Below are 144,179 nucleotides of genomic sequence, written 5' to 3'. Positions count from 1 at the left end.
CACTACTCCCCGGAAATACCATCCCCCATGTCATCATCATCAACTGTCTAACGCTCTATATAGATCGACCTCTACAAGCTACTACTTGAAATACCAACCTCACAACACGAACCGGCACAACTAATGATTACCTAACACATTACGAGATTACGAAACATGTCTCATATCAACACGCCGCATGACTATACCACCATGTTACTCAACAACTCGATTCTATTCCAACACATGACATCATAACTATCTCTTTATGACCGTCTTTTAAAACATACTATCAACACACCAATCCAAACCATTACAACTTCACACAAGAAATGTAATCAAAGTAATAGAAAACCTTATAAACAAACAACAAAATAATTGCAATATCGGCCTTTTTATTTTGCGACATTACTCTTCCTCTCTAAAAAGGAACTTCATCCCCGAAGTTCACCACCAAATCACTACTAAAGTTATGTACTACTTACGTCTTGACACATCTATCTAACCCATAGCATTCATTATGGACATTACTCATTAATCATATAACCATTAAACCACAAAACATATGCAACCCCATTCGACTAACTAGCCGCCGTCAAGAATGCATGTATATATCAATTGTACATTTAGATAGGAAATACACCATTCCGGTGAATTATAAATAGCAGACATTACGGATGTAAAATGAATGCAATAAGAAACAATTACTACTTCACTATTTGTTACGAATACGCATCTAAAATCCAAGCACTACTTCCAACGTATGAAATTAACGGTTCAAACATGTTACTAATCACCAATAACCATATTAAACCTCAAAACATGTAACTATATAACCACTAAACAATTTCATTTAATGAAAAGTTCCTGTAACAGTGCTACTCGATCGAGTATACAGTGGTACTCGATTGAGTGCCCGCTACTCGATCGAGTGTCTTGGCTACTCGATCGAGTAGCCCTGAGATCAGAATACCTCATTTCCGTCACACCTGTAGCTACTCGACCGAGTGTTGGGCACTCTGTCGAGTAACCACAGGTCAAACCTTATAAAACACTTGTCATAACACCACACACACACACACACACACACACACACACACACACACATATATATATATATATAAACGTCACATAATGCGAGTCGGGATGACTTCCCGACCCCCAAAATCCTGCAACAAGGTCAAACTAGCAAATCCGGCCTTATGGCCATCCGTACAAACCAAAATAAAAAGTTCTAACTAACAACGACTACCATCGTCCAACACCATCAACCATCAACAAGGATAAAGAAAAAGAGTATCACTCCTGCTGCTGCTGCTGCTGCTCATCCATCATCTCATCTCCACCACCATCTCCTCCCGAGGTGCCTGCTCCCGATGACCCAATACCCGCATCAACCCCTGCTCCAGCTCCAGGACTCACATACCATGGGGACAATCCACCATAAGCAAAGGACTGAGGTGTCCCCCAAGCTGACTGATCCACCCCGTAAGAGTGGAAAACCCCACTATAGTCCTCAACTCCGCTCCACCACACTGGATGTGGTCCCTCAGTGCCAATCCTTTGAGCATACGTCATCTCATGCATGTTCCGGAGTGTCAAAGTAGATGACACTCTCTCTGCCAAATAGCTCGAACGCGTCTCCGGGGTGTCGAGGTAGGGGTAACAAGGAAAAGGGTGCTGCTGCGGTGGTGCTGTCGGCCCTGGTCTAGTCTCAGCTGTCCTCTCCCTCACCCGACGAGGTCCTCTCCCCAACCTAGGTCTCTCCTCCACCACTGCCACATTCTCCCTCTTCTTCGGCTCGGGCATCACCTGAAGGACCGTGTCATCAATGAGGTATGTCTGCAACTGCCAAGGTACATCGTCATCCTCCTCCTCCTCATCGGAGTCAACAGCTACCACCACCGGTTCCAACGGCTCTGTCGGTGGGAGGTGCTCAGGAGCCGGGATTCTCATCCAGCTCATACCCCACATCCTCCAAGCTAGGCTACCATCAGCTAAAGTTCTCAACTACTTCAAGTCGAGGTAGTAGTCTCTGTCCATGGTAGGCACCGGTGTAGATAGAGGCACGTACTCAGAAGAAGCCTCAAAGGAGGCTAGCTTTTCAGCTAGCCGAGTGGCGATAGCATCACAGCTCAGGTACCGGGTTGTAGAAGTAGCCATCAAGGCTAGGCTAGCACAGACCATGGTAGGAGCTTTAAAGACCACCTTCTCGGTCCGCTCCGGGTTCAGATAAGACATCAAAAGCAACAGTTCATGATTGTTCAGCTTACTCATATCCGGCCTTTCATACAGAAGGTTTGACAAATAACGAAGGAAGATCCTCAAAGTAACATGTTGAACATCATTAATCAACATGTTGCTGGAGGTGGGAGCTGGCTTTCCGGAAAGACAAGTGTAGACACCTCGTTTCTGCACCCCTCGCAAACCACCCGGTGATGATTGGGCCGCATGTTTGATTCGCGGAACGATTTGTGACAGTTCATAAGATTATCGTCAAGTGATTGCTCAAATATTAATGTCAACCTCTTAAATGTCATCTACGTGCCGATACGGTCGTTTTGGCAGTAATTAGAGTACATTCGAGTCCGGGTCAAAAACCGTCTCCATTTTCTGATAACTGTTAAATCCCGAGTCAGAATGTTCTGGAATGTTCCGGATATTTCTATTCCATATTTCTCAAATTTTATCTTTTGGCAAATAATATCCCGTAATATTCAAAAGATAATCGAATTATTTCCGTCCTACCATAACTCAAACGCGAAAATCTTTCTTAAGCAGGAGGAAACCTCCTGGGAATAGACGCAGCACCTGCTGCGCCTCTTCCAAGAGACGCAGTGGCTGCTGCGCCTCTTCCCAGGCCCTTCTTTGCATGATTTACGTATCTTTTTCATATCTTTCCGAGATTCACTTCCAAAGAGTCTCCGAAACCCTATTCTTCCGTGTGATTAGTATAAATAGGAGCTTTCGTTCCTCATATTTCTCACGCGAGTGTCCGCCCTTCTCTTCTCCCTTTGCATTCTAGACTTCGTTCTTACTAATTGGCGCCTACGTGCTTGGACTTCCGACCACGTAAGCTCGGATCCTTCCGGGTACAAGCCTCTCCGTTGCATGACCGACCAATTTGACCACTACACTCAATCAATCTAATTAATCAACTTGTTTAATCGTTTTCCTCTTTCGAGGGCACTCTTTCCTTGCATTCGCGTCGAGCATCACTAATCGATCTTCTTAGTTCTTCTCGTTCCGTCAACATGTAAGTCTGAGGGTGTAAATCTCTCTTTTATTTATTGTACTTTTATTTATCGTATAACAATTGTAAGGTTTATGTCGAAAACATCATTAAAACCGATTTCTAAAAACCGTCTTTAAAACCTTTTCGCGGATTTCCAGTAGACAGACGTCGAGAAAAGACGCAGCAACCGCTGCGCCTCTTCAAAGGAGCGCAGCACCTGCTGCGCCTCTTCGTGAGGCTGCCGCAGTTCCTGCTTCTTTTCTTCTTCCTCCGTCCTCTGTAATTCGTTGTATTTATTTCTTTTGTTTTGTTCGTCTGTTAATTCGTTCACATGATAGTTTAATAATTCATATGTATATTAACCATCATCATTAACATGTTTAAATCGTCATAAATCCGACTCAAATCCCAAATAATCAATATTTGCGGGTTTTCCGTCATTAATATTCAATTCGAGTTTTAGAGATTCAATTCGTTCATGTTGAGTTTCTGGGATTCATTGTTGATATATTTTCATCCCTGTTTAGTCATTAATTCGTCGTCGTTCATCATGTTTAGTTAGTAATTCGTTTAGTTAGTTAGTTTAATTAATCATTCATTAACATCGACCCTTCACATAATTAATCCGTCTTGTTTCCGTCTCATCCATGTTTTACTGTTTTATGACATTAATCATATGTAAATAATTCATTAATCACTTTCATCCGAGTCTAATATTATCTAATCAATCCATAAATTCATCAATTAACATTAACGATTTGCAGTTCCGGCTTCACAGCCAGAACTCACCCTTGGAACAGACGCAGCAACTGCTGCGCCTCTTCCAGAGGGCACAGTCCTGCTGCGCCTGTTCCAGGATGAGTTCTGTCTCTGAACTCCTTTTCCGCCTTGACCTAGTTTAATTAGTTTACGTATTAACTAACTAATATCTGTATTATCACCTTCTGATCTGTCGTGTTTTATTCTTTTATTCCTTTTTTTCTCAAATTATCCGTTTTAAAGGTATTTTCGACATAAATCGCCTATCCCGATGTAATTATTGTAATTTCCATTATTGTAATTCATAGTTATTGTATTTCTTTTATTGTTTGTATGCTTTCACATGTAAATGAGCATTAAATTCCAACTTCGACCTAATTGTATGCTAATTACGTGTCAACCGACTTAGTATTAATTCTCACATGCTAGGATTAAAACTTGGATGTTGCATTGCATGCATTATAGCCGACGATATATCGAGTATAAATAACTTCCCTAATCATTAGTAGAGGCCGCTATCGAGGCGGGCGGGATTAGGTGTTCGATCAAAAGAGCTTCCTAATACGTACCCTCACCCCTTACTCCAGATCTCCGTGAGCACCCGTGTTCATTGGCATCCACGAGAGTCATTCTAGACATAGAATGCTAAGGGTAACGATTGCTTAGTGTTCATGTCACTACTTTGTGTCTTGACATGACACGAGGTATTCGAACGGTTCCAATTTCCCATAAAAATTGGTGGCGACTCCTTACAAAATGCAAACGCTTGTTTTCGCTCCTCACCAAGCGCCCCCGTGGGCGGCCCGCTGTCCACAGTTTGGCGACTCCGCTGGGGAAATACACTTACGTGTAGCTAAGGGTAAAACTTGAACAAGGTTAGGGAATAAGTTTGTACAAGACAATTGTCGGTTTTCATAACTCGGTCTTCCTAGACCGTTTAAATCGGCCTTCCTAGGCCCAACCCAACCCATTCGACCAATCGTCCCGTCTAAACGGTCCTAATTCTTATTTGGGCCTAAAGATGGATAGCGATTGACGTCATCCATACCATGATGCTTACTCTTGTTTGTATCAAGGGCCTTCACTACTTGAGGAAATGGACTAGGAATCGGCCTTACTCTTGTTTGGCACGAGCCTCTCCACAGACTTCGGGTTTGATGGTTCGGTATGGCAACCCACCCTTTAAACCAAAACCCTTCTAAATGCACTCAACATCCCGTTATAATGCTTGTATAAATGTGTAAACCTTATGTGATCACCATTTCTAAACAAAACCATGACGAATTTTCAAAAAAAAATCAAAACCCGTTTTCAATCAAGAATTTCGAAATAGGGCCTTTAATTAGCACAAAATCCGGTCAAAACTCTGTCCATTTGTCGTGTCAAAATTCGGGTCACAAGCCCATTTCAAACCTCACCTCGAGTCCACTCCTACAACTACACTACAGTTGACTAGGACACACATTTTCAAAGACCTTGTCTCTCTTCAAAACTCACTCAACACAAGTGGCACACACCCACTTCACGAGTCAAGTCTTTTCCTCTTTTAGCAAGTGTGATAGAATGGTCGATCGTGTTTTGATTCGTCGCCGATCTCTTATCCAGTTTCCAAGATGCCTGGGTCAAGTGGTGATACGAACCTCCAGCAAATTCAAGAGAGTAATGATCGAATCTTAGCCGCGATAGCCCAAATGCAAATTACCCAAGAACAAACCTATGACCGCCTTGAGCTTATCGAAGGCCGTATCTTTGATGTAGAGGGAAAGCTACCTCCCCCCAAAGGTGGAGTGCTACAATTTTCCGATGACGAGTCTAAAGATGAAAATCCTATCCTAGGGACAACCGCAGCCGAGAAAAGACTCCAATACCTAGAGGAGCAATTGATGTACCTTAAAGGGGATGACATTTACAGGGAGAACAATCGTAAGTATGAAGCCGTCAATTCCAAATTGCCCACTAACTTTAGCATGACGGATATCCCTAAGTTTAAAGGACATGAGAACCCTTTGAACCACATCCGCGCCTTCAAGGACTACATGTCTATCAAAGGCATCAAACCCGAGATGTTCTTAAGGATCTTTCCTTCATCTCTTGACACCATCCCAAAGCAATGGTTCTACACTTTAGATCACAAAAAGGTCGCTACTTAGGAGGACGCCGCCATCGAGTTCTCGAAACAATACGCGGATAATGCTGAAATCCAAGTCAATATGCGTACTCTAGAGGTTCTTACCCAAAATGACAAAGAAGGATTCACCGACTTTCTAAGTAGGTGGAGGAAGACTAGTACTCAACTAGTTGAACGCCCGGATGAGGCCACTCTTGTAGAAAAGTTTGTGGATAATCTCAAGCCCATATATGCCAACCATTTGAGATATCAAAATATCAAGACTTTTAAAGACTTAACCGTGTTAGGGACACGAATTGAAGATGATATCCGCAAAGGACTCTTGTCCAAAACGGTAGGTCGAGGATACCAAGGGTCCACGAGTCGTTCATACGGCTCTACTAGCAAGACCGACGAAGTTAACCTTCTCGAGCCTTCCAAGAAAACTAGCCCACCAAGGAAGTTCACAAACCTTGGGGATACATACTCCAATGCTCTAAAAAGGCTAATGAAGCAAGGTAAACTCCAACCCATTGGGCCTACTCCCGAACCTGAAAGGAAGTCCAAATTCTGGGACGAAAATTCCTACTGTGAATATCATAGGGGCAAGGGGCATGACACAGAAAAATGCTACAAATTGAAACATGTGCTTCAAGACATGATTGAAGATGGCCGACTTCCAATTCCACCAGGAGGTAAGCCCAACAACACTCAGAATCCTCTTGGAGTTCTAGTGATTACAAGTGACGAATCTACCTTAGATTGCTCACATCTCATTTCTCCCACCGAAAATGAAATTCATGCAATTGAGAAAGAAAGACTCTACTCTACCATCTCCCCTACCATTTCCGACTTCATCGCATGGGCAAGGAGCGTAGATAGACAAGTGTGGGAACTAGAAAACATGGTAACGACCTTACGCGATCCCAAGGCGACGCCTAAAGAGCGCGTACCATTGACCTTCTCTCAAAATGCTACTATGCAAGAAGTAGTCGCCGTGGTTGATAAACTAGTTGATCAAATCATACAACTAGAAAGTGACATTATGAGGATGAAGGAACTAGCTGCGATCAATGGAGTTTGGGCCGATGATGATGAAGACGAATATCTCATTGAAAACTCCTTAGTCAAAGAAATAGTCCAAAATGGTGAAGACCAAGATGTGGATCACCTAACTCGCTCGGGTCGTCCATACCAAAGCACTACTCAAAACGGTCCAACCAACGTCATCACACCAAATGACAACGAAGATGACCCCACTGATCATTTGCTCAAGCAATTACAAAGAACCAAGGCTGATCTTTCAGTCTGGCAACTAGTGGCAAGCTCCTTTCCACACCGCCAAGCTTTACTGCAAGCTTTGGCCAAATTAAATGTAGCACATAACTCTACTCCTGAAGATGTAGTCAACTTGGTCTTCCAAGAATCACCCAAGCTAAGTAATCCTATTACTTTCTCAGACGAAGATTTGCCACCTTTCGGCGCCAGTCACAACCTTGCTCTATACATCACTGTCATCTGTCTAAAGAAAAATGTGCCAATGACCTTGGTAGATGATGGCTCCGCGGTCAACGTCATACCCCTCAAAACGGCATACAAACTAGGCATGAAAGAGTCGGATTGGACTCCCACAAATCAAGGTGTACGTGCATATGACGGTACACGACGAAAAGTGGTAGGACTTGCTAACCTAACCATAGCAACGGGACCAATCGAACGAAAGGTTAACTTCCAAATAGTGGACATCGAAGCTTCATTCAATATACTTCTGGGAAGGCCTTGGATTCATGCTTCCAAAGCGGTAACATCCACCCTTCATCAAAAGATCAAGATCCCACTAAATGGCAAAGTTGTGACGATCACTTCATCACCCATCAAGGCCATAATCGAGAAGCAATCAAATAATCAAGTCCTTGCGGATCCCATATACGAACTTGGGGGCTTCCAAAGTGTAAATGTCATAGAAAGTGAGTTGGCACCCTTGTACTATAATCCCTATTCCAACTTGGTGGTCAACCACATACTCAAAAACCAGGGATACTTCCCTGGAATGCCTTTGAACCCGATTCGGGAGAACACCTTCGCGCCATACAAGAAAGGCAACTCATCGAGAATACCACTTGGACTAGGGTACAAACCCACAACAGAAGAAGTTCTCGAAATGCTTGCCCAAGTCCAAAATCGCAAGTATGTAGGAGTCCAAATGAGGCCATATATCCCTACCTTGAATGGATACTTCGTTCAAGAAGGAAGTTCGGAACTCTTTCATGGATTTCCCGAACCTTGGCACTACCTCGAGAGGAAGTTAGCCGGAATCGAGATCTTTCACGATTGCTACTTCATCCCTCCAGAAACGGTTCCTACCGTCAAAACCCGTCAAGCACCTTGCTTAGACGAGCAAGCTGTGAGCCTTCTGTTTGGAGAGGACCGATTTGTTAAGGCCGCGCAGGATGAGATCATTACTACGATACTTCAAGACGATCGCTTCAACCCCACCGCATTGATCACAGAAATCGACACAAAGCAGCAGAAAGGATGGAGAAAATCAATCAAATGGACCGACAATCAAGGAAGACTCTTCAAAGTCACCACTGGAGAAGGAGAGATGTTCAAAGAAGAACCAGAAGACGACGAGTTCGAATCAGAATCAGAGTCGGAGTCGGAGTCAGAGTCAAAGTCTAGAGAAGTCATTAGAGAGTCTACTCCTGTCGTCATCCCCACTCCCTTCGTTTCTCCTAGCTTATTTTCAAGTAGCCACAGTAGTTCGGGAAATGCCCCAATTATCGTCCCTTTACCGCCACCGACCATGGATCGATTGGCTTCTTTGTTTCAACTTTACTCAAATCTTAATATGAATAAATCAGGTTCTGCTTACTCTTTGCGTTATCTTGAGTGCAATTCTGTTTATGATGATACTGAGGATGACCAAGACCCAGACTTGACCGAAATACCTCCCTATGTAGCCAAAGAAATACTACAGGAAGGGGAAGGGGGACCTGTAATTGAAGACACCGAACCCATCAATGTAGGAACTGAACTAGAACCCAAAGAACTTAGGATAAGGACTACCTTGAGCTCTACCGAACGGGCCGATTTCATAGACCTCCTAAATGAATTCAAAGACGTCTTCGCTTGGTCCTACAAAGACATGCCAGGGATCGACAGGGATATTGCCGAACATAGAATTCCGATTAAGCCAGGTTTCAAACCTGTGAAACAGAAGCTTCGACGAATGAGAACAGAGTGGGCTCTAAAGATTAAGGAAGAAGTTGACAAACAATTCAAAGCCGGGTTCATCAAAGTTTCCGAGTATTCTGACTGGGTAGCTAACATAGTGCCCGTACCCAAAAAGGATGGGAGAATCCGAGTTTGTGTTGACTTTAGGGATTTGAACAAAGCGAGTCCAAAAGATGACTTCCCTCTACCTCACAACGACATATTAGTGGACAATACTGCAGACCACGCATTACTATCCTTCATGGATGGATATGCGGGTTATAACCAAATCAAAATGGCCATGGAAGACATGCATAAGACCGCGTTCGTCACCCAATGGGGAACCTATTGCTATACAGTAATGCCGTTCGGATTGATCAACGCCGGAGCTACATACCAACGCACCGCGACTACACTCCTACATGACATGATGCATAAAGAAATCGAGGTATATGTAGATGACATGATCGTCAAATCCAAGGAAAGAGAGGGACATATTGCGAACCTTCGCAAGTTCTTCGCAAGGCTACGGAAGTACAACATGAGACTCAACCCTCAAAAGTGCACATTTGGGGTGACATCTGGCAAACTCCTAGGATACGTCGTTAGCCAACGGGGTATAGAAATAGATCCTTCCAAAATCAAAGCTCTGGTCGAAATGCCACAACCTCAAACAGAAAAGGAAGTCAGGGGATTCCTGGGAAAAGTTCAATACATAAGTCGATTCATATCGAAACTTACGATGATTTGCGAGCCTATCTTCAAGAAACTCAAGAAAACAGACCACACCATGTGGGACGATGATTGTCAAAAGGCGTTCGACAGAATCAAGGAGATATTGGCTAAACCACCAGTGCTCATGCCTCCACAACAAGATCAACCTCTTGGTTTGTATCTCACGGTAACCGAAACCGCCATGGGTGCCATGCTAGCTCAAACCGTAAGAAGTGAAGAAAGAGCTATTTACTATCTAAGTAAGAAGTTCTTGGAATACGAGTGCAAATACTCACAACTCGAAAAGACATGCCTCGCTCTTGTGTGGGCAACGAAGAAGCTACGTCACTACATGCTTAGCTACTCCGTCAAGATATTCTCCAAAATGGATCCAGTCAAATACCTCTTCGAGAAACCCGTCCTCAACGGACGTCTGGCAAGATGGACCATGATGCTCTCAGAATTTGACCTCAAATATGTGCCACTGAAAGTTATAAAGGGTCGCGCCGTCGCCGAATTCTTCGCAGAAAATCCCATCAACGACGCACAAACCATAGATACTTGGTCATTTCCCGACGAGGATATACTTCAAACAGATGTAGACTCCTGGGACCTATACTTCGATGGAGCATCAAACCTAAGAGGATTAGGGATAGGAGTGTTGCTCATTTCTCCTGAAGGTGAGCATACACCGATTGCTGTCAAACTCGACTTCGAGGTGACAAACAACGCCGCAGAGTATGAGGCTTGTCTAATTGGACTACAGGCGGCAGTAAGCTTAGGCATCAAAAACCTCCGAGTGCATGGAGATTCATCACTGATCATCAACCAAGTTACAGGATCCTGGAAAATCCGAAGTGAAAGCCTAGCACCCTATCAGGCTAGGATAGACCAAGTCGCTCAATTCTTTGATCACGTAACTTATTTACACCTACCTCGAGAAGAAAATCAATTTGCAGACGCTCTTGCGAAACTTGCATCTTTGATAAACATGCCAGATTACATGATGGAAATGCCTTTGTGTATCGAACGACGGTCGGAGCCGGCTTATGTCCATCAAATTACCGATGAAGAAGAAATCGCACAGGAACCCTGGTTCCAAGCAATCCTGAACTTCAAACTTAATGGTACCTATCCACCAGATATGGACAAAAGGGGACAACGAGCCATACGCCTATTGTCTTCACAATACGTTCTCATGCAAGGAGAATTATACAAAAGAACACCTCTTGGTGTAGTCCTACGTTGCCTTGATCATTCACAGGCACGAAAAGTAATGAAAGAAGTCCATGACGGAGAATGCGGTCCTCACATGAGTGGACCTATGATGGCAAAGAAAATCACACGTTTAGGGTACTATTGGACCACAATGGAATCCGATTGCATCAAATATGTGAGACATTGCCACAATTGCCAAATCTTCGGGAATGTACAACATGTCCCTCCTTCGTTACTATACACAATGACATCTCCTTGGCCATTCTCCGCATGGGGAATTGACATAATTGGGAAAATAACCCCAGCCGGAACAGGAGGTCACTGTTTCATCCTAGTAGCAATTGACTACTTCACCAGGTGGGTAGAAGCGGCTTCCTACACCGCTCTTACGGCCAAAAACGTAGCCAAATTCATACAGAACAACATCATCTGCCGATATGGTTGCCCACATGAGATCATCAGCGATAATGGGTCCCACTTCCAAGCCGAAACCGAACAATTGCTAGCCAAGTACAAGATCAAGCATCATCACTCCTCGCCCTATCGACCACAGACTAACGGCGCGGTAGAGGCGGCTAACAAAAATGTCGTCACGATCCTCAAGAAAATGACTGACAATTACAGAGATTGGCCAAGCAAAATACCCTTCGCTTTGTGGGGGTATCGTACGTCAGTTAGGACGCCCACTGGGGCTACTCCTTTCTATTTGACTTACGGCATGGAAGCCGTACAACCAGTCGAGCTAGAAATACCATCCCTGCGTATTCTGCTAGAAAGTCAAATCCCGGAAGCCGATTGGAAAAGGGATAGATACGAAGAACTCATCCTCCTGGATGAACGTAGGCTTCGTGCCTTACATAATGTCCAGACATATCAAGCACGTATCAAACGAGCTTTCAACAAAAGGGTTAGGCCAAGAAACATCAAAGAAGGAGATTTAGTTCTCAAATCGGTTAGAGCTCTTTTACCTGTCGACCCAAGGGGAAAATTCAAACCTAACTGGGCCGGACCATATCTAGTCAAATCCATACTCCTAGGGGGTGCGGTTAGAATTACAGACCTAGATGGGAATGAATTTTCAAACCCCACAAATCTCGACCAACTGAAACGATACTATGCCTAGAATAGGATAAAAACGCGCCTCGCGTAAACCTAAGTGTCGCTCTTGTGGCACTAAATAAACGGCCCCTGGCCCATTTGAATGTCACTATGCTCTTGCATCTTGGCAAACTTGTCATCCTCATATCACCAAACAAACTTAAATTCGCACCTCCCGAGTAAGCAAAAGCTCATGCTTATTTTCTATGTTCATTACAAGCTCTTGCTTCGAACAATTATTCTTTTACATTTACTCGAACTACGCGCAAGGGTTTGATTTCGCTTTCTCTAAGTGAATACGTAGGCAATCCTTCACGGGATTCAACCCACCATTATATTTAAAATGTAAATAGAAGGACATTTGCATTGCATATGAAATTCGACAAGAACAATTAAAGAAAATCAGAACGGTTTCATAACCATTTAACCTTTTTATTTCATTCAATTTCTAATAATAATAGTACGACAAATAATAAAAATAGATTAGGCTAGGATTCTAAAAATCCCTCCTTTCTTATTACAACAATAAATAATAATAATCAAATAATAAATAAGACTTGGGCTATTCCTCCATCTTTCCCTTGCCCTTGTCGTTCTTGTCATATTTCTTGTCACGACCTCGAGCCGGGCGCTCTTGCACCACTTCAGACCTAATCACCAACGGTCTTTCTCGAGGCCTGACTCTCCCATTCTTGCCAACCACCATCTCTGCGACAGGAGTAGTCTTCGATTTCTTCGAAGGATGAATGACTTGAAACCCGGCTTCTTCTTCTCCTTCTGTCAGATGCTTCTCCTTCTCTTTCTCTCCCTCGCGCACCTTGTAATCAATGGGCTCGCGCTTCCTCAGTCTTTCGCGCTCTTCCGAAGTTGCAGCCTTCCTCCATCTCAGATAAGAGTCCGACACCCACAAGGCATTGGAGGAGAAGTTCAAGAACCACATGTTTCTTTGGGCCCATTTCATAGCCCACTCTCTTCGGCTCTCTGTAGTAAGCGCCATAGCAGTTTGCGGAACGGTGTCAAGCCTAGGAATCATCTGCTTCAACCCAACTTGCCTCATCAATCTCTCAGGGAAGATGCATATCATAAACTCCAATCCAGAATGCGCACGGACCTAGTAGGATCCAAAGAAGACACTCCGGTGATGACTTGAGGTGCCACCACGGAACGACCCACCCGATCGCGGGCCATCATCGGTCTTGACTTGTTCTTCCAATAGTCGCAGACCCGGGTGAAGTCCACCATGTACAGCCGTGTCCTCATCGAAATCATACGGGCATGATAGGAAAGTGCATGAACTGGGGGCTCGAGCAATCGGAGCCGTTCCATAAGCCAAACCTACCAAAAAACAGGTATTAGACACCCACAAAAAACGACAAAACAAAAAAAAAAAAAAAAAAAAAAAAAAAAAAAAAAAGAACAAAAAAAAAAAAAAAAAAAAAAAAAAAAAAAAAAAAAAAAAAAAAAAAAAAAAAAAAAAAAAACGAAAAAAAAAGAAAAAGAAAGGTGTCTTTTACCTGTAGGATAACGGGACTTCCCAAGAACGGCAGATCACGGTTGGATTTCCTATTATCCAAACCCAAAATGATCTCCCCTAGGCATAGACAAGTTGGGCTCCTGCGCAGCTCCATTTGCTCAACAAGACCCAACAGACGGGGATCACCTCGCAGTTCTTCATCAACATGTCCCTGAAAGACATACACATGCAGCAAACAGAAGCCAAATGCTCTCCTCCTAGCAACATAAGAAACAGTAGGGTCGGCCCTGTTGATGAATCGGTCTATAAAATCTAGCATCCTCACGCCCTTCGGAGTAACGAGACGATCCACCTCAAGTCTAGTAAGTCCAAGCAAATCTCTGAACTTACTCTTATACCCTTGAGCAGTAGAAGGGATGGCAGGTAGATGTTCGGGGTCCCACCCGCCAATAGCAGCAATTTCCTCCGGAAAAGGACAAATATCACCTCCTGGGAACGCAAAAACATGATAATTTGGGTCCCAATAATCAAGGCAAACATCCAAGAACGGTTTTACAACCTTAATGAGTTTCAAACTCAACAAAGACCCAAGGTTATAAGCACCCATATCGTGCTTCTCGATGTTCGAAAACTCATTAGTCCATTCCTTCAAGCGAATCTCCAAAGTATTCATGATGATAATTTTCTCTTGAAAATTTATTGGGAGTTTTTATGTGTGAGGCGACGAAGAAGAGACGGAAGAATTATATGATTTAAAGCTTCGTCGACGCTTCTATTTATACTAATTGCTGTTTCCAAAAATCCGTCAGAACCGACCTGCTTGGGAACAGCGCGCACACTGCCGCGCTCTTCAAAGGGACGCACTCATGCTGCGCCTCTTCCCACCTTACTTACTGATTTCCGCGTTTGGATCTTTCCTAATTCTATAAACAAATAATTTCCTATTCCTACGGGATTTTATTTTGGTAAATCCGGGAAATTTACCATGCTTCAGGTTTCCTTAATCCGCGGACGCGCATTTCGAGGCGACATCGACATTTTCCGCCATTTTTCTCACATTCTTATATTTACTTTTCATTTTAATTCTTTTTTTATTTCAACATTTACTTAGTCATTTCATTTTCTTAATTTCTATTTTTTCCATTTTCTAACTTATAGATTTCTCTTTTTCTTTTTTTTCGAGGGTAACCCTCCCTACCGTCCGGTCATTTCCGGCAAAATTTTTGCATTTTCACGTCCTTTTGAGTCTCATTTTGCACTAATTAAAGGCCCTATGTGTATATAAAATGCATGTGTTGCGTGATTTTCTATGTAAATTCCGGCAGCATGACGGCATAAACCGTTGTCTACCAAACCTGTTCAAAAGCTAACCTGCAGGTACAAACAACACCACCCAGCAGCAAAAGGCACTCAGGCCGTCGTATATACAACAAACAAGTCCAAATGTACAACGGGGGGCTCCGCCCCAAACAAGTCCAAATCCAAGTAAACTGGGGGCTTGCGCCCCAAAACAAGTCCAAAAATGTTTCAAAAACAGATGTCCAAATGTACACAAAAGCTACTGCTGGGCACCCTCCAACTCGGCAACCCTCGCCATAAGAGCGGCGATCTCGGCGTCCCGAAACTCGAGCTCCCTCGACAAACGAGCCGTCTCCTCCCGAGACTGGGTCAACTCTCGCTCCAGCTCACGATCGGCCTGTGGACAACAAGAAATTGGCTCATGTCAATCAATTCAAACAAAATTGGAAAATCAAAAATCAAAAGAAAACAAATGAGGTTCATACCTGACGACCCCGACCACCGATGAGTGCCTCGATGGCGGTAGCTCACAGCCGGTTGGCCACCCTCCATAATGCCACGAACAGAGATGGCGCGACCTGCATTTCAAAAGAATTCTCAATGAATTGAACAAATTCAATCAAATGTGTTCTTACACGAAAACTATGCAAAATGGGAACTCACCCTCCGAATCGATCTTGCCCATCTAGGCCAAAGATCCGTCACAGCCACGTCAAAGTCACGCAACTCGGAGATCGTCGTCCTCCCAGTCGCGTCAGTGTACTCAAGGGTCTCGGGGTACACTGGGGGCTCGATGCCCGCCGCCTCGACCTCCTGCAAAGACAAATAGCTCTCATTAATCGACGATCTTTCGTCGTGATTCCCAAAATCAAATCAAGTAAATAAAGGATACTCACCACTACTGGCCAGTACGCCAACCTCCCGTAAAGGAACGCCGAGTAATCCTCGTCAGGGAGAAGAAGGTCGTCGCCACTAGCACCAGCCAAGTCCGCCTCCCTCTCAGCCTCAGAAGGCTCCCTGAACATCGTCCTCGGAGGATCGATGGGAACCGTCAACGCGCCCCGAGAGCACTGACGAGCCATACGCTCGCCCAGATACCACACAGGACCCATCGACGTCCACAACAGCAGCCGACTCGGGCTCCTAGGTCGAAGGACCTCAGCAACAAAAGGAGGCGCTCGAGCATACTCCGCCCAAGGTCTGGGCACCCACTGCGACAATATAAAGGCAAAGGTCATTCCTATGATCAATTTAAAACAAAGTATAAGAAGGTGTGAATGAATACAAATGGAATACTCACGTTGCTCAGCTGAAGGGCGTTCATGTCCCGCCGATAGACATTGTGAGAAGAACGCTTGCTCTTCGTCCGGCACATGACCCAATCCCTCACCACGGGATAGGTCCTCTCCAACGGCTCCGTCCTCTTGGGCGCGAGGCCCGGAAAGTAAGAGTACACCCACGCCTGCAAAACAGAATAGTCAATGACGATCTTTCGATCTTTGATAAAAGAAAGGAATTTACTCTGGTCTAAAGGAAGGTTCATACCTCCAACAGAGCCCAGTCCGACAAAATGCCAGGAGAAGTCCCCTTCTCCATCAACTCCGGACGAACCATGGCCCTCATAAAGCGGATGAGGACCGCAAAACCAAGCAGGACCCAGTCCCCAACGCCCTAGGGAACTCGGTCGAAAGAAAGAGGAGAAGCTTCGTCGACAACCTCTCACCCTTGTCTCCGAGGTAAATCGAAGACAAGAACCACCAAAGCCACGGACGAGCCCTCTCTGCTCACCGTTTGTACAAGGAGGAGGAGCCGTCTCCCTCCCATCGATCACCACCGGCCGGGTCTTCCCCGCGAAGTAGTCTCGAACATAGGTACTGGGTACCAAACCCGGCACCGCAACAGCCTTCGGCGACAGTTCCACCGATCAACCTCCTCGCCTCGGCCGAATCCGCCCTCATGCCGCCTCTCGCCACACCATCTCCTCGCCCCCGCACGGCAAAACCGTAAATCATGCCGTAATCCTCCAAGGTGACTCCCACCTCACCAAAAGGCAGGTGAAACGTGGAAGTCGTATCCCAAAACCGATCCAAGAAAGCGCGGACCAGGCTGAGGTTGGCCCGCAACTTCCTCTTCACGATATCCCTCCAGACCTGAACCAGGGGACCAAGCGCTCCACGCTCGATCATGGCTCTCTCCTCCTCCGACAGCCGCTCGTAGTGCTCCATCGCCGTCGTGTACCCCGAGAACGACCGGATGTTCCCGGCCTCCTATTGTGATTCGAAACAAAGCTATCTTTAGTTTTGAGTGAATTTAAAAGAAGATTTGAACAAAAACAGAAAAGGATAGATAATGAGTTAGGGAATTCCTATTTACCAAGCTCTTCACCATCCTGTAGGACAAGTGACCCTCTGCAGCCCACACGAGGTGCCTACTCTCCCAGGTCTCAGCCCACGCAGGAGCACCTCTCAGCTGACGACCCCCTCGTCCGAGGTGGGCCCGTCTCGGAATCTCCTCCTCCTCAGCAGCCTCCTCCTCGGGAACCTCGTCCGCAGCAGCCATCACCGCAGCGGTGAAGGCCTGCTCCAAAGCCTCCTCAACAACGGCGGCGTCTATGTCCATGGGATCTCTCCCAGAAGTAGAAGCATCGTCACCTGCAAACGTTAAAGCAAATCCAGGCCGCGTCCCATGACGACAAGCCTTTGTTAAGAAATTTTCGAGCCTTCAAGGCCCGGGAATTCCCCATTTCTGGCCATCCTTGGCCATATTCCCACCAATTCAATCACTCATGTGATGAGTTGGGTCAAGTCAAGTCCGAGTCAAGGCCTAGTCTCGGGTTCGAGTCGAAAATTCGGCAGCATTTCGCTATGATAGCGGTTATGCCCTAAAAAGTGTCCTGAAAAAGTTGTCACAAACCAAAATTCCAAGATGGTAGAAAGTTTGCCCATCATCCAAGGGTCCCAAATATCAAATTTCATCACCAATGAGCAATCCTAAGGCTATTTTCGAAGCAATTTACGATCTAGCTGTGAAACCGTCTCAAAATTCGCTCAAGGGCTCAAAACTCGATGAAAATTCGAAGTAAATACATGGTTATGTTCCTAACATTACCTATTATCCATTTCTAGCATCAATTTGGCAAGACAAATCCATTTGGGGGAAAAGCCCCAAATTTTCGATCAAAAGGGTCGAAAACCCTAATGTTCGCGGCTCAAAATTCAACAAATATGGAAGATTAATGCAAGATTAAAGCACATACCTCGATTAGTCATATTTCAAGCAAGCTTTTGAATCCAACCTCGACGAAAATGGTGAAGATTTGAGAGAGAATGGAGTGATTTGTGTTTCGAAATAATGAACATAAACCTTCGACTTTCGCGTTTTTTACGCACATTGAATTGGGGAAAAGACGCAGCAGGTGCTGCGCCTCTTCCAAGAGACGCAGCTCTTGCCGCGCCTCTTCCTTTTGTTCCCTCCATATGGATTTTCAAAAGTCCGTTATGAGTTCGTTATTCGTGGGCCCGTCTTTGGTGCGCCTCTTCCTCGACGACATTTTATCATTTTGGGTCCGTTTCGACGATTTTCTTTCATTCCGGCCCATGTTTTATCCAAATACGACAGATTTCGCAAAGATTGTCCAAGATCAATTTTATGTCCAGCGCAGCGATTTTCGCAAAGATTGCTCAATTCTTATCCAAATAGCGAAGTATTTTTGCAAGATCGCTCACTCAAGACTTTCTTTCTACAAACGATCAAGATGTTCCTGGTCGTCTATCCCCAGCGCAGTAGTATTTTGCAGTACTGCTCACTCCAGGTTTCCCCTACGACGATCAAGATGTTCCTAGTCGTCGATATATTCTCCAACCCCGAGTCCGCTTGAGGCCAACGCAAGCGATTCAACCTCCAAATTTCGCGAGTTCGCTGAGACCGACGCAGCGGATCCCAGCCAGCTTTCTACCGACGTCCCGCTTGTTTTCAATATATCTTGTTTCCCCGCGAAGTTCGATCAAATCTCAGGTATGATCTCTTCTTATGGCTGGCGAGCCTCCTTACGTAGTCTAATGGACTTTAAACGACCCTCCCCGATAGTCGACAGACTCTAAAATGTTCCCGACGATAGGTCCTTGGCTCAGACCCCTTGAGCCGCCTCGCGTCGCCATAGTCGCCAGGTTGTAATCTTCGATTGACCTGATGGCTATACTTTGACTTTCGCCTTGTCCAAGCCTCGCCAAAGTGGGGGCTCAGAGACACCTCGTTTCGCACCCCTCGCAAACCACCCGGTGATGATTGGGCCGCATGTTTGATTCGCGGAACGATTTGTGACAGTTCATAAGATTATCGTCAAGTGATTGCTCAAATATTAATGTCAACCTCTTAAATGTCATCTACGTGCCGATACGGTCGTTTTGGCAGTAATTAGAGTACATTCGGAGTCCGGGTCAAAAACCGTCTCCATTTTCTGATAACTGTTAAATCCCGAGTCAGAATGTTCTGGAATGTTCCGGATATTTCTATTCCATATTTCTCAAATTTTATCTTTTGGCAAATAATATCCCATAATATTCAAAAGATAATCGAATTATTTCCGTCCTACCATAACTCAAACGCGGAAATCTTTCTTAAGCAGGAGGAAACCTCCTGGGAATAGACGCAGCACCTGCTGCGCCTCTTCCAAGAGACGCAGTGGCTGCTGCGCCTCTTCCCAGGCCCTTCTTTGCATGATTTACGTATCTTTTTCATATCTTTCCGAGATTCACTTCCAAAGAGTCTCCGAAACCCTATTCTTCCGTGTGATTAGTATAAATAGGAGCTTTCGTTCCTCATATTTCTCACGCGAGTGTCCGCCCTTCTCTTCTCCCTTTGCATTCTAGACTTCGTTCTTACTAATTGGCGCCTACGTGCTTGGACTTCCGACCACGTAAGCTCGGATCCTTCCGGTACCAGCCTCTCTCCGTTGCATGACCGACCAATTTGACCACTACACTCAATCAATCTAATTAATCAACTTGTTTAATCGTTTTCCTCTTTCGAGGGCACTCTTTCCTTGCATTCGCGTCGAGCATCACTAATCGATCTTCTTAGTTCTTCTCGTTCCGTCAACATGTAAGTCTGAGGGTGTAAATCTCTCTTTTATTTATTGTACTTTTATTTATCGTATAACAATTGTAAGGTTTATGTCGAAAACATCATTAAAACCGATTTCTAAAAACCGTCTTTAAAACCTTTTCGCGGATTTCCAGGTGAGAGATGACGTCGAGAAAAGACGCAGCAACCGCTGCGCCTCTTCAAAGGAGCGCAGCACCTGCTGCGCCTCTTCGTGAGGCTGCCGCAGTTCCTGCTTCTTTTCTTCTTCCTCCGTCCTCTGTAATTCGTTGTATTTATTTCTTTTGTTTTGTTCGTCTGTTAATTCGTTCACATGATAGTTTAATAATTCATATGTATATTAACCATCATCATTAACATGTTTAAATCGTCATAAATCCGACTCAAATCCCAAATAATCAATATTTGCGGGTTTTCCGTCATTAATATTCAATTCGAGTTTTAGAGATTCAATTCGTTCATGTTGAGTTTATGGGATTCATTGTTGATATATTTTCATCCCTGTTTAGTCATTAATTCGTCGTCGTTCATCATGTTTAGTTAGTAATTCGTTTAGTTAGTTAGTTTAATTAATCATTCATTAACATCGACCCTTCACATAATTAATCCGTCTTGTTTCCGTCTCATCCATGTTTTACTGTTTTATGACATTAATCATATGTAAATAATTCATTAATCACTTTCATCCGAGTCTAATATTATCTAATCAATCCATAAATTCATCAATTAACATTAACGATTTGCAGTTCCGGCTTCACAGCCAGAACTCACCCTTGAAATGACGCAAAGAATCGCCGCGCCTCTTCCGTGAGGGCGCGATCTGCTGCTGTTCGAGATGAGTTCTGTCTCAACTCCTTTTCTGCCTTGACCTAGTTTAATTAGTTTACGTATTAACTAACTAATATCTGTATTATCACCTTCTGATCTGTCGTGTTTTATTCTTTTATTCCTTTTTTCTCAAATTATCCGTTTTAAAGGTATTTTCGACATAAATCGCCTATCCCGATGTAATTATTGTAATTTCCATTATTGTAATTCATAGTTATTGTATTTCTTTTATTGTTTGTATGCTTTCACATGTAAATGAGCATTAAATTCCAACTTCGACCTAATTGTATGCTAATTACGTGTCAACCGACTTAGTATTAATTCTCACATGCTAGGATTAAAACTTGGATGTTGCATTGCATGCATTATAGCCGACGATATATCGAGTATAAATAACTTCCCTAATCATTAGTAGAGGCCGCTATCGAGGCGGGCGGGATTAGGTGTTCGATCAAAAGAGCTTCCTAATACGTACCCTCACCCCTTACTCCAGATCTCCGTGAGCACCCGTGTTCATTGGCATCCACGAGAGTCATTCTAGACATAGAATGCTAAGGGTAACGATTGCTTAGTGTTCATGTCACTACTTTGTGTCTTGACATGACACGAGGTATTCGAACGGTTCCAATTTCCCATAAAAATTGGTGGCGACTCCTTACAAAATGCAAACGCTTGTTTTCGAGCCCCTTCACCAAGCGCCCCCGTGGGCGGCCCGCTGTCCACAACAAGGCATAAGGCGACAAACACCACACTCAGAAGGAATCTCACTGATAGAATCCTTAGGAGGCTTGGCCAACCCAAGGTGAGAAGCAAACAGGTCCATGGTCAACAAGAAACTTGTGTTCATAAGACAGAACTCAACAGTTTGTGCAGCTGGCTCGTAATTAAACGAGCTCATAAACTCCAAGGTCAGAAAAGGGTAAGAATGCTTCCTCAACCGATACAACCCCATAAATCCCAAAGTCTCAAAGATATGGCGGACATCCGTCTCAATTCCCAAGTAATCAAGAAGTGTGGTATCCACACAGCGGGTGGGTCTCATCTTGCGTTTTTGCAACGCCACAAATCTCTCCCTTTGGTTAAAGTCTACAAACACCACCGAAGGGTACTCCGGTACAGCGGGTACTACGGGTCCACTACCTTCCCCAACCTTGGGCTGTGAAGCCCTCCCCCTCTTACTCTGACGGGTCCCTATGTTTAGTCTCGGCATCTGTTTCAGTATACGATTTAAACAACCTTGCATAGGTACGTAAAGCACATAATTCACACAATTGAACCTTGAATAATCAGCTAGGTACACACTTTCACCAACAAACTCCCAATTTGGTATATAAATTCAGTTTATAGTAACTCAGACGATCTCTATAGCTGTAAAAATTTTAACATGATAAACATAATCTACTCGACCAATTCGGATATCATGGCATGACTCAAATGCTACCTCATGTAATTACTTGATAACATGTGAAATATTCATATATGGTCATAGAAAGGCAACTTAAAACATGTCACCATCAACTTTCAACATTAGAAGCAAACAACTCAATTAGACTAGTCAGACGGTCTCTACAGCTGTAACAAATTGACATATTCATCAGGAAATTAACATCATCATTACCATAATAAAGTTTAACACTTGCATATGCATTCATATCCAACACAAAATCTCAATTATAGAAAACGAATTTCAACTTGGGGCACTTTTAAGACGGAGTTTTAAGGCAAGTTTTAAGATGAAAATCACCAAAATCCAACTTCTAACATTATATGTGTAACATATAGTACTCAATTTCATCATCCAACATGTAGAAATCAACCAAAAATTAATTTTGATTTTGCAAACCCTAGAAAAATTCGCCCCCAATCTGGCAATTTCTATTCTATTTTTGGAGCAATCAATCATCAACAATCATGAAAGGGAAGCATATGAATCACATTACAACAATTACAAGCAACGATTCGTCCATATGAATCGAAATTTCAGTTAATTCTACCATTCTAATAAGTTCAAAGTGATAAAACATGTAAATAGGGAAGAAATTCATACCTTGATTAGATAGGAAAGTAGGAGGACGAAATTAAACAAAGCAAACAACCCAAACAAATCACCACCAACACAAGAATAGAAGAGTTTTGAGAGATTTAGGGCTTAGGGTTTCGAAATAAGGAAGATAGAATAAAGGGAATGAGAGGAAATAAGGGTTTTAAGAAACCCGTAAGAGGCTCTGTACTGTAGCCTACTCGATCGAGTGCTTAGGGTACTCGATCGAGTGCCCTCTACTCGATCGAGTAGGTGTTATTTCGTCGAGTATCTGCAGAAAATTTCTACATCCCGACGTCATAGCTTCCTAACTAGATCGAGTGAGGTCTACTCGGTCTAGTAAGCACTCGCACTCGGTCAAGTAAGTTTGAGTACTCGGTCAGAAATACGAAATAAATTGAAGATTCCTGCAAAAACAATATCGCGTGTCGATTCCAAACCATGTTCGGAATTCGTCATTGGTTATCATACTCACTCATGTATTACCATTACTGCTCAAACATATCATACCGTCTCCTCAGATAAGATTTATATCATGTTACGCTACAACAAATTCACACAACACGGTTTACCTGTTACCGAGTCATTCATATTCACAATTACGTCACTATATCATATCAAACTCGTTTTACCACATGGCTATCAGCTTATTCTCATGTTAATGTAAAACATATAATTAACGATAATTGTTCATCCATATGTCATTCAAATGTATTACTATCATGTTCCAATTTCAATCATAAGCAAATTATTCTACACAAATTGATCATTACACAGCGGAAACTTTCAACCATTAAACATTGCACAAAAGCATCATTACCTGCTATTTCTCATATTATGACTCAACACTTCTTTAACTATCATCACTATAGCTACGGTAGGACTTATAAACTCATATAGGATCACCATCACTAACAAATTTAAGCAAACACCATCATGATCACTTCTCATATTACGGCATACACTTCCACACTTTTCACGCACTTCTATTAAATAAAACCTTTTACGTTTTTCATAAACATCGCATAAGCTCACTAATTCTACCAAAACTTCACCACACACAATCCAAATGCAACTATCATGCCTATACCAACTTTAACAAAGACTCAACCACGGATAGTTCCGACGCAATCAACATGCACATTACATACATACACACGGACTCCACATTCCCATACCCAGTGACTGGCTTAAGTACAATGAGGCCAAGATTTTGAAATGAGGGCGCCTACTCACCCAAAACCTAGCATCAGCTGGGGCTCTCATCATACATACACCAAGTTTATTTTATTAGACTCACTACGTTCATTATGTTCATTGATTACAGGTTCCAAAATCGTTGCTCTGATACCACTTTGTAACACCCCCATATTCAGAGGAGCCTTAACTAGGCCTTCCTTAGCATATAAGGGCGTTACCATCTCGATTGTCCGAGGTAAGTAATCATCAAAAGTCGATAAAAGAACATTTATAGTTATATTACAAGCGTTACAACCAACTTAACAAAATAAAGATACAACTCGTGAGCTACACACTATCTCTATCAAAACTCGTGAGGACTCATCCCGCCAGAACTCCAGCTATCAACGCAATCAACACCTGTTAAGACTGACTGCTCACCATAAGGGATCACGACAGACACATAAAACAACAAGACAACCACACAAGGTCAGTACTGAGATAAGACATGACAAACCAACAACATCTATCAACACAACACAGCACAATCAGTCACACATACAATCACACCTACTCCAATCAATCTTCGTCACCGACTGTCCACTGGACCAGCCCTACCAGTGGAGGACCGCAGCCGTACCCACCAAATCCCCGCTCATCATACCGAGCGATAACCCTGTCCCATTAATGTGCACATCCCCTCCCGTGGCGGGTTCCACGAAGGGCAAAACTAGGGCGTGAAGCCACTCCCGCAAGCGACTCCACTCAGCCGAGGACGCACCTCGAGAACCAGAGACATACAATCACAGACAGCTGCAATACGACAACAACCAATAAACTGTATACACCAACCGACTACCATATATACGCTGCCACACAAACACAACTACAATACAACAACCACGACACAACAATCGACACACTAGACCATCCACAGAAACTGAGTAGGCGAACCTACCTTTAAGCAACTGCAACCATTCCACGCTCATACATGCAAAACCCAGCAATCAAGCAACACCTATACACACAATACAACCATCTATCACCACCAAGCAAACCCTAACTGAAAACACAAGGCACAGATGATGATGACGACATACCTACATGAGGAAAACTGGAAAAGGACCGCTACCCGACTCAAGTTATGCACTCCTAAGGCACAAGGACCTTCAAAGGCTTCCATGGAGGTTATATGGTGAAGGGAAGGGAAGGAGGCGACCTAAGGATCTGAAGAAATGAGGCGGAAATGATTTGCGAATTTAACAAAACACGATTATAAACCCTCGCTGAAAACCCGTTACTCGATCGAGTGGCCCCTACTCGATCGAGTATCTAAGCTACTCGATCGAGTAGCCTCTACTCTATCGAGTACCACCCCTAACTCAAGGCACAAGATAACTTTGGTACGCACTTCTAAGGACTATTACCGCTCCCAAGGTCAGTCAACGCTGGTCAACGGGTCTCTAAAAGGGCGGGTATTACAAGTTAGTCTTGAAAAGACCACGGTTTCCTTCAGTAAAGGAGTGTCGAGAGGAAGACGGGACGAGTTTGTGTCCAAACTGGGCATTGTTAAGGTGGAGGAGCAAGCACGATACTTGGGTCTCCCAACGGTTGTAGGGCGCTCCAAGAAGGTGCTTACGGACATCCTTCGTGATAAGTTAAGCAAGAGATTACAGGGTTGGCGCGGGAAATTGTTGTCTAGGACTGGTAAGGAGGTTCTCTTAAAGGTTGTGGCCAATTCACTCTCTATCTATGTTATGAGTGTGTTTAAAATTCCCGCGAGCTTTTGTAGTGACCTTAGAGCGTTGGTGTCACGGTTTTGGTGAGGACATGAAGAAGGGAAACGAGGTATTCATTGGGTGTCGTGGAGGAAGCTTACCCAGCCGAAGGCATTAGGAGGTATGGGTTCCGTGATTTTGCGCTCTTTAATCTCGCTTTGCTTGGTAAACAGGCCTGAAGACTTGTGACGGACCCGGAGAGTTTATGGGCTCAGATATTGTGCGCCAAATATTATCCGAATGGGGAGTTCTTGTCAGCGGGATTGGGTTGTAACCCAAGTTACACTTGGCGAGGGATTTTCGAGGCAAGGTCGGTCTTGGTGCGTGGGTTGCGAAGAAGGATTGGGGACGGGTTGTCTACTCGTGTGTGGACTGATGCGTGGATTCCTCACACTCAGTCAGGCTGTGTCTGATCTCCATGTAGTTCGGGACGTGAGGATATGCTAGTTGCGGAGTTGTTGATGGAGAATGGTGGAGGATGGAAGAGTGACGAGCTGGTTGCTCTGTTTTTGCCGTTTGAATAAAGCCGTATTGTTAACATATGGGTGAACTCGAATAGTCCACATGACGAGTGGTACTGGCAGTCGGAGAAGGACGGATATTACACGGTTAAATCAGCCTATCACGTGCTTGTAGAGGAGTTGCTAGACATGGATGGATCGTCGGATTGGGAGAGGGAGAAATGGCTTTGGAATCGGCTCTGGAATGTCTCGGTAAGGCCCCGTGTGAAACTTTTCTTCGGGCAACTGTGCAGTAAAGCTTTGGCAACAAGGACGAACATTGCAACCCGAGTACGAGGTGAGAATTCCTTTTGTCCTTTTTGCAATTCTGTTTTTGAATCCAGTTTACACTTGTTCAGGGATTGTTGGCTGTCTCATAAGGTGTGGGAGGGGCTGAGTGTGGATCATGAAGGAGAGGATGGGGGATGCGTGTGCAAATGGATCGAGGTGAGGTGGCGAGGTTTTGGGAATAGGGAACATGGCTTATTCATGGTGGGGTGCTGGGCTATATGGGAGCACCAAAACAAAGTGATTTTCGATGCAGTGACGGTGGATCCAATGACGGTGGTTAGAAGAGTGCGAGACATTGTAGATGAGATGGAAGGGTGGGTTTGTGCGAGTAAAAAGAAAGGGAAGTGAGGAATGTCGTGGTGATGGGTCGGGAAACAGGGGTTGGGCTGCTCCCATCACGGAGTATGTCAAAGTTAATGTTGATGCGGGAGTGAAGGAGGGGGAAGGCGTGGGACTAGGGGTGGTTTGTCGGAGCGGGGATGGAAGGGTGATGTGGGGTGTGTCGTCTGTGCAGGTACATGAGTGGGAACCTCTGGTTGCTGAGGCGGTCGCGGTTCTTGAAGGCGTCAAAGAAGCGTTACGGAAGGGAAATAGGAAGATTGTTGTGGAAAGTGATTGCCTCCAAGTTATAGAAGCTCTGAAGAAGAAGAAGAAGAAGAAGAAGAAGAAGAAGAAGAAGAAGAAGAAGAAGAAGAAGAAGAAGAAAGGCATAAATGTGTTTTATTTAGTTCTGGATGACATTTTTTCTTTATGTACCTCTTTTGATTCGGTTTGCTGGTCTTTTATTCCTCGAGTTAATAACTCTGTTACTCATGTTTTAGCTCATTTTAGTCCTAGGAATGTTGGTAGATTTGAATGGTCGGAACTTCTTCCGCCAGCTGCGAACGAGGCTGTACTCTCTGATTTAGTTTTAATGAAGTAAGACTTTCGGGTTTTCACCTCAAAAAAAAAAAACAAAAAAAAAAATGGACAATTTGAGCAGCAGATCCAAAATCAGAGCAAATTCCAAGATAAGACCCATCAATACTAGCAATTTACCTCTCCCAACAATAAGATCAACATTGTGCTTTCACACTATATATCGAACAAAAGATGTTTTCTATATATATATATTAGATCCATGCATCATGCATGTACGCATGCATGCATTTTAATCATATCACAAGTTAGTAGTCTCATGCCAAGTATATCGTAACTAAAGAAAGAACGGTTAATGTTGGTTCAAACTAGATTTTAAGAAATTTATCCCTTTTATGACTTCGATCATCTACATATGTTAAGTAAGAATAGAACTAGTAAATAAGAAATTAAATCGAACATGTAATTTAATGTGGTAATTTTATACCTTTTTATGTATATTCATCCTAAAACAGATTAGCAATAAACAGAGTAGTCTTGTTGGCAAGTAGTAATAGACTATCTCCTCTATAATCAATATGGAAATTTGTATTCTAATGTGAGAAAATGTGTTCCTTTCACAATTAGCTCGCTTTGAAACACGTAATTATTGATTGCAAGAGATATATACCATTATTTATTGAGATAGACCGATATCATAGAATTAGTCGATTAGGCCCTATTATTATTTTAGACTAAAACGAAAATAAACTAAACTAAATTAAATTAAATTTAAAACAACTTGGCCTAAACATCTCACCAATGGTAGTCGAAGGTCTAGGAAAATGATCATCATATATAGCAAATAAATAGTTGGAAATTAGGGTTTCTATTAAATATGAACATTCAATTATGTAGAAACTTGAGGTATTAAGGCCTTAATGGAGTTATCTGCTTAAGTGCTTAATGAATTCAAATGGCATCACAAGAGATTTAAGAGTAGTTTTGATGAGGACTCGAGTTTTGACCACTCTCGATCATAAATTCATAAGTATCACCCCTTATTGACATTATCAACTTGGAAATAAACAACATTAATCGTAACCAAACATATTCTTTGATGTCTCAAGTTTTAACGATAGCCAAAAGTCATAGAATGAAGATCATCGGAGTCATCAAAAGGCCACTTGGATTTGTTCTCAAAAGAAGCATTATTAGAGTGATGAGAAGAAGACCCTTCATAACTAGCATCAATAGACACATCTTGCTCATTAGCTTGCACCATAGAATCATGATAATGATCATTATTATTAATAAATAAACCACCTTGATCTCCATAAATTGTTGTCGTTTTCGGGGTGATACGATTAAGGCTTGGATCATATGGAGGCACCATTTGTGGATACTCAGATTGTAGCCAACTTTGAACATCTTGTGGGTAGTTTGAAGAAGATGTTGCTTTTCCATAGTATTTGTCTCTAGGGTTTGAACTAGTGTTAGTTGCATGTTGCTTTAATGCTGCTAGTTGTGCTTGCAAGCTCACAACCTGCATAATTTTATCCCAAATATTTAGGGTACAACTTTTAACTACAATAACCCTTTTATTACAAGGTGTCTTACAGGATCATATAACGGTTTTTCTAACGTTTTTCATAACAAGAACACATTATATTGACAACTTCAAATATGGTAAAATTAACAAGATATTCTTACTATATTATGGTAAGAATTAGTTTATACTTGATTATGTCATGAGAATATGTTGTTAATTCAAAAAATTGAGAACCCTAGTTGTCATAATATCATTGCATGGATTATTGATTCAGATCAGATACATACATGGAGTACACCAGAATACCAGATTATGCTTAAAATCGTAACAATAAAATATTTATACATATAACCTTGAGTATACCTAATTTAATGTCTTAAAGGCTCTCACCTATAGCGAGATAAGGTAGTACCTATAATAATAATCACGTCTTGTAAAATCAATTGATTATTATTATTACCTGTTGTTGTAGGGCAAAGATATGGGAAACACACCCATAGACAGGGTCATGAACCCTAGCTTGAGCCTCATACGAAATGGTGGTGGCCGCCTCACTCCGATCATTAACTGGCAATTGACGGAGGAGTTTTGCTACGTTGCTTGCGCCAAACACCTTATGAATGGCCGCGAAATGAGTAGAGCTTTGTTCATGGCAGAAATAAGGTGCAAAAACACAACCTTTTACACATTTCCTTCTAAGAAACTTGCAAGCACCACATGGAATACCAGAACCAGTCATAGTTTAATTAAAAGCTTAATTAGAATTTTAATTTTTTATTTATTTTATGGTTTTTATAATGTTTAATTAGTAATTACTTGTGTTTAAGAGCCAGGTTTATAAACACTATAGGAAGAGGGAGGTGGATGATATACTAATTCATTTTTAATTTAGTTTTGTTCCCTTAATGACCTACAAACTTGATTATTATGTTGGTTAAATAATTATATATAAACTTCTTTTGATCAACCTTCCAATTTTATAATGAAGATTCCCACCTGAGACATTCTTAAAGGACAAGAGCTAGCATAAACCATACACATTTATCTGGATGTTTTTGGACTTTATAAATTATGAAAGGTACCATATTAAACCACAGGATGTATCTCATACAACTATACAAGTAGAATTAAGAAACACGAGGGTACCATGTAGAAAAACTCTTATTTCTGTTATATCTTCTTAATTTAATTGCATGACAAAATAGGATAAAGAAAAAAAAATAAAAAAAAAAATAAAAAAAAACTAGGGATTAATGTTTATAACTTTTGTAAGGTAGCAATTGATCGATTCACATTGTGACTTTAGGTTATAACATTCTAAAGATTAGGTTCATATAGTTCTAAGATTAGAAGTTTAGAACATATAGCTACTATTCAGTTCAGATCAACGTCCACATTTTTTAATTTAAACAAAGTCGCTAGATAACATGTATTATTATAAATTGGACTCCAACTTTAGTCACAATTACCACTCACAAGTACATTTTATTTTTTTTCTATCAATGTTAACAAGTATTATTATACTAAAAAAAAAAACTTGAACAAAATGCATTATGTATCATCCAAATTTGCTGGCTTAGCAAGTGATTAAGCTTTCTAATAATGTAATAACACTAATCAGCATTAACTTTATCACAAGTGCTGTAAGTTTCTGACACAAAGAGGGTTCAACGTTACAAAACACTTTTTTCTTTTTCTTTTTATAAATCTTCTCCCACTTAAATAATTTTTTTAAGTTAATCAAAAGGAAATAACCAAATAAAATAGGAAACATAGGAAAATTGTAATTGGGCTGATATTATTCAGAAACGTTAACCCAATATTGGAAAGTGTAATCGTGCGGTTCAGACACACTTGGGCCCAAATTTACTTTACTATATTACATATGGGCTTTGATTGTCGTGTAAATAGTATTGAAGTGGATCAACCATGTTCCTAGTTGTTACTCCATACTCCGTAGTCCCTCTATCCTGGTCATTTATTTTCTTTGGAACATTCGTAAATATAATTGTTGGATGACAAATGGCTTAGGTGATGTTTGGCCAAGTTTATGTGAAAGTGTTTTTACTTTTTAGAATGAGTTTTTTAATAAACTACTTCTTGAAAAAGTTGAAGTTGTTTGGTCTAACATTTGGAAAAGTAGTTTCTTAAAAAATTGATTTGTTTGGCCTACTTACTTTTATCCTATTTTTTCACTTTGTCTTATGTTAACTATATTACTTATATGTAAAACGGTCTCACAAATTGTAGCACAAATTATAAGACGATTTCACACCGTAAGACGGTCTCACGATGTAAGACTTCTACGGAGTATAAGTTTGGCCAAGCAGAGAAGAGAAAAAGTGGAGTTACAACAAGAATTGTAAAGACACAAATTCTTGTTTCAGACGGTCATTTTTCGTCATGTGTGACCATTTTATGGTGAAATGCAATCACAATGATACAACCAGTGTTACCGCTTATGATAACTTGTTTTTTCTAGTGGTCACATCTGACTGTAAAATGGTTACAAAATATCATCTTATTATTTCAAACAAAAATAACCCGCCTGAAGTAAGACCAACTGATATAAAGAAGTAATGGTCTTCTGGAGAAAAAAAAACACATTAGTAATGAATTTTTAGCACTTTATGTGAAAAGTAGAAGTAGAAGTAGAAGTAGAAGTAGAAAATACCTACTTCTACTTTTGGTGGTAAGTTATCAGTTTTTGACTTTTTAAAAGTTGTTTTAAAACTCCATAATTTAGGGTGTTTGGCCTAGCTACTACTTTTTCAGTTACAAAAATACTTTTAAAGCTTGGCCAAACAGCACCTTAAAATATAGTGGACGAATCATGAGTCCATTTTTGAAATAATGGTCAAAAATAAAATATTTGTCGTTTTGGGTCGGTTTTGAAAATATTTGTCAAAATGGTGTCCACGTAGGCTCGGGATTTCTAGACCTGAAACACGCCACTACTAATGGCGTGTTTTGTGAAGGAAACACGCCATTAGTAGTGGCGTGTCTTTACAACAATTTTTTTTCCTCAACTCGACGAACTTTAAAAAAAAAAAAAAAAAAAAAAAAAAAAAAAAAAAAAAATTACATAAGACACGCCATTAGGGGTGGCGTGTTTCCCCTCCGAAACCCGCCATTCCCAATGGCGTGTTTGTTTTAGTCCATTTTTTAATGAAGTTTCTTTCCGTACTCATTATAAACACGCCATTGGTAGTGGCGTGTTTTAGGTCCAGAAATCCCGAGCCTACGTGGACACCATTTTGACAAATATTTTCAAAACCGACCCAAAACGACAAATATTTTATTTTTGACCATTATTTTAAAAATGGATTCACAAATCATGAAAATATTTTAAAATTTAAAAAGGTAAATAAATGAGTGAGACACCAAAAAAAAGAAATAAGTAAACAAAACCCTTGATAGAACTCCAAATCTAACAAAACCCTTGATAGAACTCAAAATCTAACAAACCCTTATAGAACTCCATCCAGTTTCTTGTTTACCTCTAATTAAACAGCTAGTCTTGCTTGTGATGGGTTAATCCCGTCACAAGTTTGTGACCTCTCATAAAAAGAGAGAGAGGACAAAGTGGGGCACCCCCCATGTGCTTCCCACTCACCTCTCAATGAGTATTTTGTGAGAGGAAACGGTACCCGTCACAAGCTTGCGACGGGTACCTCCGTCAGAAATGAGAATTTGTGCTAATTAAAATACCCTCATAAAGAACAAAAAAGTAAACAAATGAATGAGACGGAGGGTGTAACACCGTAGTAGAACAGACTTACATGAAATATGCACGCAACTATGTACTCCCCGTTGCAGTGAATAGTTTACATTTGTTTTATTTTCCCCACACAACATAAAGCAAATGTAAACTATTTACTGGAACAGAGGGAGTAACTTAGACCTTGTTTGGTTCATCTAGGAATTTAATTGACATCGGAATATCTAATTCATGTGAATTACTTTCCTGTATACGAATTCACATGAATTCGGAAAAGTCGTTTGGTTGCGCATGCGGGAGTTGAATTCCACAAGAGTTGTGAACTACCTAGGGGGAGCTTGGTCATTCAATTCCACCATTATGTAGGCATTCAAAACTCCTTGGAAAATTGAATGCCTACATTTTGCCAAAAAAGTAGGGGGAGCTTAGTGATTCAATTCCACCATTATGTAGGCATTCAAAACTCCTTGGAAAATTGAATGCCTACATTTTGCCAAAAAAGTGGCAACCAAACATCTTCCCCTTTTTACAATTCATGGGATTTTTATTTTCCCATGAATTAAAAGGGCAACCAAACGATACCTTACATTTGTTTACCTTTTCCCATTTTGGGTGGTCTCAGTCAATTGTTTACCTTCCTATTTTGATAATATTTTGATGAAAAATTTGATCTCATACACTCAATTTTATTTATTTGTCATCAAATAATTGGTCATTTTCTCTTTTCTTGGTTTATGCCAAAACGAAAAATAAACAAATGATCGGGACAGCGAAATTACATTATTATATAAGATCGGTCCAATTTCAATTTGTTCCGGGTATGAATTCCGAAGCAGGTTTGTTTACCACGCTAGCTTTGTCGAATAATGCCTCTTCTAGCCTTGACTGCTCTCCTCGGCCTCTCCTGCAACAATGAGCAAACTGAGGGCTTGGCTTTGTGCCAAGCGTACTCACTCCGACGCTCAAGTCAGTGAACTTATTGTGATTAAGTAGTATGTAGCTTGATGACGTGTATTGTAGAGAGATGAGAGAGATAATACCAATTTAAGTGGTTTTTAGGTTAGATTCTGGATCCCCTCCTCAATGAGGATTGAGGAGTATTTATAGACTTTCACCTTTTGTCACGTAGTGGCCAAGTGGGCCAAGTGGCATAGCAGGTGGAAAGACTGATCTACCCTCGGCCGAGGGACCTAGGGCAGGCCGACGAGCCTGGTTGACTCCATGCCGAGGGTTCTTGGATATGAGTACGCGGGTATGTGCCCCGGCTGGTAGGTTGCCATGCCGAGACCCAGGCTGGCAGGCCGAAAGGCTGCATCGGCTGGGATGTCTAAGCCATTGGCTTGCTGTGGATATCTTTGACCTCGCTCAATATGTTTGACTTGGTCAGCGGGTGCAGAATATGCCCCATCAATTTGCCCCCAGCGTAGTCTATGCCGTGGTATGGGCTCCGATGTATCTTTGAGTGTATATTCTCATGCAAGTGAAAATTTTCTGCCCGCTTTTTCTCCCTCGGCTTACTACAGACAGGCCGTCACCGTATCCCCCTCCACATGGATGTGTAATGGACATCAAAATGTGGAAGAGAAGGTGCTACGGCGGCGGACCCAAGGTTGAGAGTGCCGGTGTATTTTTGATTGCCCCGGCCGTCTTTGCCTAGCTTGGTTAGTCGTGTTGCCGGCGGAGGATAGATACTTTAGGAGTTTTTTGAGGAAGATGAATAGGCAAAGGGATATGAAGGGGCGTGTTGAAGACGCTTGTTCTTTTGCTTTGATTGACATTTAATCGTTGCGTCGATTGACATTCCGTCTACGCATGCCTGACATGTGTCTCTTCGTTGATTGGATGACGCTTCATGGGCTGCGTTTTGATTGGTCCTCCTTTATGGGCCTTTGCCTATAAATACCAGATCTCTGAAGTGAAATTGGTTACTAATTTCACTCATTCTAAAAAATTTTCTTCTTTCCAAAAGTTCAAGTCTTTCCCTCTCTTCCGATCTTCACAATTTTTACGCCGGCGTAGCACTTTTCTTCAAGGTAAACCGAAAAACCTTTTCAACTTTTTGTTTTGCTTAAGTAATTGTTGTGAACCATGTCTTCTACGATGCCGGTCCCAAGACCGTGCGCCGGGGTTCCCCGTCGCGTTTTGATGAGGAGGAGGTGGTAGCCGCAATTCCGTTAAGGTCGAGGGGCCCTAGGTCTCCTTCCTGTGAAGTTGACCGCAGAGTTCTGGAGCAGTGGGAAGATGATGTTGATGATGAGGAAAGGAATCCTTCCGGTGCGGAGAGGGCGACAGTCTTGCATCATTACGATGCCTGTACCATCGGCCCCAATCGTGCTTGGACCGATGGGCTCGCCCGCCGCTTCCGCTCGAATTTTTCAAGAGCACTTCTTTTTGGCAAGGGGTACAACATTGTTATCCCTGGAGAGGGTCAGGCCGTCTGTTGCCCTCCCCCTGGTCACATCGGCGTATATATGAGGCACTTGGAGTATGGTCTCCGGTTTCCTCTCAATATGTACGTCTCTTCCATAATTCAAAGGCGATGAACGTTGCGGCGGCAGCCTTCACCCTTTGGCCGTTAGGACTATAGTCGGCTTCGTGTGGTCGTGTGTCGCCGGGGGTGATCCCAACGGTAAACTTATTCCGCCGAATTCATTTTCTTCGAATGAATGTTCAAGGTGGCGGGGATGGTATAGCGTCCGGATCGAGCCGAGGCTATCTCACCGTGCCTAAGCTCACCTCTTGCAAGGGCTGGAAGGAACGGTGGGTGTATGTCGAGGTCCCAGATGATTATCCGTTGCCTCGGTCTTTTGAGCACCACGTTAACTTGCGGTGTGAGAGCAAAGGGGAGCGTGAGAAGATGATCCCCAAGGGCAAGAATAAGATGGACGCCGGAATGTCTATCTTAATGAGGACGAAAGCGAGCACGAAGCTTTTCGAGGTCGATGATGATGGGGCGCCGAAGGTTTGGTTGCCCCCGACGCAAGTCATCTTGATGGACGAGCCGCTTTGCTATGTCGGCCTCATACCGGCCCTAGCACAGGGTGAGTGGGGTCGGTGTGAGGCCCATTTCTGCTTTAATGTTTTTTTCGTTGTTTGTTTCTTGACATGTCCCTTTGTCTAAGTTTTACTTTGTTTATTTTACAGAGCACTTTGGTCCCGAACTGTCTGAGCAACTCCTCGAGAAGATGGGGCTGGACAAAGACGGAAACGTTAAGGAGAAGAATCCGAAGGTCGATGTGCATGACCGCCGTCCGTCGCCTACTGACCTCTTGAAGGGCTTGGACGAGGCGGCGGCCCAGGCCAAGGTAGCTGCTGCCTTGCCTCGCCGGGTCCGAAAAGCCAAGTCTACGGCGGCGACGGTGTCAACCTCGATTCCGCCTCCACGGAGGTGGAGGTCGTTGACATTGTCGATGGAGAGGATTCCGATGCTGAGGGATCTCCGCTTAGGCGTAAGAGGAAAAGATCTACCCATGCCACCGATGCTTCTGCTCCCGTCGCTCATGTTAATGCCAGCGCCGAGGAAACGGGTCAACCGGCCAAGAAGAGCAAGCCCTCCGGTGTGGTCTAACTTGCGGCTCGGTTTAGCCGGCTCATTAGATATACCCGATGACCGGCTCTCTGGTATGTCCATGAACGTTGACGTGGACTCTTTGGTTGAATTTTTGTAGATCAACCGGCGCGATCATCCCAATTACTGAGCGGCGAGTTGAGAAGAGGCCTATGCAGACGGCGGGAAAAAATGCCGACTCCGTACTCGCGTCGATATCCAACGACCGGCTCATAGCGGAGGGTACAAAGCTGAGCAAGAAGGTTGGGATTTGGTCCGAACTGGTCGGCTCTCGTATTAGGGAGCAAGAAAAGGCCTTGGCCGAGACGGGACCGTTGATAGAGCAGCTGAGGCTCGATGTTGTTGCCGCAAAGGGGGTGGCCGGGAAGGCTAAGCATGACCTCCTTGCCGCACAAGCGCGGGTCGAGGAAATTGAGAAGCTGCTGTCGGCCGAGAAGGCCAAGGTAGAGGCTGCTGATTCTGCCGCCGCCAAGCTGAAGGAGGAACGGGACAGGTACAAGGGCGGCTACGACGTTGTTGTCGCCCAAAGGGAGGAGTCGAAAAGGGCGTATCGGCTCCAAGCAGAGTCGCATAGGGAGACTAGTGCTATCCTTGCCCAAAGGGAGAAGGATATTGAGACACTTCAAAGCACGATTCTCCCTCGCATGTGTGCTCAGTATAGGGACCTGACCGAAGAAGCTTTCAGGGAGGTGATAGATGAGGTCTATCCGGATGGCTCCTTTCTGTGGACAAAATTCGACGAGCTGTTCGATGATAGGCTCGAAGCTAAAGAGAAGGCTGCGGCGGATAAGGCTGCCGAGGATGCGAGGGCCAAGAAGGAGGAGGAGGCGACCGCTGCAAAGGCGGCCCTTGCAGAGAAGACGAGGGCGGCCAGGGAGGAGTCCGCGGGCGAAGGCGGTGAGGATGCTAAGGCTGCTAAGAAAGCTGCGGATAAGGCACTGAGGATGCTAAGGCCGCCAAGAAAGCCGAGGATGCTAAGGCTGCCCAGTTGCATCTAAGTTGCTCACCGAGGGTAACGCTGCTGATGGCGGTAAGGGCAAGCAGCAACAGGCATAGGGAGACGGGCGGTCGTCACCAGGCTCACCCGGCGTCTCGGATAGCTTCAGCTATTCGGGGGCCAACTATTAAGCCTTTTCTCCCTGCCATCCTTTTGGCGCTTCAAAGAACCAGTCCGAAACCTTTTGCTTTTTCTTTTCCTTGTATTTTGTAAGAACTTGGTAGGTAGAGTCTTGGCTTATCCCAAAGGGGACGGCCGTCGTCTGTGTTTCTCCTTCTTGTAATTCGTTATCTTTTCCTTAATGAGAATTTTGCTTGCTTTGCCTCTGGCTGGGCCGAGGCATTTGGTCTATCCCTTCACTTGTCTTCTGGCGTTAATTAATTGAGCGCTTTTCGTTCTTACCTTTGGCTTCAGCCGAGGCAGTTTAAGAATGCGTATCTCAACTGTGTTTAACGTCTTTAAACTCGGTCTTAATTTGCCGAGGGCAGTTGCGTTAATTAATTGAGCGCTTTTTCGTTTTTACCTTCGGCTTGGCCGAGGCAGTTAGAATGCGTATCTCAACTGTGTTTAACGTCTTTAAACTCGGTCTTAATTTGCCGAGGCGATTGCGTTAATTAATTGAGCGCTTTTCGTTTTACCTTCGGCCTGGCCGAGGCGGTTAGAATGCGTATCTCAACTGTGTTTAACGTCTTTAAACTCGGTCTTAATTTGCCGAGGGCAGTTGCGTTAATTAATTGAGCGCTTTTTCGTTTTTACCTTCGGCTTGGCCGAGGCAGTTAGAATGCGTATCTCAACTGTGTTTAACGTCTTTAAACTCGGTCTTAATTTGCCGAGGCGATTCGTTAATTAATTGAGCGCTTTTCGTTTTTACCTTCGGCTTGGCCGAGGCGGTTAGAATGCGTATCTCAACCGTGTTTTAACGTCTTTAAACTCGGTCTTAATTTGCCGAGGCGATTCGTTAATTAATTGAGCGCTTTTTCGTTTTTACCTTCGGCTTGGCCGAGGCGGTTAGAATGCGTATCTCAACTGTGTTTAACGTCTTTAAACTCGGTCTTAATTTGCCGAGGCGATTGCGTTTCACTCGTCTCTTCCCGGCCGATTACGGGGCAACGGAGTTTACGTTTTGACCGCCGTTGAACATATGTTAGCATATCGGCTCGTCCCCCGTCACTCCGTTAAAGGCCGGGATGATCGGGTTTTGGCCCCGTCTGCTGTGTACATATGTTAGTATGCCTTCTGATTGGGGTGGACTAACACTTTGATGAAAAACTTGGATGACTTCTCATTAGATATGAATATGTATTGGGGTGCCAACAATTGTTTTTGGGCAACTCCGCTGTTATACAAAGTATTTTCTGAGATTGTCGGTGTTCCAATGGCTCATCAAAGGTACATCCCCCATGTCCGTCAGCCGGTATGTACCCGGCCTCATTTCTTCAACTACCTTGTAGGGACCCTCCCAGTTGGCCGTCAACTTGCCATGGATGTTTCCTTTGGGTGGAGGGGCTCTTCGGTTACGAACACCTCTTGCTCTTTTGACATCTTCTTAGCTTTTTGGGTGGGTTTTTTTTTTTTTTTTTTTTGTTTGGGAATGACTAGCTTCTAGTATCTGTATTCCCCACAGACGGCGCCAATTGTTCCGGGTATGAATTCCGAAGCAGGTTTGTTTACCACGCTAGCTTTGTCGAATAATGCCTCTTCTAGCCTTGACTGCTCTCCTCGGCCTCTCCTGCAACAATGAGCAAACTGAGGGCTTGGCTTTGTGCCAAGCGTACTCACTCCGACGCTCAAGTCAGTGAACTTATTGTGATTAAGTAGTATGTAGCTTGATGACGTGTATTGTAGAGAGATGAGAGAGATAATACCAATTTAAGTGGTTTTTAGGTTAGATTCTGGATCCCCTCCTCAATGAGGATTGAGGAGTATTTATAGACTTTCACCTTTTGTCACGTAGTGGCCAAGTGGGCCAAGTGGCATAGCAGGTGGAAAGACTGATCTACCCTCGGCCGAGGGACCTAGGGCAGGCCGACGAGCCTGGTTGACTCCATGCCGAGGGTTCTTGGATATGAGTACGCGGGTATGTGCCCCGGCTGGTAGGTTGCCATGCCGAGACCCAGGCTGGCAGGCCGAAAGGCTGCATCGGCTGGGATGTCTAAGCCATTGGCTTGCTGTGGATATCTTTGACCTCGCTCAATATGTTTGACTTGGTCAGCGGGTGCAGAATATGCCCCATCACAATTATATTAGATCATATCTAAAATCAACTACTAGATGTCTAGATCAATCATTAATTTCTTAGACAAATCGGTATTAATAATGTTCTAAATTGTACGTACTCCATGTTCGAAAAGTTATACCACACGAGCAGACAGTTTAAAGTCTTGAACTTACATTTTATTATGAGACTTAAGAATAATAAAAGAATAAGAAAACGATAAATTTGTCATATTACAAATATGATGAATAATAATACAATGTACGAAACTTATAGTAATCTGGCATTCTTTACTGTTCATCACAATTATAATTCAACTTTTTCCTTTTATGAGGCTCTCTATATTCTTCTTGTTTGGCTTTTACAAGGACATTTGATCTGGTTTCCACAAACTGTCCACCAATTTCATTGACTTCCGTCCACTTTCTGTAATTGTGTCCTTCACCTGCTGTTTTAGGTTGAAACTAGTTTTGATGTCCAGCTTCGAGACTTGGATTAACCGGGCTACATATGTACTCTATATATTTATTTTATTTATACGGAGTATAATTTTGATTTTGTTTGAGATATTTTGTTATGTAGTTAAAGGTCAAATCCTGACATAATATCAAAAAGAAGTATTTAAAGTGAACTTCAGACCCGGTTACGATGACTTATTCTAAAATCAAAGTCTCAAATCAAGATTTAATATGACTAAACTTATCTACTAATAGTAGAATTTTCGTAAATAAGGGGGCCTCCGGCCTACAAATCCATCCTAACTTGACTACCGCACTTGTCCTTGGACTTAGTAGAAGAGGCAAATCCAAACAACTTTCTTCTCAGTCTCTCAGGTTCTGATGAAGATATTATTGGAAAATAACAAATTGAAACAATATATACAAAAAAATCTCATTTTTCAATTTTCTCGAAACTCCAAATAATAGATTGGACTACTCACATTTGATAATTTTAATCTACATTTATCTAAACTCGTAATTAATCACCTCTCGGTGCAACAAAAGATTGGGCTTTCATTGTAATTCCAAATTGCCACATGCCCATAGAATCTATACATTTTAGCTTGGGCTTGAAATTGGGCTTTAATAAATCACTTAAACCTTTGATTGTACCAATCTATAAATTACGAGTTTAGATAAATGTAGATAATTTCCGTTGTTTGACTAATGAAGTGGAGGAAGTAATAAACTTAATACGGAGTATATTATACTCCCTCCGCTTCATTAGTCAAACGTAATGTAAATTATTGATTAGAACGGAAGATTAAACAAGTTTACTTGTTGAAGCACATATCGAAGGCTTGGCAATATGACATTGAATTTAACCATTGTTTAGCTCAAAATTTGTGCGATATTGAGTTATTATATGTTTTGTATGTATAATTTGTCATTCTAGTGATTTTTTAGCTCAATTCCATAGCTTTAAAATTATTGGATATGGCAAACATGAATTTTCTGACATTGATTTGTGTTGGTTTTTTGTATCTTAAAATTCCAATTGACCTTATCCTAAGTACGTAGATTGTTGCTTTGGAGGACTTGTAATTGACACTGCTGAAATATGACTCGATTGAATGATACAAAGTATCTCAAAATAACAAGAGCTAGCCGATTAAGTTGACATCGCACTTGGATATTGCATTAAGCAAGTCATAGATAGATCAGAACAATTTTTTTAAAATCAAATCTTTTAATACTCCTATGATCCATTATAACCACTGATTCGAAAAAATGATCCAATTCAAAATTGCCCGAGTTGAATGATCAGCAAGAAGTGATCCGACTTGATTCAAAGAACCTACCATAGCCGGATTTGTAATTAACAAGATGAACGAGAACGATTTTAACAACGATTTCAACAATGAAGCTAGTAACGAGGTGAGTTTACGATTTAGTTTTGTCTCAAATTTATGTTTTATTATCGATTGATTCCCGAATTAGGATAGATGCCTTGATTCTAGACGGAATTAGGATAGATTTGTTGACGGAATTATTTGAAAATGGATTCAAAAAAAAAATATGGGGAATGGGCTGGACGAAGAAATTTTTCGTCAAACCCAGGCCTGGACGAAAAATTCCGTCGTCCAGTATGGGCCTTGGACGAAGAAATTTTTCGTCAAAGTCTGGGTCTGGATGAAAAATTCCTTCGTCCAAGGCCCATACTGGACGAAGGAATTTTTCGTCCAGGCCTGGGTTTGGACGAAAAATTTCCTCGTCCAAGGCCCATTTCATATTTTTTTTTGTTTCCGTCTTATATTTTTTTTAATTCTTTCCGACTCGTTTTGTATAAAATAATTAAAATAATTAATTACCGTCTTATTTTTTCCGTATTTTTTAGTTTTCGTACGTTGTATTAATTTTTTTTATTTTAATTCTTTCCGACTCGTTTTGTATAAAATAATTAATTACCGTCTTATTTTTTCCATATTTTTTAGCTTTCGTACGTTGTATTATATTTTTTTTTATTTAATTCTTTCCGATTGTTTTGTATAAAATAATTAAAATAATTAATTATCGTCTTATTTTTTCCGTATTTTTAGTTTTCGTACGTTGTATTATATATTTTTTTTTATTATTCTTTCGGACTCGTTTTGTATAAAATAATTAATTATTATTAACTAATTTATCGAAATGCGTGCGTAGGTGAATAACGACAACGACGGTATGTAAGTTTAATCTCATTCTTAATCATGTATATTCTAATTACTAAATTAATATACGAACAAATAAATTGCGGAAGCGATAAATAAAGATCGAGAATTAAAACCTCCAGCCATTGCTTATCGGTATTCCTGAACAGCTTTTAAACCCGAATAAAGAAATAAACCCGTTTCCATCTTTCCGATAACTCGTCTGTGTGTCTGCACGTCTGTCTCTTTCTTACTCTGATTTCGGTTCCGAACCCTCCTTCTCACTGATTTAGATGGTGTATATTATCTTAAGGGAGAATAGGTTTGGTGACCTTTACCAGATGTTATCACGTTTCTTTTATACTGTTTTTCCCATCAAAAAACAGTTTCTAAGTGACTAAAGAAGTGGGTGGTGGTGGCTGTAGAATAGGAGAGGATCATGGGTTGTTACCTTGATCATGGGTAACTTCCCACATAAAATGGACCACTTAATTATCTGAAAACTGAATTTAATTATTTACTAATTAATTAACTAATAAAATATTTCAGATATTCTAACATTCTCCCATTTGGTCCATTTAAAATAGAAACTTCATGTACGGATCATAGCGACGAATTCTCTTGAGCGAAAATTAATCTTCCATGTATTACGATACACTTAGTCTCTCACCACTCACACTTAACTTAATGAATAAACCATATGTTTACTCTAGGTCAAAACATAATGATATTTCTCAATAAAAATAAATAACCAAAGTATGTACGTACATAATCCAAAATGAGAAAATATCCAACTAAATGAAAAATTTCAATACAATAAATAAATGTATCACATTATGGAACCAAGTCCCATATTCACTACGTGACCCTTGAAACCTTTAGGTGGCATGCCTTTAGTCAAGGGATCAGCAATCATTAATTCAGTGCTAATGTGTTCTATGATCACTTTCTTTTCCTGAACACGCTCTTTTATGGCCAAATACTTAATGTCGATGTGTTTACTTCGACTTCCACTTCTATTATTCTTAGCCATAAATACCGCAGCTGAATTATCACAATACATTCGAATTGGCCTACTAATAGAGTCAACGACTCTTAGCCCAGATATGAAACCTTTCAGCCATACACCATGTGAGGTAGCCTCAAAACAAGAAACGAACTCGGCCTCCATAGTAGAAGTGGTCACAATGTCTCGCTTAGTACTCCTCCAGGATACAGACTCAAATCGGCTAGCATAAACACATATCCTGATGTGGATTTTCGTGAATCAATGCAGCCACCAAAGTCTGAGTCGGAGTACCCCACCACTTCAAGATTATCAGTCCGTCTATACATAAGCATGTAATCTTTAGTACCCTGAAGGTACCTCAACACTTTCTTTGCAGCCTTCCAAAGTGATCGATGCAGGTTACTCGATATCTGCCTAATACTCCAACAAAGATATGCAATGTCGGTCCGTACGGACTTGAGCATACATAATGCTACCAACAGCTGAAGCATATGGAACATTTTTCATTTGTTCCCTTTCTAAATCATTCCTGGGACACTGGTCTAAACTGAATCGGTCACCTTTCACAATAGGTGCTACACTTGGTGAACAATCTTTCATTCTGAACCTTTCAAGCACTTTGTTGATATAGGCCTCCTGAGACAAGCCTAAAATGCCTCGGGATCTATCTCTATGGATCTTAATGCCAATGACAAAAGATGCCTCGCCCATATCTTTCATATCAAAGTTATTTGAAAGAAATTGTTTCACCTCATATAGTAACCCCTTATCATTGGTTGCTAGAAAAATGTCATCCACGTATAACACAAGGAAACAAATCTTGCTCCCACTGACCTTAAGGTATATGCATTGGTCCATGATATTTTCTTTAAAACCGAACGAAGAAATAATTTCATGGAACTTCTTATACCATTGACGAGAGGCTTGTTTCAAACCATATATGGATTTATTTAGCTTGCAAACCAAATGCTCACCATCTTTAGAGGAGAATCCTTCAGGTTGTTTCATGTAAACCTCTTCCTCTAAATTGCCATTAAGAAACGCCGTTTTCACATCCATCTGATGTAGCTCGAAGTCAAAATGAGCTACTAATGCCATGACCACTCGAAGAGAATCTTTCTTTGATACAGGAGAAAATGTCTCCGTGTAGTCGATTCCTTCCTTTTGAGTGAACCCTTTAGCAACGAGCCTTGCTTTATGTCTCTCGATGTTGCCAAGTGAGTCTCTTTTAGTCTTAAAGACCCATTTACATCCGATGGTTTTTACACCATCAGGCAACTCGACGAGATCCCAAACTCGATTAGACGCCATAGAGTTCATCTCATCTTTCATAGCATTCATCCATAAGTTTGAATCTGTAGAATTTATGGCTTGTGAAAATGACATAGGATCATTATCAGCTCCAACATTGCAATCCGATTCTTGTAAATATACTTCATAGTCGTCAGGAATAGCCGATCTCCTTTCTCGAATAGATCTTCTTAATGGAATTTGTTCAACCTCACGGTGAACTTCTTCCTCATTATGATCCACCCTATTTTGATCGACATTTTGTGGAATTTCTGTATTTGGTTGCTGAACCTGCGGTCGAACTTCAGGACCGTGAACAATAACCAACCTGTCACTTAAAACAGAGGGTGAAGCTTCATGTTGATCCTTTTCAGGTTCAACTTCTATAGTACTCCCACTGATTAAGTCATTCTCTAGAAATTTTGCATTTCTAGATTCCACAATCCTGGTACTATGAGACGGACAATAGAACCTATAACCTTTGGACTTTTCGGCATATCCAATGAAATGCCCACTAATAGTCCTTGGGTCTAGTTTCTTTTCTTGTGGGTTGTAAATTCTCACCTCAGACGGACATCCCCAAACGCGTATATGTAGCAAACTCGGTTTCCAACCTTTGAATAACTCAAAAGGCGTCTTTGAGACGGCCTTCGAAGGAACCCGATTTAATATATACACAGCCGTCTTTAGTGCATCTACCCACAAAAATGAAGGAAGTTTAATATTACTTCTCATACTACGCACCATTTCAATTAATGTCCGATTCCTTCTTTCTGCTACACCATTCTGATCCGGAGAACCGGGCATAGTGTATTGGGCAACAATCCCATGCTCTTGAAGGAATTTAGCAAAAGGACCAGGTGCTTGTCCATCTTCAGTATATCTACCATAGTACTCACCACCTCTATCTGATCTCACAATTTTAATGTGCTTACCACATTGTTTCTCTACTTCAGCCTTAAACAATTTAAAGGCATCAAAGGCTTCGTCTTTAGAACGAAGTAAGTAGATGTACATATATCGTGAATAATCGTCAATAAAGGTAATAAAGTATTTCGGATCATTAGCGTTCATGTCCGGACAACAAATATCCGTGTGTATGATTTCTAATAGGTCAGAACTCCTCTTAGCACCTTTCTTAGATTTGTTAGTTTGCTTTCCCTTAATGCAACTAACACAAGTATCAAAATCGGTAAAGTCTAAAGTACCAAGTACCCCTACCTTTACCAATCTCTTAACCCTCTCAATGGAGATGTGTCCCAATCTCCGGTGCCATAACATAGAGGACTCCTCATTCATAATACTTCTTTTTAAACCAGTATTAACATGCATAGTGTTTTGAGTGGTATCATTTTTTAAATAAAGACGATATAAATTATCAGACAAAATACCATAACCAATAACTTTAGAATTTCGCAAATCGAAACCAGAATTCGAAAAATTAAAGGTAAATCCAAACGGTACAAGCCTTGAAATTGAAATTAAATTCCGAGCAAAATTCGGAACATAAAATGTCTTTTCCAAAACCAAAACAAAACCACTACTCAAAACTAAACTGCATGTCCCTACGGCCTCCACGTTCGAGCCTATCCGGTTTCTGAATAGATAGAGCTTTCACTTGCCACTTTGGTTTCCATGCAGTTTGTCATACCCCGCAAGGTATTCGAAACATGGATTGTAGTACCAGAGTCAATCCACCAAGTATTATGAATAATATTAACCATATTAGATTCATAACAAACAAACGCATGAAAATTACCTTTCTTTTTAAGCCAAGCCTTGAACTATATGCAGTCTTTCTTCATATGTCCCTTCTTTTTACAGAAGAACATGAAGACTCCTTCTTAATGGTCGGCTCAACAGACATCTTACCCTTTCCCTTATCCTTATGGTGACCCTTCTTAGTACTAGATGATTCTTTATTAGTACTAGTGGTTAGGTTCACCTTTTCGCCCTCCTCGAACAACAATCTCCCCTCCTCTTGAACACACATGGTCATTAATTCATTAAGAGACCATTTGTCCTTATGTGTGTTGTAAGAGATCTTAAATGGGGCATATTGTGCTGGGAGAGAACACAAAATGAAATGTACCAGGAAAGAGTTAGACATAGTAACTTCCAATACCTTAAGTTGGGCTGCAATATCCCTCATGCGCATGATGAAATCACGCACTCCATTAGTGGCATTGAGCTTCAAAGAAGTAAATTTCATAATTAAGGTGCTTGCCAAAGCCTTATCAGAAGTTTCGAACTGTTCATCTATTGCTTTAAGAAGGTCTCGAACTTTAGTATGCTGCTCGACGGAACCTCGGATACTAGCACACAGTTTTGTCTTTATGAACATCGTGCAAATATAGTTTGATTTCTCCCACTTTTCACGATGGTCTACTTCATCTGGTGTGCTAGTTTCCTTTATCTTAGCCGGTTCATCATGTTGTATAGCATAATCGAAACGCGTGAATCCTAAATGCAATAGAACTCTTTCCTTCCACACCTTAAAATTATCACCAGTTAATTCAGGAACGTCTATTTTGATATCATAGGAACTTCCAGGTAAACTTGCTGCAAATTTTAAATATACATGCTTAGTAACAAAAATTGAGACTTAACTTTATCACAACTTACCAATGTAAATTATGCTTATATGAATCTAGTGACATAAACTTGTCTGTGGGCTAAAGTCTACTCAAATTAGATGCATAAAAAATTAAACTTTATGATGAAACTATCAAATTATATTCATTTCTCAACTCCTGTGGGTATATTAAGAAACATAATTCAATATAACATCCTAATTAATCACACAAATATAATAAGATTCCTGTGGGTAAGTCTCATCACATTACGTATAATTAATTACAATAAAATGTCTAATTTCCACATGCGATTTCGAATAAAATTTAATCAATTAGAGATGCTGTGGCTACTCCCTAACTAATAAATTGAAAATCACTTGACATTTAAACCATTAATCTATATACTGAACTTAATGTATATAAGGTTAGGGAAGTCAGATATTTAACAACAGCACAAACCATAAATCAATGCTACTGTCGAAAGTCCAAAAAAAACGGCATCACTTCAAGCAAATTTAAATAGGATCAATTTCTAATATAAAGCATACTTAATTAGCCAAAGTAATTGAACACACATGTACTGAAGCCAAATGTCATGAATCGTCCACTATCAGACTTATCTAAGTGGTCAGTATTAACAAAATCAAAACCCAAAGTCCACATGATAAAACCGTAAAGGCGACAACTAAACAAATGGGACACAGCTGCACAAGTACACAATTATTTGTCCCTTATGCCAACAAGTCAAGTCTCTTTCATATTTTGCAGAGAGCACATGGGTACTAATGTACTATACATGCTTATAAAGTAGGTCTAGGAAAAAGTATATACATGCACCATCCTCATAAATGCAGCAAACAAAGGACAAAGAATATAAAAATAACTTGTCACACAACTCACAAGGACAAAACGTATACTTTTCATAAACCAAAACAGCAGCAAACTTTATTCTGCATATCACTTCTTCAAATCAGACGAGACAAAATGGGCAAAACTTCATCCCTTACCCCCGTCCCCACCATTAAAACAAAAAAAAAATCCAGAACATAAATTAACACAAAAATTCCAGATTTCATGATAAAAAACGAATCAGAATGAAGACGAAGCTATAAAAAACAATTATCAAGGGAGTTTCCGTCGGAAAAAACGAAAAAACAACACAACAGATCCATCATATCAAAGACGCAAAACTGAAGTCGGAATCAACAAGCAAGACAGAGGCGATATACTCGCTCTGATACCAAATGTAAGTTTAATCTCATTCTTAATCATGTATATTCTAATTACTAAATGAATATACGAACAAATAAATTGCGGAAGCGATAAATAAAGATCGAGAATTAAAACCTCCAGCCATTGCTTATCGGTATTCCTGAACAGCTTTTAAACCCGAATAAAGAAATAAACCCGTTTCCGTCTTTCCGATAACTCGTCTGTGTGTCTGCACGTCTGTCTCTTTCTTACTCTGATTTCGGTTCCGAACCTTCCTTCTCACTGATTTAGATGGTGTATATTATCTTAAGGGAGAATAGGTTTGGTGACCTTTACCAGATGTTATCACGTTTCTTTTATACTGTTTTTCCCATCAAAAAACAGTTTCTAAGTGACTAAAGAAGTGGGTGGTGGTGGCTGTAGAATAGGAGAGGATCATGGGTTGTTACCTTGATCATGGGTAACTTCCCACATAAAATGGACCACTTAATTATCTGAAAACTGAATTTAATCCCCTATTTACTAAATGAATAGGCGAACTCTATTATTTTCCCGCCAAAAAGCATATTCTTAAAAAAGGAAACTAATGATATAATTATATTCATTCACTAAATAAGGAAACTAACAATGACAATTTAATTAATCTATTATATTTTCATTAAAATTAATCTTTTCTTCAAATTATATTATTTTCATTAAACTCTAAACTATATTATTTTAATTAAAATAAAAAATTTGATAGAAAAGTATAAATTGCTAAATCTTTTATTATTCCTATTATTAGATGATGAGTTGACCCATATTTTGTCTATAACGATCGTTGTTATTACTTTCGTGACAAAGAAAATTGAAAAAAAAAATATAAATTGAAACTCATTAGTTTTATGTTATAAAAATATTTTTATTAGAATATATTTTAACTCATGACTCAATTCTCTTAACTAATTTTCAGTTCAAACTTTTATTTATCCAAGCAAAATATAATGATGACAAATGTAAAGAATTACTATAAGGTATCAATATTATATAAATAATTTTATAAAAATATTAAAACTTTAAATACCGTGCATATAATGCACGGGGTCTAAACTAGTTATTTACTAATTAATTAACTAAAAAAATATTTCAGATATTCTAACACGGTATTGATTACTCAGATCATTTTACGACCACCAGATTTTTTTCGTCAACTATGGAAGCGTTTAATTGGGCATTTGAGATCGGACTTAGACTCGGGTTTGGTATAAAAAGAGCAAGCAACAAGAGAGTTGATGGTTACACGAATTTGAAACAGGATTATTTTGTTTGTCGGATGGGTGGAAGAGGTCCCGTAAATAATGATGTCGATGCTTTAATGAGGGCTAACACGGTTACCGCGTGATGTAAATGCAAATTTCAAATGAAAGCTGTTGAAATACAAGAGAATAAGTGGAAGCTTGTCATGATATCCGGGTTTCATAATCATGCTTTAACGTTCTATTGTGACGACGATAGATACTTTGCAAAGTTTGATGAAGAGGAGTTGACTTATATCGACGCCCAAGTTAGAGCTCACGTAAGACCGGCTATTATTAGTGCGGGTTTGCATCAGCGGAATCCGGAAAAGTCAAGACCTAATCGGCGACAAATCTACAATCGTTCTCAGAAAGTAAGGGCCGAGGAAAGAAATGGGAGGAACCCGGCACAACCGATGTTAGCACTTGCGGTTCAGCATAAGTACGTTCATTATTGGGTCACTGATCAGGAGACCGAAGAGCTAAACCACGTGTTCATGGCTCATACAGAAGCCGTTAAGTTGTTTCGATCATACTATTATGTGGTCCTAATCGATTCCACGTACAAGACAAACTTATACCGTCTTCCGCTTGTTGAGATGGTTGGAGTCACACCCGTTGGGAAGAGCTTTGTGATCGCGTATGCTCTTCTGACGCATGAGTCCGAGAATGGATAGCGTTCGGTCTTACAGAAACTGAAGGCCCTTCTCAATGATGTCGTTTAACCTAATGTTATTGTTACTGATTGCGAGCAAGGGTTGTTGAACGCGATTCCCACTGTTTTTCCGGATTCGGCTCACTTGCTATGTCTTTGGCATATATATGCTAACGTGGAGACGAGAGCACTTCATATCACGGGTCGAGATAGTTGGGCTAAGTTCATAACTTGTAACTTGTTTAAAGCGGTTGTCGAGGCGGATTCCCGAGATAAATTTGATGTGGCGTGGGCCAATTTGGCAAGGCAATGGGCGGGAGTGGCGGCTTATATTGAGAGTCAATGGTTCCCGCATGTGGAGAAATGAGCCAAGTACAGAACGAACAAGATAACTCAGTTTGAGAACACTTCTACATCCCGGGTTGAGTCGGCTCATGCGAATTTGAAGAAATGGTTGAATAGCGCGAAACTGGCCATTGATAGCATCTGGATCCGTTTTCATTCTTTGATGAAAACACAACATGTTGAGATCCGACACTCGTTGGAGTTATCTAGATCGAGACGGTTAACGGGGATTCATCGATTATTCTCCAGATTTTCTTATAAAATCTCAAAGAATGCCATCATTAAATTGCGTGGAGAATTAGAAAGAAGCGCCAAGATGACGGAAGATGCCTTGATGATCGATTGCGGTTGTGTAAAGACTACTACACTTGGTTTGTTATGTGCTTGTTCAATTCATCGCATTGCTAGAAACGGATTTCGAGTCCCTCTTGATGTGTTACATGTATATTGGAGGAATTTGGAGTACGATGGTTCGGAGGCAATGTCGGCTTGTGACGATGATCGACTCGAGGAGTTATTCGATGAAATTCATAATGCAGATCCGAGTATGAGATCATCCATGTTCGATGCCCTTTACTCTCAGATACATCCGAATGGGGAGGATATATACGAGCCTCGGGTGAACGAGAACCCTAGAGGACATCCGATAGGGGAACTCGTAGAGAACCGTCTGCCGTTGAGCATGTACGAGTTCAGGTTCGATTAGGCAGAGCTACGCCCCAAAGAAACTCGTCTTCGCAACAACCTAACACCCCCGGGTCCACTCCGACGGTTCCGGTTACTCCGTCTAGTACCCCCGTTCCACTCCGACGGTTCCTATTACTCCGTCTACTACTCCCCATTCCACTCCGACGGTTCATTTTACTCCGTCTACTACCCCCGATCCACTCAAACGGGTCCAGGCACACCGTCTACCACCGCTACCACGAGTACGGGGAGTTTCAGCACATAGCATTGCGCACCTCTGGAGGTAAATTACACTATTGGTCATTGGAGGTACTTTTCTTATCTTGAGTTTTTGCCTTCCTGGTTTACAGAGTATCTAGAAGCGTGGTATAATCCTTCCGGAGACGGTCATTGTGGTTACCGAGTTCTCTCACATGCTGTTCGGGGTGACCAATCTCATTTCACGATGGCTATAGCAGATTTAGTTAGGGAAATCCGTAGTCCCCTTTACCGTGATCATATCTATGGCCCGGAGAGATTTGATGCGGAGGTAGCTAGAATTAGATTTATGGATCAGGTACCGTGTGGCACGGGTCATTGAATGGACGGTTTCGATCTATATGGTTATGCTACGATGTACAATTGGGTGATATGTTGCGTTTCTTCATGGGTAGATCAAGAAGGTCACCGACATTGGAGTAGTAGTCATACTTACTTGCCTTCACGAGCCCCCACTGGAGTACCTACCCCATATGGTGTCTTATGGATATTACATGCGGGAAGCCACTATCTGAGGCTCCGGGTACGCCCCTTGTCACCTATGCCTCTAATAGCCCCTTGTTGGGAACATGATGATAGCATAGCTCATTATAGAGGCATGTATCGACATCAGCTAACTTTGTGGCGCAGTTTCGAGACCGGATGTTAGCTTTTATTTGTCCGATTATTGTACCTTATATTTTATTTGTCCAATTATTGTACCTTATATTTTATTTGTGCGATTATTGTACCTTATATTTTAGTAGCTTAATTTAACATGCAACGATATTTAATTAAAACATTCCTTAATTTGAAATACAACGACATTACATAAATCACTTAAAACATAATTAAAACATAACTAAACCTGAAAACCTAAACCCCATACCTCAAACCCTAACACTAAACCCCAATTGGAGGATTTTCAAGCAAGTGCCATACGGTGGCACTAGGAACCACTAATTCAAGTCGAGAAACTAGCACTGGTAAATTTTGAACAATTAGATCGATTCTTAGTTGATAAGCTCTGATTTTTTGAGTATTTAGTATTGTAGTGAGTGAATAGGAATGGATGTTGTGATTGAAATTGACACAGAATGGGCCATTTATAAGAAGTCGGTGCAAAACGGTTATTTTTGAATTGTAACGGTTATTTTTGAATTGTAACGGTTATTTTGAATTGTAACGGTTAGATTTGAATTGTAACGGTTGGATTTGAATTGTAACGGTTATTTTTGAATTGTAACGGTTATTTTGAATTGTAACGGTTATTTTTGAATTGTAACGGTTATTTTTCCTCCATTTTTTCCACAATCTCACCTATATTAACATCTTCATATTCTTGTATTTTTCACTCATCTTCATCTTCTTCTATTTTTCACTCATTTTCATCTTCTTTTATTTTCATCTTCATCTCTCTACTTATGTCGACATCATCCTCAATGTGGAGAAACCACCCTATTGAAGGCCTTAATGTTAAGAATCAATGTTGCAATCGTTGTGCCAAAAACGCTATCATCAAGATTTCCGGGTCAATTAATAATCCAATAAAAGCGTATTTTAAGTGTTTAGATCGCAATAATTTTGTGTCGTGGTTGACTGATGATCATTTGACAGTAACAAAAAAGTTGATGATAGCATGTGAAGATGAAGGTGATGATGCATCAAGTGGAAATGTCATGAAAGAGCAATTGATAGGTATAAAAGAAGAGATTTCGGAAATGTCAAGGATGATGAAGTTTTATTTCAAGTGTATCTTGTATTTGTTTGTTTTCCTTATGTTAGCCATTGTCATGAAGTAGTGAGTATTTCCAGAAATTTCCGAATTTGCATCAGTTGCTATGTATTCCAGAAATTTCAGAATTTAAAACCGTCATATTTTTTGAATTAAACAAGGTTTGAATAGTCGACTAACATAGTCGTCCAACATAGAGAAAGTGTTTAAAAACGTACAAAATAAATGAAAACAAACACAAATTAGTCTCCCGACTACTCATCATCCTCACCCTCGCTGTCAGTAAAGACACCATCTGATCTACGCTGAACATGATCACCGGGTGTTTGACGGGGTCCTCTAGTACTCTGTATGTGCCTAGCCCTCTCAACCAATGGTTGGATGTTCTTCATCATCTTGCGGAAGAACGAAAGCTGTTTCTTGTCATCGGCAATCCTTCCGGCTTGGGCAAACTGAAACACTAAAGCACGTGCAGTCTACATATTGACAAAAATAACTAAGACATTTTAATCATTATCGACAAACAGTAAGAAATTTAAACAATTATTACAACAACGGTAAGTAAAATTATTACCTCAGCAGGGACATCAAAATCGTCATGTGCAGCGGGGGCATCATGGTGGTCGGGATCAATGATCAACGGGTGAGAACTCCCATTATACCAATTCTTGTAATCTGGCGCCGTTATCCCCGGGAAACTAACTGGTCTTGATCTACGAGAAAGGTGAACCAAGTGATCCTCCCAACAATCCCAAAGATGATCGGCCACCGCCCCGACACTAACCTCGTACCCTATCCCCGAAGCAGGACGGTGCGCCATCGTTCTCATAATGGAATTGGGTATTACCTGCACATACCCAAACTAACGTAAACACCGATCGGGCTGGTACGGCTTGACTATGTCCATGAAACGAACACAACCGGCAAACAGAGTACGAGGATGATACTCCTCCTGACGCGGCCCATACGGATCTCACCAAATGGAAGCATAAGTAAGCCACACCCAACTGTCGGTACATGAAGGCTAGTGCACCGGCTCCCTAAGCGTAGTGGTGTACAAAATCAGTATCACTGAGGACGTAACCTATCACCTTATTTGTCGACAAAAAGTGTCGACCCCAACACCGCAGCCAAGAACCTCTGAGCATGAACAACATCCCAACCAGCTGCCGCCATGTCACAAACTGCATCTACCAATATACCCCCACTCTTGTAAATAGGGACCTTATTAGGGTTTAACGGCAACCTCAACTCGTTTTGTGACTTCGCAAAGAAGCCACAAACATACATAAGGGGATCCGCCAACGTCCCGTCCGCACTCTCAACCTTACAACAGTCACCATCTACCCGAACACCTAAGATCTGCGCAACATCGTGAAGAAGTATGGACAACTCCCCAAAAGGCATGTGAAAACTGTTGGTGTCGGGTTGCCATCTCTCAACGAAAGCAGAAATAAGGGGTATGTTCAAATACTCGGCCATGGAATCTGCAAGGTAAGAAAGACCACTACCTTCATAAATAGTCCGAACGACCGAAGGTAGTCGCCAGCAACTCAACAACCTCGTCTTACCAAACCGGTGGTAACCCGTTAAAACTGGTCAACCGACCTCATTAGGAGTCGGCCATAAGGTAAGGGCAATGTGACTCCTAAAGCTGGGAATCACGTGAGGAACCAACGGACCACCCGTAACAGGATCGGAAACCAACCAAGAGACATCCTTACCCGACTTCTTCTTCTTCGGAGCCACGACACTACTAGAACTACCATCCGACATCCGTTGAAAACGCCCTTTCTCATCCCGTCTACGGGACCCCCTACGCACTCGCTCCGCACCCGCCTCCTCCTCACCTATCTCATCAACAGCCCGAACCACCTCCTCCAATTCCTCCGCAGTCCACGACGGGACTGGGTACTACCCTCTCTAGCCTCAGACTCAAACTGGAGCCCCTTTCGAGCTCGAACGTGACTGTCTTTTCCTCCACCGGCCATCTATTCAAAAAATAACAAAAAGGCGTTGATTAGTTAAATTAATAAAACCGAAAATTTTATTAATTATAGTGTTATACTTCACTATTTCTTTTTATTTGTCGTGAAACGGAAAAATAAGTTTAAGTAAAAAAAAAAAAATTAAAATACAACGAACTAGCCCCGAATGGGGTTTATTAGTAATAATTAATTATTTTTTTTACGAAAACAAAACAAGACGGAAAAACAAATTTTAAAAAATTAAAAAAATAAAATAAATAAAAATACAACGAATTCGGCACGGACGGGGTTTATTATTAATAATTAATTATTTTTTAATGATAACAAAACAAGACGGAAAAATAAGTTTTATAAAAAAAAATCGACAAATTAAAAAAAAACGAAAAAAAAACACGTAACTGGGCTTGGACGAAGAACATTTTCGTCCAGATCCAGGCCCAGACGAAAATGTTTTTCGTCCAAGACCCATGCTGGACGAAGAACATTTTCGTCTGGGCTGGATCTGGACGAAAATGATTTTCGTTCCAGCCCAGGTACGTGTTTTTTTGTTGTTTTTTTTTGAATTTGTTCGATTAAAAAGTTGCAAAACACGATTATATCCGTCTCAAATCAAGGCATCTATCCTAATTCCGTCTACAATAAAGGCTTCTATCCTAATTCCGTCACAAACATACAAACTAAGAAAATATTCAAAAAAAAAATTAATAAAGAACACATACGTTGTTGAATGTTTGAATTTGATGACGGAAATGATGTGGTTGAAGCGGGTTTTTGTTGTTATGTGAGTTGATTTTTTTTTTTTAAGTTTTAAGTGTGAAAGAGTGACGGAGTGTGAGGGAGGGGTAGTTTAGGAAGTTCATTAATAATTGTCGACGATAATTAGTAATGTGTCGATGATCTTTAGCAGCTAGGTTGCTAATACTCCTTGTTTTCGAGCCCAGCCCAACAAACCAAAGGTGAAGCTTTCTTCTTTATGTTGGTCTTTTTAGTAGATCGTTCAATGAGTAGGCCCAACTCAAATAATAAGAGCAATTGTCATATAAAACAAGGAGCATGTGATCACAAGCCCAACATAACAGCCCACGAGAGATAACTTTCAAGACCCGTCTCGATGCACTATTGTCACTTATTTTTCCGCTCAACTCGGTACCTATAAAACAAAACATCCAAAAGCAGTACCAACATCCAAAAATACTATATAATTGCCTTAATTAAGTTTATTTTTCTATCATTCTTTTTAATACTAAAATGAGTAAATAATACTATGTCGATTTATTATATCGATCGAATAAAAAATAAAATGTGGGTTAAAAATCGGTAAAATAAGGTGTTATCAAATCTCCCCACACTTATCTCTTACTCGTCCTCGAGTAAGCTCAAGAATGGTAAAAAAATGCTAATCAAATCGGACCCCTAATACTGAATGCATGATTTAAGCATCACTAAGTTATTTAACTAATAATATCTAAATGAGTATTAGCGCACTCAACGCCCCTTCAACTTATGAGGTAAAGCAAAACTCGTAAGGCAAGTGGGGTCTTGCAAGAAATTTTTTGACACATCCAACATTTAAGCACGAAATAACACATAAGATGCATCACAAAAAGTCAAACCGCTTTCCTCATCTAAGCGGCCGTTTTTCTTTCAAAAACTGAGCAAAGAGAGTCTTTAGTGGAGGATGTCGTCTCAAGGTATCGCCAAGGTGTCTATTCCCTAGTTCTAGCTCAAGTAGCCGACATTGACAACACGGAGAGCCTAAGAAACAAATTCTAGGCGGGAAAGAGGGAGTACTTCGCTATACTCCCAAGAATGACACGACACACACAAGATTCGACTCCATATCAAACCCTTGACCAAAGGAGACACAAGACCGACTCTCACGGGTTTCACTAGACACTCGTTGAAGAATAGGGTGATTATTGTGACAAAAGTAACCAAAATCACTCTCCTAAATCGACTTGTGAAGCATGCCCGCATTCTAATATGGTACTCCATCCAATATCCGCAAGAGAAATGTCAAAATGATGCACATACAAGAGACACAGTCGGGTTATAACGAGGCTTGGGTTATGTGAAAAGGGGTTAGTGCAAGCACCATATTAGGATATGTGGGGCTAAGGATTGAGTAGTCGCCACATTTAACCAATCCACTAAACTTTACCAAATGCAAAATGATTCTTCCACAAAATTTGGCAAAAATAACCATTTCTAAAAATTATTCATTTCCTTTCTAAACAAGAACAATTGCAAATCCATCAACCCTTTATTGAACACAAATACAACACTCTTTTCTTTTTGTTTTTCGTTTCATTTTGCTCATTTCTATTTGATTTTCTTTGTTTCATTTTTTCAACACTTGTAACCTTCTTATTCTTGCAAAATGAGCCAAAATTGAAGAACCGTCACATTTATGTGATATCCAAGATTATACACCCAAGAAGAGTCAATTCCAACCCAAATATGCTTCCACAAACGGACTACAACGACGAACTACTCAACAAAGGTGAGTTGTTTATGGAATGTAGTTGTTTTGTTGGCAATAGAAACGACAAAGTTAAGGCTCAAAATAGGTTAACAAAAGGGAAAAATAACTCAAGGGACATAGGCTTATTTGGCTATTGTCAGATTACTTTATTGAACAAAATCGTCTCAATATGCACATCAACATTTCTACGGAATCAAGGAATAAGCTCCATACTTATGCGTTTTGACATGACACACGACGCAAGGAGAACTACTCACAAATACCTAACGGGACCGGTTTGATGGACCGGCCATATGGAGGCTCTATCCTTACATTTGAGTAGCTATGTCGGTCCTAGGTCGAGTCTCGGGTCTAATACGGTCTTCCAGGGTGGTCGCAACTTGGTTGTTAAGCTAGACTTCCGGGTTTTTGCAAACAAAAACCCTAACCATGTGTCGTCAAGAGGCACAAGCTATCAAGAGGGAAATGACACGGGCAAAACAATTATCATCATTGACGACATATACCCTCCATATTTAAACCCTCTATGCAACTATTTATAAACAAGATGCAACGTGTATGAAATGCAACTAAACATATCAACAAACTAAGTGAATGCAAGAGTGAACACATATATACTTGTCTAGTCTAAATGCATACAATATTTAGTTCTAACAGCACACCAACAACACAAGTATATCCAAAATGGTTCCCAAAGGGAACACCCACATCACATATCCCGTCCTCCTCCACGCTTATATATACAAAAAGAAAAGGAAGGATACAGTATTGGAAGAATTTTACCAAACGTCTTCTTCGATGCTCGCATGTGTTGCCTATCAAAATTGTTAGGACAAATGCAATATATATAATATAAACAATGCAAATTTTTTGATTTATTTGAAAATTTTCAATTTTTAGGTATTTTTTTGTAATTTTTCCAAATTAACAAGCAAATATATACAAATATAAACAATATGCACAAAGTTGATATTTTCCTCCCCACACTTAAAATTTACACCGTCCTCGATGGAACGAAAGGTAGGGGAATACATAGGAAAAATAAAAGACACGTTTTTGTATTTGTATATAAAAAAGTTTCCTTGCCACACTTATTTATTTACATAATCTCCAATGGAAATAAATGTGTGGAGGAAATTCGGAAATGAAATGCATGTTTTTGAAGATTTTTGAAATATAAAATTTCTTCCCCACAGTTATTTATTTACTATGTTTCAAAAAGAAACAAATGTGTGGAGTAAATTGAAATTAAATGCATGTTTTTGGATTTTCAATTTTTTTTTTTCAAAGAAAAGAACATGTTTTTGGGTTTTAGAAAATTTTATCAAAAAGAAGGTGAGGAACAAATGTTGTTCGATACAGAAACTTCAAGTATGGTCACTATTTAAAATTTCACCTTACTGATAATACAAATAATGTACACAATTACAACGTTACGAGCGTATGTGATAGAAAAACAACTACCTTTACTCCGTGCAAGGGATGGATATTCAACACTTTGACTAGATCCATTGATTATTATCAATGGTTTAATTTCTTGTACTTTATTATTATTGTTATTTATTATTGTAGTAAAAATATGAACTGGATTTTTATTAATTGGTGTAATTTATCGTAATTTATTATTGTAGTAAAAATTTGGAGTGAATTATTTGTGATTTAAATTATTTATTATTCGTTATCAATTAATATGTACATACAAAATATAAACGAACATATTTACGTACAAAACATAAACATAATCGGTTTTTTAGTAATTAATTCCACATTCTTTGCCATGGGGCCCACATTTCCTGTTTAATTAGAGTTCGGTTTTGTCGGGTTATTTTCGAGTTTGATGGTTTCAGGTCGGGTCATTTTCGGATCGGGTCAGCTCTGGGTCAATAAAGCTCGGGTCATGTTCGAGTTGGGTTGGGTTATGTAATTCGAGTTAATTTCGAATCTCGGATCAGTTTTTTCGGGTCAAATTGGTTTTGTCAAGTCTAGTCACATTTACTCTGTAGTAAGTTGACAAAAGTGACCATTTTAAGGGTATTTATCGATTTTTATGTTTCCTTTGCTAGCCGGTCGAATTTCCAAAGATAAAAATATTACGATGATATATCTATAAAATCGTCATCAACAACCCTATAAAATAACCTTGCCAGTTGCCATACATCACAAACGCACCCTATAACAAAAGAGGAAAAACTAACACTTAGGCCCTGTTCTTTTGGACTTAATTTCAGTTCTAATAAGTTCATTCGATTCGATTCGGCTTCATTCGATTCGATTCGATTCGATTGACTCCATTCGATTCGATTCGATTCGATTCGATTCGATTCGATTCGATTCATATTAGTTTATTTCAACATTACTATTATTATTCTTATTGATATTATTCTTATTATTATTATTTTTATATTAATGTATTTACTATAGTTATTATTATATTATTTTTTTATTTATTATATTACTATTATATTTATTAATAATTAATTCGTATTTTTTATATTATTATATTTATATTTAATATACTTATATTTATTATTAATATTTTAATTATTATTATTATTATTATTATTATTATTATTATTATTATTATTATTATTATTATTATTATTATTATTATTATTATTATTATTATTATTATTATCATCATCATTATTATTATTATATTATATGATGGGGCATATTCTGCACCCGCTGACCGAGTCAACACATTGACCAAGGTCAAAGCTAAAAGACAGCAAGTCAACATATTAACAGCCTAACCAACAAAGCCTGTCGGCCTGTCACTTGGGTCTCGGCTCGGCAGCTAGCCGGCCGAGAGGCATATCCGCGTACTCGCATCCAGTCCCCTCGGCCTGGTACCCCTGGGGTCAATCAGACTGCCGGTGATGTTCGGCCAAGCGGACGCGGCTAAAAATGTTTTATCTTAGTTCGTGGTTATTGATGGTTTGTCTGCCTACAATGTTCTCATAGGCCGGGTCACTTTGAGCGAGGCCGATGCTGTGATGTCCATCCGGGCCCTGACATTGATGTACGTCTCGGACCGGGGGGAAGCACAAAAGCTCGTCTCAAAGGACGAGAGAGATGAAGTAGTCAACATCCAAGTGTCTGCCAGAGGGTGCGACCAACAAAGGAAACATCCATGGTAAAATGACGGCCAACTGGGAGGGACCCTACAGGGTGGTGGAAGAAATGAGGCCGGGGACATACCGGCTGACAGACATGGAGGGTGTGCCTCTAATGAGCCACTGGAACACAGACAACCTTAGGAAGTATTTCGTATAGCGGCGGAGGTGTCCGAGACCGTTGTGGGCACCCCAACGCGTGATTATATCTTATGAAGAATTATCCAAGTTTTCCATCAAAATGCTTGTCCCCTCCGTAGTCGTACCAAAGTAGACGCCACGGCCAAAGTCGGGTAGTCACTACAAGTGCAGTTGATACTCGCGAAAGCGACCAACATGCTTAGTAGACGCCACGGCCAAAGCCGGGCAGTCACTACAAATGCAGTTGATACTCGCGAAAGCGACCAACATGCTTAAGAATGTATAAGTACAGTTGAGAACGCAAATCTGACTGCCCCGACCAATCCGGGAGTGGCAGAGGAAGCGATCAATATGTCTATAGATACGAATGCAGTCGAGCCGTAACCTCGATTGCCTCGGCCAAAGCCGGGAGTGACGGGGAAACGACCGATATGCTAACATGTTTACAACAGCAGTTGGGAAGCGCAAATCTGACCGCCTCGGCCAAAGCCGGGAGTGGAGGAGGAAGCGACCGACATGCCAACATGTTGCTGAGCAAGTTGGGGAACGTAAACCTTGCCTCGGCTGTTCAGTGCGGCGCAGGGGCACGACCAATATGCTAAAAACGTTTAAGTACAGTTGAGATACGCAATCTAACTGCCTCGGCCAAGCCGAAGGTAAAAACTAAAAAGCGCTCAATATGTTTAAAAACGTAAGAAGACAACTAAATGGAGGACAAGATGAAAGCCTCGGCCAAGCCGAAGGCAGATAAACAAACTTCATTAAAAAAAAAATGTGTTTACAAGCAAGACAAAATCAAGTCGACGACCGTCCCTATAGGGATAGCCTAAGCACAACCTACCAAAGTTTAACAAAAAAAGAACAGTAAAAATTACAACATTTCAGATATGAAGCGCCAAAAGAATGGCAGGGAGGAAAGGCTTAATAGTTGGCCCCCGAACAGCTGAAGCTGTCCGAAGGGCCGGGTGAATCTGGTGACGATCGCCCGTCTCTCTATGCTTGTTGCTGCTCGCCACCGGCAGCAGTAGCAGCATCACCAACGGTGGGCGGCCCAGAGGACGACTTGGCAGCTTCACTTGCCTTTGCCCTCTCAGCCTCCTCTCTAGCCGCCTTCACCTTAGCATCACGGGCCGCCTTCTCCGCAGCCTCCTGAGCGGCCTTCGCCGCCTTCGCCTCGGCCACGGCCTTGGCCTCCGCAGCAGCCGCCTTCTCATCCAGAAGCCGGTCAAAATCTTGCCACGGAAAGGTGCCTTCAGGAAGGAGCTCCTTAATTGCATCCCTGGTAGCATCTTCAGCTTGGTCCCGGTACCGGGCACACATGTCAGGGATGATGACGGTTTTAAGCATCTCAATATCCTTCTCCCTCTGAGCAAGGATAGCCTTTGTGCCCTTATGCTCCTTCGCCTCGGCCAAATGCAGGGACTTCCATCTTTCCCTCTGCTCAACCATGGCCGTGTAACCACCCTCAAGCTTGTTCCTCTCCTCCCGCAGCTTAGCGGCATCAGCCAGCGCAGACTCAACCTTAGCTCTCTCGGCCAGGACCAGCTTCTCAGCTTCCTCCTTAAGCTTTCGCTCAGCGAGGAAGTCCTTCATGGTGGCCAGGAAGTCCTTCTTCGTCCTCTCGGCCTCCTTCTTAGCAGCGACAAGCTCAAGCGTAAGCCGTTCGAGCGTAGGGGCAGTTTGAGCAACGAGCTTTTCTTGCTCGATAAGATGAGTGCCGGCTAGTTCAGCCCACTTCACCAGCCTCTTGGACAACCTTATGTCGTCCGCCCTGAGCTGAACGGAGGAAACCTTCTCGGATGAGGAGTCGGCGGCGGCATTTTTGTCGCCCGTCTGCACAGGCTGCTTCTCCAATTGCCGTTCGGTGAGAACAACAGCTGGCGACGGCTGATCTATAAAAAACCCAGACAAAGCGTCCATGTCAACATTCATTGACATATCAGAAAGCCTGTCATCAGGAATGCCTAAAGAACCTGCTAAATCCGAGCCATGGGTTAGATCCGTACCAGTCTTAGCCTTCTTGGGCAGAGGGCCGGCTGACCCCTTCTCTTTCCCTGCCTCGGTAACAGCAGCAGCAGGCGTTGTTTCCTTCCTCTTATTTGAAGGAGGAGGACCCTCCAGAACGGTGACGTCCTCGTCAACATTGACGACCACCGTATCCTTTTGGACTGCGGGGATTGGAGATTGAGTTGGAGTTGACGTCGTAGCCGCCGTAAACGTTGTTTTTGGTCTCCGGCGCGGCACGTTACCGCCAATCTCCGCTTGAGTCGCCCCCACATCCATTGCCTTCAACGCCTGCTCCATGAGTTCGTGCGGGGCCAGTCTGCGATCACGCGGTGCGGCCTTAGGATGCAGCTCAACAACTCTCCCGTCCTGGTCAAGTCCCAACTTGTTTAGGATGGAGACGGGGAGATCACGGCCAAATCGATCTGCAAGAAACAAAGTCAACAGTTAAGCAAAAGAAGTAAACCAAGGCTCAAATACAGAAGCATAAAAAGCAAAGGTGGGCCTCATACCGACCCCACTCACCCTGGCCGAGGGCCGGTATGAGGCCGACGTGGCAAAGCGGCTCGTCTTGAAGGAAGATCTGCGTCGGAGGCATCCATCCCTTCGGCGTGCCATCCTCTCGGCCTCGAATGGCTCATTGCCCGCACTTCGTCTTCCTTAAGATAGACCTTCTTGGCGTCCATCTTAATCTTATTACGGGAGACATATCTGTCATGCTCCCCCGACTCTCACACCGCAAATTGACGCGGCGGAAGGACCGGGCAAAGTGGATAGTCCTCCGGAACCTCGACGTATACCCACCGCCCCTTCCAGTCTTTGCAAGATGTCAGCTTGGAAACGGTAACATAACCCGGCTCGGTCTGCACACTGTACCACCGTGCCGCCTAGGGTAGACTGCCGAAGATGGTGGAGCCGGCGAAAAAGGTTCACCGTTGGGGCCCCCCTTTAAAAAGACGTAACCATACGAAGCCAATGATCGTCCTAATGGCCAACAGATGCAGTTGTGCCACGGCGACATTCATGGCTTTGATTATGGCCGCGACGTGTTCATTAAGAGGAAAACGGAGCCCATACTCCGGATGCCTAATATACACGCCGATCTGACCTTCGGGAGGGCAACAGACGGCCTGATCACCCTCAGGGACAATAATTCTATACCCCCTGCCGAAGGAGTAATGGTCTTCAAAAAGTTCAGGTCCGGAGACATTAGCGAACTTGTTCGTCCAAACACGGTCGGGTTTAATCGAACAGGCTTCGCCGTGCCACAGGAAATGCGGCCTCACTACATCAGAATGGGTCTTTTCATCATCATCATCATCAAAATCCTCCAAAAATTTCTCATCAATTTCAGGAGAAGGCGACAAGCGCCCCCGAACCCTATCGGGGTGACAACCAAATGGCTCCCTGTTCATCGGGATGCGGCGGTTCGCCCCGGAGTAGAGGTACTAGGCAGAGCATCGGCAGCAGACATGGTGGCAACAATTAATTAACAAATAAAAGTTGGGGAAGAATTTGTTTGTTTACCTTGAAAGAAAGTGTTACGCCGAGTAACGCTTCGAAAACTAGAGAGAGAAAGAAACTCTTCGAAAACTAGAAAGAGGAAATTTTTTGAGAAAAAGAAGTTTGCAGGTCAAAATGAGGGGCATACTGCTCTATTTATAGAGCAAAGCCCATTCAGTGGACCAATCAGAGCAAGGCCCATGAAGCGTCCACCAATCAACACTAGGCCACGTGTCAAGCATGCAGCCACGGAATGTCAATCGACATACAGTGACAAATCTTCTTCGACACGCTCCTTGGTATCTACTTGCTAACGGCCAGCTGATCAACTAAGCTTGGCAGCACCGGCCGGGGGCAATCAAAAGCACACGGCACTCCCAACCTTGGTCTCGGCCAGCGCCATTTTCTTTTCCACATTCGATGTCCATTACACAACAATGTGGAGGGGGGATATGGTACGGCCTGAACAGGACCAAGCCGAGGAAGAAGTTCGACATGCGCAGAATACACTCAACACTCATCGAAGGTCCATACCACGGCATAGACTACGCTGGGGGCAAATTGATGGGGCATATTCCGCACCCGCTGACCGAGTCAACACATTGACCAAGGTCAAAGCTAAAAGACAGCAAGTCAACATATTAACGACCCTTAACCGACAAAGCCCGCTTCGGCTGTCACTGGGTCTCGGCTCGGGAACTAGCCGGCCGAGAGGCATATCCGCGTACTCGCATCCAGTCCCCTCGGCATGGAGTCAACCAGGCCTGCGGCCTGTCCCGGGTCCCTCGGCCGAGGGTAAGACAGATCTTTCCACTGCTCGCCACTTGGCCACTACGTGACAAAAGGTGAAAGTCTATAAATACTCCACTTCTCTCATTGAGAAAAGGATCCGAATATCATCTTAATCTGGTATAAACTCACTTATCTCTCTACAATATACTTTGCCAAGTTAATACACAACTTATCTGTTTAAGTTTACTGACTTGAGCGTCGGAGTGAGTACGCTCGGTACCAAGCCGAGCCCTCAGTTTGTTCATCTTTACAGGAGAGAGTGAAAGGAAGAGACAAGCAACGACGTCATTCAACAAGCTCAAGTGGTCATAATCCTGCTCCGGAATTACTCCCGGAACATTATATTTATTATTTTATTAATATATTCATTATTATTAATATTATTAATAAATTATTATTATTATTATATATAATATTATTATATTAATAAGTTATTATATTATATTTATTATTTTATTAATATACTCATTATTATTAATATTATTAATCACATATTTATTATTATTATTATTATTATATTTATTATTATTATATTAATAAGTTATTATATTAGACCTATTATTATATTATTATTATTATTATTAATTTTTTTAGTTATTATTATTAATATATTATATTATTATTATTAATTTTATCATTTATATTACTAATATTATTATTATTACTATATTTATTATTATATTACTATTTTATTTTTTTATATATCTTATTAGATTATTATTATTAGATTATTTGAATATATTATTATTATTATTAATGAATAATATTATAATATATTATTATTATTATTATTATTATTATTATTATTATTGTTGCTATTATTTTTATTATAATATTTATTATTATTATTATTATTAATTTAATCTTTTTATTATTATTTGATTCGATTCGATTCGATTCGAATCATTCGATTCGATTCGATTCGATTCAGCTCCATTAAGTTCGATTCATTCGATTGAATCTATTAAGTTGATTGATTCGATTGATTGATTGAGACAATTTCAGTCCAAAAGAACAGAGCCTTACTTTCACAAATATCATATTTTTTGTGTTGTTTATTTCTACCACGCCACCTTTATTAAAGAGTATAATACTTTTTTGTTTACCCTTTTAGAAAATACGGTGTTAATAGGCGTCATTCATCACAACATTTTCCAACTATAAAACCAACACTTCCCTACATTCAATTCTCGCCTTGCAAAATCACGCATATATGTCACTCTTAAGTACTCGCGTGAAGGGGAACCGTGACTATTTTCCTGACTCCTACACTTATGTACAAAGCCCAATTGATTTATGTCCGCCTGTATGGACACAAATTCCAGTAATTGATTTAGCCAAAGGAAAACATAGTCTTTCTGCTGCTAGAGAACTTGTCGAGGAAATTAAGCGAGCATGCGAGGAATTTGGCATGTTTAAGGTTTGTTTAATCAGTTTTTTAAGTTTCTTGGCTAAATCAATTACCTTAAACATGCCAAATTCCTCGCATGCTCGCTTAATTTCCTCGACAAGTTCTCTAGCAGCAGAAAGACTATGTTTTCCTTTGGCTAAATCAATTACTGGAATTTGTGTCCATACAGGCGGACATAAATCAATTGGGCTTTGTACATAAGTGTAGGAGTCAGGAAAATAGTCACGGTTCCCCTTCACGCGAGTACTTAAGAGTGACATATATGCGTGATTTTGCAAGGCGAGAATTGAATGTAGGGGAGTGTTGGTTTTATAGTTGGAAAATGTTGTGATGAATGACGCCTATTAGCACCGTATTTTCTAAAAGGGTAAATAAAAAAAGTATTATACTCTTTAATAAAGGTGGCGTGGTAGAAATAAACAACACAAAAAATATGATATTTGTGAAAGTAAGTGTTGGTTTTTCCTCTTTCTTTATAGGGTGTCTGTGATATATGGCAACTGGCAAGGTTATTTTATAGGGTTGTTGATGACGATTTTGTAGATATATCATCGTGATATTTTTATCTTTGGACATTCGACCAGCTAGCAAAGGAAACATAAAAATCGATAAATATCCTTAAAACGGCCACTTTTGTCAACTTACTATAGAGTAAATGTGACTAGACTTGACAAAACCAATTTGACCCGAATTCGAAATTAACTCGAATTACATAACCCGAAACCCAAATTGACCCAACCCAACTCGAACATGACCCGAGCTTTATTGACTCATAGCTGACCCGATCCGAAAATGACCCGACCTGAAACCACCAAACTGGAAAATAACCCGACAAAACAGAACTCTAATTAAACAGGAAATGTGGGCCCACGGCAAAGAATGTGGAATTAATTACTGAAAAATCGATTATATTTATGTTTTGTAAGTAAATGTTCACGTTTATATTTGTATGTACATATTAATTAATAAATTATAATCAATACTATATATTAATTCAAGAAACCAAGTGACTTCAATATAATTAAAGAAAGTTATATAAATTAATTATACTATATAGTTTTATATCACTAGCACCGTGTGATGGACCCAATTAAGGGATCTCAATGCAAATATTATATAGTTTGGGTTAAAATTAAATTATATAGAAGCTTCGTAATTTTCCTAAACATTTGTACGAGACTAAAACATGGTCAATTTCCTTAAAATAAAATAATTAATTAAGATGGTCAATTTCCTTAAAATAAAATAATTAATTAAGATTATCAATTTCAAGGAGACTAAAAGAAAGAAGATGCTTGGTAATTTTCCTAAATATTTATAGAAGACTAGAAGATGGTCAATTTTCATAAAATAAAATAATTAATTAGTATAAACATACACACTTATGGTGTTAATTATTATCATTATAAAATTATATATTAAATTTAAAATCTACGCAATTTTATTAAACTTTATAGTTTATTAGATGTATAGAGATGTTAATTATTTAACATACAAAAATATAATATAAATAGGTTATAAATAATTCAAGTTAGATTCCATAATATATAATATTGCATAATTCTTTCGATTGATTTAATGCATATATGTAATATATTTATATAAATATATTATCCTCTTAAAATTGCATGTCTAAGTAGTAAAAAAATAATTTCACAAGAAAGAAAAGAGTTGTAGTAACATTGGATATAGTGATATGATAGTAATCACTCATTTGAATAGTAAAAATAACAATATTATCAAATGAGATTAGTGAAACTGGTAGAAACAACAACGGGAGTAGTGAAATAATCAATATTAATGCGGCAATAGTGAAAGTAACAAGGATTACGGAGGGAGTAGTGAAATTATCAATATTAATGCGACAGTAGTGACAGTAACAATAATTACGGCGGGAGTAGTGAAAGTAACAATGATTACGGGAAAGTAGTGAAACGTTATTACTATTGTTTCATTTATAAAAGTTAAATATTAATAGCGGGAGTAGTGAATTTGTTTCAAAATTTATTTCATTGTAATTTTAGGATATGCATAGAAAAATATATTAATGATAAATTTATGGGTTATGCAACTTTAAGTATTTTATTTAATGAAAAAAAAATAATGGTAAGTAGAGATATCCCGGGCGAAGAATCTATACAAATTAATTATACTATATAGTTTTAAATCAATAGCACAGTGCGATGAACCTGAACAAAGGACTTCAATGTAAATATTATATAGTTTTGGTTGAAGTATGAATTCAGAGAACACCGGAATATGGTGATTTTCCTTAAAATAAATATGCTCCACTTATGGTATTAATTAGTACTCCGTATAAAGATGTTAATTATTTTAACATAAACAAATATATTTATTTCGAGTATATTATATTTTGGAAAATATTAAAAAGTAAATTATATTTTGAAAACTATTAAAAAGTTAATAAATTAAGCTAGATTTCCAAAAAAATATAATATTCCATAATTATTTCGACTTAATTAATTTAATGCGTATATGTAATATATTTATTTCGAGTAGTGAGAATAATAAAAGTAACCTTGGATATAGTAATCAATCATTAGATACTTAAGAGTAAAAAGTAATTCTTTTAGTTAGTAGTGAAAAGAATTGTAGTGATATTGGATATAGTAATATGATAGTAATCACTTATTTGAATAGTCAAATAACAATATTAGCAGCGAGCAAGAGTAGTGAAAGTAACAAAAATAACAACGGGAGTAGTGAAATTATCAATATTAATGTACAAGTAGTGAAATTAACAATAATTAGGTAACAATAATTACGGCGGGAGTAGTGAAAGTAAAAGTAATAATAACGAATGTAATAAAATTAACATACTAAGAACAAAAGAAATTATATATGAACAATTAGCTAAACAATCGATTTAAGTAAAATATTAATAGCGGGAGTAGTGAATTTGTCTCATAATTTATTTCATTGTAATTTTAAGATATACTCCGTATCATAGAAAAACATATTAATAATAAATTTATGAGTTGTGCAAATTTAAAGTAGTTTTAATTAATTGAAAATATATTTTAATGCTAAATAGAGGTAACCCGGGCGAAGCCGGGCACCCATACTAGTAACAATAATAATAAAGTACAAGAAATTAAACCATTGATAATAATCAATGGATCTAGTCAAAGTGTTGAATATCCATCCATTACACGGGAGTAAAAGTAGTTGTCTTTCTATCACATACGCTCAGTGGTGGAGCTAGGGAGGGGCTAGCAGGGGCGGTCGCCCCCCTGGCGGATGAAATTTTCGAAGTTTTTAGTTAAATTTTTCGAAATTTTTTTGGGGTGCCTTATGAAATTAGTCGCTCGCCCCCCCTAAAATATTTCGCCCCCCCTAAGTTCAAATCCTGGCTCCGCCACTGCATACGCTAGTAACGTTGTAATTGTGTACACGTATTTGTATTATCAGTAAGGTGAAATTTTAAATAGTGACCATACTTGAAGTTTCTATATCGAACAACATTTGTTCCTCACCTTCTTTTTGATAAAATTTTCTAAAATCCAAAAACATGTTCTTTTCTTTGAAAAAAAATTGAAAACCCAAAAGCATGCATTTAATTTCAATTTACTCCACACATTTGTTTCTTTTTGAAAGAAAGTAAATAAATAAGTGTGGGGAGGAAATTTTATATTTCAAAAATCTTCAAAAACATGTATTTCATTTTCGAATTTCCTCCACACATTTATTTCCATTGGAGATTATGTAAATAAATAAGTGTAGGGAGGAAATTTTATTATTCCTGCAAAAAAAAGTTTAAGTAACTCTGTATAAAAATATTTTCACGGGTGTTATATTAGTAAGTTTCTATTATTAGTCTAGTTCACGTTCGTTCAATAACCTATTCTAAATAATGGAGAAGCTACTAGTCGAACGCCTAAAAGAAACATACGGTAATTTACCAGCCGAGTATGTAATACTACCCGAAGAAACAACTGGAAGTAATTTCTTTATGCCTCCTGAGGGTGAATTAAGCGCAGTCGACCTACCAGAAATGCATTTGGAAAACCATCGAGATAGAATCCGTGACGCCATCATGACTAAGGCAAAAGATTATGGCATTTTCCAAGTATGCTCAAACATTTTTATTGACTAGTCGTTGCTCCGCGCCCTACCGGGCGCGGTGCCCCAATTTGATAAAATGCTAATCAAAAACAAGTTAGGAAGTATGTAAATATAAAGGGAAGTGTCCATAATGTATGAAGATATGGTAGACCGACCATAGTAGTGATCGCACAATTGGCGAAAACGCTTGAAAACACTATGTTTGGTGCAAAATAATTACAAAAGAACAGCCGCATAATAGATGGAGAAGAATAATCTGCAATACATATACATGTATATGCGCATAAATACTATGCATTCCAGCATATGTATGACACTTATACGGTTCATTGGCACAACTATCAAATATTATGATAAACGATAGTGTTTTCTGTGGCTTAGAAGTTAGAATATAAAAATAACAATAACAATATAGCTGTTGCTGAAAGCTTAATTGTTGAATGGACATTGAATTCACCAATTCTAACGCAAGAGGTAGTGAGACTAACTCTTAGACGCAAGCATTCAATATGGCTCCTTGACTTCTATTAGAAGCATGATTTGTTCAAATACGGCTAAACGTTTGAGCAGCGGTGAGGCGTTTTCCACATAAGACAAACGGTAAGATGCAAGAATCCTAAAGGAGAATAAAAGGTTGTGTCTTTTCAATCGTTAAGGCCTTTCCCGAGTCAAAAGCTACTGGTTCTGCGTCCTCTACGTTCCTGTGTTGGAGCACAAAAGTAAAACGTGAGTATGTTCCATCAAATAAACATATTACTTTGGAGCCACTTTAAAACAAAACCACTCAGATCACTATTGACCCAACAGTTCAGCAAAATAAAAGGAACCCAATTTTTTTTTTTTTTTTAAATTACAGCAGAAATATAAGCATCCAACAGTTTTAACACTCGGGCGTCAAATTTCCTCAAGTTGACAAACATGACCTACATGTTCAGGACTGTTCACTGTCCTAGTCTCCTAGAGATGTCTAAAACTCATCTATCAGCCAAACCTACGTCCAGGCCATAGTTAATACATACATTTATATCAACTTCACAACATTTCAAACATTAGATATAGGGAGTAGATTTTTCTCTACAAATCTTAACTGATGTTGTGATGTGGCTCCATCATTCTGAAGGTTTTCTATCATTCAAAGTACCTCGAATTGCAATAAAATTATATGGATAAAAAATTCATCCTTAACACTGGTTATAGAGTTGAAAAGGCACTCGAAGTTAAGCTCGATCAGAGAAGTAATGAGAAGAACTGCAGTTTCATTACTCCCTCCATTCAACTCCACAAGGCCATTATCTCTTTTGCACACTATTCACAAGCGGGCATTCAACTTCAATTTTTTCTCGATATATAAGTGAAAATATATTCATGTGAGACTTATTTGATTCGTCTTTAAGAGTAAATTAAAACATCTAATTTTTATAATTTTTGCAAATACGTAACTAAAGATATTTGCCGAGTAAAAGCCGCGTTGGCAAAGCGTCCAATATTACAGATGTACTATCAATAGGATTAAAATATCGAAGCAGCAAACAACCCCGCTTAAATATGCCAAGATAAACATGAACAAGAATTCATATTCATAATAATAAAGGAATTTAAATTAGAAGGCTACTTAGTTAAAACAAGCAGGTCACATATGACTTGGTACCCAAGTCTGACAACTGAGTTGGGCAATTACTATCTGGCACACATTCCAATAAAGAGGCCCTCGATTTCTCCATTCCATGCTACTGCAACAACAAACCAGCCAACAAATAGTCCCACGTGAATACCCCTAACGAGAACATGAATGGGAACTTGAAGACCATCTGTAAAGGCAAATATCAACCGCTAAACATTAGCAAAGAAATACAAGTGAGGTGGATCACATTCGATCTAAAGTTGTGTCGTCTCATACATTAACAATATAAAGAGAAAATAATAAGATCCCACACCCCAAAAGTTCCCAAATCATTGAAAACCACTAATCCGAAATTAAGAAACTGTATAATTAATCAATAAAGAGGTAATTGCATAACAAGAATTAGATACCGTTTAATAACAGTTAATAAGTTTATAAGATAGTTGATTAAAGCACAAAAATAATCGGCTCAAGTCTAGTAAATTTCGTTATTTGCACCAACCTCAATCGACCAAGAGCAAGGGTTTGTTTGGGACGGAAAATTTCCTATGTTCGAAAAACTTCTATTATGACATGGATCCCTCATTCCCCTTCTTTCCCCTCCAAATATCTCCATCCAAACAAAAGGAATGCGGAAAACAAATGTAGGTACCGTCAGCTGACACTGATCTGTAATATCATCCATGTCCTCTTCGGTTATCTTATTGATGACTGGCTTGTTTTGGGTGGAACTTATCATTTGTCCAAATCTGAGTGTGCTAAGAGTCTCATCATAATTTCTGAACTACAAAACTTGAAGATTAGCAACAACGTAATGACAATTTTATGAAAGCAGTGTGTTTTCCTATGTCCGACACAAGGGTAAGTATATTTTAAGGAAGAGCCTCATGAAAAAATGAAGGAAAATTACTTGATATCTGGAGATATTTTGCAGATGACAGCAAGTTTATTTGCCATTCCCACCGAGTGATTGTTATTGTAAATGTGTCAAAGAAGAATATATGTATACATGCGATCATCAAGTTGAGTTCCTGCTGCCATGTATTGACCAAGTGCCTGCACAAAAAAATTGGATTTTCAAGTGTTACAGGCAAGAACTCATAATCAGAAAGTGTAGACTTGCTCAATGTTAGATTTTAGGCAATAACCAGTAAGCGATAACCCTGAACAATAGAAAGTCTACGTACAGAAGCTCTGTAAATTTTCATTGGGTAAAACTTAGGAATAATGCTCTTACCAGACAGTTGAGAGCAACACCAAGAACTAACTCACTGAAACAAGGTCTAGCTGCAACACTGTGAGTCTCATTTGCAAAAGTTATGGCAGAAAGTTTGTGTTGGAGATTTAATAACATGCTTATGATGCATAAGTTTGTATCAGAAGTTTTTTTTTGCAACATTCTAATTTCTAAGGTTTGATAGCATCTGCACGGGGGTGATCAGGTATAAAAAATAATATTTTGTGGAAATTTTAAGCTAGAAGCCCGTGTCATAGTCAAAAGATTATTCTACCGTTGAAGTATCATAAATGTAAATAGTTTGTCAGCATAAGACAATTCAAACCATTACTTGAAGGTCAGACTACTCCGTCAGAGTAACAAAAAAGAAACAAAAGCACTAAGCAGTACTGAATTGATGTAAATTGAGGAAAGAGAAGATAACACGATGAGTTGCTAGCGATTTTCTTAAATGGTGGTGGGTTGATTAAGCGGGGAGATAGGAGTCATATTGGAGACCAAGGTATACAGAATGAAAGAATAAGGGTATATATGTATCACTGTGCCTCACACTGTTCTACGTGCTAACAGTTAAAGGCTCCCCAGTCCCCAGAATACAGAGTCGAAGTTTCCACACAGTAGGCTAACTGCACGGTTTCAAAAACCCCATAATACAAGAGCATAGGCGGGATATCAAAGAATATACCTGATGTGGAAGTCTGAACGCGAGACCTGCAACGGGATGGTCGAAACTATATATCCCACGGACAAATTCCTGGCGTGAAACAAAAATTAGTAAGAGTTGATCCATTCATACTATTGATATGGGAAGTAACTGTAAACATTCTTATTAGGTATACTAAAAGCAATAAAAGGAAGTCAAAAACTCCATTTAGATCACCTATTGCAGGGAAGCGGTAAACCAAAAACTCCAGGAATACAATAATAATAAAAAAATAAAAAATTTGTAAACACAAAACACATAATACAATAAAAGCATTCAGAGATGCAAAAAAAGGGAGCCACATTCAATGAAATTGTCCAGCATATGAACACTTCAACTTGTAAGCCACAAACCTCGAAAACACAGATCAAACTAACAAACAACGAGAAGTAGATTCATAGACCAAGGTCTACATGGTATATAGTAGGAGGTAAGACATAAAGCAGCGGTTTGTGTAACGTACCACACTGCTACCCTCCAGTAAAGCAATAGTATTAACAAAACGAAATATATTAAAATTTTGAAGCATTTGGGTTCATTTATTTTGACCTAAGGTCGAAAAACTAATGACGGGCTATTAGAGCTGGAGATTATCAACTACAAGAAACAGATATTTGTTTGAAATGTAATGTTCTAACTTCTATCACCAAAAATCAGGTACCTTTAGAAATTTAAGTATATGAAGGGACCTCTTGCCTCTAAAGTCAATGATTTTAGTCTTCACTACATACTCAAGCAAGAAAAAGGGATCCACGTATTTAAAGGAATAAAAGGCGTGCAGAGACCTATTGCAGAGTTCAGTGAGAAGAGATGGGTGATCCCTATAAATTTCCCCTAGCACCATCATTGCCTTTGTTCTCCTCTTCCCTTTCAGTTCATCAAATACACACTAAAATATTGAATAGGAAATAGTAACCCTATGGATGATGAGACTAAACAAGGCAAGAACTGCCCCTGATTGATGCAACTCTTTCATACAAGCTCTCCCTAATCCGACACGTATAATATCATAGCTCATATTTTAAAGTTCATTTTTATTTCAAGGGACACCTTTAAAGCTAATACAAGCAATGTAACTAAAGCTTAAGTTAGTACAGCAAAGCTATAAGCATACCGGGTCTGGTATGGTGCCAACACATTCCCCTTCAGCACCGACATCTTCATTGCACATGCGGACGCTATGAAGATTGGTGCGCGGGTAGAGGTTGATGTCATAGAAGCAACATTCTGCCAAACAGAGGATAGTTGAATAAAATTAGCTACAGAAAGATGAAAACAGGAGATCTGGAGTGCCAAAAGTGATAATTCAAGCAAAATACGATGAATTCTCGGCGAAGCAAGATAACTACCTCTTAATCGCCCACCACTTGCAATTGTCCCCCTCCCCTCCTTGCTTTTCAATGGCGCCCTTGGATCTACAATTTAACCATGGTGTTAATACTCGGCTTGACTTAATCTCTCGATCTATGAATCTATTAAGCTACACCATAGTACCATACTACATTTAATATTGATTTTTAAAACTTCAAATATCATGGCCAGCTTTAAAGTGACATTACACGACAAAGATAGTCTAAACTTAAAGAGTTGAAGAGATGGCAAAAACCTAAGGCTCCAAAAATAAAATGATTAAATATTTGGGGTGGTCCTAAAACAGAACTACGTATTATACCAAGTTCTTTGAAAGAAAGTTACAAGATCGGGGGGAGGGTAACCATAAAGTTACATATCCGGAAAAAAAAAGTCAGCACTGGTAACCACGCACACCACACATAGATAAACCTTACTCAACATAAATTGTATTTATTCAGATAAACCTTACTCAATACTCCAATGAGTCCAAACTCAATATTATTTCACCTCAGGGATCAAATTTTTCAATACAACTGTCAAAACTAAAATCTCCTAAATGTACCTCTTACATAATTAAGCTCACCTTACAGAAACATTTCCAAAATTATATTAATTTCACCCATAAAAATCTAAACTTGAATTTTGGTAAAAAGCATAAAGACTAAAACTTTGATAAAATTATGGGTTATAAAATAGGGTTGATCATCAATGATTGAGGAAAAGATGGAAGCATATCTAAAAGTAAAAGGAAAAGTTAGAGAGATAATTATAATAGTAATAATAATAATACCTAAACCTAGGATCAATCTCAAGGAAAACAGGTAATAACAAGTCACGTTATCATAATGGTAGATTACGAAATAATATAAGTGCCCTGAGTTTGCCATAAGGGGTGAGATAAACTCTACCCAAACGTAATCCATGAACAACAGAAATGTACGAAAATATGACGCTGGCCGGTGATGTTGATCAAACCTGATTAACAAAAAGCTAAATACGCAAAGGGATGGTAAGGAAAATCTATAAAAACCAACAGGGACGGGAAGGACAAAAAAATGAAAATAGATCTGATGAAAGGGCATTGTTAAATAGGTGAATCAAAATTGTATCAAACGAGGACAAATCAAATATCTTCAAAACCGCAGAATAAGATTTGGGAAAGCTTAGCACTTGAATTAAAACATTTAAGCATCAATCAAAATCTGTACATTATTCTCCTTGATGAAATGAGGAATTTCTTTAGCAAGGATATCGTAACCTTTCTGCTCTTCAAGTCGGCCTATGAATCCAATCAGTGAAATATTATGATCCAAGGGCAACCCGACTTCTGCCTGAAGGGCTTCATTCCAAAAGGGCTTTGCATTCATCACCTGAAACCGTGCACTCAACATGAGTTACTTGAAAGCAGAATACAAATTGAAAAAGCGAAGCATTTGATTTAAAACACTTAAGCATCAGTCAATAAAGCTCCAAACAACCTAAATTGACCAATGTCAACCCCAGCCTTATGTAGTCATGTCCACAACTCCAGCCCCGGGAAGTAACAAACCCAAAAACCAAAGATCAAAATAATAAACAATAAGGAGGATTAACAATAATTGGAATACGTAGATAAATGAAAATAACCAAGTGGTAGGCCGGTAGCGATAACCAAGGTAAATTAGCAAGAAATTCAGAATATAAAGATCAACACACTAATACAAAATGCCAGAAACAAAGATGAAAATAATTAACCACGAAAAGAAAGAAAATGATATTGGAAAATGGCAAACCAATCTCAATCCCGCCCACTAATCAGCAGTAACAAAGCACAGAAGTGATAATCAAGGTAACTCAAAATCATAACCCCACCCAAAGCAACATAACAGAGAGAAATGGAATGCCAAAATACCTGGTTGTTTCCGCCACCGTCACCACACGCAGCAGTATCATCGCCATCGCGTCAAATCCTTATCGTCATCGCCATGACATCAAGTCCGCATCGTTTACTCCTCAACAACTACACGCAATATAAACATCACAAACAAATTATAAACAGGAAAAGCCTTTATTTTTAATAAACTGAGTTGAGATGGAGGGAGTAAAACCCAGAAAAAGCAAAACGAAAATGGAAATAAGAAAAAATCCAGAAAACAATGAGTAAACTAACCAACAAGGAGAGAGGAAACCAATAGGAAATAAGGAAAGAAAAAAATCAGCCGTCTTCATCGTCAGAAGCACAGCTATCGTCATCACGCCAGTTCATCATCGTCATCGTTGTGCGAGCCTTGATCGAGGAGGGGAGAGTGAAGTGGAGAATGGAGGGAGGCATTATGAGATGGAGATGGAAATGAGTGGGAGAGAATCATACAAGAATATCGTGTAAAAGGAGTGGGTGTGAGTGGATGGGAGAGAAATGGAGGGTAGGGATCAAAAGGGGAAATCAAGGGTAGGGAGAGAACCGCTACTATTCATAAGTTCAACTCCTCTCTTTTTAAAGGGTAAGGAGAATATCGTGTAAAAGGAGTGGGTGTGAGTGAATGGGAGAGAAATGGAGGGTAGGGATCAAAAGGGGAAATCAAGGGTAGGGAGAGAACCGCTACTATTCATAGCTACAGTAAGTTCAACTCCTCTCTTTTTAAAGGGTAAGGAGAATATCGTGTAAAAGGAGTGGGTGTGAGTGAATGGGAGAGAAATGGAGGGTAGGGATCAAAAGGGGAAATCAAGGGTAGGGAGAGAACCGCTACTATTCATAGCTACAGTAAGTTCAACTCCTCTCTTTTTAAAGGGTAAGGAGAATATCGTGTAAAAGGAGTGGGTGTGAGTGAATGGGAGAGAAATGGAGGGTAGGGATCAAAAGGGGAAATCAAGGGTAGGGAGAGAACCGCTACTATTCATAGCTACAGTAAGTTCAACTCCTCTCTTTTTAAAGGGTAAGGATTACTTACGACATGTTTCTTGACAATATTTTTTTTTGTATAGATTACGTTTAATCTAACAACTTAGTTTGTATGTAATTCTACCTAGTCAATTAAAATGTTTGAGCATACTTGGAAAAGGCCATATTAACTTACTGTATCTCAGTTTTTACTCCTCTTCCAAAAATTACCATACAAATATTACTTTACCCTATTTTTCATAAAACCTTATTTCTAATATGTCTCTTCATCATTTTGGCATTTGTTTTACGACTTTCACTACCACATTAAGGAAACTTCTTTAAAATTTAAATTGTTCATTATTCTTAGTAGATAATCTTACAATAGAAAAAACCGTTGTTATAACAAAGGTTTTAGCATTTATTGAAATGTGTTAAAGTATTGAATTGTTAATGTTCACTACGTGGGATTTTTTCTTTGAAAGTAGCTTGGTGGGTGAAAGTCAGTTTTTTTTTACCTAATGACAAATAAAAGAAATTATAGGGTAGATTTGGCTTAAGGTACCTTCAAAAGAAATAATTACGTCTAGATGCTTTCTATGGTTCAAGTCTTGGCTAAAATCCAATTTAATTGTGTTATTTAAGTGATCTTAGAGCTGTAACACGTTTTTGTTGGTTGGAGTTTCATTTGACTTGCTAGATGATTAGGTTGAAGAAACACTTGGTAAGTGTGTGTGTGTGAAATTTGAATATGTGATATCATTGTTTTACGGAATTACTTTTTCATATACAAACTTTACTTTTTCACATACATTTTTTCATAAAGTTTCTATATCATACCTTTTTTCTTAATCATAATCAAAATTAACTCTTACAAGTTTATACACTTTCCCAACAAAGAGAGAGTGAGAGTACATCATTAAACATTTTAAACTACATTCAGCAAGCAATGATTAGTAAGAAAGGAGATATTCACAATTCTCGATCTCAATTCTCAATTGCAGGTTTTTATCTTTTTATCGTCCCTCTCAATTCATACATGTTGCTCAACAATCTTATAACTCGACAAAGGGGCAACGTATTGGAATACTCCGTATCATTTTGGTCTTTAAAATACACTTTCGAATAAATTTCAAAATTGATACTCATATTTTTGGAGAGCTAAAACAAATTTAATTTCCAAACCGATATTTGATTTTAAAATTATCAATTATAAACCCGAAACAGAAGAATATAGGAACTCGAAATATGTGGGGTGTAAAATTTACCGAGCTGGGACGAAATGACTAAGGTTGGGTGACTTCTTTTGGCCAGTCAGGTGTTCAGTAAAAATTAAGAAATACAGAACTTGCATAAATAATTGAAAATTGAAACTCATGATCAAATACTAATGACACTGTATAATTCAACCCTAAATAAATAAATCCGCCAAAAAAAAACACTGATAAAAAAGGCTCAGATCAATTTAACAAAATACCAAAAATCAATAAATCAGTAACGGTAAATTCAGGCGGTACACTCTAAATTGGTAACTTAAGATGAATATTAGTTTACCTCTAAAATGATGAAGCCAGCTTTGATTTGAGGGAGAATGTTGATTTGTGGATTTGAGGAGATATAGAATTGGTAAAGGTGAAATGTGTGAAGGAGAAGGAGAAGGAGAAGGAGAAGGAGAAAGAGAGAGGGAGAATGAGTGCTCAACAAATAATAAAACGGGGGATTTGAAGCTTTCGCATTACAAATAGAGATAGAGGGATTCCAAGTTGTGGACTGTTATCCACAATCCTTCCGTCTTAACCATTAAACTAAAATATTTACGATAATAAAATAATTTGTGTAAATAGTAATAATTCTTACTTTCTTTTTATAAGTAAAATAGTAATAATAGTAGTAAATCTAGTAATAATAATAAAAAATAATAAATTAATTAATACTCCGTATTTTGTATTTCAAGTATTAGAATCAATCTTGTTTATGATCTTATTATCAACATACAATAACGTTGTCGTCTTCATCAATCCATCATCTTCATATTAATCATCAAATTAGATGCTGATAAAAAGAAGAATTAAAAGCATAAGTATCTTCCTTTAATTTCTTGGTTGTCGATAGAATACTATTCCTTCGTACATGGGCCATTACTTTTTTTATCGAGATCAGACAGAAGGATCAAGTACAGCAAGAGAGTATCAATTGTTTTGAATCACATATTATAGAATAAAGTACTTTTGTACCCAAAAAATAAATAGAATAAAGTACTTGTCGACCATGGGCCATTGCTTTTTTATTTGACAAATGCCTAAATTATGGGATAGGCAACTTACAATCTAAAAGAATTATTCGACAAAATGATCCAGATGGTTTTCAGCAAATGAGTCGACTTAGGAAGACGATACACTTACGCAGTTACAACATTATGAGCATACTAAACAAGACTAGTATCACAATTGTGTAATGCATATAATTAAATTTTATTTGAATACAATAAGGTATAATGTATTTGGCTTACTTGGGCTTGGATTTAGCTGCCATAAAAGTCGAAACCTTTGTCTCGAGCAGACCTATCCTTTCTTCAAACTGCTTACATCATCATCACAGGCTTCCTGTATTTGATTCACATTTTCATACTCAGAAGTCAGATGGTGGATTTTTTTCACCGATCTCCCCAGTAATAATCCTATTATTATTATTATTATTATTATTATTATTATTATTATTATTATTATTATTATTATTATTATTATTGTTATTGTTGGTGATTTCTATATTATTGTAAACAAATAACGAGCTAATATGAATTTGATTAGTCTCTATGCAATGGCTTTTTTCATTTATTGAAATACGCTCGCTGGTTTGATTAATCTCCTTACCGCTCATTGAATGTACCTGCAATCGCGTGAAGTTGAATGTACCTGCAATCGCGTCTTGATTTAATCCAAATTGCATTGCCACTCTATGTGGTAGGTACCACTCCACAGAATCTATACCTTCCAACTGACAGTCTCTCAAACACTTTGCAAATGATAAATATTCCTAATAGAATATAAAAATATTCCCTAGAATTATTTTTTGTATCATACGTAATTCATGTAATCAGTAGCATAATTCATGGGATTGAAATCCTCTAACTTAGGATAGTTTAGATTTAGTCTTCCTAGTATTGTGGGTTGACTTAACTAACATAGGAAATATGGTTTCCTATATAATGTATGTTTTGTAAAGCTTTTGATCAGGGAAAATATTCAATTCTTATAATAATGGCGGTAGTTCTCATAATAATGGAAATCATTCAAATTATAATAACAATAATAGAAATAATTATCGTGGTCAAAATCCGTCTGGACCCGGTAATGCGCCGTCATGGACTTGGGTCCCTTTCTCAGGCTGGCCGCCACAGTCACCACAATGCCCATACCCTACCTCCGGCTGGTCCGCTCCAAACTCTAACTCTTCTGCAGGTATTCTTGGCCCTAGGCCGCAACAAGCGTTTTTACAAGAACCGTCTCAAACCCCGGTGCACTCGTCCCAACCGACATCGCGGCGGCGATGCAAACTTTAAGTTTCCAGGGACCCGATGACAATTACTACATGGATACCGGGGCTTCGTCACATATGCAGTCTAACAACGGTACGCTCTCGTCTTATTCTCTTTTGCGTGATAATCGTCACATAATCGTTGGCAATGGCAGTATGATTCCTATTACAGGTCTTGGACACATGAAACTTCCCTTCCCTAACCACACTTTACACCTAAACAACGTTCTACATGTGCCAAGCCTAATTAAAAATCTCGTTTCGGTCCGAAAATTTACCATTGATAATAATGTTTCCGTTTCTTTTGACCCATTTGGTTTTACTGTGAAGGATCTCAAGACGGGGAAGCCGATAATGCGAAGTAATAGCACGGGAGACCTCTACCCACTTCTCCCATCCAACCATTCCGTCCCTGCCAACCCAACAACCCTGTTGGCCGCGTCAACTACAACGTGGCATGACCGTCTAGGACATCCCGGTCCTGTTATTTTTAATTCCCTTTGTCATAATAAAACTATTGGTTGTCGTCCAATTAAATTGTCTTCTATTTGTCATTCGTGTCAGTTAGGAAAGCATGTTAAACTTCCTTTTTCCGAGTCTATGTCAAACACTGTTAGTCCATTTGATATTTTACATACCGATTTATGGACTTCGCCTGTTATTAGCACTTTGGGACACCGTTACTATATTTTATTTTTAGACGATTTTACCAACTTTCTTTGGACTTTTCCAATCAAAAATAAATCACAGGTCCACTCCATCTTCTCTACTCTTTATAACATGATACAAACTCAATTTCATCGCTCTATTAAAACAAATCAATGTGATAATGGTCGCGAATTTGACAATTCCTCGTTTCATCAATTCTTTGCTAAATATGGTCTTCTTTTTCGTTTCTCGTGTCCCCACACCTCTTCACAAAATGGTAAGGCAGAACGGAAAATCCGTACCATAAATAATATAATGCGTACTCTCCTCCTCCACTCTCATATGCCACCCTCCCTTTGGCACCATGCCCTTGCCATGGCCACCTATCTACACAACATCATACCCAGCAAAGCCAATAATAACATTTCCCCTACCTCGAGTCTATACTACCGGGATCCATCCTACGCTCATTTACGGACTTTTGGGTGTCTTTGCTATCCTCATGTCCCTCCCTCTACCATACATAAATTAGCCCCCCGTGCTACTCCTTGCGTATTTATCGGCTACCCGGAGAACCATAGGGGATACAAATGTTTGGACTTAAAAACTCGGAAAGTAATTATTGCTCGTCATGTAACTTTTGACGAAACTACCTTCCCATTTGCCACTCCATCTAAACCCACGGCCCATGACAACTCGACCCGCCACCGTATATACTCCACCAGCTCAACGTCATCTCCGACCCACACGACACCGGACCAAGCCCCCCTTCCCCGTGCACGTGTCTCCCCGTGACCGCACACCTCTTCCCCACTCACAGTCCCCCGCCCGGCCTATATCCTCCGCCCACCCGTCCCCTACACGGTCCCCCTGCCTGCACTGGACCCACCACACAGCCTCAACAACAAGCAACGGCCGCCCTCTCCCCACAAATGACCACCCGCGCTCGGATGGTATCTTTAAACCCAAACACCAATTCGACTTGTGCACTACATCGCTCTCGCCCATTCCCAAATGCCCTATCACTGCACTCCGTGACCCTAATTGGAATCGGGCCATGACCGACGAATACGATGCACTCATTAAGAATAAGACTTGGGTTCTAGTACCTAGACCGGACAATGTTAATATCACTCGATGCATTTGGCTTTTCAAACATAAATTTAAGTCTAATGGTGAATTGGAGCGGTACAAAGCTCGTCTTGTTGTCAATGGCGAGTCTCAACAGATTGGTGTTGATTGTGATGAAACCTTCAGTCCGGTGGTAAAGCCTACTACAATCCGAATTGTTCTCAGTCTTGCCGTGTCAAATAAATGGCAAATACACCAACTCGATGTGAAAAATGCTTTCCTACACGGTCACCTTGCCGAAACAGTTTATATGCACCAACCACCGGGTTTTCGTGACAAGGACCGTCCCAATCATGTGTGCCTTCTCAAAAAATCGCTTTACGGACTCAAACAAGCACCTCGGGCATGGTACCATCGGTTCGCTACATTTGTGTCCACCATTGGCTTCACCCAAAGTCGGTCCGATAATTCTCTATTTATCTATCGAAATGGTAATGACATTGCTTATCTATTATTGTATGTTGATGATATTATTTTAGCAACCTCAATCGATAAGTTACGACGCACTCTCATGGGACATCTCCATTCCGAATTCGCTATGACCGACACAGGACCCCTAAATTTCTTTCTTGGGATCACTGCCATTCGACACAAGCAAGGGTTATTTTTGCACCAAAAACGTTATGCAGAGGACATTATTAATAGAGCTAACATGGGGTCTTGTAAGTCTGCTCACACACCTGTTGACACAAATTCTAAACTAAGTGCAACAGCCGGCCCACCTGTAGCTGATCCGTCTTTATTTCGGAGTCTCGCCGGAGCCCTTCAATACCTTACATTTACGAGACCCGATATTTCCTATGCGGTTCAACAAATTTGCTTACATATGCATGATCCCCGGGAAGCTCATTATGGTGCGCTCAAACGGATAATCCGTTATATTAAAGGTACCTCCCATTTCGGTTTACATATTAATGAGTCCTCTGCTACTTCACTTGTCACTTATACGGATGCCGATTGGGGTGGCTGTCCGGACACTCGGAGGTCCACATCTGGGTATTGCGTTTATTTAGGTGATAATTTGGTCTCCTGGTCATCAAAAAGACAAGCCACGGTCTCCCGCTCTAGTGCCGAGGCTGAATACCGCGGGGTTGCCAACGTCGTCGCCGAATCTTGTTGGGTTCGAAACCTCCTGCTCGAACTACACTGTCCAATCAAAAAGGCGACTTTTGTCTACTGCGATAATGTCTCTGCAATTTATCTCTCGGGCAACCCAATTAACCATCAACGCACGAAGCATATCGAACTTGACATCCATTTTGTCCGTGAAAAAGTAGCTCTCGGTGAGGTTATAGTCCGTCATGTTCCGTCTCGATATCAATTCGCGGATATATTCACTAAGGGTCTACCACGGGTTTTATTCGATGATTTTCGGTCCAGTCTAAGCATCCGTCCTCCTCCCGCTTCGACTGCGGGGGTGTAATAGAATATAAAAATATTCCCTAGAATTATTTTTTGTATCATACGTAATTCATGTAATCAGTAGCATAATTCATGGGATTGAAATCCTCTAACTTAGGATAGTTTAGATTTAGTCTTCCTAGTATTGTGGGTTGACTTAACTAACATAGGAAATATGGTTTCCTATATAATGTATGTTTTGTAAAGCTTTTGATCAGGGAAAATATTCAATTCTTATAATTCCTCACCTACTTTACAATTCATCACCACCCACGATTCTTCGTCACCATAAAACTTCGGAAAATTCCAATTCTGCAAGTACAAACCATAAGGCCTCCATATAAACAATTCTTCAACAAAACACGCATCCATTCTCGAGATAGAGCTAGAGCTATCGTTTTTCAACTTACGTACATTGTGTCAACGAGCTATTTTTGGCTCACCACGGACTATGAAGTTTTTGGTTACATCTAATATAATAGAGAGAGTTGTCAATCTTATCAGCATCCGATGTTGTTGATAAGATGACGATGACGATAACGATGAAGTTTTTGGTTACATCTAATATACTTCAATCACTTTCAGGAATCACATATTCACATTAGAATGCACCAAATTAAATCATTAGTCAATATTTATGCAATTTTTAATCATAGGGGTATGGTTGATAATAAATTTCGCTTTATTTAATCTAATCTGAAGGGCAACGAACGATGAATCTTTAGGATCAATACGAGTCATATCCACATTGAACTTAATATCAAGGTCTAAAGCTACAGTTTAAACATAGCAGCAAATTTGAAATGTAGGATTTGGTATCAGGGGCGGACTACGCGCTGGGTAGTATTCACAACATGAAAGAAGCACTTCCTGAGCTGTGGGAACCCGAAGCAAAGGATCAGCTTGAACAACTTGTAGCTGTGGAAAGTGCTGTCCTAGCTTAATTTCCAACGGAAAAACAAAAGAAAAGAAAAGAGTGCTATGTATTTCTGTCAAAGGTTTTATAGGGGAGGTTACATGAAGAAGAAAGGCAAAGTTTGTAAGGATTAATCGACATGGATCTATTGTTGTCGACCAACTGACTATAAGAATAATGATTTTAAGAAAATAATACTGCAAAACTGAGGAAATTAAATATAATGAATCTTCGTCGGATTTATTCACACATTTCGTTGCATAGTTGTGACCTCGTTCATGGTTAATTGGTTATCATCCTCTGAGCTCCTTTGCATTTCTTGGATGCTTCTTTTTCTACTCATCTTTAAATTCGTAGCATAGCCATTTTCCTTGACAATGTGTAAGTTTCATCAATCTACTAATTATATTTGACAAAAATTAATAAGCACATGATTTAAAATCAATTTGCACACACAACTTCAAAGAAAACAAGAATGCACAATCAGACTAAACAGTTGATATCTTGCAACTATCCTAACTCAGCAAATTCAAAACGCGCTACACTCCTTCTCAATGTATCACAAATTATCTCACATAAATCATACTCCCTTGCATAGCTACACTGTAGCCCAGATCGGATCTTATAAGAAATGGTGATCGTAAAGTCGGTGAAAAGTTGGTTATTAATAAATCCCGTTTTACAAGGTTATTAATAAATCCCGTTTTACAAATTTGTCCTGTAATTTGTCATGTATCACAAATTATCTCACATAAATCATAACCTGTGCGTCTAATTTAATGAAAAGTTGGTTATTAATAAATCCCGTTTTACAAATTTGTCCTGTAATTTGTCCTGTATCACAAATTATCTCACATAAATCATAAACTGTGCGTCTAATTTAATGAAAAGTTGGTTATTAATAAATCCCGTTTTACAAACTTGTCCTGTAAGGTACCTTAAGTAAATAAAGCAATAATTTGTAGAATCGGAATATATGACCTTGCTTTACCTCACTTGTTAGAGTGTAGTTCAAGGATCAAAAGATCGAATGACATACGAAAATCCTAGAGTTAACCAATTACTCCGATCCATATGAGATGCTTTAATTCCTTGCTTTACATACCTTCTATGTCCACAACAATTCGTAAATACATTACAATTTGCTTTTTACGTCCACACTTTATATAATAATAATAATAATAATAATAATAATAATAATAATAATAATAATACACTTTCAGTTCGGTTGAATTTCATACGTGTTTGCTTTGCACAAGATTTAAGAAAAGTGTTAAAAATACAAATGTATTAAGCTAACTCTTATTCTTACTTATATGAACAACATAAAGAGTAAGAATCCTTCAATTGTCTTTTATTAGTTTTTTTTTTTTTTTTCTCAAAAGTTGAGAAAGAATCCTTCCAGTCATCTAGAAGGTGTAAAGAAAACGATACAAAACAAAGCAAAGTATATAGGATGCTTTATTGGAGGGCCGTAAGCTTTATTCGCATGTCACTGAATTTCAATATCAATCATCAATCATCAATCATCAATCAATCAATATCTATCTATCTATCTATCTATCTATCTATCTATAGCTATCTATCTATCTATCTATCTATCTATATTATTAAAGGAAGCTTTTTTTTCGAGCGATTATAGAGAATCCAACTTTTACGAACTACCTTGTACAAATTAAATTAAAATAATCATTAAGAATAGATAAACAAAAATTAGAATAGGTGATAGAGTTTTTAGCTAACGTAAACATGAAAATTGAGGATAATTAGGAGAATAGCCATAGAGAAGTCTTTTGTAAGTCAAACACATAAATTATAAACAATCTAATCTCGCCTACATCTAATGCTATATATAGAGAATTAGAGATAGGTTAACACCATAATTATTCAATAGTAGCTTTCTCATCCAACGATTTTGCTATTGTTTCCATATAATTGTGTTTTTTTATGATCTTAATTAGTTATTATATTTCCATCTTGCTATATATGCTTACTAACTAACTGCTTTGTTATGGAGTTTTTTTTGCAGGAGATGCATCAATACTATTATGCGGTTACAAGAAAAAGTTAATAACTTGCGTCAATTTATTTTCTATTTTTGATATTTGTATTACTTTTGATTGTTATATGACGGTCGTCTAACTGGCATGGGTTAATTATTTATATGATACATGTTAATGAAACCTTTTTCTAGGAAATATATACTGTAGAACACAGAGCATATACATATCCGACATTGTTGAAAGTTGAAGATACACATAAATTTAGAGACTTTATTAGCCTATTAAACAACCGTAAGACAAACTACTTATGCAAATGTTACTCATGTTTACGTAATTTTTATGTCTGTCACTTTTATCTTTGTATATGGTTGGTATTTTTATTGTTGTTTATTATTTGTATGAAACTTTTATTGATGGTTGATAACTATTATGTTATGTATTGTTTTTAATTATATGGGCGTATGTTAAAGAGTAAATACGTATGTGAAAAAACAACACTCATTTTTAAAATGTGTTTGTAGGAAGCAAAATAGTGACAATGCATGTCACGGAAGTCGCAAACTTGCTGGATTGAAAGTAATGGAGACCAAATCAAGAAGTTTCCCACGATAACTTATATTGTCTTTTATTTTATTTTATTTTTGGTTTTTTAGCATTTATTTCAATTCTTACTTTGCTTAGTTTTTCTAGCTCTTTTATCACGTCAACATTGGATCTACCATATGCTCTTATAGTCTTATGCGGATTTTCGGTCATATCTTACTGTCTATGGTTTAGTAAAATAGTACGACATTCATTGGCTTATTTTGAGGTGGACATTGGGTCAATGGACTGGACGTCAAAAGCGGTCAATTTGAGTAGAGCGACACGCACGACACTAACATAGAACCGGTCTTGCCGGCCGGCCAGGCTAGTTTTGGTCAGGCCCGGGCACGGCACTATAGGGGCGGGGCGGGGCGGGCTTGGTACAATTTTTTTTTTTTTTTTTAAAAAAAAAAAAAAAAAGTAAACCGGTCAAAAAAAAAAACCAAAGACTAAGACACTAGCTACGGCCGGCCATTTTGACCGGGCCGGGCCATGGGGGGAGAACATTGAATATGGGCCCGTGAGGCTGGGCCGGGCTGGCCCGCTATGTTGTCCAGCTTTAGGCTTATTTGTTTACCTTTGTTATTTTTTAGAGATATTTTAACTAATAAATAAATTATCGGGACAGAAGGAGTCGATATTCCCAAGCAAGTTTGTGTCTATGTAAATCAAGGCATGCGAGGGTATGAACTATGAAGTGGTCATCATCTTATTTATCTTAAAGCGACACCTCTTCCTTTTTATGAGAAAAAATTATCATCTCATAATATATACTTTCATTTCTTTACTAAACATAGTACACCCTCTATCTCTAATCATAGTACAAGCTCTGCCCAGCACAAAGACAAATGACGGCTCCTCTCCCTAAAACACTCCAACCCCTCTCAAAATCCAGTTAATGTATTATACAACCGGTTGTATATACAACTTATTTAGTGTTATGGAGCTTTGTTACAAAGTTGTCGAGCTCTATTAAAAAAATTATCGAGCTATGATATAAAGTTGTTGAGCTTAACAGAATAATTATTGAACTCAATAATTTCGTAAAATAGCTCAATAACTTTGTGTGAGAGCTCGATAACTTTGACTCGGTTGTACATAGCTATTATACAACTAGTTGTAGGATAGTATTTGTGCTCAAAATCCCCCTATTTGTTTCTCAGCCAAAGTCTTGTCTCTCTATGTTCCAAAAATGCGGGCTCCTTTTTGTTTAACACAATTTCTGCCCAATAGTGAAGGTCTCCCATGCAACAAAAATTGGGCTTTCATGCTCACATTGCCACTTTCCCATAGAATCTATACATTTTAGCATGGGCTTGAAATTGGGCTTTAACTAATCACCTAAACCTTTATTTGTACCAATCTATAAATTCAGCACCACACAATTAGGGTTTCAAAATCGTCGAACCTCGCAGCTGCTTAATTACCCTTATATTTCCATCATTCTTCTCCTAATTTCAAATCTCTTCATTCCTCAAATAATCCAATTTCTTCCCATAATTATTTTTTGATTCATATTTTTGTCAAATTTCCTTATTTAATTTTTATTTTTGATTGAAAGAGAGTAATTGATATGATGATTGAACTTGTTTCCCTATTGGTTTGATTCGCCGAAATGATGGCGTCTTACGTATTAGCTCTATCTGATCCTCTCTCTCTAATATTTATCGTGTTTCAGTTGTTTCTTTACGTTTCCATTTGAAGTTCTTATAAATTGTTTTATTTGTACAAACGATGTGACCGAGACGGAGGGAGTATTATGAAATGATGAGCAAGATTAATTCCCTATCGGTTTTTATTTAACCGGTATGATGGTGATTATGTATTAGCTCTAACTGATCTTAATCTCTTTCCTCCCTAATTTCCATAAAATTTGAAAAATTTTAGTTTTTCCGACTTAATTGATTCTTTACATTTGATTTTTTAAAAAGACTATTAAATGAAAAAAACTTAAAGAATTAGTTGAGTCGGAGGGAGTATAAATTGAATTGCGCTGCATACCCGAGTGCTCGCAATGGCGATAAATCAATGCTTTGATGAGTTTATGGAGTATGCTAGATTGTTTCATAGGTCGCTAATTTAAGAAGTTTGTTGCTTGTTAATATCTTTAATTGTATTAAGCTTTAAATTTCTTATTAGCGACTAAATTTTCTAATTAAATCATTAATTAATTGGTAATTAAATTAAATTATGAGAAGAATGAATTGATGAACAGATAATTTCCTATTGGTTTGAATCCACCAGAATGATGGTGTTTGTGTATTCGTACTGTCTGATCATTCTTTAGTATTGCAGGATTATATAATTTCCGTTACGTTTTGAGTAATGAAGCTGGCTGCGTAATAACTTAACGCATTACTCCCTCCGCTTCATTAGTCAAATGTAATGTAAATTATTGATTAGAACGGAAGATTAAATAAGTTTACTTATTGAAGCACATATCAAAGGCTTGGCAATTTGACATTGAATTTAACCATTGTTTAGCTCAAAATTTGTGCGATATTGAGTTATTATATGTTTTGTATGTATAATTTGTCATTCTAGTGACTTTTTAGCTCAATTCCATAGCTTTAAAATTTTTGGACATACAAACATGATTTTTTTCTCATCCGACATTGATTTGTGTTGGTTTTTTGTATCTTAAAATTCGAATCGACCTTAATCCGAAGTAGATTGTTGCTTTGGAGGACCCGTAATTGACACTGTTGATCGAAAATTTCTTGAACGAATATATATGACTTGATTGAATTATACTCCCTCTGTCCCGATCATTTGTTGTCCTTTTTCATTTTGGGGTGTCTCAGTTATTTGTTGTCCTTTCTATTTTAAGAATGAACTTGATAAGTAATTTGATCATTCACACTTAATTTGTTAAAACATGTCGTTTAAATTATTTCATCTTCTTCTTCCTTTGATTGTCAAAAAATCGAAAACGACGACAAATGACCAGGACGGAGGGAGTACAAAGTATCTCAAAATGACAAGAGCTAACCGATTAAGTTGACATCACGTAACCACTGATTCGAAAAAAAGATCCAATTCGAAATAGCAGTGATCCGACTCGATTCAAAGAACCTATTATAGCCAATTAGCCCTATTGACCCGTTTATGATTAACAACCTCTTATGTTTTGTTGGCAGTAAAACGTTTTGTTAGTGCCGATTATCAATATGTTGGTATCACAGAATTTAAAATTTGTTACTTTACATCGGTAGTTGATGCGGCCATGGATTGGGTTGACTTGGACAGGAGCTCATTTGGTCCAAAGACTATTCCCAAGTAAGGTCAATTTCTTGGTCATGACCTTACTTGGTCATGGTTAATGGGTTAATTAAGGTATTTAATTGTTGACCAACGTTGTTAATTTGTGACCAAAGGTTAATTTGTGGCCATACTTAAACAAATTGACCACTTTTGTGACCTCCTATGTGTCCAAATTTGATTGGTGGAACAATTAAAAAATAATAAAAAAAATGATTGAGAATGTTGTAAAGTGGATAATGATTGGGTTGATGACCTGGGTCGCGACCTTCTGCTTGAGAGGGTGAAAATGAGTCAAGGTTAATAAGATATGATTAATAGTAAAATCGGGTCGCGACCTAGTTAGCGCGACATTTGCTTAGGGATGGTCTCAACCGACCTGTTGGAAGGGCGGATTGGACTAGGTTGCTCAAGCCTGGTCTTGAATAGGCTTGTGGCTAGGTCGCCTCGGTTGGGCTATATTGGACCATTATTAATTGTTTTTTTGCTGGTTGGGGGCGACCCGGACTTGAAAAGATGAGCCCTAAATTGCCTCGGTTCAACGTGTAGGTGAGGTCATCCAGCGGGTCAAGTGGGCCATGCAACTTGTGACCCAACCACTGGATTGAACTGACCCACTTGAGTGGCCACCTTTGTAGGTAACTTTGTCCTGGTCAATAGTTATCTATTTCCATTTTAGAATGTTTCAATGAATAATTATTTACTATGTTAGGTGCCCGGCTTCGCTCGGGCTACCTGTATTTACCATTAAAATATATTTTCAATTAACTAAAATTATTTTAAAGTTGCATAACTCATATCATTAATATATTTTTCTATGATACGCAGTATATCTTAAAATTAAAATGAAATAAATTATGAGACAAATTCACTACTCCCGCTATAAATATTTTACTTAAATCTATTGCTTAGCTAATTTTTCATAAATACTTCCTTTTATTTTTATTACATTCGTTATTATTACTTTTACTTTCACTATTCCCGGTGTAATTATTGTTACCTAATTATTGTTACTTTCATACTTGTACATTAATATTGATAATTTCTCTTTCAAAAAAAAATATTGATAATTTCACTACCCATTGTTACTTCTGTTATTTTCACTACCCTCGCTCGCGGTTAATGAGTGTTACTATATCCTATTAAGGTTAATTAAGGGTTTTTTGATAACTACTACCTTTGTATTACCGTGTTTTAAGAACTACTACCAAAATAATTTTCGTTTAAAAACTACTACCAATAAGTTTGATTTTTTTAAAAAACACTATCAAATCTCATCCAAACCCAATAAAACACAAACTCAGCCATTTATTTTTGAATTTCCATCCTAAGTTGTTAATTTTATCCCTTAAACTAGTTAATTTGATGAAGTTTAAGCAACTTTTTTTACCTTAATTACGTTAGATAGGTGAATTAGATGAAGCGTATTTAAAGTGATTTTGCCCCAAAATGATTGGCAAACGGTAGTATTGGTAGTGTTAAAGGGATAAAGTTTACAACCTAAGATGGAAATTCAAAAATAAATGGTTAAAATTGTGTTTTATTGGGTTTGGATGAGATTTGATAGTGTTTTTAAAAAAAATCAAACTTACAGGTAGTAGTTTTTAAACGAAAATTATTTTGGTAGTAGTTCTTAAAACCGTGTAGTACAAAGGTAGTAGTTATCAAAAAACTCTATACTTAAAATATAATATACTTATATTATATTTGTTTATGTTAAAATAATTACTCCGTAATATCTTTATACTAATTAATAGCATAAGTGGGACATATTAATTTTAAGGAAAATTACCATATTATGTGTTCTCTAAATTTATAATTCAACCATAACTATATAATATTTACACTGAAGTCCCTTGTTCAGGTCCATCGCACAGTGCTATTGATTTAAATCTATATAGTATAATTAATTTGTATTAATTTATTTAATTACATTGAAATCCCTTGGTTTCTGGAATTAATATATAGCATTGATTTTCATTCTCGGTAATCTTTTGTGGGATTTTTCATGTGTATGTGCGGTTAAGTGATTTGTGTGGTCCAAATTTTCCCATATTTATTTTCTTAATTTTTGTGCCAAGAGCAGTAGATAACTTATTATAAATCGAGAAGAGAGAATTCATAAAGATAATCGTTGTGTTATTGATAACTAGATTTCGTGCCCGTGCGTTGCACGGTTTCTAAATAATGTTTTATTTTTAACTGAAATGGTAGAATATGTAAGTTCTTGAATGTGAGAACGGTAAAATTTGCTATTGTAAAGTAATTAATGACTTTGAAAATAAGTGTAGTCACATTGTGAATTAATTTCAGTTAGTCTCTCTAATTTCAATTAGTCTTTTGTTCGATTATGTTATATACTGCTCCGTATTATACGGTCTTCATTGGCATATTATGAAATCTTTATTGTCATCTTAGATATCTATGATCGTGTTTGTCAGTATGTGGCTTTAATTTATATAGGTTGTGCCCTAATTATAATCAACAAGTCTCAATTGTGACGATGTTTTGTCTTAACTAAACACATGAGTAGTACTTGACCCGTCGCAAGTTTGTGATGGATATACCCGTTATAAATTAGAATATGTGAATTATAATATGATAAGGATTCCTATATGTCAAACTTCACCCATGTAAAAAATGCAATTAGTGAAGAACTTATACAATCATCTGGTACATACCGTTGCTTCCATAGTCTTGCGGCGGTCCATAGAATTGATTTTAGTGATAATAAGACATGATGAAAGATGAATTACTATATCAATTTCATCTTTTTAAACTATTTATGATCATATTAACGTAGGTTAGTTAGTAACTATTTATGATCAATGATACGTACATAGTAAGAGTTCCTCTACTTTGCATTACATGAACTTTTACGAATGTCTTCTTTGATGAAAATCATGGTAGTAATATAACTTTTGTCCCGATAAAAACGATTTCTCGTAAAATACAGAATAACATGATTACTTATAAACTGAGTGCCTTTCAAGTATATTAAGAAAACTCTTTTATATAACTTTCGACCCGTATTCTGACCCGAACCAGAATTTGTAGTAGTATTAGTAACTTTATTGTTGTTAAAGATGTGTACTATCACTAAACTTTCGACAAATATTGAATTATATAAGAAATAGATGTTAATCCGTAACCAACTTCTTTTTTAGAAGTACAACATCAATAATATGATAGAATTTTACTCTAAAATCAATCTTTTTTATTGCCTACTCTCTTTGGAGGTACAACATAATAATTAAAACAAATACTAATTAATATCCGATTACTCGGTAGTAATATATTATTAAAATACTTACTTTGAAATTTAATGAAAGTGTAAATCAATTTATAATACTCGTACTTTACTTCTTGATCTTACTTGTCAACTAAAAATTCTTATCTATGACTATTTTCTTAAAGCCTTTATCTACATTATCGTCTTGTGATACATGCATAAATCATTATAAAATTGATTAACTACTAAAGTAATATGGCTCAAAGATCATCAAAGTCACGGTTGCTACTATAAGGCGATCATTATGCTTGTGCCACTACGAAACCTTACTGTCCTTTCATATTATTATTTGTGAAAATATTTTAATTAAACGTAAACAAATGAATGAGACGTAAGGAGCATATTAATATATACACTTGTTAAAAAGAGCAATAATAATAATTAATAGGCAGATGTCCGTTAGCTTATTACTTCGTATATACCATAAATCTACAGTTCCTCTATGATCATGATCTGCAAGTAAAAAAAAAAGTGTGTTTAGTTAACAATGAATTTCATGCTTATGATAGAATCTTGATCAAATTAAAAAGCACCATAATGTGTTAAATTCCAGTGCGAATTAAAGTACAATATATGACGAATTAGATAAGTTAATTAAAATTTACTAAGTAAACAATTAGAAACATGCATGATCAAACTTATACTAAAAAAATTTAATGATCGAACAAAAAACTAATAAATCTAATGAAAAGTTCTAAATCAAAGATATAAAACATATAAAAAAAATACTCACATATCTTGCAGTAGTGTGAAGGAGTTCTTACTTCTATTAAAATAATCCACGGTCCAAATCACTTTTTATGGGGGTAACATATGAGAGTAAATTGTTTGATCACATAACGAAAACCAACAAATATAAAGCATAAGCATTTATCTTACCTAAATTACTCTGTATCTTCAACATTCACCAATATATTTCTTGTAGCACAATTTATCATTAATCTGTATCATATATAAAAATTACCATTGTCAGTAAAAATAAATAAAATCGATCAAATAATTTTTTAAACAAAAGAACATAGCAAAAACATAGTGGAAAGAAAATATTTTAAACAGGAGATGAATGCATGCAGGAGATAGAGCTTAAATAGTCAAATACTTATATATAATACGTGTTACCATGTTGTAGACTTCTAGTTGTATGGAAATTTGTCTTATCTTCCACCTTTAGCTTCCTAACCAAATTCCCATATAATATAATATATAATAATTATATTAATCTTATCATATATTTTTTTTTTTTTTTAAGAGATAAAGTTTCTATGAAAGAAAAGTTATCCTTTTAGAATAATATTTACAAATTCTGTTATTTTTTTAGATTAATATTATTATTATAATTAGAGTATTTCAAAAAATATGGAGTCTCTAGAATTGCCTGAAAAAAGCCTCTTTTATATATATATATATTGATTGATTCGTTCGTGGTTTGAATGATTACAATGATACCATATTTATAATATCCAGAGTATCTAAATCATACTCGTATTAACTAAATATCGCAATATAATATAACTTCTTCCTAATACTGATATTATTTTGATTACGTTATACTTCTATATCATATCTTTTGTCATATCTATTGAGAAGGAGGGAGGCATTGTATAGTTTTGCATGCTTTCAAAGTTCCAATTTTCCGGAGAAAAGAATAAAATTCGAAAAATATTCGCTAAAGCCTACCGGGAGTAACGACTTTTTACAATACCAGAATTATTTTATTATTAATTTTTTGCATTTTTTTAAACAATTTTCTTCTCGTTTTGATTTGGTATGTAATTTTATGGTAAGACTCTTACAAAGTACTCCCTCCATTCAACTCCACTTTGCAACTTTGGTTTTTACACGGATATTAAGGAACGGATTAAAAAAAGTAATAAAAGTACATGGGGAAAGAGAAAGAAGAGGTTAAAAATATTAAAAAAAACATAAAGGTGGAGTTTTATGGTGGGTTAGTGTGGAGTATGGGTGACATTTTTTGTAAATAAAGATTTTCAATAAGAATAGAATTGTCATTTTTTTAGCCAAATAAGGAAACTTGTAAAGTGGAGTTGAATGGACGGAAATGGAATACATGTAAAGTGGAGTTGAATGGAGGGAGTACTAGTTTTAAACCCGTGCAAAATTGCACGGGTATGTATTTGGGCCAATATTAATGTTTTTGGATGTATATTTGTTTTTGCATTTCTATTGTACTTATCTAGTTGGTTTAAATCTACGATCTACATAATTTATCATGATGATATTAACGTTGCCTATCATTCGTACTTGTAGAAGTAGAAATTACTCGGTAGCCTATCATTGTCATCTTTCAAATTCGGAGTGCGAGACTGATAGTAAAATTGTCAGAATTTTTGCTCCAAGTACATAAATCCTCGGTGATGAACGGCTTTCTATACAGATCTGAGAGGATTATTTTTTCTAAAAAGAACATATTTTAAAGTTTTTCGACTGTTAACTTATCGTGTTGTTATTATTAAAAAAATATTTATTACAACAATTGCGAATTATTTATTATAAAAAATTTATTAAAAAAAATGTAATCACTTGTAAATTAAATTAAAATTTATTTCTTTTTTTACAGTTAAAAAAAATTAAAATTTGCTTTAAATTCTAGTTGAAGACTAAATTAACTCGGTTGCCTATCATTGTCACCTACCATTTTCGGTGTGTGCGGCTGATAGTTAAGTTGCCGAGTTTTATATTCCAAGTAAATACTCCGTCATAATTGATTTTTTATTTAAACAATTTTTTTTGTACCATGTACTTTTAAAAAATTATGTTGGGATGTTATTGCTGCATGGTACAATAATATTAACCAAAATACATGAATATTTTATACTCCAAGTAAATACTCCGTCAAGATTTATTTTTTTAACAAAAATTAATGTACCATGTAGTTTTAAAAAATTATGTATGTAATTCATTTGCGTTTTATGTTCGATCCCGTATATAAATGTAATTCCTTCTTGAAATTATGTAATTTTATTATTATGTAATTTTGTTTTAAAAATTATGTAATTCAATTTCATTTACTCGCATTTGTAATTCAATCTGCGTATATGTTATTAATTTTATTTACACGGAATGTATAAAATTATTTCATAATCCTAATTCATAAATTTTTTTCATAATATTATTTCATAGAATTTGTGTAAGACGGAATTTATCGCATGTTTGAAAAGACGAAAATCTGAACAAATAAATACATGGGAAAATGCACGCGGTGCCCTTCAACTTTGATGTTTTGCCCGAAATACCCAATTTTTTGATCCAGAGAACTTTAAGAGACTATAACTCGTGTTTACGAGCTCAAAAAGTGACTATTTTTTTTTCAAATTGATTATCTTTTCGAGAACTACGACTTGAAAAAAAAAATTGTCGAGTTTGGAATTCGTGAGCAAGAGATATGGTCACTCAAAGTTTGTTCGGTAAAAAAAACTTTGACGTACAAAAACTCCTAGCCACGGGATCCAAATACGATAATTTTTTTTTCAAATCGTAACTCTCGAAAAGATAATCGATTTGAAAAAAAAAATTATCATTTTCTGAACTCGTAGACACGAATTATAGCCTCTTAAAGATTTCCGAACATAAATTTGGGTATTTCTGCAAAAATCGAAACTTCAAAGACGCACGTGCATTTTCCCTAAATCATCTGTGACACTCATGGTCCCGCCATAACATGAATTTCCAAAAAAAAAAAAAACTACATTAATGACGTGGCGCACTGAGGATTGAATATTGTCTTTTGTATTAATATAGATAAGATATGGTGTAATGGTGACTGTGGCTTACAAATTTAAGGATATAAGTAACGTTTCAGGTATAAGTGTATAACATAGGAAGATACAAACTTACAGTGAAATTTGTATCAAGTGTCCGTGAGACGGCCTTCAACATCAATCAGTTTCGTAGTCTTTAGGATAAACAGATGATGAAGACAAGATTATTTACGAGATTTCGTCCGTAACTTAGTAACTTGATGAACACAAATTATCATTGAAGACATGACATATCCGTCACAAGCTTGTGACGGATACCATTTTACCTCACAATGTACCCACTTTTTCTCTCTCTGCAACACTATTCATGTGGTCCCCTTTCTCCACTAATCCATTTTATTACCATTTTATCTCACAAAATATCCGTCACAAATGATAACCCGTCACAAGGGAGACCAATTGTTTGATGAATCTCCCATCAGTTATGGCGGCACAAAAGTTGTTCTCATCTTCAGTATACATCTAGACAACTGTTACCCTTGTTATCGAAAGCGAACTGAAAAAGGATGCATCCAACTAAATTAAGTACCATCTTACTCCTTCTATCCCGATTATTTATTGTCCTTTTTTATTTTGGGTGTCTCAAACATTTGTTGTCTTTTCTATTTTAAGAATGAATATGATAAGTAATTTGATCATTCACACCAAATTTATTTCACTTGTCATTTAATAATTGACTCATTCCTTTTTCCTTGGTCTTTGTGCCAAAATCAAAGAACAATAAATGACCAGAAAGGATGGAGTATCTTATTGGGCCGATATTTGACCATGGCCGCCAAGACAAAATTAAATAAACAACAAAACACTTACAGACTGGTGCATGTATGTATATATGCATGATTGCATGAATCTTGGTTTCTGTTTATTTTCCGGCAAATTCATTACTCCACATGCAAAATTGCTCTATTACACCTAACAGGCTAACACCCCCGAAAATACTAGTATCGACAATCATTAACTCGTCTCAAACCCGCTTGCCAAACTATTTTAAACCCGAGTCTATATTAATCCCCTCAAAATTATCGAGAGGCACGGAGTACATGATAAGAATTCCACGATTTTACGCAAGTGCATTGGCTTGTACTATGTGAAGTCGTCTTCATCATATATAACTCCAAATTTGTAAGATAAGCACTATGTTGCAATCTCTTGTGTAGTCCATATGGGTAGAGTAAGCATTCATGCTACTTTTAGAAAGTTGCCAAAATGAATTTCCTCATCTTTTTGGCATCTACCTACATTTAGAATGTTTGATAGCTCTTCCCTCCTCAATTCTATCTACACAACACTTTAAAAATAACAATTTTAATAATATAATATAATATAATATAATATAATAATAATAATTCTTGGAAACAAGGAACAAAAAAATTTGGTCACCTACTCTTCTTATCTATCAAATTAGTCCAAAGAGCACAAAAAAAGTTTTGTGTCCATGGCGAAAGCTTACGACCGAGCTAAAGAGGTGGAGGAATTTGATCGGTCGAAGGCTGGAGTCAAAGGGCTCATAGACTCGGGTATAACGACTGTCCCAAGGTTTTTTGTTCACCCGGCCGAGAATTTTTCAAGTAGCGGTTGTACGCCTCAGGTTCAGTTTCCGGTTATTGATCTTGGCTATGACGGAAAAAAGCGAGTGGAGGACGTAGTGGAGGAAATACGACAAGCTACCGAAACATGGGGATTTTTTCAGATAGTTAACCATGGGATATCACAAACAAGCATGGAAGAGTTGTTGGAAGGTGTAACAAGATTTCATGAACAGCCGACCGAGGAAAAAACAAGGCTATATACAAGAGAACTTAAGCAGAAAGTCAAGTTTTATAGCAATGGTGATCTTTTGGTGTCTACCGCTGCTAATTGGAGGGATTCGATAAGCTGTGAATTCTCTGATGGTGATCTAAATCCTGAAGAACTGCCTCCAGTTTGCAGGTTTTCCTAACTCTCTTCTAATTATTCGGTTACAGCGTATAATTCTTTGTAAAACCTCGAGTCTATGAGTAACACGGAGCTTCACTGAATTTACTATCGCTTTGTTACTGTTTACAGGGAAGCAGTAAGCAGTTACATGAAGGGAATGCTAAGATTAAGGGAAAAACTCGCAGAGGCGCTGTCAATAGCGTTAGGGCTCGATAAGGATTACTTATCGAGGATTGAGTGCATGGGAACTGCAAACTTGGTGTGCCACTATTACCCGGCATGCCCTGAGCCACATCTAACCCTAGGCGCAACTAAGCATTCCGATCCCTCTTTCCTGACAATTCTCCTACAAGATAATGTTGGGGGTCTTCAAGTCTATTACCAAGAACAATGGGTTGATGTTCTACCAAGACCCGAGGCACTTGTAGTTCATGTCGGAGATCTAATGCAGGTAAATTACTTGTATATATAGTCTTTTGTCTATCGGCACAAACGGATGTGGTCAGGTCGGGTGTAGACCCTTATAGATGCTTTTGAATTGATGCAGCTCATCACAAACGGGAAGCTCAGAAGCGTTGAGCATAGAGTACGGCTGAGACATAACTGTCCGAGAGTATCAGCAGCCTGTTTCTTCTATCCAAGCAGCAAGAAGAGATATGAAACATACCAACCCATAGAGGATTTTCTATCCCCCCAAAATCCTCCCTTATATAGGCCAACAACTGTTACCGAGTATCTCGGGTATTATAGATCTAAAGGACAGGATGGTCAATCTGCCCTTCCCCATTTTGAGCTATGATCAGTTTTGATAAATCACTAATGGTGTGATAAAACTGAAGTTTAAAGTTTTAATTTCATAGCGTGAAATTTCATATGGAACCTTAATTGTGGAGAAGTAAAACAAAGAAAAAAGGTAAATTTCTCGTAGTACAACGTAACTAAGTGCCTCAAAGGTTCCTGCCTAAAGGGGAGGGCTGATGGGATGCAAGTATTCTTACCTCTGAGTCAGAAAACGTACAAAAGATAGTTTCTGAGAGACCCAAATTGTATGGAGAATTCCAGTTCCTGCCTAAAGGGAAGGGCTAATGGGGTCGGATGTAAGTATTCTTACCTCTGAATCAGAAAACATACAAAAGACAGTTTCTGAGAGACCCAAATTGTATCGAGAATTCCAGTTCCTGCCTAAAGGGGAGGGACTGATGGGGTCGGATGTAAGTATTCTTATACAGCTTATATATAAGGATATTAGGTTTATGAAACTGAGAAATCAGCAGAAGACACTCTTTTATATTCATCATCAAGGATTACAACTCACAACTATAAAACACAACATTTTAGGGAGTCAAAAAGCCTAATCCCGTAAAATGTCGCGCTTTCTGCTATCCGACACACTATTCTATACTTGAAGAGAGGATGCAGATCTGAAACTCTAAAACACAAATTCTAACAACTAATGAAGAAAAAGAGCACACAAATACTAAAGGCAAATAGCACTTTAGGTAAAATAACAAACAACTCACAGGTCTTTATGAAAACACTAGCATTGAAGTCCTCGTTACCGTACTAGCAGTAGTCATCAGAGTGTAGTCTTGGATTGTAGAATCTGGACAAGTGACCACAGAACATCCATCCTATGCAAATTGTGGTTGCTTTGACCCTGCAATGATATTAGGGTGAGATTATCAGTAAGACTCTGCCACATGAGCTTTCCACTAACTTTTACTATTTCTTTATTGTTCAGACTCACCTCAGACTCAGCTCAGACTTTATACATTATCCGTCACTCACCTCAAACTCTACTTTTCCACTTTACTCCTTTTTTTCACAAAAAAGAAATGACACGTGGGATTCACTCATTGGTTAATTTCCCTTAAGGTGGGGTCAAGACTCACCAAAAGTCTTAAGTTGAGTCTTGGATTTCCAAGACTCAACTTAAGACTTTGTCAAGACTAGGGTAGATTATTGGTAGTCTTGAGTGAGTCTTGTCTCAAGAGTTACCAAAGTCTTGTCTCAAGACTACCAATAATCTTACCCTTAGACTTAGCACGTTAGTCACTTAACCAATAGGAGGACAACTTTTGATGCTCTGATGCAACACGTACAACTAACTCCTTTACCCCATCATAGGCATGAGCCTTAATGCTTTGGGGACTGGGGTAGTGTTTTTGTTATTTATTCAGGGTAAAAGTCTGAAGTCATAGGATAGTAGTCCTCATGACGCCAGTCGGACACCGCATTATTATCTATTAGAAGGGTCTTGAAAGTTACTGTGACCACATGTAGAGGCAATTTCTTTACAACCGAGATTACACCAACGACTAGGTAGTACATCTGAATAAAAACAGAACTAGAGCGAACAAAATAATACGTGACAATAGCTATCATAATCTGGTTGACAGAGTAAGACATTACCTCCACAACAAACCGCATCCACGTTTTGTCTCCATGATTGTCTGTACTGCCTTTTAAAATGGTCAGGCCCAGACTCCTGATAGAATCACTGATCTCCAGAAAATGGTCACAATCATCACATAGCATCTGCATATATGTACCAGTAAACTATCAGACCAAGGAAAGCAAACCAGGAAATTTAACTTATAATACTCTGACAGGTTCGTACACATACGCACCTCTATTAGCATCTGTCCGTTCATACTGAGATTCTCGACAAGAATTGGGCAAATTTTCATATGGCCTCCGACCTCCACTGCCCAGCTTGAACCTTGCTCATAACCAGACCCTAGCACCCCCATTTCACTGCCACCCTACAATTAAGGAAAATGAAGCACAATCATCAATGATAGAATTATCTCAGTTCGATGAGGATTTATTTTGATGGTTTACTTTCACTCAAATACGTCTACACAACGAGATCAAGATGACCAGACAGACACAATTAAACGGGTTTGAGCACAAGACTTAAAACAATTTGCACATTAAGCCAAAGTCTGAATTCTATGGTCAGAGGCATACCTTAGATTTGGCACATTTACTAAGCTTGTCAGAATGCTTAGTAACATTCTGCATGAAAGCCATATGCTTTATTGTTCGCTCCAACAATGAATCGATGCTACACTGCAAAATTATGAGAAATCGATTTATTAATACCCAAAAGTTCCATGAGATGAATTTCCACTGATCGGAATTCAATGAAAAGCCTTACTTTTGATCCATTAGGCACGAGTTCCCGAAGTTCTTTGATTCGGTCTTGGATTAGTTGTCTATCTCTTGGCCGAGGACGCGAATTCTCACCAGGTCTTGCCCGCTTCTTGTTAGCTTTCCCAGGTTCAACTGACCTCACCAACTGCTCTCTACAGTCACTAGTAGAAGACCTTATACTACAAGAATCTGAAGACATTAAGCATTTTTGCAGACTTTCCTCTAAAAGAGAAGAACAATCCAGGGAATAGTGCGACGACCCAACTGTATGGCTTGTATTGATAGACGGGTAGGGCATTCTTTCAGTTGTCATCATAGATTCCGAATTAGAAAACGAATCTCGACTCTCAAATGCATCTTTATGGCGAAAATTAGCCACCACAGCATCTAAAAGATTGTCAGCGCCAGGATCCGACATGAACATACTAGATTCTGTAGCTTTTGGGGGCATCTGCAATGTGGAGCTATCTTCAGGCTTTTCTACCTCACACGGAAAAGGGTGGCACTGTTTTAGAAATCCAGGCCCTAAAGCTTCATGTAGCTCGGTAAGGCAACTTTGTGAAGAATAACACACTTGTCTATTGTCATTAGAGCATTCATTTTGGATCCTAGAGCTATTACTCGAGTAATTCGACTCTAGAAGATTTGTAGATTGCTTTATATCAGCAGGTACTACTTGTACAAGTTTGGCACTGCCAACAGCCTCCTCAAGAGCATTTTCACTGATCAAACCAAAACCAGACATTGGAGTTTGCATATGAAATGCTAGCCCTTGAAGAGAGGCAAATGCATCTCTAATATGCGCCAAAAATTGCAGATTCTCATTTACCTACATTCCATAAGAACCAACAGTCATGAGTAACTTGTAGATCTGTTTCTTATCTATTGTCTGAACTCTAATCCGCTTACAATGAGACCAAAGATAAAATATTCTTTGGTTCTGTAATATGAAGGAATAAATTAAAATGGTGTTCCCTAAATTGGTTGCGCTTCTTTTTATTTCGAAGTACAAGTCAACCGATGAAATTCTCAATGCTATTTTATTTATGAACCAGTCGGAAACAGACTATTTGCATTCTTAATCCCGGTGTAAGGCTGGAGCCTGCCACTGGCAGAAGCGTTTGGAGAATTGGGCTAATTTTGTTGAACGGATGTCTGAACTACAGGACACAGTTTGAATAGAAAGAGTCGAACAATTTAAAGAAATGGATCATACATTGTAACAAAAGATGCTTAACTATGATGAACAATTACTTACTTTATTTAGGGAGCCAAACTGTACGACACCATATGGAGCAACTGCTGCAACAACAATGGTCTGCACAAGAGCACATCTAACTATGAGAAAAGCCTAATCAATCACTGTATTTGACGAGTAGTAGCTTAAACTTCGAGGGAAAAAATGTAAAAGATTGGCTAAAAGAGCAGCCACGACGATATAAACACTCGAGATAATAAATAACTTTATGAAGAGCATACCTTGATTCCAGCTGCAAATTGAGCTTGCCATCCATTGCAGAGCTGGAATGCGGAAACAATCAGTTCAAAACAACAGAAAAGGCTACGGTATAATGAAAAAGGCGACAAGCCTAACCCACTATCCAAGAAAAACAGCTCACCTCAAGTGATAAATAGGAATTCATAGCATGTTCACCAGAAAAAATCCATTGATGGTTCCCCGAAATGGCTACCTGGCCGACTATCCTGTTCATGAAATAGATTAAAACAAGACTCCACCTAGAAACGAAACTGAGGAATCAATAAATATAGTAATCTGGAAAAAACATACCCTTCTCCGAGAGAATAAACATGGTAAGACATCTTTGCCACAGCCTCACCAAGAAAATCTTTTGCAAAATGGCCATATTGCAAGTCATCAAGAGATGTGCCTAGGCTTTTGCTGTCTGAAGAATCGAGTTTATACTGATTGTTGTAGTAACCATCTTCCCAAGTTAGTACCCTGGATTAGTTCCATGCAAAGATCGTCAAAACACAACATATCATAATGCTCAGATGCATGCCACAATGTGTGCAGCATCCATGTTAACATAAGTATGAGTTACTGTTACTTTGATGATCAAGACATGAGCAAGCGGATTTTCATGCATGTGATACAAATCAGACCGGCAACTGAAACCAGAAAATGTTGACAAAGCCGAAACAATGATCGTGATTTGTCTATGTTTACCAAGACATCATAGCAAGATTGTATCAGGTAAACATGAACATATATAAATAGTTCATGTTTACCAAACACCAAGCATGAACGCCGTAATTCTATTGTCACAACGGTCAGGGTTCGTGATCAACCAGACATCCTAACCAAAATTCAACTCATTTCTCTTACAAACTAACCAACAGTTCACCATAACAGAAGTCATAGCAACAAAATATAAAAACTAGAATTTTGAAAACATAGAAAAACAAAACCACAAAAAGGAGGTATGAAGAACCTGAAGATGCAAACTTACATTCGAGCCAGATGTTTGACTTTCCAGAAAACCGCGTAATTCCACTCAGTATTCCAACACAAGCTCCGAAGCAACTGGTGCAAGTGAGTAGCCATCTTTCTAACTCACCAGCCAATTCAAATTCTATCAACCCTCCCACAACTAAAGAACACTTCCAAGTTCCCCCTCACCCGCGACCAGCGTTTGTTAGTTCGAAAATGTCAATTTGCAACACACAAAGTTTCACCAATCTAATTATAACCAACTATCTAAAATCTAACTAGCCCTATATGAACCTCTTCCTGCTTGTTTCCTCCTTAACCCTGCTCGCCGCGTAATTGGCGGTCCAACTGTTAATAACAGCAAGCAACCTCTCCCCATTATCATCAAACAACCAACCCTAACACACACCCCTACTACAAATTTCCAACCAACCAAACAATTCCTTAACCCTAAACAACAAAAACAATCATACCCACATCATAAATCATCCCCAAAACACCTTTTTTTCAACAAATTCCAACTTTACAACAAAAATCCTAACTTTCCCACAAAATATATCAGAAATTCTTCTAGTTTAACTGATATCAGATGACATTATTAATAATACAATGAAAACAGGGGAAGTATGATTGTATTAGCAATTCTTAACTAAAATTGAAGCAAAAAGAAGAATGAATTAAGTAACAAACCAAAGAATTTGAGAGAAAGTTGTACAGGAAATGAATGAACTTTACTCAGCTTACAGCAAACTCTTCAACCCTTGAACATCAACTAATTCCATGATTTTGTGACATATAAAAGGGGAGGAAAATCATTGTTTTCCACCAAAAGTGGAAATAGAAAGTGACCCTTTTTCTAATTTATGATAAATAACAGGAAATTGAAGGAAAGTTTTGATCTTTGGGCCTACTTTAACTGTATTGTAATGAAAAAAATAAAAAATAAAAAATAATGACTAAAATGTAAACAAACAAAAATTAGAGTATTGTCAGTAGTGTTTCTTTAATACAGTATTTCTGCTTTTTTGAGTGATGAAGAATGTTGAGTGCCTCAGTCTAATCTATGCAGCCTACCCCACCACTCACCATTTGATACATGTCTTATAATATTGCCAAATCCAATTCCTTTTCACAAATCAAATGGAGCAAATAAATGGAGGAGATAAAAATAAGAATGTTTAGGGATTGGTAAATTTTTGTCCCATCTATTTATATCGGGTAGTATTTAACCTGTTTTCTTGAAGGCGAATATTAGCCAAAGTGAGGATGAGTAATTGATTTTTGTTTTTTTTTGTTTTTTATTGATAAGTGGGCAAATGACAAAAATGTACTGTGCTAAAAAAAATTTACAAGTCCGCTCCGAATGTTTGATAACGATATAGAGAAGATCAGCATGTTTCTTAGGTAAGAATAACACGAATTTATCAAGACAATCTTGGTTTTACAACTAAGTTTTTCATAAAAATTCGGTTATATAAACATAAGAATGACACGCATAAATCGATGAAAGATTGATTTTACGAGTACGGTTTTGTTGTAGAAATGGATTAAATATGAAGGGTTTTTATGGAAAAAGGAAAAAAAAATGTAATGAGTAATTGAGTAGTAGGTCATAAGTGAAGTGATTGAATGGCCAACAATATGATGTAAATGTGAAAATTGCTTCTTATCCTCACATCACTCAATTCTTTACATTTCAAAATCACTTTTTCAAACCACATTCCTTTCACTCCATCACACTTTTTTTTTTTAACTCTTCCTTCTCATATGGCTTTACTGCTAAAAGTTGTAACACCCACCTACTATATTTGTCCATTTGTAAATTTTGATTATCTATAATCATATTTGTCTTTGTCATTATCTTCACTTTGTTATATCGTATAATCGTTTTATACGAGATTCTTTGTGTTTTTTGATAGGGCGCCACCGGGTGACACCCAATCTCGGCGTCACCAAAATTTATTGAAAAATAAAAATAAAAAATAAAATGTTAATTTTCATTTTTGCCCAAATGTTTAAGGGTAATTATGGAAATTTATATCTATTCGATTAAAATCAAACACTTAACTAAATCAAATATTCTAAATAATGTAGGATTTTACACCAAAAAAAAAAATGATTTAATATTTACCCAATTTGAACTAAATTATCTTCATCCCTAATAATTACGTTTCTTCATCACTGTGCTGTGTTCTTCATCTACAATTCAACGAAAGAAAAAATTCAATTCGATCCGTCGATGAAGAAGATATTGAAAGTCTGAAAAAAATTGATGGGGTCGGACTTATTGTCGACATACTTGACGGAGGTCTGTTGCTTACAACTCTGCATGCCCACGACGAAAGTCCACAACCTCATTTAACTAAATTTAAGTCTTCTTTTAAACGAAGTAATATGTGCGCATAAATATTCACGATCCAACTGGTAAGATCAAATGGTCTTTCTTGTTTGATGAATAGCTTCCATATTGTTACAAATGGCGTTATTGACGGCTTGAAATTTTCTTTAATGATTATAATAATTAATTAATTATAAAATTTTAATTTCCTAAACTATCCTTTTCTTTTAATTAATTTAAAATTTAAAATTTAAGGGAGAAAATGAAAATACATAAGAAATTTACTATTATGCCCCGGGTGGCGCTCAGTTTGAGTACCACCCGGTGGCGCTATCTCATTATTTTTAAAAAAATACGGTATAATATTTTATCTATTATGAAAAATTACGTGGGGTATAATTTCATTATAATATACACGTATTTGGTTTAAAATGAGTATTTACGTCATAAAATATGAATATACTCCCTCTGTCCCGGTCAATTGATGTCTTTTTTTTTTATTTTTGGGTATCTCAGTTAATTGTTATTCTTTTATTTTGAGAATGAACTTAATAAGCAATTTGATCATTCACACTTAATTTGTTTCACTTATCATTTAATAATTGGGCCCTCCTATTTTCTTAGTCTTTATAACAAAACCAAAAGATAACAATTGACCGGAACATAGTAAGTGATACATTTTGAGGGGGTAGTATTGACTCTCATTGTACAACAAGATAATGTCATTTTCAATTTGCATCACTCACCAACCCAACAATATCTCTCACCTTAATGATTTGTTCCAACTATGATCCTTGATTATAATTACCATAGATAATTAATCATTATTACATACTGTGTTTATTCTTTTTTAATAATATAATGGAATTGGAATTCAGCTAAGCAATTCAAATTAACGCTCATGATAGTTATACAAAAGAGCAAATCATATTGCGGTAAAAAAAAAAAAAAAAAAAAAAAAGTGAAGTAATAGCAAAAGCACTCATGGTAAAAACATCACAAAAATGTTGCTTTAATCAAGAAGGATCACTTTATCCGAATTATAGAAAAAGAATTCACCTAATGATTTAACTTATACGTATAACTTCGTAGCAAGAATCGCGATTTTAATAATTTTGGCTAATTATTTTTATTAAAAGTGTTCTATTTTTCTTAAATACAACAAAAAATTTAACTCGTCTGAATACAATTGATATTCATCTCAGGACGACAACATTTAAACAATGTTAAAGTCATGTTTACGAGAAAATCTATAGAATATTATTGACTATACTTTGTAACATTTTAGTGACGTATTGAAATTAAGGGTTATGTTTTTTTCTTTTAACTACAATAATTAGAAGAGACAGGAATAAATTACGTAACTCTTAATTCAGCAAATTTTACTTGTGACGGTCACAAGCTTTAAACCGTCACAAAATGAGAATTTGTGTTGTTAATTAGCTACAACAATGCATGCATAAGATGTGTCGATGGGCACTCAAAAAATGTAGCCTACTTTATCCTTGAAATAATGATTTCTTTTGTTGCCCTACATGTATAATGTGTAATAACCAACAATGAGTAGGATTAGATCGTATTTACGATCCAGAGGAGTATAAGGAGACAAATGAGAATGATAGTACAACTTTATTTACCTCTTTTGTCAAATCCCACTACATTCTCTTTGAGGTCTTCAAATTCTTCTTTGGTTTGTCCTTTCCGAAATGCAAATTGTTATGTTTTGGACTTTTGGGTCTCTACTCTTAAATCGAAGATTGAAGATGATGTTAACTAACTTAGCTGATAAAGTTTCGAAAGGTGATATTTTAAACCTAGGTTTAAATTTTGTCAACTGTATATTCGCCTTTATTACTCCCTTTAAACCAAAAAGAAAAGCTATTTGATACGAATTTACCCAATATCGCATCACTATTGCATGTATTTTTATTATATAATACATTGTGCGACCCTATTTTATTGATTTATTAGCCAGATTGATATACTCGACTATCTATAAAACTAGAATAATGGACGAAACCAAGGTTCTCAACTTTGAAACTCGTCTACAATTTTGATTATAACTATTATCTCACCTTGTTTTGTATCAAACTCTCGATTAACTTTTATTAAGGTAATTTTTGGGTGTCAGGATATATAACCGAGTGACGTTATGATCAGCCTTCTTAAAAGAGAAGAGGGAACAAGAATCAGGGTACGTAGATATGGAGCTAAGCTTTTAACAAACATAGAAATTTAAAGAGAAGACTTATAATCTGTGTAACAATAAGTAGTTGTTCAACAAACACAAACATCAACATCATTTACACATTCTCTTTTATCACTTTCTCTTGCAAATTAGTCAACATAGTTGGGCGAAAATTGGCTTATCCTGTCATCCATTTTAAACCCGTGTAATTTACATTTCAGTCACTAAAAAATTGACTTTTATAATTACAAGTAGGTATTCCTTAAGACGGGTATATCGGTTTTAAGATAAAATGAGCTAAATAGTACCCCCATCTACATAGATGAGACTATGGAGTAGGGTTTTTTTTGCTATTTCAATGCATTTTGCTTTTGTCTTATCTATTTTATTTGATCCGTTTCAAAGTTAAGACAGATATATCTGTCTTAAACGAAAATTTGTGGACATTTAAATATGTACGTGAATGCTACCAATTTTACACTGTTATTCACATGCATTTATATATGTATGTATGTATCAGGCTTTAGCAAATCGGCAGTCTTCCTTGCTAGCTTGGTTAAGTTCAGACATGGACGTATAATGACATGTTTTTGTTAGGTGTGATGTTTTATTTCGTTTTCAAATTCATGTCAAAACATTAGCTAATTACACGGTTATTACGGTTTGATGTTTTTATACAAAACACTCCCTCCATCTCGGTCAATAGGTTTTCACTTTTTTTTTTTTGGTGTTTTAGTCAATAGTTTACACTTTTCTTTTCTTGTAAATAAGCAATTTATATGGGGGACCATTACATTTCCTCCTCATTTTAGTTTGTTTTTTGGGTTTTTTAATAATTGTAAATAACTTATCTTTCTATTCTTACCTTAATAATCGTGTATAAAGCAACTGTAAACTATTGAATGAGAGTGGGGGAAAGTATATTATTGTAAGATGTTCTCTCAAAATATTCGTTTACCGTCATATGCAAATATACATGTGCAAAATTGTTGAATTGACGATGACATAAAACTGTGATTAATGTGCATGATAGTTTTATCATTTTGCATGGCTTTACTTTATCCAAATTCGTAGTATATTACTTCTTTCGTCAGTTAATAATTTATATTTATTTTCTTTATTTGTTCCTTATAAAATATAAAGTATGTAATAAACTATTTATTAGAATAGAGAGAGTAAATATGAAAAAAAGACAAACTATTTATAAAGCAATGAAAAGAAATTGTTGTAAAACAAATGGAAGCGGACTTATTTGACATAGTCGCGCGTTGATTCAGGAACTTCTTCTTTAATCTAGGTTATGAAAAAAGAAAGGGGTGCACCAGAATGAGAAGCGTTCGCATGTAATTATATTTTCTTAATTAGTGAGTTTAAAATATTCGAAAATCAATTACATGACTTATCTTTAATTTTAATTTTGGAGGATTATATTGGTTGCTTCAAATTAATTAATTTGTTTAAGTTAATCAACTTAGCTTGAACATGAATCACATATGAGATGATGAGACTTGGTGGACACTCATGACTCGTGAGAGAGTCCCCCCACCCTACAAGCTAAAGGGTCCATTACGAATCTAAGGGTAGGGAATCGTATAATATGTCCCAATTATGATTTGCCCACACACACACACAAAAAAAAGTCATTTTAATATGCTTTTTTTTTTTTTATATAATAATGCCGTTATTTTGACAAAATGTATCTTCACTATCATTGCCATACATTGAACAAGCAATGTTTTTCTCCATACCACCGGCCTTTTTGGACAAATTCATGAGTGGTGTCAACAAGTGCCGATTACGGGACTCGAAAATAACCAATTATAACAAGACTGTTATTCGACGTACAATAAGAAGACCAATTTATGAACTATACCACCAGTTGTATATGTTGTACCGTGTAGAATCTGAGCTTTGAGATAAAGTATCTGAGCTGTTAAAGAATATGAGCTTTATTAAAAAGTATTGAGCTTATCCATTTACACATTAAAAACATAAAATTTGAATTAGCTCAGAAAGTATACACATAAGCTCGGATTCTTATACCTTGATTGCACAATACTTATAATACTGGATATATAATCCTATTTGTGCAAGAAGACGGGAACTGTAATGATTTTGTGAAAGCCCAGTTTGGTTGGTATTGAAACAATAGTTAAAATGACCTATAATGATTTTGTGAAAGCCCATACCTCTATCGACAATGTCCAAATGACCTAAGTCTTCAACAAACAGGGTGATTTTAGAAAACAATGTAAATCAATCCTAATAAACAATTTCGATACATAAATTCGTCGAAAAATGAACTAATCCGAATCTTTATACATTAATTAAACCTAAAAGTATGGCGAATTGCTCACGAATATACTCATTTTTCAACTAACATCAGCCAAATGATTTGATTAATTCGATTTAACAAAGACTAAATTTAATCCGATTCAGCGATTCAATACATTAATGTGCAAAATTTCTTTAAAAAGAATTCAACGTTTAATTAATCTGATTAAACAAACTTTAATTGCAAAAAATCTCGCTTTAATTTAACTCTACAAAATGATACACATCAAAAATATAAGAGAGGGTAGTTTAGTAACTTTCACTGTTTATTGTACGTACAGTCTTACACCCATCCCTTAGTCACTATATGAGCACCTCTTTTCTTCTATGTCATTTTATGATTGTATCAATGAATATTTCATTGAATCTATTATAGGGATACATTTGTATAATGCAATTTAGGTGATTTATTCACTACAATTCTATTATAGGGATGGCCTATCAATTCACGTAATTGAACAGCTGCATTTCTATCTTTTTTTATTTCCGTCTTAATTTAGATCGTATCATAAAACGATTCAATAAATCGTATAGAAAATGGATCCGAGAGGAATCGGTTTGCGGTACGGGGTGCCGAAGTGGGAGCACACGGGTGGGTGGGTTGGGGTTTAAGTTTTTAACCGAGGTGGTTAAGAAGGGATTTTTGTATTCGAAGTAGATTAATGACTTGATAATAACTAGTGTAGCTAGAGCTGGCAAATAATGACACGACACGAAAACATGACACGAACCCGACACGAAATTAACGGGTTTGGGTTGAGGCTTAATGACCCATTTATGTAAGTGGGTCAACACGAACACGACACGATATTTAATTGGGTCGGGTTTGGGTTGAGCTCTCTAAACACGAACCCGACACGAATGACCTGTTTAATAAATTAATCCTAATTTTTTTCATCTTTCATCACATAAATATACTTAAAACTTTCCAAATATTGACATGACACGAAAATACGACCCGAACCCGACACAATATTAGCGGGTTAGGGTTGAGGCTTGATGACCCATTTATGTAAGTGGGTCGACACGAACACGACACGAGATTTAAACGGGTCGGGTTTGGGTTGAAGGGTTTGTGACCCGTTTACATGTGACACGAACACGAACCCGACACGACCCGATCTGTTTGCCAGGTCTAAGTGTAGCTCCCGTGCTACAGCACGATTTTTCTAGATGGAAATGTAAGAAAAATTAACAACTAAACTATTGGTATTTTTCTTATTTTAATTATACAGCATATATTTATTGTGTACAAAATCAGTATATCATTAAAATGAATTAGGGGAGTAGTTAAGTAGAGAAATATACTAAGTACTGTAAGTAGTAGTTAGCAACGTAGGCGGTAAACTTAGGCGGAAAAAGTTTGAGATTTGTTATTTTTTTTAGTGAAAAGGGGATGTCAAGTGATTCTCTAAAATAATAATTATTGCATTATTGAAAAATTTAACAACTTTTAATTTATAATTTAATACTAACTTTATTTAATTTTAATGAAATAAATAATAATTATGAATTTAATAAAAAGATTAGAGTTATAATTATTAAAACATATTTATTGAAAAGATAATTTTATGATACTTATTTGCTAATTTAGGTAGATGCTTTTTGGAGGGAAAACTAAGAGAATTTTTATTCTCTTAGTAGTAGGGGGATGTTTCAATGGAAAAAAAGGATCATACATCAGATGTACTACTTTGACTTTATTTGTTTTTGAACATATGTATATTTCTTTTGAGCTTATTATCTCAAATTTTATTTGTTTTTGAGCGTGCATTTTTTCTGAGTTTATTAAAATTTATAAATTTAATTTTAGTTTTTTTACGTCAAAATTAAAATTTAATTAAACTTATATGTAATGTTTTTTGAGTTTTATTGTAACTAGTATTGGCGCCCGGCCCTGCCCGGGATACCCCTATTTAGCATTAAAATTTATTTTAAATAAAATAAAACTACTTTAAAGTTGCATAACTCATAAATTTACATCATTTATCGTTAATATATTTTTCTATGACATGTCTTAAATTTACGATTAAATAAATTATGAAACAAATTCACTACTCCCGCTATTAATATTTTACTTAAATCGTTTGGTTAGCTAATTGTTCATATATACTTTCTTTTGTTGTTAGTATTGTTACTTTTTTACATCCGTTATTAATACTGTTACTTTTACTACTCCCAGTGTAATTATTGTTACTTTCATGGCGGCCGCATTAATATTGATAATTTCACAACTCTCGTTGGTACTTCTATTACTTTCACTACTCCCGCTCGCTGCTAATGTTGTTACTTTGTCTATTCAAATGAGTGATTATTATCATCAAATTACTATATCAAATGTTACTAATTAGGCATGCAATTTTAAAAGGTTTATATATTTATATAAATATATTGCATATATGCATTAAATAAAATCGAAATAATTATTAAATATTATATTTTTTTTTGAAAATCTAGCTTAATTTATTTACCTTTTAATAATTTCCAAAATATAACATACTTATATTATATTTGTGTATGTTATATAATTAGCATCTTTATACTTGTTAATACCATGAGTAGGGGCATGTTTATTTTAAGGAAAATCACCATATTCTTGTGTTATCTAAATTTATATTTCAACCAAAATTATACAATATTTACATTAATGTTCCTTGGTCAGGTCTATCACACAGCGCTATCGATTAAAACTATATAATAATTTGTATAGATTTATTTAGTTACATTGAAGTACCTTGGTTTCAGATTATATATATAGTATTGATTTTTTGAGCTCAATGTTTAAGTTAATGAACTCGGAAACTTTACAGTAAAACTCGTAATTTTTAAAATAAAACTCAAAAACTTTATTATAATGCTCAGAAACTATACAACTGGTGATAGTACATCAGATGTATAATCTACTTAGTGGTGCTTCAACCTTTAAGTCGAGTTTTCCATCTTTTCTTTTCTTTTTCTTTTATAATTCGATCGATTGGGTTTTGAGCGGGTTCAAGTGAGACTCACATTTTGAACGAGGACGATTTTAAGGGTTGATGACTCTACCTAGATTAATTAACTAGTATTGTGATCCGTAAAAGGGTTTGAGTGAGACTGACATTTTGAATGAGGATGATTTTAAGGGTTGATGACTCTACCTAGATTAATTAATTAGTTTTGTGATCCGTAAAATTCACGGGATTCATTCATTCAATTATAAGCTTGTGTCTTTTGTATATTATTTTGTCAATTTCAAACTTATTTTTTTTTAAAAACCGGCTATGTTAACCAGTGGCGAAGCTAGAACTTTTAGAATTAGAGTGCACAATTAAAAAAAAAAAAAAAAACTTAACAATATACAAAAATGCTTAAATATTAAACTCCGTCTTACATAATATTTCTTTGTGGATTCTTCGTCTTACATAGTACTATGTATTAAAGTTCGTCTTACCCAGAGCTTTATATGTCTTTCTTTCTGAATTCCAAAAAGCTTTTAAAATGAAAAGTAAATCTCAAATTAGGAGTGTATAATTTTAGGGTTTCATTGTTTTAATATTTCATGAATGAACAATTAAGTTAATTGAAATAGAAAACAAGTAAAGTAATAAAAAATCAAAATTCACAACAAATCAACAATTAACAATCAAAATAAAAATACAAGACATTCATATAAGTAATTTATCAAAGACAGTTTCAAACTAAAAAGCTAAATAAAAAATTGGGAAAAGGAAATTAGGGTTTGAAGTATATATATACTTTTGACTTCGCTATTTTTTTTTTAAAAAAAAATAAATCCGCCAACCGATGGTGCACACATGCGGTGGTGTGCGCACCTGTTAGTCCACCCTTGGTGTTAATCTGTATCCATTTGTTATGTTAATCTATATCCAGTTTGACTATTTGTCTATCTCAACTAATTAGTTTTACCAATGAAGATAAATGTGAATATCAATTAGGTTAGTTGGTTTTTGATAAAGACGTAGATGTGGTACTCATAAACTGGTTTTTTTATGTAAAGTTTTTCTCCAAAATGTTTGTTAAAAAGAGTAAGTTTCATGATAAGATAATCATTTACAATATTTGATAGTGCATATAACACTCATTAGTGCATCAAAATAAAATAAATAAATGATGCTCCTTTGGATTAGAGTAATAAAATTATTATGTGGCACGACGTATGTATAGGAATTTGAACAAGAAAAGATAAATTGTTAATATTAAACTCATTAGCAAATGCAAAAGAGGCCGTGTTTGACTTGTTGAGAATTTGGGATATCGAATGTAGTTAAAGGTAGTTAGGAAACGTTAAAAGTTACGCAAGTCTCGTTCCTAGTTAACTCATTGCCTCTTTTATAGTATATATAATATATAATAAGATAAGATAGGATATTGTTGAAAAATAAAATAGTTAGCTTCTTAATTTGGAAAGAAAATTATTAATTACTCCATCTATTTCGGTCGTTCGTTATCTATTGTATTTGGCACAAAAATTAGAAAATAAAAATGTATGAATTTTAACAACACAAAACACAATGAATGTTGATGCATGTATTTGTTCATTTGTTGACTTATGCTCATTGTGGCTGGTATGATAAGTCAGGCTATAAGATAACGGTGAAACAACTTGTGGTGAAACAACTTGGTGGAGAGTCGTAGATACGTAGCTCATGTTGTTTCATTCAGGGGCGATTGTGACATGTGTCTAATGTATATTCGCACGAAATTAGATAATGTTGCGATGTAAGGGATTAGGAAGGTTGACATTGGAGAAACTGTTTTTTACGATGTAAGGGATTGGGAAGGTTGACACTGGAGAGACTGTTTTTTACTTGATTATCCCTCTAAGTTAATTACTAAGGACCTTAGTGTTTAGTACAAGGCCGGATTTGAGAATTTAGAGACCGGTTCATGAAAAAATTTAGGGTCTTTTCTTAAGGAGAAAAAAAATTTGCATAATTTAAAAAAAAAACAAAAAAAAAAAACTATAGTTTCATCTAAATTAACTTACCCTTGCATTTTTTATAGACAAAATAATCATATATTTCTTTAACATCTATAGTTATCAATATATTATTTCTTGTGAAATAATAATGAAATGTAAACAAATGACCGGGACGGAGCGAGTATAATAAAAAAAGATGAAAAACAATCGAAGACAACAACTATAATAACAATAGTCGTGACAAAATACTAATAAACGCAACAATATTCGTGGCAAAATACTAATAGTTCGTGGCAGAACTTTAATAAAATGTAATCATATACATAAGATAAAGATATTTTGAAGATATACTATGACAATATACTTATTGATTAATAAAAGAAAAATTATTACGATTTTTTTTTTCTCTGGACCAGTGCGATCACATTTACTACACTTGACCAAATCCGGCTTAGGGTTTGATTATGCTGCTTATGGTTATAGTGAAACTGTTTATTTCGACCTTGATGATCGGAGGCTATGTATGAGCTATCGTGTTGCGGCTTGGCAAAACCCAGCATATCGGATTATGGGCCATTTGTAGAATGTTTGGCAAAACCCAGCATATCGGATTATGGGCCATTTGTAGAAAGTTGATGTGTTTCACAACACGGATGTTGAGAGAAGGGAATAATGTGAGTTCCAATAAAATTATCTCGCGCATCCCTATAATTCATTATAACAATCTTGTTGATTGACATGAATCCTCATGTTGTCAATTTTTAACAAAAAGTAGAAGTGTGGTAATACTCGTGGGCGATTGAGGGGTATTAGATAGGGGTACATATAAGTGCTTTAAAACAGTTTGTGAAAATAGCAAAGTTTTAGAAACGAATTTATTCAAGTCACTACGTCAGTAGAACAAGAAAAAATTGCGGAACAAGAAGAATTTATGTGTTAATTTATCATACATTTTAATGATGTTTGAACTTACCCTTTATATAATTTGAATACCCTTATTCATTGTAACTCTAGATTAGTTATCTTGAGTATTTTAGGTGATTGGACTATGTCATATCGATTTTGAACGATAACTAGTTTTTGTTTTACGCATACTAAAAGCTAGTCAAAATATCTTACAAAAAAAAACACAAAACAAAACCCACCCAACAAGCTAAGAAGATGTCAAAGCAACAAGAAGTAATTGTGAGCGACGAAACTGCATTCTATCAGGATGACACAGTCCATAATTCAGAGATTGGGCATTCCCCCACCGGCCGAGTAATTCAACCGGCGTACGGGATGCCAATACTACCAGAAACACCGTTGCATGCCGGCCACGTCACTGTCATGGGGCATGTGGTCGATGCAGCCAAACTGAAGCTATTCCTGGACCTGATGAGTAGCGAGTGAGTGAGTCAGTTCGTCGTGGTTCACACCAGAGAGACACGACACAGGCGGACAATTTTAGGGGAAATTTTATATACTAGTAGTTCTCTTTCTTGTTCACATAAGGGAGTATTTCTTTTTCCAATTTTTTTAAAAAAATTATCTCTCTCTTGTTTTTTCAAAAAATCTAGCTCATATAAATTTGTTGTGTTTAATCATACTTAAATTTATCTTATGTTAAATTATAATTAATACGTAACTAATTATGCTAAGCTCATTCTTAAAATTTAATATAATAATGAAGAAGAACTATACAGAAGGTCTGTTATAAGACCACTATTGAAATGTGTCGGCCCAGCCGACGCGGAGCTCATACTGACAGAGATTCACGAAGGCATCTGTGGACATCACATGGGGGCAAGAACGCTAGCCCACAAAGCTCTCCGAGCCGGCTACTTCTGGCCTACCATGCTTGAAGATTCCAGAACTAAGACCAAGAAGTGCAAGAATTGTCAGATGCATGCTCCGGTGATACATGCACCTTCCCGAGACTTGCAACCAGTACTTAGTCCCCTATCATTTGCACAGTGGGGGATGGATTTATTAGGGCCATTTCCGACGGCCTCCGGAGGAAGGAAGTACCTGATCGTCGTCGTTGACTACTTCACCAAATGGGTCGAAGCTGTCGCAGTACCTGCCAAAACCACGGCGGCCGTAAGAAAGGTGATTTGGGAGAACGTCATAACTCGTTTTGGGTTACCCCAAGTCATGGTATTTGACCACGGCCGAGAGTTTTGGAGTGACACGGTGATGAACTGGCTAGAAGAACTCAGTATCAAGTTTGCATACTCCTCCGTCTACCACCCTCAGAGCAACGGGCAGGCGGAGGCAGCTAATAAAACAATCCTAAACAGGCTGAAAAAGAAGGTTGAAGATCTAAAGGGAAGGTGGGCTGATGAACTACCCGGCATCCTGTGGTCCCTTAGAACCACGGAGAAAGAAGCAACGGGATACAGTCCATTCCACCTTGTCTATGGGTCTGAACCCGTCCTACCAATTGAAGCATCGGTGCCGACATTCAGAACGCAAACCATTAACCCAGTCGAAAATGAGGAAGGCCTGAAAGCCTCCCTAGACCTAGTCGAAGAAAGTCGAGACACGACACGGCTCAACTTAGCCGTTTACCAAAACAGAATGAGAAGAGCCTACAACCGAAGGGTCCACAAAAGGGACTTAAGAGTAGGAGATCTAGTCTTAAGAAAGTCGGCCGCCACCAACAAAGGAAACATCCATGGCAAGATGACGGCCAACTGGGAAGGACCCTACAAAGTGGTTGAAGAAATGAGGCCGGGTACATACCGGCTGACAGACATGGAGGGTGTGCCTCTAATGAGCCACTGGAACACCGACAACCTTAGAAAATACTTCGTATAAGCGGCGGAGGTGTCCGAGACCGTTGTGGGCATCCCAACGCATAATTATATCTAATGAAAAGTGTTCCAAGTTTTCCATCAAAATGAAGAATCCCCCTCCATAGTCCTACCAAAGTGGACGCCGCGGCCAAAGCCAGGCAGTCACTCCCGAAGTACAAAAGCGTATAAGCACTGTTGAGACGCAAATCCGATCGCCCGCCAATCCGGGGTGGCGAGGAAGCGATCAATATGTCTATAGATACGGAAAGCAGTCAAAACGTAAACTCGGTTGCCTCGGCCAAAGCCGGGAGTGACGAGGGAAACGCGACTTGCCCACAGCAGTTGTTACTCGCCACAACGACCAACATGCTTAGGAACGTATAAGTACGGTTGAGAAACGCAAACCGGACGCCTCGGCCAGGCCGAGAGTGAAAGAGGAAGCGATCAACACGTCTACAGATACGAATGCTGTCGCGCCGTAACCCCGATTGCCTCGGCCAGACCGAGAGTGACGGGGACACAACGACCGCTACGCTAACATGTTCACAACGGTGGTTGGGAAGCGCAAATCTGACGCCTCGGCTAGGGCCGAGAGTGAAGGAGGAAGCGACCGACACGCCAACATGTTTAAAGACGTTTCAGTACAATTGAGATGTGCATCCTAACTGCCTCGGCCAGGCCGAAGGTAAAAACAAAAAGCACTCAATATGTTAAAAACGCAAGGAGACAACTCAGACGAAAATGAGATAAAGACCTCGGCCAAGCCAGAGGCAAAATAAACAAACTCTTATTAAAAATGTTCACAGGTAATACAAGAAAGAAGTCGACGGCCGTCCCCATAAGGATAGCCTAAACACTACCTACCAAAGTTCAACAAAAAAAAGGAAAGGTACAACAAAAGGTTACAGACATGAGAATTGAAAGCGCCAAAAAAGATGGCAGGGAGGAAACGCTCAATAGTTGACCCCGCACAGTGAAATCGTACGAAGGGCGGGTAAATCCGGTGACGACCGCCCGTCTCCCTATGCCTGTTTCTGCTCACCATCAGCAGCAGTAACGGCATCACCATCAGTGGGCGACCCAGAAGCCGACTTGGCAGCTTCAGCTGCCTTTGCCCTCTCAGCTTCCTCCCTGGCCGCCCTCACCTTTTCAGCACGGGCCGCCTTCTCCGCAGCCTCCTCAGCGGCCTTCTTCGCCTCTCGCTCCTCCGCAGCGACGCGCCTTATCATCAAGCGGTGGTCAAATTTTTGCCACGGGAAGGAGCTTTCGGAAAGAGCTCTCGATTACTTCCCTGGTAGCTTCTTCGGCCTGGTCCCGGTATTGGGCGCACATGTTAGGGATGACGTCAGTTTGGAGCGTCTCAATGTCCTTCTCCCTCTGGGCGAGGATAGCCCTTGTACTCCTGTGCGCCTTCCCCTGAGCCATATACAGAGACTTCTATTCTTCCCTCTTCTCAACAGCAAAGTCGAAAGCAGCCTGAAGCTTGTCCCGCTCCTCCCGCAACTTAGCGGCGTCAGCCTCCGCAACCTCAATCTTGGCCTTCTCGGCTAGGACCGCCTTGTCATCTTCCTCCCTAAGCTTTCGCTCAGCAAGGAGGTCTTTCTTAGCAGCCTGGAAGTCCTTCGCCGACCTCTCGGCCTCCTTCTTAGAGGCGGCAAGCTCGGCCCTAAGCCGTTCAAGCACAGGGGCAGCTTCAGCCATGACCTTTTCTTGCTCCATAATGTGAGCACCGGCCACGTCAGCCCACTTCGCCACCATCTTGGACAACTTTATGCCCTCCGCCCTAATGCGGGCGGGGAAGGCTTCGGGAGGAGGAGACGACGGTGTCATTTTTATCACCCGTCTGCACAGGCCGCTTCTCTAATTGCCGTTCGGAGGGACCGTGGCCGGCGGTTGATCTACAAAAAATTCGGACAAAGCATCCATGTCAACATTCATTGACATGCCGAGAGCTTGTCATCGAACGCCTAATGAACCGGCTAAATCGAGCCACACAAAAGTTAGATCTGTACCAGGCTTGACCTTCTTGGTTGGAGGACCCATTTCTTTACCGGCCTCGGTAGCAGCGGCAGCAGACGCTGTCTCTTTTCTCTTACGTAAAAGAGGAGATTCCTCTGCAACGGTGACCTCCTCTTCGACATCAACAACGACCACCACCTTCTCCTTTTGACCGCGAGGATTGAAGGTTGAACTGAAGTTGACGCCGTCGCCGCCGTAGACGTTGCTCTTGGCTTTCGGCGCGGCACGTTACGGCGATCTTCCTCCGAGCGCCCCGCATCCAAAACCTTCAACTGCTGATCCATGAGTTCGTTTGGGGCCGGTCTGCGATCACGTGCCGCGGCCTTAGGATGCAACTTAACAACTCTCCTGTTCTTGTCAAGTCCCAATCTCTCGAGGACGTCAACAGACAGTTCCGGGCCAAAGCGGTCTGCAAAGGAAACGAAGCAAGAGTTAAGTAAAAGAAATAAATCAAAGTTAAAAAACAGAAACATTAAAAGCAAATATGGGCCTCACACCGACCCCACTCACCCTGTTCGAGGGCCGGTATGAGGCCGACGTGGCAGAGCAGCTCATCCTAAAGAATGATCTGCGTCGGGGGCATCCATCCCTTCGGCGTCCCATCCTTCTCAGCCTCAAACAGCTTCATTGCCCGCCTTTCGTCCTCATTGAGATGGACCTTCAAGGCGTCCATCTTAAGCTTATTCCGGGAGACATATTTCTCACGCTCCCCCCGACTCTCACACCGCAAATTGACACGGTCTTTGGAAGGACCGGGCGATGGATAATCCTCCGGAACCTCGACGTATACCCACCGCCCCTTCCAGTCCTTGCAAGAAGTAAGCTTAGAGACGGTGATATAACCGGCTCGGTCAGTATGCTATACCACCCCGTGCCACCCACGACATTCCGAAAGGTGGTGAAGCCGGCGAAAGAGGTTCACCGTTGGGACCTCCCCTTGGAAAAGACACAACCATACAAAACCAACAATCGTCCTGATGGCCAACGGATGCAGTTGGGCCACGGCGACGTTCATGGCTTTAATAATGGCAACAACGTACTCATTCAGAGGAAACCGGAGCCCATACTCCAGGTGTCTGATGTATACGCCGATACAACCCGGGGAGGGCAACAGACGGCTGACCCTCTTTAGGAATAACAATCTTATACTCCTGCCGAAGGAGAAATGATGTTCAAAAAGTTCGAACCCGAACAATCGGCGAACTTGTTTGTCCAAGCACGATCGGGACCGATCTTACAGGCGTCGCCGTGATCCAAGAGATGCGGCCTCTCCTCATCAGAATGAGCCCTTTCCTCATCATCACCATCATCATCAACATCATCACCATCATCCTCGAAATCCTCCAAATATTTTGGATCAATCTCAGGAGAAAGTGGCCTGGGACCCCCAACGGTCAACGAGGTGACAACCAGTGCCTCCTATTCATCAGGGCGCGACGGGGAGCCCCCCGGCGCAGAAGTACCAGGTCCAGCATCAGCAGGAGACATGACAACAAATACTTAATAAATAAAAGTTGAAAAATTTATTTGTTTACCTTGGAAAAGTGTTACGCCGAGTAACGTTTTGAAGACTAGAGAGAAGTTTCGTCAAAGAAGGCTAGAGAGAAGAATTTTTTTTTGAGAAAGTGAATTTTTGGAGGCCAAAATCAGGGGCTAACTGCTCTATTTATAGAGCAAAGCCCATGAAACGGACCAATCAGGGCAAAGCCCATGAAGCGTCAACCAATCAACGCCGAGCCACGTGTCAAGCATGCAGCCATGGAATGTCAATCGACAAACAGTTACAAAACTTCTTCAACACGCTCCTCCACAGAATGCCAATCGACGTATCTTCTTCAACACGATCCTTGGTATCTACTTGCCAAACGGCCCGCTGTTCAACCAAGCTTGGCAGCACCGGCTGGGGGCAATCAAAAGCACACGACACTCACAACCTCGGTCTCGGTCAGCGCCATTTTCTTTTCCACATTTGATGCCCTTTACACATCCATGTGGAGGGGGGATACGGTACGGCCTGAGCAGAACCAAGCCGAGAAAGAAGAAGCCGGGAAAGAAATTTTAACTTGCGCAAAATACGCTCAACACTCATCGAAGGTCCATACCACGGCATAGACCACGTAAGCTTGTAGAATGATGACTTTGCTTGACTCTTCCTTTCGGCCTCTCCTGAAACAATGAACAAACTGAGGGCTCGGCTTGGCACCGAGCGAACTCACTCCGACGCTCAAGTCAGTAAACTTAAAAGGGATTAAGTTGTGTGTTACTTTCACCTTTTGTCACGTAGTGGCCAAGTGGCGAGAGCGGTGGAAAGATCGTTCTACCCTCGGCCGAGGGACCCATGGCGGCCGGGCTGGTTGACTCCATGCCGAGGGGTCTTGGATGTGAGTACGCGGATATGCCTCCCGGCTGGCTAGTTGCCCAGCCGGGACCCAAGTGACAGGCCGACAGGCTGCGTCGGTTAGGCTGTCTAATACCACTACTACAGATACAGGCTATAACAACGGTCAAAAACCGTTGTTATATAAAAAAGCGGACGTTGTTAAAGCGTCCGTTGTAGAAGGTTTTAACAACGGTTGGTTTACTTAAGGAAACCGTTGTTAAAACTATTAACCACGGTTTTATGTATAAAAACCCGTTGTGGAAAGTGTGACTCAATTTTGGGGGGAAAGTTATAACAACGGGTTTTAATATACAAAACCGTTGTTATAACTAAAGACAACGGGTTGTTATAAAATAACCGTTGTTGTTTGTTCTTAAAAAATAAAAAAAAATTAAATTAAATATTACTAGATGCATGCATAATTACGGCTGTTAGAATTCGATGCATGCATTATTACCGACATCACTTTGTACATATGAACGGATAATATGGAATGAGAAGGGTTAGTAATAGGATTTGAAACGACATTATTGAGAGATATGATGATGATTATGGCACAACTTCCTAACATATTTATTAATTAAAAAGCAATTAACTCAACCCACACATTGCTTAGTATAAATACATTGCATATCTCAACTAACATTTCCATTATTATCTCATATATTCATCTCCAAACTTTAACTGTTAAAACAAACTCTACTTAATCTTTCAAATCAAACTCAAAAAACTCTAACAAAATGAATGATTTCATCCTAAAGACTCTTACCATGATCGAGAACAACAACAACTTCATCCGCCGGTTCCTCCATATTGAGGAAAGTTTCAGGAGCTACCTTGCGGAAGCTCGATCCGCACTGAAGCACGCCAAAGAAGATGGCTTGATTTGGAGGAGCAAGAAGATTGCGGCTATATGACGATATAGCAATCGCTGAACGGAACCTTCAAATAGCCAAGGAGGAGAGGATGGATACGATAGAGCACAATAAGATCCTCCATGAAAATATAAGAATTGCATTTTTACATATGTAATTTTTTTTTAATTTATGTATTTATAAATATATATATATATATTAATTATGTTTATCTTACTTCTTCATCTTGCTTCTTCATTGTTTTAGTAACTAATTATGCGAACAATACTTAAACAAATAACATAATGGTCGATAAAAACACATATATGCAAAAGAAATAAATAGAAAAAGAAAATAATGACGATGAAACTAACAGTGACGGCGAGATTTACCTGATAAATACAGAACGTAATAGACGATGAAATCACAGTGACGGCGAGAAGATAAAGCGACGATGAGAAAGAGAGAAATAGAGAAAGAGAGAAAGAGAGTGTGTATGTGTTTTGTGTTTGTTTGTCTGCTGTGTTTGTGTTTGTGTATTAAGGGTTGTGTTTTGTGGCTGCAGCAGACTTCTGTTTGTGTGGTTTATAGTATGGAAGGTATTGACAACGGTTATTAAACAACAACCGTTGTGAAATATGTTTTAACAACGGTTGTAAAAAACACCCGTTGTTAAATAAGTTTTAACAACGGGTTTCAAAAATAACCGTTGTGATTACTTTTCACTAACTTTGCGCCAATTTTGCGCCAAATTATTAACAACGGTTCCGCATGTGTGACCCGTTGTTAAAAATAATAACAACGGTTTTTATAACCATACCCGTTGTAATTGATTTTAGTAAAATTCGCGCCATACATTCTACAACGTCTATTGTGATTTTCGTGAATAATCGTTGTTAAAGGGGCGTTGTAGTTGCCTAAATTTGTAGTAGTGTACGTTGACTTGCTGTGGATGTCTTTGACCTTGCTCAATATGTTGACTCGGTCAGCGGGTGCAGAATATGCCCCATCAGTTAGTTTGTTTACTTGTTAGCTTAGTTTCCTCCTATTTTATAGTGTTTTAGGTTTTCTTATTGACCTATGTATAGCTATATAAACTCTTGTATTTTCTCAATTAATATACAATTATTCATCAACTCAATCAATTATCGTATATGGTATCAGGTTCTTCATCGATCCTAATATCGACTATCATACAAACTGCCATCACCCTCATTTCTTCGACTCATCCATGGCATCCAACAACAACTTAATCCCGAACATTGACGAACCCACCAAACCACTCCTATCAATCTCGTTTCCTCACTACACTAAACTCACGACCACCACATACCGCTCGTGGAGCTACCAAATAACCCATCTTCTTAAAGGCTACGGTCTCTTCTCATACCTCGACGGCACACTCCCACAACCGCCTGAAACCGTGACTCCAAACCCCACCGATGCCAAACCAAACCCTGACCCCGTACCCAACCCAGCCTACAATACTTGGTGATGGGGACGGCTCTACTCTCCTCATTACTCACCATGGTTCATTCTCTCTCTCAACTCTTTCTCACACCCTTCATTTTACTAATGTTCTTGTAGTTCCATCGATTTCTCGCCCTTTACTTTCCGTATCTCAATTTTTGAAAAGATAATAATGCTTTCGCCTGTTTCTCACACTCTTCTTTTTGTTTCAAGGACCTTAAAATAGGACGTGTTCTCCTTCATGGCCGCTTCACAGATGGCTCATACCATTGGACTCCTCCAACCTCCTAACCCCGAGCCCATGTAGCCGTCAACCCTTCGAGCACCTTGTGGCGCCATCGTCTAAGACACCCTTCAATTGTTGTTTTAAAATTATTAAGTTCACAATTTAATTTCCGCATTTCCCAATTTTCGCACTGTAATGCATGCTTAATTAATAAAAGTCACAAACTTCCTTTTTCCGTCTCTTCACTTGTATCGCACGCCCCTCTAGACCTTATTTTCTCCGACGTTTGGACCGCACCTATTATGTCCCATGACTCCTACAAATATTACATTATTTTTGTTGATCATTATACCCATTACTTTTGGCTCTACCCATTAAAGAAAAATTCCGACACATCCACCACATTCCATCGATTTAAAGCCATAATTGAAATTTTTTTTAACAAACCTATTCGCCACTATTCTGATAATGGTGGCGAATACAAAAAATTAAACCCTTCCCTCCTTGACGATGGAGTCACACACTTAACCTCCCCACCACACACTCCCGAGTACAACGGGTTTGCTGAGCGCCGCCACCAACACATTGTTGAAACCGGGCTCGCACTCCTTACCCATGCTCGGCTTCCCATGACCTTTTGGCCCTATGCTTTTTTCACTGCTACGTACCTTATTAATCGTCTACCATCAATCACCATTCACAATGAAACCCCTTACAAACTCCTTTTTCAACAACAACCTAAATATCAAAAACTTCATTCCTTCGGATGTCTTTGTTACCCATGGCTCCGACCGTACACAAATCACAAACTTGACCCGAAATCCACCCCCCGCGTCTTTGTTGGTTACTCCACCACCCAAAGCGCATATTTGTGCTTTGATCCTTCCACTGAAAAGCTTTACACTTCTCGACATGTGAGGTTTGTCGAAACCGAATTTCCATATTCTGACCTTGTAAATCAACCCGTCTCATCCTCTCTTTCTCCCTCTCAATGGTGTGACCTTACCATCCCAATTCTCGACTCTCTACCACCCGTGACCACCCCTCAATCCCCCCCCCCGCCTCTGTAACACCCCCATACTCCAAGTGCCTTACCAGGACCACTCAGGTATGAAGACATTACCATCTCGGTTACCCGAGGCATGATAATCATAAGACAATGAAGAAACATACTTTATTAAATAAGTTTTAGCGATTACATAACAACACCAACTGTAAGCAAAATACAACTGTTCTCAAACTATAAACCAACTAAAAGGAACTGTTCTAATAAACACAGCGGAAGACTAAAGACACTGATATGTGATGATTCCATCCCCAGCTAAATCCCACGCGTATCCAAGATATACCTGCCAAGCACTGCTCACCACCCCCGAATGGATCACCACAGTTTTTAAAATATTTAAACGGGGTCAGTACTAATCACACAATCAACATAGATAACCATAATAAGATAAACAGACAGCTTAACTGTCACACACACACACACACAGAGCCAACCAATTCCCATCATCTCAATCTTGATCGTCTCTTGGACCCGACCACGCGAGGGGACCGCAGCCGTTCCCACCTAAGCCCCGCTCATCATACCGAGCGATAACCCTGTCCCATTAATGTGCACATCCCCTTCCGTGGCGGGTTCCACGAAGGGCGAAACTAGGGCGTGAAGTCACTCCCGCAAGTGACCCCACTCAGCCGAGAACGCATCTCGAGAGCCATAGACAACCAATCACAATCACAATCACAATCACAATCACAATCACAATCACAATCACAATCACAATCACAATCACAATCACAATCATCATATCAAACAACTAACTACAGCACATCACCAATATCCCATTATGGGACTATTAACTGAGTAGGAAATCCTACCTGGAAAGCACAACAAGCAGACGGTATCTACAGCTGTATCAAAACGCCTCTTCTACGAACCCTCCTCCTATCATATACCACATAAAGACTACACATCACATACTACACACCAAAACCCCCAATCTCTAAATTAGGGTTTAACCAATCTTAACAAAACATTATAAAAAATTGCATTAAAAGCTTACCCTCGACGCAAGGAACTCAACGACACGAACCACGACAAGAACTGACCGTCTGAACTCCGGGAATTGCTAAGAACGCGATTAGGAAGATGAACTGGTTGCTTTCTCTCTTAAACAGGGTTTTAGGTTTTGTAAAAGTGATTTAAAACAATGACGACGATACTTAAATACCTTAATCGCATAATTAACAAAACCCGAGAAAACTCCCCGTAAAACCGGACACTCGATCGAGTACCCAAGGTACTCGATCGAGTACCCCCTTACTCGATCGAGTGCCCCAGCTACTCGATCGAGTACCCAACAGGTCAGAAACTATTTTATTTCGCAACTTACCCTTACTCGACAGAGTAAGGGCTACTCGATAAAGTACCCCAAGACTTATAAATACGGAGTATTACAGTCTTCCCTCCTTAAAAAGAACTTCGTCCCCGAAGTTCAACCCATACATAAAAACAAACATACTAACTCGATCAAGACCCAACGACGTGACTAAGAACTCAAAACAAAACTTCAACCCAAACATGAACTCGTAACACCAACTCCACTAACTATTCCTACCTCCACAACATGGCTCACGATATCGTATCAACTCCATTATATCTCTCTCAACACTAACTCCATACCCTACCAAAATACTCATAACATCAAACGGAATGTTACATTCTACCACCCTTAAAAGGAACTTCGTCCTCGAAGTTTACTCACACTCATAAACATCCTCATCCAACTGCCAAGACTATCGAACTCATGACCATCATCATCCAACTGTCAACACTATCCAAATATTCTCACACTCCTAAACATCGAACTACTACCAGTACGGTCATGACCTTTAACAAAATTAACCACAACACGAATCAACCTTTTATTCGACATCAAGACTCAAACTTCCAAATATATTACCATATGCACACCCATCAAAATTTCTTTTATCACATCCTACTCCTCTTAAGATAAATGTTACGTCCTCGTAACTCACTAATACTAAATCCTAGATACATCTCTTTACCCTCTTTACCACCACATGTGCAAGATAACCGTTTATAAACCAAACACTCACCATTCTTATATTCAAGGCTCCCATACATAAACATTTCTCATTCCTCAACTCATTCGGCATAGCACCTAACCTATACCATAAACTCGTAGCAAAATCACCATACTAACTCTCCATTATTACTGCAAAACAACATACCTCTCTGTGTAAAGCACCTACCTCCCAAACGCATAACTCACGATCTCCACTCGTTACGTACACTCACACTAGATCCTCAAGTTCTTTCATTCATTACCGCAAGACTCATACATAACTTAACACGACACTTATTATTCAACACTCTACACTCACTGTCTCAACAAAGGATTATGAACCACCTGCATATATCAGATCATTACCACACATGTTCTACGAATCACTTGCCATTATCATGTCCACTAAAGCCTTACTTAGAACAAGATCAAAATTATCAGAATAACCTCTCACAACCGTGTTCCATCAACAAAATATCACTATATCATGACAACAACGAAAGCATATACCACTCTATTTCATATCATACTCTACCCTCATTCCCAACTTAACCGGTAAGAAACATCAATAACAAAACAATCGTATATCTTTACAAACCGAAACTCACAGGAAGCAACATCAAACAAAACAACAATCTATGTATGACTGGTATGTACTTTCGAAACTCGAATCATAATCATCCCACCTACTCCACCACAACCGGTGACGGCATCACAACACCGCCACCAACAGCCACACCGCAGTGCGAAAATACCCGCATCACAATACTAAATAACGTGCCCGGATCACCACCCGAGGCACCACAACCACATCGATAGACATCACAGCTACATACAATTCTCACCAACACTGACTCAAAATAACTTCCCAGACAAAAAAACTTATTCAAATCCACTTTACCAATTCACAAAGCAACATATTATATGAATTAAACAGATAACCTCATGAATATCATCCCCTTACCATATCACAGATTAACATGTATCGTGAATATATACAAACATAACTAGTCATGCCAAAATAGTCAAACTATTTCCTTTTAAAACATCATTCCATTACGCTATCGTATCCCACATGTATTACGAAACATTGGATAACAACTTTATAATTATCATATCATACCACTTCTTGTGAGGTCCGAACCTCACACAAACATTTATATATAACATAGACCCATAATCACATCCAACCAAATCAATCCCGATCACGTAAGTTACCACTCAACATAGGCTACCCTGTCCGCCCGAGCTTAACTCGTATACACCTCATAACATATTCTCCCTTTCGCATATCCATCACCCTCTGCCAAATGTAGCCACACCATTAATACTCAACTACTAACAACCGCCTCATATAACCACATCTTATACTCTTTCATAACCATACTTATCAATCTTGTCCCTACAAAATCAATCTCTTTAGAATTGTTACCTTTCTAATATACCCTTACCCTTAACCACTAGTCACAAACCATAACACTACCGCTGTCCGGGCATCAGACCTCTTACACTCATCTCTAAACATCACGATTTGTTTCCTATCCTTGGTTAACATCCCAAATAACGAACATCCAATCCATCAACAACACTACCTCAACATTCTTCCCAATACTATCCTTAATTGTGTCATTATCTAACTCTCTACTCAAAATCTCATATCATGCAGATATTCTACCAACTTCTTACTCCCTTAATTCCCCGAAACTCATGATTAATCATGTTGTCCTGAAACTTCTGTATAACTATTAACTTACTTACCCTTGATAGTATCATACATCTTGACGATTCCTTACTTTACGTCACATAACTCCGGTGAACTTTTTCTCAACTTACTTTTATCCTTCTTTTCTCGTTATACTCAAAAATACCATTAATAGTTCAACTCCTTATTCCTTCTAGCTAACTCTTTAGAAATCCAGTTACCCCTTCGTTGCTCCAAAACTCAAATTCCATTATTTTCTACCGACATCATCTCACTCTTTCTTACCATGGATCTTCTCTTATTATGCTATCACTCACACTTGCCACTAATCTATCCATAGAATCAACGTTTACTGTTCAACAATTACATCTCTAGAAATCAAAATTCCTTTCATACCGCTAATTGCCCAAAGAAATCACATAGTAGTTTCATCTCTTAATAAACCAAATCTCCCAAACTCATTCACTGTCTACAAGTCCACCTCGCGACATGTCTCCACAAAGTTCACTATATACCACTCTTCTCAACCCCTTTAAAACGAACTTTCACTACATATATTCTTGTCCCACACGACTCCTAACCATCTCCCTCCATAATTCTTTACACATCTCAAGTTGCCACTATCCACATCCTTACTCTCAATCCTTTTATTCTCACGTTCCTTAGACTTACATCACTCTTGCCCACATTCATTTACTTTTACATTACTCAACATACAATCATGTCACTCATCTCGTCTCACACAACATGCTCTATGCCTCAATTAAGTCTTACGAATCCCAACACATATAAATCATGTCCTCCCCACCGAACTCATACTCATCATAGGTGCCACTCTTTACACCACAAAATTGGGTAACTTACGCGTCAAGACCAACATACATGTAAAACAATGCATAAAGAAGCAAAATAACGCCTTTGAATTAAACATAATATGCAACGAAGTCAAAAGATAAGCATATGACCCAAAATAGGGGTCACTAGATCGAGTCGAGCCACTCGATCGAGTAAGGGACTTACTCGATCGAGTAGGTGAAGATCAGAAGCACGTAAAACAAATTACCAGGGACACTCGATCGAGTAACTGACGTACTCGATCGAGTACCCCCCTACTCGATCGAGTACCAAGGCTACTCGATCGAGTATCCTATTTCTCAAAGACTGTCCAGTTTTCATGTAAAAAACTAACTCACTCATTTCTTGGTCGTTTTGGGCGTGTGACCTATCGTTAGAATCGTAAAAGAACAAGCTATCACCTCCAATTGGAATCACATCAAAATCATATATACATCTCAAGTTATGACAGTTTAAAGACAACATTTCTATAATCGGAAACACAACTACTTGATTTTACTTCTAAACAACTTAAATGACAACATGGTAAACAAAAACAACTCGATGCTCATAAAACCAGTATCCCTAACCACATGTTACTAACTTCAAAAGCCAAGCAACAAATAATTCGATGCACATATATCATTCAACTTATCAATCACATATTACCCACATGTTTTAATTTTATAACTTTTCGTAACACAAAACATACTCGTATCTTACAAATCCTATTTCCATGTTACTAATGCAACAATATTACAAACCAACTTCATCACCTAAACATATTCATAATCACAAAATTCATATTCTCATGCAATTGACACCCCATCTTTTCCAATCAGTTCATCTATTTCATCCACATTCTTCATCTACAAGTGCATAAGATACCACAAAGAGACAATTATATGAACTTATTATCTAACTTTACGCAAACAGGATTATGAAAAATCATGTCACATCTTCTAACCACAAGTTACTAGTATGTACACATTATAAATCATTCATCCTACACATCATTATTCATCACATATAAACTATTTCCTTTTTCCATCACATCATTCGTCATTCTCACATACTTTTCCAACTATTCCAATCAACATGGTAAACCAAGTATCATCCAACATGCTTTAAACCAACAGCATACAAAATCACCCTTATTCATGCCACACATCACCATATTGGTACACAATTCACAAGATAAACACATAGCGATCCCGACTCATATCCCATGGTGACCGGTTCAAAATTGTAGGGCGAGTTCGCGACTTTAGGACGTCTCCCAAGCCTTTGCATTAGCTCCTACAACTTTTACCCCGGGTTCATTTTAATTAGACTCCCTAGGTTCATTAGATTCATTGGTTACAGGTTTCAGGATCGTCGCTCTGATACCATTTGTAACACCCCCATACTCCAAGTGCCTTACCAGGACCACTCAGGTATGAAGACATTACCATCTCGGTTACCCGAGGCATGATAATCATAAGACAATGAAGAAACATACTTTATTAAATAAGTTTTAGCGATTACATAACAACACCAACTGTAAACAAAATACAACTGTTCTCAAACTATAAACCAACTAAAAGGAACTGTTCTAATAAACACAGCGGAAGACTAAAGACACTGATATGTGATGACTCCATCCCACTAAATCCCACGCGTATCCAAGATATACCGCCAAGCACTGCTCACCACCCCCGAATGGATCACCACAGTTTTTAAAACATTTAAACGGGGTCAGTACTAATCACACAATCAACATAGATAACCATAATAAGATAAACAGACAGCTTAACTGTCACAGCCTCCCCACGATCTCCCACCCCTTCTTCCCCTGCCACGACCTCCCATCCTTCTTCTCCTGCCACTACCGCCTCCACAACCAGTACACCAACCACGACCCACACCCAAACCCCCACCGCTACAACCTCGCCTCTATCCACCACCTCTCCTGCCTCCAGCCCAACCCCTCCACCACCGCCTCCTCCACCACCTCCTGCCCGCGCCATTACTCGACTAAGCAACAACATTGTCAAACCCAATCCCAAGTATGCCAAGGCTGTGACCCTACCTGGCTCTCATGTTACTCCCACTACGACCAAGCAAGCTCTCATTGATCCTAAGTGGCGAGCAGTAATGGTTGATGAACATGATGTCCTACTCCATAACCAAACATGGACACTCGTACCACGTAACCTTGCTCCTAATGTTGTTGGATGTAAATGGGTATTTCGAATTAAGTATAATCCCGATAGCAGTCTCAAGCAACACAAAGCTCGCTTAGTTGCTAAAGGGTTCCATCAACGACCCGACATCGACTATTCAGAGACCTTTAGTCCCGTCATAAAACCGACCACCATACGCCTTATTCTTACTCTCGCTGTAACGAATGGTTGGCACCTACATCAAATTGATATCAACAATGTGTTCCTTCAAGGGAATCTTACTGACACGGCATTCATGACACAACCCCCTGGTTTTGTGAATTCCGACAAACCCGATCATGTCTGCAAATTCATCAAGGTCATCTACGGTCTCAAACAAGCTCCGAGGACATGGTATGCCGAACTCAAAAACTATCTCATTCAATTCGGTTTTAAAAATTCTCTCTCAGACTCGTCTTTATTTATCTACAACACCCAAAACACTCGACTATATTGTGCTCGTCTATGTAGATGATATTATCGTCACTGGACGGAACCTATCTCACATTCACTCATTTATTACAAAAATTTCGGCCAAATTCTCCCTTAAAGATTTAGGACCGCTGTCTTACTTCTTGGGAATTGAAGTCACACCTACCAAACAAGGCTTACATTTAAATCAGACCAAGTATTTATCCGACCTACTACATAAATACAATATGCAAGAATGCAAGCCTGCCTCTACATCCATGTTATCCCACCCTCCACTAGTTAAAGAACCCTCCCAACCAATCGAAAATGAGACTGACTACCGCGCCCTAGTTGGTAGTCTTCAATATCTCTCACTCACTCGATCCGACATTGCGTTTCCCGTCAATAAACTAGCTCAATTCCTCACTCACCCCACCTCGTCTCACTGGTCTGCTCTCAAACGGCTACTCCGTTATCTTCGGGGCACGCTTCACCTGGGCATACAGTTCACGAAGTCCTCCCCTCTCGGTCTTCATGCGTTTTGTGACGCGGATTGGGGAGGCGATCCAAATGATTTTGTGTCCACTTCCGGCTACCTAGTATACCTTGGTCGAAATCTAATTTCATGGTCTTCCAAAAAGCAAAGGGCCCGATCTTTATCCTCGACGAAAGCGGAATTTCGTGCTATAGCTAACACTACCTCCGAATTGCTTTGATTACACTCGCTTCTTCAAGAGCTCGGATTAACTCAACTCCACGCTCCCACTATTTATTGTGACAATTTGAGTGCCACGAACTATTCAGCGAATCCTGTATTCCATTCTAGAATGAAGCACCTTGCACTCTCATTTCATTTCTTCAAAGAACATGTTCGACAAGGCTCCATTCGGGTACAGCATATTAATGGCACCGATCAGTTAGCAGACACGTTAACTAAACCACTCCATAAACCACGCTTCTTGAATTATCTAGCAAGATTGGACTCCGTCAAAGACCGTCCATCTTGAGCGGGAATGTCAAAGATACACATCAACCAACTCCTTAATTGTTGGAAATATCTTACGTAACTAATTCCTTGATATTAGTCTTCCTAATTGTTAGCTCTTGTAAATCTTATTGTTAGTTTGTTAGCTTAGTTTCCTCCTATTTTATAGTGTTTTAGGTTTTCTTATTGACCTATGTTTAGCTATATAAACTCTTGTATTTTCACATATTAATATACAATTATTCATCAACTCAATCAATAATCTTATAAGTTGCTCATTCATGGACGGGTTTTAATCTTTGATAGACTTTTTTTTTTTTTCATTATTTTTCCATAGTATGTCCTTTGTCTACTTCTCTCTACTTCTTTCTAATTCTCCCCCTCACAAAATTAATCAAATCTACAAAATTAATCAAATTCGTCAAACTATACAATTATAAATATTAATTCTCGTATCGTTCAGGTAATAATTCTAATTCTTAATTTTATTAATTATATTAAAGCTTGTTTACGCTAATTAAATTAGGATTTGTATTAATCCAGAAATTAAAGCGCAATACAACCGTGAAACCAACTCATTCCACAATAGTTCTTCATGAATATAAGTACATAACACAACCAAATCGCAATAAGCCACAACGAATAATACATGAATTACGTTACTGTGCATGTTTCAGAATTTTTTCATTTATTTTTTTGATAAATGTCTTGTATTTATTTTAGTAATTTCTTGAACAATGCCACACTGATCTTTAAAAAAGAGTTTCAGTTCAGGGGTAGAATTGATACTATGATCTGATTGGCTTTTTGTCCATGATTTGCAGGATTGTCACTTTCATGCTCTGTTGCTAAGCCACTGCTCAATCCATCTTGGTCCTCTCTTAGTTGTATGTAATTGATGAAATTAATACCCTTTATTTGAAACCTTAGTTACTACTTCCAAATCACTCTTAATTGAGTTGGTTTCAAGGTGCAATTTCATCCAAAGAAAATTTGAACAAAGAAATCAAATCCAAGCTCTAATTGCAGCTTATCCCCATCGAATTGTCTTCTCCTTATCAAAAATTCCACAAGAATCAACCTTTACACCTGCAATAAAATCATGGATTCAACTTTCTTCAACTGCTAAAAAAAAAAAGCTTCAACTTTCTTATATTACTTGAAATACCTAATTCAGTAATCTTCAATTGGCCAAAATAAGCAAATAATTCATATATATCTAAGAACAACAATTGGAATTAAATCGAATCGAACCGAATTAAGTAAACAAGTGACGAGAAATAGACCTAATTAAGATCATCGATGGTCGTCAAGACCGGCCGGTGGTGCAAAGTAGACGACGGTGAGGGTGGTGGATGGTGGCTGACGGGTGATGGTTGGATCGTTGTAGTTAGAGTGAGTAAAGAGTAAATGAAGACGAGAAAAATTGAAAAAGGGTATTAAAATAAAAAAAGGTATTATGATCAATTACTTCCATAAATGAGTAAAACCTATACATGAGCACCACCTTTTAAAAAGTTATCCTACTTCCAAAAGAATTTAGTGACTGAATTTAATTACTCTCCTGCGAGACAATTTTACACAGATAATGTGTAAAACAAAATCCAGCCAAAAAAATCATGATTCATATGAGAGAAAATGTAATTATAAACAAACTTATTTTACAATGTACTTTTGTAGAACAAATTGTCTTACACAAGTAATTAATTGTGCATCGAACTACCTAATCATATACGCACATATGCATGCAAGTAGATGTCAACGTTTGCATATTAGTTTTCATGGAGTGCAAACGAAATGCTACAATAATTGAGTATAAGAGTTTTATAGAAATGAATAAATAAAGTAGAGGGTAAATAAAGAGTTTTGGATTCTGCATGCCATTGAATGGTTGTGAATATAGAAGCAATGCAAGTATTAATTTTGAAACATTAAAATCAAAGATAGTCGGAGACAAAGACTAACAGACTTGGATAAGTGTTACTTCCTCCGTTCTATATGATAGTTTACGTTTGCTTTATGCACGTATGTCAATGCTTGTTTTTTTTTGTTCGTATCTTTAGTTACATATTATTAAAAATTTTAAAAAATTTATATTTATAATGTACTCGGTAAGACAATTTAAACAATATCTCACATGACTATCTTTTAAGTTATACATTAGAAGTTGTATTGAAAATTCTTCTCACTTATGAATAGTGCCCAAAAAGCAAACGTAAACAATTCAATGGAACCGAGGAAGTAGTTGATTAAAAAGATTGAGAATGCCACATGTCTTCGAACAACTACTCACCTTTTCTTTTCACAACACGATTTAGGTTTTTATTGTAACACCCCGTCCTAAACAAAGGGTTGGGAGAGGCCACTCACGGTAGCTCGTCAGGCTGTGTACATGTCACACATATCAACACGGTCCTTTCCAGCGCATTTTGTCCTCATTTATGCGCATCCTGGAAACCTTCCTGGTAGATCACCTATCCTAAGACTACTCATAGTTAAGCACCCATCCTAAGACTACTCTCAGTCAAGTACGCTTAACTGTGAAGTTCTTTCGCATTAATAATAACCAGAAAAGAAAGTGCATTTTGTTGATACGAGTAGTACTTTCAATCCATTCAAACACTAGTCAGTCTTTAAACATATCAATGAACCTCTTCAATGGGTTACCCCACCCGAATAATGTCTTCGGTTCAATGGAGTATTACACACCCCCACTTGAAATACGCAACGTCCTCGTTGCGCTTCGCAGCATCTGACCGCAACCGACCCAAACCCAGAATCTTCCCCCGCTAGGTTGGTGACCTGGGTACTCCAGACCGCAGGCTTAGCAGACGGTCGCAGGATTGCTCTGATACCACTTGTAACACCCCGGCCCGAACCAAGGGTCGGGAGCGGTTATTCATGGTAACTCGTTTGGCTATGTACATGGCCCACAGATCAACACGGGTCCTGTCCAGCGCATTTTGTCCTTACTTATGCGCATCCCGGAAACCTTCCCAGGAGGTCACCCATCCTAAGACTACTCTCAACCATGCATGCTTAACTATGAGTTCTTTCGCTCTGATACCACTTGTAACACCCCGAACCAAACCAAGGGTTAGGAACGGTCACTCATGGTAGCTCGGCAGGCTGTGTACATGACCCACATATCAACACGGGTCTTTTCCAGCGTATTTTGTCCACACTTATGCGCATCCCGGAAACCTTCCCAGAAGTTCACCCATCCTAAGACTACTCTCAGTCAAGCACGCTTAACTGTGGAGTTCTTTCGCTGATAATCAGAAAAGAAAGTGTACTTTGTTGATATGAATAGTACTTTCAATTCCTTAAAAGACTAGTTAGATTTTAAGTCTATCATTGAATCTCTTCAATGGGTTACCCAACCCGAATAACGTCTTCGGTTCAATGAAGTATTACATTTATATTAAATATCGTATAGAATACAATACAATTAGATTATAGATTGAGAAGCAGCCGAAGATCGAGGAAAGATCAAATGACGTTTACATTACTAAGAGTAATAGAAAGTCTATGATGAGTAGGGGTGTTAACGAGCCAAGCCGAGCCCGAGCTTAACCTTACTCGACTTGTGCTCAAGAACCAAAACCCGAGCTCGAGCCGATCTCGAGCTTACCCGAGCTTGAAAAAAATGTGTTCGTTATAAAGCTTGCGATCTTTAACACGAGCTCGAGCCAAACTCAAGCCCAAATCGAGCCTATATAAAACTGTTTATTTTTTTATTTTATTTTTCTCCGATATTTTAAATAACAAGGCTCGAAGGTTAGATGTGAAAATATTTGGCAAATCAGCGAGCTATTTGATATGTGTGATACAAAAATATAATCATGATAAAATATGTATAAATTATGAGTAATATCTTATGTAATAACACAAGTTCGAGCCGCTCGCGAGCTTTTCGAGTCGAGCCAGCCTTTGCTCGGCTTGACTCGTTAAGCTCTCGAGCCGAGCCCGAGTCGAACTCGTACGAGCCGAGCTTTGACCAAGCTTTGATCGAGCCGATCTCGAGTAACTCGCGAGCTGTCTCATCTCATTAACAACCCTAATGATGAGGGATGAATATATTCAAAACACATTTGCTAATAAATTCCTTTTATTTTTTTTATTTTTTTTGCACATACAATGTTAAACCAGTGCCAAAATATGTACGAGTTGGTTTTAAATATCTGTTTTAATATTTTAGACTTTTTTTGCTGGTAAATGTTGAGAAAAGATGATGGCAAAAGAAAAAAAAAAAAAATGAACCATGATTTAAAATACGAAAGGTGAATTTAGTACTATATAATTGTTGAATAAATGTAATTTTAGGTTGTATGATGCTTCACCCGGTCAACCACCAAACATTATATAATATAACTCTTCATTACCCATTTGTTACTCGTTTATTTTGGGTTTTCGTTCAACCCATAGTATTTCGTATATTTTGGTGAATTTGCAATCATTAGTTTGAGTAATGAATTATTCAAGAGATATTCGGATAGTTAAATCAGCTGAAAAATCATTATTTAATGAATTCATTGACAAATAACTAAACTCAATCAAAATATATACAAAGTTCCCTCTAGGACGGTTTCCTTGGGAGGGTTTGGTGTCCCTAGGTAGTTTCCTAGGTTTTTTATGTTTTTCTACTCACAAAATTCCAAAAATCTGATTTTCTCTTACATAAATCTACAAAAAACACTTTTATTTCATTACTAAATCTGCGTGTGAAGTTATACTCAGTGTGATTGTTGTAGGGTTTGATGGAATCGTTAGGAGAGGCACAGAATATAAACTTGAATGAGGTGTACGTTGTGGAAGGAGTACCGGATGATAATGATGATCAGGAGGTTGAATTGGAGTGGATTGCTGGTGAAGGTGAGGAGCATGATGAGTCTGGACTGTGTGTGGTGGGAAGACTTTGGACGGAGAGACATGTTAACCTTAATGCGCTAATTGACACGATGGAATCAGCCTAGAAAACAAAAGGAGTTCTGGGTGAGGTTGTTAATAAACAGAAGAAGATCGTCACTTTCAAATTCGAAGATGAGAAAGACAAAAAGCGTGTTCTTGAGGAACAACCATGGCATTTTGAGCGACACCTTTTTGTCCTAACTGATCTCTGTGGTGAAGTTGTTCCGTCGGAGGTACCTCTTTATTTCTCTCCCATCTGGATACGTGTTTATGATTTACCCGTTATGGGGAGGGCAAATATGGAGAATGCTTGTAATATTGGTAATGCTGTTGGCACGTTTGTGAAGGTTGATAATTCGGTTAATCCAACAATTAATAGATCAATGAGAATTAGGATAATATTTGATGTTAGGAAAGCCTTAATTGATGCTATTTACATGAAAATTAAGGGTGGTAAGAAGTGGCGAGTGAGGGTCTGCTATGAGAACCTTCCACTTTTCTGTTATATTTGCGGACAAGTTGGACATGGAGAGAAGGATTATGGTAAGAGGAAGGGTCATGTTGGGGAAGGGCGTCGTTATGGAGATTGGTTGAAAGCATCACCGTGGCGGATGGCACGTAAAATAGAGAGGAAAGATTGTAGTGGTATGTCATGTGCCAAAAAACTGGTGTTAGAGGAGGAGAATGAAATGGAAGAAAGGGAATTGAATCGAATGGTAGATTGGCTACGTGGGGTGAGCTTGAATGATGGAGGAGGTAAGACTGGGCAAACGGGGGAGATTGTAGTGATGCACGTGGACTTGAGGTCAGAGTCTGGTGATGGGGAAAGTGTGCAAAATAAAGGGGAACAGAACTTGAAATAGAGTGCTGATGGACTGAATCGAAAGATTGTCAAGGCCAAACGAAGTTATGGGAAGGTTATGGATGTGAGGCATGATGGGGAAGATAGTAGTAGTGGGGTGGCTATAAGGGAAACTGGGAAGCGAAAATACAGAAGTGACGGTGAGATGGTAGGGATGGCTGATTGTTGTGAGGGGACGGAGAAAGTAAGAGTTTCGGATGATGGCAGGGGTACTACTCTGAAAGTAGCGGAGACTGACGATGATCAGTCCCGCGAAGGGCAATGAAAATCTTAAGTTGGAACTGTCAGGGGTTGGGCAATCCCTTGACGGTTAATACCCTCCGCGATTGGTGTTGGAGGGAATGCCCAAACATTGTCTTCGTTATGGAGACAATGATAAGTGCTAATAATCTAGAAAAAATAAAAAATAAATGTGGATTTTTTTCTGGAATATGTATTAGTAGTAGTGGTAGATCAGGTGGATTGGGTATATGGTGGAAAGACATTAATGCGCAATTGTTGCCGTATAATAATCATCATTTTGCGTTAAAAATCGTTGGTGGGGATGAAAGTATGTTGTGGAGAGCCGTGGGTGTCTATGGGTGGCCGGAGTTGGCTAATAAGCATAAGACATGGGATATGTTGCGGGCACTGTGTACTAATCATAATGACCCTATGATCCTCTTTGGAGATTTTAATGAAATTCTAAGCGCAAGGGAGAAAGAGGGGGGTGCTATCCGTGAAGAGAGACAGATGGATGCGTTTAGATCGGCTTTGGATGACTGCGACCTTCAAGACCTGGGTTTTATTGGCAATATTTATACCTGGCAGCGAGGTCGGGGGGTGAATACATATGTTCGAGAACGATTAGATCGGGCTGTGGCGACTTTGGAATGGAGTCAAATGTTTCCAAATACAGTGGTTCGACATTTCCCATTATATTCGTCGGATCATTGTGCTAT

The 144,179-nt window shown here is 38.6% G+C and overlaps 7 protein-coding genes and 3 non-coding genes across 11 annotated transcripts; 5 read left to right on the top strand and 5 right to left on the bottom strand.

Moving 5' to 3' along the window:
- Positions 1–28,785: 28,785 nt before the first annotated feature.
- LOC141651062 (LOB domain-containing protein 29-like) lies at positions 28,786–29,944 on the bottom strand. Its single transcript, XM_074458788.1, has 2 exons — positions 29,666–29,944; positions 28,786–29,199 (listed from the first exon to the last, which is right to left on the bottom strand). The coding sequence occupies exons 1-2, from the start codon at positions 29,942–29,944 to the stop codon at positions 28,786–28,788; spliced, it is 693 nt and encodes a 230-aa protein (XP_074314889.1).
- A 16,491-nt stretch (positions 29,945–46,435) lies between these two features.
- On the bottom strand, positions 46,436–48,567 carry LOC141651061 (uncharacterized). The gene is made up of 2 exons (XM_074458786.1): positions 48,558–48,567; positions 46,436–47,196 (listed from the first exon to the last, which is right to left on the bottom strand). Exons 1-2 carry the CDS (start codon positions 48,565–48,567, stop codon positions 46,436–46,438), a joined length of 771 nt encoding a protein of 256 aa, XP_074314887.1.
- A 1,254-nt stretch (positions 48,568–49,821) lies between these two features.
- Positions 49,822–50,373, top strand: LOC141651060 (uncharacterized). The gene has a single exon (XM_074458785.1). The coding sequence runs from the start codon at positions 49,822–49,824 to the stop codon at positions 50,371–50,373; it is 552 nt and encodes a 183-aa protein (XP_074314886.1).
- A 3,059-nt stretch (positions 50,374–53,432) lies between these two features.
- LOC141652955 (uncharacterized) lies at positions 53,433–56,843 on the bottom strand. Its single transcript, XM_074460576.1, has 3 exons — positions 56,063–56,843; positions 53,930–55,346; positions 53,433–53,831 (listed from the first exon to the last, which is right to left on the bottom strand). The coding sequence occupies exons 2-3, from the start codon at positions 54,182–54,184 to the stop codon at positions 53,610–53,612; spliced, it is 477 nt and encodes a 158-aa protein (XP_074316677.1). The 5' UTR covers positions 54,185–55,346; positions 56,063–56,843; the 3' UTR covers positions 53,433–53,609.
- A 14,260-nt stretch (positions 56,844–71,103) lies between these two features.
- On the bottom strand, positions 71,104–78,173 carry LOC141652075 (uncharacterized). 2 transcript variants are annotated; one of them, XM_074459723.1, is made up of 9 exons: positions 77,945–78,173; positions 77,687–77,794; positions 75,792–75,857; positions 75,557–75,669; positions 74,425–74,493; positions 73,413–73,558; positions 73,005–73,281; positions 72,380–72,689; positions 71,104–71,637 (listed from the first exon to the last, which is right to left on the bottom strand). In XM_074459723.1, exons 4-7 carry the CDS (start codon positions 75,655–75,657, stop codon positions 73,238–73,240), a joined length of 360 nt encoding a protein of 119 aa, XP_074315824.1. In that variant the 5' UTR covers positions 75,658–75,669; positions 75,792–75,857; positions 77,687–77,794; positions 77,945–78,173; the 3' UTR covers positions 71,104–71,637; positions 72,380–72,689; positions 73,005–73,237. The 2 variants fall into 2 exon arrangements, with proteins under 2 accessions (XP_074315824.1, XP_074315825.1); XM_074459724.1 differs by having other exon boundaries at positions 72,380–72,611.
- Positions 78,174–90,436: 12,263 nt separating this feature from the next.
- LOC141654107 (small nucleolar RNA Z102/R77) lies at positions 90,437–90,523 on the top strand. Its single transcript, XR_012547680.1, has one exon. It is a non-coding gene; the product is annotated as a small nucleolar RNA Z102/R77 (small nucleolar RNA).
- Positions 90,524–90,627: 104 nt separating this feature from the next.
- On the top strand, positions 90,628–90,715 carry LOC141654111 (small nucleolar RNA Z102/R77). Its single transcript, XR_012547683.1, has one exon. It is a non-coding gene; the product is annotated as a small nucleolar RNA Z102/R77 (small nucleolar RNA).
- A 352-nt stretch (positions 90,716–91,067) lies between these two features.
- LOC141654112 (small nucleolar RNA Z102/R77) lies at positions 91,068–91,152 on the top strand. Its single transcript, XR_012547684.1, has one exon. It is a non-coding gene; the product is annotated as a small nucleolar RNA Z102/R77 (small nucleolar RNA).
- Positions 91,153–99,978: 8,826 nt separating this feature from the next.
- Positions 99,979–101,932, top strand: LOC141652954 (1-aminocyclopropane-1-carboxylate oxidase homolog 1-like). Its single transcript, XM_074460575.1, has 4 exons — positions 99,979–100,199; positions 100,272–101,131; positions 101,249–101,570; positions 101,667–101,932. The coding sequence occupies exons 2-4, from the start codon at positions 100,638–100,640 to the stop codon at positions 101,916–101,918; spliced, it is 1,068 nt and encodes a 355-aa protein (XP_074316676.1). The 5' UTR covers positions 99,979–100,199; positions 100,272–100,637; the 3' UTR covers positions 101,919–101,932.
- Positions 101,933–102,386: 454 nt separating this feature from the next.
- LOC141652953 (transcription factor EMB1444-like) lies at positions 102,387–108,316 on the bottom strand. The gene is made up of 10 exons (XM_074460574.1): positions 106,750–108,316; positions 106,068–106,238; positions 105,898–105,982; positions 105,758–105,799; positions 105,537–105,596; positions 104,283–105,107; positions 104,093–104,194; positions 103,750–103,884; positions 103,532–103,657; positions 102,387–102,776 (listed from the first exon to the last, which is right to left on the bottom strand). The coding sequence occupies exons 1-10, from the start codon at positions 106,842–106,844 to the stop codon at positions 102,696–102,698; spliced, it is 1,722 nt and encodes a 573-aa protein (XP_074316675.1). The 5' UTR covers positions 106,845–108,316; the 3' UTR covers positions 102,387–102,695.
- Positions 108,317–144,179: the final 35,863 nt, after the last annotated feature.

Source organism: Silene latifolia, chromosome 4 (assembly GCF_048544455.1).
Source record: "Silene latifolia isolate original U9 population chromosome 4, ASM4854445v1, whole genome shotgun sequence".
Taxonomy (NCBI): Eukaryota; Viridiplantae; Streptophyta; class Magnoliopsida; order Caryophyllales; family Caryophyllaceae; genus Silene; species Silene latifolia.
This window is presented reverse-complemented; position numbering and strand designations above follow the sequence as displayed.

Bases quoted from the DNA above. Each gene is read 5' to 3' on its own strand.
- LOC141651062 (XM_074458788.1), bottom strand. From the start codon at position 29,944: ATGACTGGTTCTGGTATTCCATGTGGTGCTTGCAAGTTTCTTAGAAGG. The intron at 29,200-29,665 runs GTAATAATAATA...AAAATTATGCAG, and splicing joins TCTTTGCCCTACAACAACAG to GTTGTGAGCTTGCAAGCACA.
- LOC141651060 (XM_074458785.1), top strand. From the start codon at position 49,822: ATGAAAGCTGTTGAAATACAAGAGAATAAGTGGAAGCTTGTCATGATA.
- LOC141652955 (XM_074460576.1), bottom strand. From the start codon at position 54,184: ATGAGAACGATGGCGCACCGTCCTGCTTCGGGGATAGGGTACGAGGTT. The intron at 53,832-53,929 runs GTAATAATTTTA...GTCAATATGTAG, and splicing joins ATTTTGATGTCCCTGCTGAG to ACTGCACGTGCTTTAGTGTT.
- LOC141652075 (XM_074459723.1), bottom strand. From the start codon at position 75,657: ATGACATCAACCTCTACCCGCGCACCAATCTTCATAGCGTCCGCATGT. The intron at 74,494-75,556 runs GTATGCTTATAG...GTTTCACGCCAG, and splicing joins TTGGCACCATACCAGACCCG to GAATTTGTCCGTGGGATATA. The intron at 73,282-73,412 runs GTAATTTTCCTT...TTTGTAGTTCAG, and splicing joins AAAATATCTCCAGATATCAA to AAATTATGATGAGACTCTTA.
- LOC141652954 (XM_074460575.1), top strand. From the start codon at position 100,638: ATGGCGAAAGCTTACGACCGAGCTAAAGAGGTGGAGGAATTTGATCGG. The intron at 101,132-101,248 runs GTTTTCCTAACT...TACTGTTTACAG, and splicing joins GAACTGCCTCCAGTTTGCAG to GGAAGCAGTAAGCAGTTACA. The intron at 101,571-101,666 runs GTAAATTACTTG...GAATTGATGCAG, and splicing joins ATGTCGGAGATCTAATGCAG to CTCATCACAAACGGGAAGCT.
- LOC141652953 (XM_074460574.1), bottom strand. From the start codon at position 106,844: ATGGCTACTCACTTGCACCAGTTGCTTCGGAGCTTGTGTTGGAATACT. The intron at 105,983-106,067 runs GTATGTTTTTTC...TTTCATGAACAG, and splicing joins GTTTATTCTCTCGGAGAAGG to GATAGTCGGCCAGGTAGCCA. The intron at 103,885-104,092 runs GTATGCCTCTGA...CCTTAATTGTAG, and splicing joins GTAAATGTGCCAAATCTAAG to GGTGGCAGTGAAATGGGGGT.